Genomic DNA, 129849 nt, shown 5'->3' with positions numbered 1-129849 from the left:
CCTAAGCCCTAAGCCCTAAGCCCTAAGCCCTAAGCCTAAGCCCTAAGCCCTAAGCCTAAGCCCTAAGCCCTAAGCCCTAAGCCCTAAGCCCCCTAAGCCGAGGCCCGAGGCCCGAGGCCCGAGCCGAGCCCGAGCCGAGGCCCGAGGCCCGAGGCCCGAGGCCAGAGGCCCGAGGCCCGAGGCCCGAGGCCCGAAGCCCTAAGCCCTAAGCCCTAAGCCCTAAGCCCTAAGCCCTAAGCCCTAAGCCCTAAGCCCTAAGCCCTAAGCCCTAAGCCCTAAGCCCTAAGCCTAAGCCCTAAGCCCTAAGCCCTAAGCCCTAAGCCCTAAGCCCTAAGCCCTAAGCCCTAAGCCCTAAGCCCTAAGCCCTAAGCCCTAAGCCCTAAGCCCTAAGCCCTAAGCCCTAAGCCCTAAGCCCTAAGCCCTAAGCCCTAAGCCCTAAGCCCTAAGCCCTAAGCCCTAAGCCCTAAGCCCTAAGCCCTAAGCCCTAAGCCCTAAGCCCTAAGCCCTAAGCCCTAAGCCCTAAGCCCTAAGCCCTAAGCCCTAAGCCCTAAGCCCTAAACCCTAAACCCTAAACCCTAAGCCCTACACCCTAAACCCTACACCCTACACCCTACACCCTACACCCTAAACCCTAAACCCTACACCCTAAACCCTACACCCTAAACCCTAAACCCTAAACCCTAAACCCTAAACCCTAAACCCTAAACCCTAAACCCTAAACCCTAAACCCCGACCCCGACCCCCGACCCCCGACCCCGACCCCGACCCCGACCCCGACCCCCGACCCCGACCCACCCCGACCCGACCCCGACCCCACCCCCACCCCGAACCCCGACCCCCGACCCCCGGACCCCGGACCCTAAACCCTAAACCCTAAACCCTAAACCCTAAACCCTAAACCCTAAACCCTAAACCCTAAACCCTAAACCCTAAACCCTAAACCCAGGCCCCAGGCCCCAGACCTGTCAACTATTTTTCCTCTGTTTGTTGCCTGGTTTGCTCAATTTTGAATCATAAATTTTCGTTTGACATGTGAATTCAGATGAGTCACACAATAGGACATACTCAGAGTGAGGAATATGAGTCGGAAAATGCATAGAAAATTGGTATTCAACGAGCTTCTCTCTTTTCGCTTTTGAATGATAAGTAATGGATGTTTCTCACATATGATTGCAGCTGATTCAGACATGCTGCTAAACTATGGTGAATGATACAGAGTCCATTAAAAGTCTTCATGGGACTGTTGCTCGTCACGAACATTTGCTGGGTTCTCTGCAAGTGCATACCGAAGAGAAGAAACAAGTGAACGAAACGATCTACCGGACGCTTCAAGATGTGCAATATCAACTAGCAGTTATATCATCACAGTTGGGATTGACGTCCAAAGCACAACCTGAAATATTTAATTATGGAATTTGGCATTTTTAATATTTTTTGGACGTAAAATTTTTTATTTTTGTAGTAAATTAAATATTAAATTATGTAGAGTGTTAAGACATTTTTAAAGATTTTTTTTGGGCCTGAGCACCATGTAGAAGTTTTCATCTCAAAACGCCTTATTTTATCCTCTAATTATGAAGATTTCTATATTTGTTAATAATGATGAAAAAAAACTATTTTTATACCAAATTATTTTTTTAATAAGATTGAGTGTTTTGAGACGTTTTTCCCGATATATCACCTATATCCTAAACTATTCTCGGTCATGCACCGTTCAGACTATTTTTCCCGATTTAACATCTTTTGCAGTAAGGCGACCCTACAGCACGCTTTACGCTGATATGGTGCCACGTGGGGTAAGGCGTGCCCCCTGAAGAGCACTTTAGACTGATCTGGCGTCACGTGGGTATAGCGCGGGGCAGGGGACACGCTTTCCCTTTGAATCTGACACGCGTCACAAAGGCGCGCCTTAGGTTTAATTACCCACCTACCCCGGCCGTTCATACCCCACCCCCTCCCTATAAATACACTCATTCTCAATCACTTTCATCACACCAAATCCTCTCAACTTCTCTCAAAATACTCTTATATCCTATTTTAACTGTTTAAGGTATATTTTATTATGTTTAATATTTTATTTTTAATTTATTTAAGTATTTTAATTTTTTAATATTTTATTTAATTAATTTTTTTACAGATATAAAATGGAAGGAGGTCTACATCGTTTGGATGAAAATCATATATCGCGACATTTTGCTGATACGATAATTTAAGTTATTACTAATAATTTATTTATTTTATTTAATGTATGATTATTAGTTTAAAAATTATTTTTTGTAATTATTTAATTTTAGGAGAGAAACCGTGTATTAGATCCTTTTATTAGGAACCTTAAGTTAGTGATACCTAGCTGTGTCTTGTAGTATTCAGTAGAGGTTAGATTCGGTCACATAGGTAGATATGAGGGTCATTGTAAGATAGAACCAGATCTTATTCTTCCTTAGTGGAGCGGTGGAGGCCGGAGACCCACACATTCCATCTTCCGTGCGGAGAGTGCACGATTACACTTGAGGATGTTTCCATGCACCTGGGGCTTCCGGTGGATGGAGATATGATATCGGGGATGGCACACGGTTCATGGACTGCTTTGTGCCGGGACTATATAGGACGTGTCCCGGAAAGTTTTAACGGTGGTCGGATGCCGTTAAATTGCTTAGATGCCAATTTTTGGGAGTTGAGCGAGGACGCGTCTGATGATGAAGTTAAAATGTATGCACGAGCATGCATACTACAGCTGATAGAAGGGTTGCTGATGCCGGACAAATCGCGCAACCAAGTTCACTGTATGTGGTTGCGACATATTGGCGACTTTCGTCTGGCCGGATCACTCAGTTGGGGCTCGGCAGTTTTGGCTTTCCTGTACAGGGAGATGTGTCGAGCAACTGACTACAGGAAAAATGCTATTGGCGGATGTCTCCTGTTGTTGCAGTCTTGGGCATGGTATCGATTGCCCTTTTTATGTCCCGTTGTGAAGAACTCATTCGTATTTCCGCTACTATTGAGGTAATTATAAAACTGATCTCGTATATTAATCATTTTATACAGTGTATAATAAATTTTGTTTTTCTTGAATAGGTGGTCTACTGATAGGAAAAATCATCAGGAGCTACCTGATGATTTAGAAAAAATTAGGGTGCTAATCGATCATAAGGTTTACACACATGTATGCCTTTTAATGTTTAAAAATCGATTTTAGATTATAGTTGTATAATTAGATTATTATTTTGATAAAAATTATATATATTTATTTTAGTTTGAATGGGTGTCATATTCTAATGATGATGTGAGGATAGTGATCCCACCTGAGTTGAGGGGCCCATTAGATGTTTGGATGGTGATGGTCTATTTGATATGTTATGCGGTCGTCGAGTGGCACTCCACTGATCGCGTGCTCCGACAATTTGGTTGTTTTCAACCAATTCCGGAAGCACTCCGTAATATAGACGAGTTGCATAGCACAGATAGACACGGCAAGACCGATACAGATTGGCTGGTGAGGCATCACGAGTGGGTCGTGTTGTGGGAGGACCGACATCGGCTCCTTCCCCGTAGAGAGCCCATTTTTACAGTAACGGGAAACCATTTCTACTTTCCGATGATACACAAGGGCAGACCTTTCAGCGACGTCGACAAAGACTTTCACCGACACAGCACCATCGTCCCCCGACTCGTGGACGGAGAGCAGGTACTTCCGGTTCATCCTCAACTACACCAGCATGACCTTCACAGCCACCGTCTACAACGACTTACCTTCTGCATCCATATGTGATGTCGCCATCGTTATTCCCTTACCCGATGTCATCGCCACCACCGTCATAGAGTTTTATGACCTCTCCTAGAAGATATTATGGGTCTATGTTTGTAGATCTGACTTGGGGTTCATATGCCCATATTTTGGCGGGTTCAACATCATCACCCATGGCCGCAGCACATACACCTCCTGTACAATTTTCACACTCAGCGATGTTTGGGTTTTATGAGTTTTCCCAGTTTTCGCAGGCCGGTGGGATAGTCAGTCATACACCTCCAGTGTCCTTATTCTATGGAGGTGCTTCATTGTCATCAGTGCCTCATCAACCTAATGTAGATGCTCACGACGACAACGACGACGACGACGATGGTGATGATGATGACAGCGAGGAGTCACAACCACTGATACGAAGAAATCCTCTTCGAGATCGCCAGCCACCGCCCAACGAAACACATTCACGTCGCAGGCTTCGATAGATTTTGTTTTTTTATTATATTTGTATTTAGTTGTTTATTGAACTTTTTTATTATAATTTAATAATTGTGTTCGATGACTTTCTTCAATTTGTCACTTATTGTAAGATCGAATGACATTAACTTGAAGTAAATGCAAATTAAAGTACAAGAATTCTTATTTGATAAACAACTACATCAGTTCCTCATCAATTGTTACTTGATGACAGCAAAAGTGGACATGTTTTTCTAGTGTGTCCTGGGTTTCTACAATGCCCACATCTTCTGTCTTGTCTAAATCTTTCTCGAATATCCATATCACAATGAATTCAATTGGATTTTGGACGACCACGCTCTCTCAATAAAGTTAGATTTGGTATAATCGGAAGCCAATCCTAAACCTCATCAGGGTCTTTGTCATTACTTATAGGGGGAACTCAAATTTGTATACCTTAAAAAATTCATATAGTATGTATACGGGATCCACAAAACAGTTATAGTTTTGACGTGTATGCAAGCAAGCTGCTATAACATAAGAGTATGGATACTTCAGAGCTTGAAAAAACCCGCAATCACACTTTCTGTCATGTAGATTTACTCTTAACGACACAAGACACGAAACATTTCATGTCTTCTAGAGAAGCTTGTTACAGACATTCCATTTGACGCATTAATTTTTTTTGTAGATCTGCAACTAATCTAGGGTGATAGACATGACCGCCTTGCATCCAAGTTTGAGCTTGTCCCCCGAGCTTCGCAAAAAGCACCCCCAAACGAAAATATATAGTTTTTACCAAAGCCGCTATAGGTAAGTGACGTGCACCCTTTAAGGTTTAATTGATTGCCTCAGCCAAGTTGGTCGCCATGTGTCCATATTGATATCTACCATCATATGTGTTCGTCCACATTTCTTTATCGATGAGGCTGATGTAATCGTATTCTTCCTCGTTTTTACCCGCAAATCTTGAAACATTGATTCAAACGTTTGAGGAAGTAGTTCGCAACCTGATCAAAAAATGTATAACTTACTAACTTGCTTTCTTTACAAAATTAAAATGATCGAAAGAAAACAAACTACATCAGTTTCACTTACCCATGCGCACAATTAATTGACGCTCATCATTCTTCTTTTACCTTCCATGGTAGTTCGCAACAATGTGTCGGAGATAATACCTATGTTAGACAAAGGGTGGTTGCCACATTAGACCCAAAGACTCCATTGATGTTTTGATCCCAGCTCCGCGATCTGAAATGACAAAAAAAATTCCTCGTGATAACATGTGCACGTAAGTTTCGGAGGAAAAAAGCCCAAGAATTTGTATCTTCTCCTTCAACAAGAGAAAAAGCAACTGGAAGAATGTTGCGATTGCCATCTTGGACAACTGCCAATAATAATACTTGCTTGTATTTTCCATACAAGAAAGTCTCATCGATCTGGACCACAGGCTTGCAATATTTAACAGCATTAACGCACTGTGGGTAAGTCCAAAAAACCCGGTAGAATTGGCATCGATCATGAAGAACTCGATCATTATGGTATGCATAAGAGGTTTCGAAGTCCACAATTGTCCCATGATTCAACCTCCGCATCAACCTAAACCAGCCTGGAAGTTCGTTGTAAGATGCATCCTATTCACCATGAAGTTTGACAATGGCATTTTGTTTTGCCAACCAAACTTTTTTATAGGAGACAATGTACCCATACTGCGATTGTATAGCTAAAATCAACACAGTAACAACTATATTAGAGCTTGCTTTTACCATGGGCATGATGGCTTGGCATATCACTTCAGCGTCCAAGTTGGGATGATCTTGGTTGACCCCTCCAGCACAACATGTGTGAGGATCGTTGTATACTGTTAGTTCCCATCTGTTGTTTTTTCTCTTCCTCTTCGATACTCGAACCATCCAATTGCATCCGTTTTCGTGTCGGGCACAGTAGCATACATATTTTTCTGTCGTAGAGCGGTCGACTCTCGATTGAACAAAATTACGGATATTGTAATTTTTATAGCCATCATCGCTTATTCTTTGCTTGGAAACTCCATGCCTAAATATAACTCACCATTATTTATTGATGAGTAATATCTATAGTCACCGAGATGAGGCATATCCGCAAATTCTGGCCCGTACATTGCACCATAATCAACTTCATATATGTGTGCTGGAGGGTCAGTTTGTGCCACATTTGCTGGAACTTCATCTACATCATCATCATCATCGGAGTTGAATTGCAATGATTCTGGGTGAATGAATAGTCCAGTCTCAGCACCATCCGCACCAGACTCACGAAGCGGTTCTTCTGGTAGAGATGATGGTTCCTCCATGCTCTTCACATTTAGGTCGAAGAACCTAATACTTCTACGCCTTCCCCTTGAACTATAAGGTATATCGACATTGAGATCAAAAAAGCTCGCAGTCGAATGCCTCCCCTGGAGCTTGAAGTCATCGTGTCAAATGGAAACTGCACAGATTATTGCGTCGATGGCATCTCCATATTAAGGTCAAAGAAATTTGTAGATGAATGTCTTCCCCTTGAACTGGACGTGGTTTTGCCATACGAATTGTTCATGGACCCACCTCGGTACATATCGTAAGGAGTTGCAGATGAATATCACCCCATTATGGCATTAAAATCATTACACATTACTGTAGTCGGGTTGTCAACTTGATCAACTTGTTCAGACAGCCCATAGTGGGAGCTTAATGACTGACCCCGAACAACACACACTTTGGAAAACTCAGTAACACAGTACTACCAAATGATGCTAAAATGCATACAAATAATAGATAAATATATATTTCCTAATTGATTCAGACATATACAAACTTTTATGCTGACCTGAGGTCAACTGATATAAAAGTATTCTAATAATAAATATTAAAAAAATAAATTTTTAGAACAAGTACATATAGATTAATTTATTTATAAATTATACTTTTTGTATTGTGCTCAATAAATTATCTAATAAATATATCAAATTTTAAATAAAAATAATTTTTTTATTAAACACCAACTACTCTCACAGAACAATTACTGCAGACATTTTTAAATACAAAATCACTAGTGTCTACATCAATATAATCCAACTTTTTTTCTAATACATAAAATAACTAAATCATTTGATATTTTTCTTACTTTCTTAATAAAGATTTCTTTTAATTAAGAGTTCAGAGTTTTTTTATATAGATAACACAACACTAAAAATATTAGATTTAAAAATAAGGTCCGACCCAATTTAATTTACCTCCACACTTAATCGAGACAAAGCAAAAATAGTCTATCAAATCTTAATCTATTTAGAGCTACTAAAAATTATGAAATCCAATATTGCAATCATACACTATAATAAAATCAAAGTAACATATAATTGTACGTGAAATTATCTCTCCTAATTTTGACGGTTTAATTGGTTTTAACTAATATTTTTGAAATTATTATAATTAAGTCATTATCCCTCCGACTAGTTTAATTATATTTCGGATCATTAATGAAATTTTAGTTTCTAATTCTTCTAGTTTAATTAGACCTTTTAATTTTAAAATTAATAAAGGTAAACTATAGGCGTTTTCCCGATATATCACCTATACCCTATATATTTCTCTGTCAGGCACCCTTCAGACTATTTTTCCCGATCTAACACCCTTTGCAGTAAGGTGCGCTCCCTGCAGCGCACTTTACGCTGATATGTCACCACGTGGGGTAAGGCGCCCCCTGCAGCGCACTTTATGCTGAGTTGGATACACGTTGTAACATCCTCAATATCGGGTTAGTGACTAAATTGTAAAATTTCAGAATTTGGGGATAAAAGTAGAATAGTTGAATAGTTCAATGATTTATATGATGATATTTTCGAAAAATTATTAGTAATTATTAAAAGAATGAAAGGGCAAAATTATCATTTGACTTTGAAATGATAAAAAATGATATATATGTATGAGGGGATGAAGATGAGGAGATATTTCTCTATTTCATCTTCTTCTTCTTCTCCTTCTTCATGTACAAGAGAAAGAGAGAGCCAAGCTTACAAAGGTAAGTTTTCTCATTAGTTGATTATTTGTTGATTTAAATGTTGGGTTTTGATCATTAAATGATAACTAAGCTTAAGGAAAACTTAAGTTGTCTTAAAATTAAAAGATGAAGAAGTTATGAAAGATTAAAGAAAATGGGGTTTTAAGTGAATTTTTGGAAAAGAGTTGATAAGTTGAATTTGAAACTAAATTTGACTTGTCATCAACTTAATTAAGAGATATGAAGTGATAGAATTGGATTTAGAGCATCTTAAAATTTTGGTATGATTATTGATTTCCATATAAAAGATGGAATTTTGAGGTTAAAGATGAGATAAATTGATATAAATGTGTTTAAGTATGTGTATGTGAGTTAAGGATATGAAAGGGGTTGAAATATGACAATTTTAAATTAGAAGGAAGTAATTTACGTGCATAAATGGGAATTCTGGCAGGTGAATCGATGCACTATGAGTGTGTACCGATGCACTAAGACAATTTTTGAATGTGCATCGATGCATGAGAATTTCGAAGTTATTCTGTGTACCGATGCACCATGGGTGCATCGATACACCCCTAAAGGAAAACTGAATTTTGGGTTCATTAAATTAGCTCAAGTTATTAGTATTGAATTATAAGGTTTAGGCTTCTGATATTCATCTCGGAAATTATGTTTATGTAGATATTGAGCCTAAACAAATTATGGAACAATCAAAGAATTAGGATCGAATCAAAGCAAGGCTAAGGTGAGTGCAATTTAATTGTACTTAAGTTATTGATCAAACATTGGCTTACGATAAGCCAATGACAGAGTTATTATGGTAAGGAGTAATTTCTAAAATGTATGTGATCTTTATGTGTACATGAATATATGGAAAATATGATATCAATTATGTGATTGTTTCACGCGTAGGTTCTGAGAAAAGGAAGATTGATAAGAGTTATGCAAGACAAGTCAGTTCTCCTTTCCAAAGATCAGATCAAAAAAGAAATGAATATTATGTATTTTGTAAGAATGATAATGGTTGGCATGTATACAAAGTCGATAAATTAAGTATTTATTCTCTAATTGAGTTTTATAATGTTTTAACGTATTTATGTAAATGTAACTGCATAGCGATGAAAGGTTATATTTTTATGAATTTATACGTATTTTTATGAAGTTATTGTAGCAGTACTGTAGCAGTGCATCGATTCACTGTTCATACCATATTTTACTATTCATAAAACGTATATTTTCTTAAATTTGTTATAACAAATATGATTCAACAATATATTATCGTATTTTCTTAAAAAGAGTTCAAATATTTGGATATTTTGTAAGAATATCATTTTTTTAAAAGTCAATGTGACATCTCGGACTCGTATTCGGGTCGGATACGAGTTGGGGTGTTACACACGTGGCTAAAGCGCGACCCTTGGGGCACGCCTTACCTTTAAATCTGACACGCGCCAGAAAGGCGCACCCCCTACGGTACACCTTAGGTTTAATTACCCACCTACCCCGACCGTTCACACCCCACCCCTATAAATACCCCCATTCTAAATCACTTTCATCACACAAAATCCTCTCAACTTATCTTAAATACTCTTATGTTCTCTTATAACTATTTAAGGTATATTTTATTATATTTAATATTTTGTTTATAATTTATTTAAGTATTTAATTTATTTAATTATTTTTTTACAGATATAAAATGGAAAGCGGTCTACTTCGCTTGGATGGAAATCATATATCTCGACATTTTGCTGATACAATAATATTTAAACGTTTTAATTTAATTTAAATTATTAGTAATAATTTATTTATTTAATGCATGATTATTAGTTTAAAAATTAATTTTTGTAATTATTTAATTTTAGGAGAGGAACCGTGTATTAGATCATTTTATTATGAACCTTAAGTTAGTGATACCTAGTCGTGTCTTGTCGTATTTAGTAGAGGCTGGATTCGGTCACATAGGTAGATATGAGGGTCAGTGTAAGATAGAACCATATCTTATTGCTGCCTTAGTGGAGCGGTGGAGGCCGGAGACCCACACATTCCATCTTCCGTGCGGAGAGTGCACGATTACACTTGAGGATGTTTCTATGCACATGGGGATGTAACACCCCCAACTCGTATCCGACCCGGATACGAGTCCGAAGTGTCACATTGACTTTTTAAACATGTATTCGTATAAAATAGTGGGTAATTTAAAAACTTTGATAACATTTAATTTATTTCAAAGCGTTTACAACAGATATCAGAGTTCATACCATTTATATCTTTAGACTACATGCCAACTACACTCTGTAAACAGTACATACATTTTCTGATCTGACATTTGGTAAGGAAAACTGACATGTCTTGCTCCGCATTACTCTTTACTCTTCTCGAAACCTACGCGTGAAACAATCACACGCTAAGTCGAAGACTTAGTGAGGCATAACAACTTACAATGCACTTCATAACATATATCAATACATGCATGTTCTGTTCTATCATGTTATACCAATTCCATGCATTCTTCGTATCATATAAAATCATATCAGATTAATTACAGTAAATACATACAGACACATAATTCATCATTAACAGTTTATCATGTAATCACATACTTTTATTGTTAACCTTTTCAATCAAACACTATACACACACAACATCATATGGTTCACGTAACACATTTCAAACCACTTATAACCCCATCGTATACATATCACATTCAGTATGCTTGTTTAATCACTTTATTAGCCCATGTACACTAGTGAGAACTTAAGGTATGTGAGTACATTGAGGTTGTGCACACATATGCTGTCACCACAGCTCGATCAATGTCCCGAAGGACCAGTCCATAGATTCCGAAGAACCTAGGTAATCAGTCCATATGTCCCGAAGGACATAGGTAAACAGTCCGTATGTTCCGAAGAACATAGGTAATCAGTCCATATGTCCCGAAGAACATAGGTAAACAGTCCATATATCCAGAAGAACATAGGTAAACCCTCGACCCTTGGCATGCCAACTATACCCCTAGCTCTCATATCACATAACATGGGCATTATCATTTATAACAGTTCACATTAATTATTCATATTCTTTCTCTTATAACCACTTATCCTTTCTTTTCAGTCACGTATCACATGTACGTGTAATCATTGATCTCATAACATATACTTGTTTTCACATATATTTCATATCATTTCACATATACACTTTCATATCACATGCCATATAAGCTCATAGCTTCTTTCACATTCTCATAGGATCACATAGTTCATATCTTATACTTTGTTTTCTCATGTTCACATATATCATGTCATATGGCTCATATCTTTCTCATGCAGTCACATAGTTCAGTTTCACATATGTTCATATATATACATTACATAGCACATACTTCTCATAACATTACATTCAAAAGCATGTTAACACATATAATCATGCATACATACAATTCATGTCATTCATATACGTATAATCATATTCATGCATTCTAACAGAGGAAATAGACTTGTCGCAAGTCTTGTTTCCATTTAGCACCATAAACTAATTAATATGCACTCACCTGGCCTCACTAGTCAATTCAAATCTCTTATCTTTCCCCTTGATCAATCTTACTTGCCAAACGTTCCGGAATTCTTTATGCGTAGAATCTACATAAATGTACATTTCGAGGTAATCATTAGATACCTACACCTTGTAATTGGATACTAGCAACTTAAACGAACTTATTAAACCAATATTCGCATTTTCCTTTAGGGGGAATCGGTTCCCTACCATGGGGGTATCGATTCCCTCAAGACATTCTGGAATTCTGTCGTTTGAAGGGGTATCGGTTCCCCTTGAATGGGTACCGATTCCCCTTGCCCAGAAATCATATTTTCAACCCGAAAATTACTTCATTTCCACTCAAACCCTTCATATATCATCCCCTTTTCATTCTTAACTCTAGTATACATACTTAAACCAATCTATATTCATTTATTTCATCTTAAACCTCAAAATCCTATCTTCCATATGAGATTCAAAAATCATACCAAATTTTCAATGTGTTCTAATTCCAATTCTAACACTCCAAATCTCTTAATTTAACCATTGACAAGTCAAATTTAACTTCAAATTCTACTTATCAATTCTTTTCCAAAGTTTCATATAAAAACTCCAAATCTTTAATCTCTCTTAACCCCTCCATCATTTGTTTTTAAGATGATTTAAGCTTTCCTTAAGCTTAGTTATCATCTAATAATCAAAACCCAACCTTAAAATCAACAATTCATTTACAAACAAAGAAACTTACCTTTGGCTTGCTCTCCCACGTATGAAGAAGAAGAAAAGAGAAGAGCACTCTGGAGAGTTCTCTCCCTTTTCACGTGTATATAATTCCTTAAATGATCAAATGACCATTTTACCCTTTATTTCCTTTAATAATTACTAATTAACCTTCATCATATACATCCAATAATCATAGAACTATTTCATTCTTCTATTTTAGTCATCAAATTATGAAACTTTACAATTTGATCACTAACCCGGTATTGAGGATGTTACAAATCTCCCCTCCTTATAAGAAAATTCGTCCTCGAATTTTCACTGCACATCTTAATAGGAACACATCTTCTAATGTTCTTATGTTGCTTCCCTGACTTATTCTTTCTTGTCATCATCAGAAACTTACTTTTTAATCCTTTAGTTTTTCGACTATCTTTTTCGTTTATACCTTCATCTTCTGTTGTTTATCATATAAGCAATAACCAGTAATACCAATCCATTGTTGTCTTTTCTCTCATTCGATTATGCATTTTTCCTTTGACCTTTCTAAAATTCCATATAATGTCACTCATCACGTTGACAATAACATTCATCTCATCACTCTATATCAAAATTGTCCTCTGTACTTCCATATTTATCGTATCTGATTCTTTTAAATCAATCCCTTTCATTTCTTTACTCCTTATTCCTTATACATAAATCATATATTTCCTTTTATATTCACATACTCTTGTCTTATCACTTATACTCATCTTTATGTATCAATCTTCATTGCATCCTCATTACTCTGATAACCCATTTCTTATACATAACTTCATTCTTTATCATTTCTTATACTTGTATTTTCCTTCCTGAAGGTTCTATGCAAATACTTATCTCTGTTTCTACATCATAGCTATCTGCTCAGAATATACAACTATATTCAATTTCACATCATAATCAATTAACTCCACTATATCTTTCCTCCAATCTTATAACTCTAGCACCTTTACTCTGACAGCTAGATAATAACTTTTGTTCAGTCTAGGGCACAAGCCCTCTTATACCAATCATATACATTCTTTCCAATCTAAATTATCTTAACATTCGCTTACTCAACTTATCAATTTCACCTCTATTCTCATACATCCTGAAATTTCTTTTACTCAAACTCAACATTCTGACTTCCTGTGTCCTATAATCTGATCATCGATATACACATTCTCAAACTCTTCTTATCAATCCTCAGCTTTACTTAAATATACAAAATTCTTACTTCCTTTTCCTTTACTATACCACATTACTATAATCCAAATATGCAACTATATCCAGATCCATTGCAGATCTGGTTATCATATCCTGACAATATCTTATAATCTTATAATCTAGTACATTTTTATCACATACTCTAGTTAGCCAACGCTAACTTTTTCCATCTAAACTGCAAACCCTTATCATAAACATACTCTTGTTTATGCGCAATACTATCACTTCGTTTCAAACTCATAAACTCTGACTTTATACATCTTATACACTTGTCACTGATGCACTTATCCTTAAGTTCTTCTATACGTACTCATCACATCCTTAGATCTTTTTAACATTCTTATGATGACACCCGTTCACCATATTCTATCTTATCCACATAATAACTCTATATCATTTTTTCCGATTTCAAACGATGAAAACTTTCTATCATTATTCAGATATGATTTCAGCTTTCTGAAATCAACTTTTGATCTTACTAGGCATTTCCTGAGGTGTCCGCTCTTCATCCTGCCTGGCCAGGGCAAGTGAATAGCTATCACAATCAGGAATATCACCTTTCACTTACTTCGAAATTATCACAATCAGATTTTCTACTGTATTAAACTATTCTTATTCTATTAGCAAGACAACATACTCCTTACACAATCAGATCAGAAATTTTTCAATCTATGTTGGCATGTACACCTTTTATGACACTTTGGACTTCGGTTTATGCCGAGAATCGGCTAAACCTTAGCTCTGATACCATTAAATGTAACACCCCCAACTCGTATCCGACCCGGATACGAGTCCGAAGTGTCACATTGACTTTTTAAACATGTATTCGTATAAAATAGTGGGTAATTTAAAAACTTTGATAACATTTAATTTATTTCAAAGCGTTTACAACAGATATCAGAGTTCATACCATTTATATCTTTAGACTACATGCCAACTACACTCTGTAAACAGTACATACATTTTCTGATCTGACATTTGGTAAGGAAAACTGACATGTCTTGCTCCGCATTACTCTTTACTCTTCTCGAAACCTACGCGTGAAACAATCACACGCTAAGTCGAAGACTTAGTGAGGCATAACAACTTACAATGCACTTCATAACATATATCAATACATGCATGTTCTGTTCTATCATGTTATACCAATTCCATGCATTCTTCGTATCATATAAATCATATCAGATTAATTACAGTAAATACATACAGACACATAATTCATCATTAACAGTTTATCATGTAATCACATACTTTTATTGTTAACCTTTTCAATCAAACACTATACACACACAACATCATATGGTTCACGTAACACATTTCAAACCACTTATAACCCCATCGTATACATATCACATTCAGTATGCTTGTTTAATCACTTTATTAGCCCATGTACACTAGTGAGAACTTAAGGTATGTGAGTACATTGAGGTTGTGCACACATATGCTGTCACCACAGCTCGATCAATGTCCCGAAGGACCAGTCCATAGATTCCGAAGAACCTAGGTAATCAGTCCATATGTCCCGAAGGACATAGGTAAACAGTCCGTATGTTCCGAAGAACATAGGTAATCAGTCCATATGTCCCGAAGAACATAGGTAAACAGTCCATATATCCAGAAGAACATAGGTAAACCCTCGACCCTTGGCATGCCAACTATACCCCTAGCTCTCATATCACATAACATGGGCATTATCATTTATAACAGTTCACATTAATTATTCATATTCTTTCTCTTATAACCACTTATCCTTTCTTTTCAGTCACGTATCACATGTACGTGTAATCATTGATCTCATAACATATACTTGTTTTCACATATATTTCATATCATTTCACATATACACTTTCATATCACATGCCATATAAGCTCATAGCTTCTTTCACATTCTCATAGGATCACATAGTTCATATCTTATACTTTGTTTTCTCATGTTCACATATATCATGTCATATGGCTCATATCTTTCTCATGCAGTCACATAGTTCAGTTTCACATATGTTCATATATATACATTACATAGCACATACTTCTCATAACATTACATTCAAAAGCATGTTAACACATATAATCATGCATACATACAATTCATGTCATTCATATACGTATAATCATATATTCATGCATTCTAACAGAGGAAATAGACTTGTCGCAAGTCTTGTTTCCATTTAGCACCATAAACTAATTAATATGCACTCACCTGGCCTCACTAGTCAATTCAAATCTCTTATCTTTCCCCTTGATCAATCTTACTTGCCAAACGTTCCGGAATTCTTTATGCGTAGAATCTACATAAATGTACATTTCGAGGTAATCATTAGATACCTACACCTTGTAATTGGATACTAGCAACTTAAACGAACTTATTAAACCAATATTCGCATTTTCCTTTAGGGGGAATCGGTTCCCTACCATGGGGGTATCGATTCCCTCAAGACATTCTGGAATTCTGTCGTTTGAAGGGGTATCGGTTCCCCTTGAATGGGTACCGATTCCCCTTGCCCAGAAATCATATTTTCAACCCGAAAATTACTTCATTTCCACTCAAACCCTTCATATATCATCCCCTTTTCATTCTTAACTCTAGTATACATACTTAAACCAATCTATATTCATTTATTTCATCTTAAACCTCAAAATCCTATCTTCCATATGAGATTCAAAAATCATACCAAATTTTCAATGTGTTCTAATTCCAATTCTAACACTCCAAATCTCTTAATTTAACCATTGACAAGTCAAATTTAACTTCAAATTCTACTTATCAATTCTTTTCCAAAGTTTCATATAAAAACTCCAAATCTTTAATCTCTCTTAACCCCTCCATCATTTGTTTTTAAGATGATTTAAGCTTTCCTTAAGCTTAGTTATCATCTAATAATCAAAACCCAACCTTAAAATCAACAATTCATTTACAAACAAAGAAACTTACCTTTGGCTTGCTCTCCCACGTATGAAGAAGAAGAAAAGAGAAGAGCACTCTGGAGAGTTCTCTCCCTTTTCACGTGTATATAATTCCTTAAATGATCAAATGACCATTTTACCCTTTATTTCCTTTAATAATTACTAATTAACCTTCATCATATACATCCAATAATCATAGAACTATTTCATTCTTCTATTTTAGTCATCAAATTATGAAACTTTACAATTTGATCACTAACCCGGTATTGAGGATGTTACACATGGGGCTTCCGGTGGATGGAGATGTGATATTGTGGATGGCGCACGGTTCCTGGGCTGCTTTGTGCCGGGACTATCTAGGACGTGTCCCGAAAAGTTTTAACGGTGGTCGGATACCGTTAAATTGGTTAGATGCCAATTTTTGGGAGTTGAGTGAGGACACCTCTGATGATGAAGTTAAAATGTATGCACGGGCATGCATACTGCAACTGATAGGAGGGTTGCTGATGCCAGACAAATCGTGCAACCAAGTTCACTGTATGTGGTTGCGACATCTTGGCGACTTTCGTTTGGCCAGATCACTCAGTTGGGGCTTGGCAATTTTGACTTTCCTGTATAGGGAGATGTGTCGTGCCACTGACTATAGGAAAAATGCTATCGGTGGATGTCTCCTGCTGTTGCAGTCTTGGACATGGTATCGATTGCCCTTTTTATATCTCGTTGTCAAGAACTCATTCATATTTCCGTTACTATTGAGGTAATTATAAAACTGATTTCGTATATTAATCATTTTATATAGTGTATAATAATTTTTTTTCGTTGAATAGGTGGTCTACTGATAGGAAAAATCATCAGAAGCTATATGATGATTTAGAAAAAATTAGGGTGTTAATCGATCAGAAGGCTGACACACATGTATGTATTTTAATGTTTAAAAATCGATTTTAGATTATAGTTATATAATTAGATTATTATTTTGATAAAAATTATATATATTTGTTTTAGTTTGAATGTGTGTCATATTCTAATGATGATGTGAGGATGGTGATCCCACCTGAGTTGAGGGGCCCATCAGATGCTTGGATGGCGATAGTCCCTTTGATATGTTATGCGATCGTTGAGTGGCACTCCACTGATCGCGTGCTCCGGCAATTTGGTTGTTTTCAACCAATTCCGGAAGCACCTCGCAATATGGACGAGTTGCATAACACAGATAGACGTGGCAAGACCGATACAGATTGGCTGGGGAGGCATATGAGTGGGTCGTGTTGTGGGAGGATCGACATCAGCGTCTTCCCTTAGAGAGCCCATTTTTGATGACCTCTTGATGGTTGCTGACGGTTATTATGAGTGGTTCAACAGTAACGGGAAATTGTTTCTGATTTTCGAGGATGCACGAGGGTGGACCTTTCAGCGACGTCGACTGAGACGTTCACCGACACAACACCATCGTCCCCCGACTCATAAACGGAGAGCAGGTGCTTCCGGTTCATCCTTACCTGCACCCGAACAACACGTACTTGAACAAACTTTGCATACATCTCAATATCGACGTCTGAATAATTACTTTGAGAATTAGCCATCATTTCAACATCATCATTGTTCGATAGTTCGAACGCTGTATAAGTTAATGGCAACAATGATGTTGGAAATCTGTACTACAACGACGACATTCTTCTACTACTTCCAACATGAACCTTCCTCAAAATCTTCATTATCAGCTCCTCAAGAGTTATGGTTCTCTTGAATGATATTTTAACACGATCATTTGATACGAAAACAACGTCGGTTTCATCTTCTCGAATTTTTTCATCATAATAAACAATAGCTGAAAGTTGCGTCATTCTTAGAGTTTAAAAGTGCGAAAATATTACAATTGAAACAAACCTGATTAAATAAATAATATATGAACGAAAATATAACACAATAAAATTTTTACACATAAACGTAAATAATTTAAATAATATAATTTTATATTATTACATGCACCTCAAAAATATTTCGACGTATGCTCCATCTTTCCAATTTTACAAACACAAAAAATTAATTGAAAACAATTAGTATAATATTTTTTTTCAAATAATCATATATAATTATAAAAAAATATTATAACAAAATTACCTTATAACCAAAGATCGAACGAACTTCTGAATCAAATATAAGAGGATTGTCGGGTGTTATTTACTAGTTTAAAAGATTGTTGGTGAGAGAGTTTACGGGGAGAGCGCTATTTATAGCCGAGAGATGATGCTTTAAAGCCGAGAAGATCGGGTAAATTATGCAAGGCGCGATCCCTGCACCGCGCCTTGTATTATGCATGTCTGATAATTGAGCATGTGATAATTGAAAATCGCGACCCCTGCATCGCGCTATAGCTCTACGTGGCGTAAGGCGCACTTTCGCCACGTATATCCAACTCAGCATAAAGCGCACTGCAGGGGGCGCACCTCACCTTATGTGGCGACAAATCAGAGTAAAACGCGCTGCAGGGGGCACATCTTACTGCAAAGGGTGTTAGATCAAAAAAAATACTCTGAAGGATATCTGACAGAGAAAATATATAGGGTATAAGTGATATATCGTGAAAAACGCCTAATCTATAACTCTTTTAATTTTATGATATATTAAATTTTTAAGAACTTATACTTTAATTCCATCCTATGATTATACATCTTCCGTTCAACAATATCTTTGACTTTTTTGAATGTTTACCGGTAAAAATGAAATTTACTAGCGATGACCTTGAAATTCTTAGCATGCAATAAATGACATTTACCTACTTCTTGCTTTAAGTGCCTAAGTTGGGTGATTATGATTTATTTATTTATCGTATTAAAATAATTTATTCAATTTACAGTTTAGGAAACTGAATTCAAAATCGCTGGCAAAGATGAAGTCAAGACTCCCTGGTTAACCACTAATAACGTGACACGTTATAACACAGAAGCATGATGGATGTGGCAAGGCATCAATGTGTGATACATGCATTCAAATCCATGGCATCAGTCATTCATCGACATGTAAGAAGAAAGAAAAAAAATACTATTATTTTGATTTCTTTAAAGTTTTTACATTTCACTAACAAACAACTCAATTTTTTTTGGTGTCATTATTTATATAGATAATCACTGTGAAATTGTGATAGAAATAAGAAAAGGGGAACGAAAGGAAAGACAATTTTCACTGTAAGAAATGAAAAACCTGGCCTTTCTCTAACAATTTTACTTTGTTTTGTGCTATATTTATTTTGATTTTTTTCTCCGTAGTGATCTCGAGGTGGGTTTGTTATTTAGTTCGATGTTAATGGAGATTATTGTAGTTTTAGCTTAGTTTCCTAAACGATTCTATCGTTTTTTCCTAACATTTACAACTCGATTCATAAAATATATATATTTTTCTCTTGTTTTATGTCTGGGCTTATAAATTTCAGGTCTTTTTCTTGATCAGTTGATAAAAGAGGAGCTTTTTTTTTAGGAATAATCATCAGACTATGGCGGTAGTTGAGAATGTTTCGAATCAAGATGCGGTGGCGGCGTCGGCGGTAGCAATGAACGATCAGGATCAGTCAAAGCAAAACCATGTACGGTCAAAAATCGATCCCAGCTTACACCAGAACGATCAAGGATTGTACAATAAGATCGGTGGTCCTCATCCTCGATCTAAAGGTGGGGATTTGCAGGGGAGCAATGGTGGTGTTGGGGATGAAGTTGGGGATAGCTTCAAGAGGGACATGAGAGAGTTGCAAGAACTCTTCTCTAAACTTAACCCCATGGCTGAAGAGTTCGTGCCTCATTCAGTTGCTAACCATGGAATCAATGGTGGTCTCTTCACTAACAACTCATTTTTGCAAAACAATAGCATCCCAAGAAATGTCAATGGTGCTGGTGGGCGGGTATGCCATCAAAAACTCAATTTTTTAATCGATTTCCTTGTTAGTAAATGAAGATTGTTTGTCATATTGGTGGTAAAATTTAGAAGAAAAAAAATGAATCAGGGCTTAGAGGATGAAGGTTTTCAAGTTTCGATGAAGTTCTTCTTTTAAGCTTTTGATCGTTGCTTTATCTTTTTTTCAATCCATGCTTTGTTCATTGCTATTCTTTCTCAGAAGAAAGTTTTCATTCAAGGGAAACGGAGACTGAACACCAGAACGAGTATGGCCCAAAGGGAAGCGATTATCCGCAGGACTGTTTATGTGTCTGATATTGACCAGCAGGTATATGTATATATATTCACCACTTTTAGCTATGTTACGATGCAGCAATTGATTCCCTGATTTGTGTTTTTTCATCTTTGAGATTTAGATTCATGTAGTCTTTTGTTTGTTGGGATGTAGGTCACCGAAGAGCAACTTGCAGGTTTATTTGTGAACTGTGGACAGGTGATTGTTTTCATTGGTTGTCCTAAAAAGTTTCTTTTAATCAAATCAATGCATCTAAATGATTTTTTTTTTCTTATGAAGGTGGTTGACTGCCGCATTTGTGGTGATCCTAATTCTGTACTTCGTTTTGCCTTCGTTGAGTTCACTGATGAAGGTGTTTTTCCACCATGCTTAATGCATATCTTACGGGGTTGTCAATCTAACTGTTAAACGAGATATCTACACTTTTGCAGAAGGTGCACAAGCTGCTCTGAGTCTGGCAGGGACTATGCTTGGATTCTACCCAGTTGAAGTTCTGCCCTCTAAAACAGCTATTGCACCAGTTAACCCAACATTTTTGCCAAGGGTGAGGCTCATTCCTGCATTATTATTTGGAGTCTTCTATGCGTTTTCCATTCTTTTCCCTTATTCAGCATGTTAAATATTTGTTCCTATTTCAGAATGAAGATGAACGCCAGATGTGTGCAAGAACTATCTACTGTACAAACATTGACAAGAAGGCGAGAAGCTTTTTGCATTTTGGAATGTTGATTATGAAAAATGATACTGATTGCCAGATAAAGGAGCTTTTTCATCTTTTTATGTGATATTACGCTCTGCAGGTTACTCAAGATGATGTTAGGCTCTTTTTTGAAACATTCTGTGGGGAGGTTCGTTATTTTATTAACTCTGGAGCTCTTTCTTCTATTCATTCATCAAACTTGTTCAGGATATATTTGGAGTGACATTTTGTCTTATGTAGGTTTATCGCCTAAGGTTGCTAGGAGACTATAACCATTCAACCCGCATTGCTTTTGTTGAGTTTGTAATGGTAATTGTTTCTTCCCCTTTGTTCATGCAATTGTTTGAACATGGCTGAGGAAGCTTTCTTTGGTTTATGAGTTTTTTGTCTTTGCATGAACTTTCTTTTATATCTTAAAGATTTAGGTCATTCAGTGGGTATGGTGTTTGTGTTAACTATAGGATACTGTATTTTGTGTGTTAAAGAAACCCTATACATGGAAGAGAGATTTTAACCAGACGAGGCATGAACTTCAACATACAACCACAGGAAACTCAATATTTAACAAATGTGTGATAACACCATTTAACAACATAAACAGGCTCCCATCACATGTAGACAGATGTGAAAGCAGAAGATCCTACTTTTTGATAATCTCGAAAGGAGTAACAAATTTGCTTTATACAATATTACATCTTTGCATTTCCTTTTCCTTTTGAAGTATAGCAGTTGTGTGAAAGTTAAGCTGAAACTTATCTACTTGAGCTATTTTTTGGTAGATTAGAATTTTCTTGGTTGTAATATATCTATTGAATTTGCATTTGAAATCATGTATCGAGTTTTATTGTTTATGAGGAAACTCGTGCAAATAATGTTGTATGTTGCTAATGTAGCAATGACCCTGCACTATTGAATCTTTCTTGTGAGTAAAGATAGCCTGTGTTTCTCCTTTTTATGAAATGTTGTGACGCCAAGCAGCTGGGTAAATTAATGCCCATCCTGCATGTTTCTTTCAGCTATATAAAGGGTGAACTTTGTCTATCATAAAATTCCATATACAGTTTCGATTATGCCTTTTAGTGCCTCCCAAACATTTTCAATATTAATTATGAATCTCTTAATCCTTTGATAAAGGCATTAGAAGAGTACAATGATATGCTACATTTCTGTTTAACTTGTAGTCAGATTGTCATGTGCACCTGTAATATTAGAAGACTGCATTCTTTTCTGATATGGGAACTTGATTATCAATTATTATTGGCTCTGGTGCTTCTTATATTAATGATGATGCCAAGATTGACTTAGTTTGCACGTATTAAAGCCGTGAACGAAGTAACCTTAGAAGCTGTTCTATTCTAGTATGGTGTGTTGTCTAGCAACTGCGGTTATGCTTGTTTTATAATGTAGGCTAAACTAATGAAAATGATCTTGAAGTCCTCATACTTTTTGCAAACCTATGTAAGCGTTTAACCTAAATAAACCCCGAAATAAACACTTGGCATAAATAAATTTTCTACTTCAAAATGAGGGCTTACTTGGTTACAAATCAGTGGATAAGGGCTTATGTAAGTGTAGAAGAGTATAAGGGCTTGTCTAAATAAAGCATTTATAGCTCTGAGGTCTTTATTTATTTATTTATTTTTCATTTTAAATAATCACTATGTTGCATTGGCTTGCTAAATGCGGAAACTTGGACGATAAGCTATAGAATTCTTTTGATCAACAAATAATTTGTGTATGTTACTGCCGAAGGAGTAATCCTAAATGTTTTAGGGTTGAATGACAGATGACAATCAATATAGTTAATTATTTATCGATTGTCTACCTTTCTTTGGTTAGTAAAACCTAACTTGTCATAGGTGTCATGTTTGCAAATGATGTAGCTTCTTTTTCAATATCTCAGAGAATGGATTGCTTCAATCTACTTGAATTTGTAATCTTCTCTTACTTATGCACAGGCTGAAAGTGCAATTGCTGCCCTCAACTGTAGTGGTGTGGTTCTAGGATCCTTGCCCATAAGGTCAGAATTTTTTGCCATAATTTCTCGCCAAAGTCTCCTCAAAATTTGTTTTATATATTACCATAATCTAAATTAACATTGGTTCTCGTGTTTGATCAGGGTAAGTCCATCGAAGACCCCAGTTCGGGTGTGCAATCCTCGCCTTCCAATGCATTGAATCATTCTTGGCGCTCAGAAATTAATTTAGTGCCAGTTTATATAATATTATATTTTAAATTACATACACACCTCAATGTAATGGTGTTTCTGGTGTTGGTCTGCCCTTTATGTCTGATATTGTCCACTGGTGCATAGGAGTCACCTTTTTGTTTATCCATGCAAGTTCCAGTACAGAGGCTTGGATTGGATGAAACTTCGAAGGCTTTTGATGCTTTATTTGCTTACTAATCGGGGCTGGGTTTGTCCCAATACTAAATTGCTCTTTGCGCATCAAGTGGTTCTTTAGTTACTGCTAACGTGCAACCATTGTCTTAGATTTGATGACTTGTGAGGATGGCTGTGCTATATCCCTTGGTCTTAATCTTATTTATCCGATCATCACTAGATTGACCTAATGCTTTATTGTTCTTACATGCATTCATCTGGTTGGTTTTGGGTTGGATCAAGTCAATTTAAGTTTTAAATTTCATGTTTGGTACAATTTGGATTCTGATTGTATAGATTTAAGCTAATTTTTCGTGATTAGGATTTATTTTGATCTGATTTGAATTCGAATAATTCAATTCTGGTTTTTGAGTCCGAATTAGAATTGATTAGAATTGAATCATTCAATTCCTTCATGTGGTCTAAAGAAGTTAAATGCTATTATGGCGGGTTTCTTTTGGGGGGTCGAGTGACAGGAAAAGTGTCCATTGGGTAAAGTGAGATTCGGTGTGCAGACCAAAGTAAATGGGTGGCTTGGGAATAGTAAATTTGGATATTATGAATAGAGCTCTTTTGAGGAAGTGGATGTGGTGTCAATAATCTTGACCTGAAATCCTTTGTTTTCAACAAATTGATTTCCTCTATAGCTTCTTGGATATGGAAATTGATAGTTAAAAGTTGTTATGCATGTGATAATTTTGGTGCTTGTTTTAAGGGAAATACTCATATTAGGGTCGGTAATGGTAAATCATTTTTGTTTTTGGCATGACATGTGGTTAGATGGTATGCCTTTGAAAAATCGATTTCCAAGATTGTTTATCCTTTCGACTAATAAAATGGGAGAATTGCTAACTTTAGGATAATGAGCTCTTCTGGGTGGTGTTGGATATTCAGATGAGGAGGAACTTGACAGGGGAGATGGAGCAATTGCTTCATTTGTATACGTTGTTATGCAATTTTTAATCCTTGGAGTTCATCAATGATAGTTATGTTTGGCTTGGACAGGGTGATGGTTGTTTCTCAGTGAAATCGTGCATGAGACTAATGTTGGATAGGTTAGAAGATAATTCTTTATGGTCAAAATGTGTGGCTAGGGGTTGCTTCTCCTCGAGTGGAGTTCTTTCTGTGGTAGGTGGTTTACAAGAAGGTGACAGTGAAAGTTGAGTTAGTTAAGCATGCTATAATGGGGATTGAGGATCATTCGTGTCTTTTGTGTGGAGGTAATATAGAATCTGTTATTTTTTGTTTTATGCATTGTCTCTTGGGGTTTTTGGACGAGTTACATGAGTATGTGGAACATATATTTCGCTGTCCCCGAGAGCCCGACTGATATACTTTCAGCCTGGTTTGGTTTGATCTCGAAATCAGTCATATGGACCTTTATCCCTAGAGCAATATTGTGGTCGTTTGGAAGCAAAGAAACGAAACTGTTTTTACTAATGGGAATTTTGATCGAGTTCAGCTTTTTTCTTAGTAAGATACAAAAGTGGCAACATGATTCTCTTCAAAGTTTCAAAATCATCCGGTCTTTTTTTATAGTTTAATGGGTGGTCTTACGTTAGTAGATTCCTACCAATGCTCAAATAAGGTTAATTTTGTCCGTGAAGGTTGTTGTCCTTCTCTGCCATGTTTTTTTAAGGTTAACGTGGATGGTGCTATGATAGTTTTTGGTAGAAGGGTGACATAGGTGGTTTGCTTTGGGACGAGAAGGGTGTCATGCTGGATTCACTTTCTGAGAAAGTTGGATCGAGTCCTCCAATTTTGGCAGAATTGTTGGCTATTAAGAGGGGTCTGCGACTATTTTTAGATTCAGAGTGGGCATCAAGGGGAAGGCTAATTTTAAAATCTGATTGTTTAGTTGCTTTAGACTGGATTAATAATCCAACTTCTTGTACTCTTTTGTTTAAAGCAGTGATGAATGACATTGCTAATATTGTGTTAAATAGAGGTGTGGTCATTAGGCATATTATGAGGTGCAAATTACAAGGAAGATGAGTTTGCCAAATTGGGAATTGGTTAGGTTAGAAGAGGGTGTATAATGTAGAGATTGGTTAGGAGTTATGTACCAGATTGTTTTCTTGTTCGGTGATAGATGTTGTATGGTTGTACTTGGTCTTATGTACTTTTGTTGTATATGGGTTTTAGTAATAAAATTTATGACATTCTTTTCCTCCATCCAATGTCTGCTGAACTACCTTTCTAGCTAGGCGGTTATGAAGGGGTTTTTTAACGAGACAATCTTTTCTATAAAAAAAAGTTTATCTTCTACTTATCTATGTGCCTAAGGTTTTCTATCAACCCTTTTAGACAATGAACAAACAAAGGAATCTTGAAAAACAAATGGTATTCTTAATAATTTTTTTGGTAAATTACATGTTTAGTACCCTAGTTACACTTTTGTTCTATTTTGATTATTCAACTATTTTTTAAATTATACTTAATGTTTCGTTTTAGTTGCATTTTGTTTATCAATAATTAAAAAATTAACGAAATTGTAAATGTGGTATTTTTCTATTTTAATTAATAAACATGATAACCTCATGTGCATAATTCGATCCTTTCATAATTTGATTAAAAGGTAATATTTAATTATTTAAAATTACTAAAAAAGGTTGTCTTAACTTAACTGGTAGTTCGATTCTAGTAATTCAAAATAAATAAATATCATATACTAGGACTAAATAAAATGGCAATATATTAAAATTAACCAGAAGAGTAGAAAAAGACATGTTCTTATATTTAAATTTAACGAGAATAGACCATTCGACCCTATTAGATGGTTTAGTCTCGGTATTTATAAATATTTAAACATCCTCTATCTATCTTAAAGGTTGGGTAATTCTTATTAATAAAATATTTGTTTGGTACATAGTCTCAATGGAATAAATATAACATTTGATTGTAAAGGAAAATGACGATGCTTCTTGTTTCCTCCTGAGAATGAGAAAATTGTCGTTCTATTTTATATTAGAGTGCTTTTCTACACGGCTTGTGATGTTGAAACGTTGTCGGTTTACCTTAGAGACCTTAAGTTCCTAAGATGAAATGTTGGCAATTCACTGATTTGGTTGAAAAAGAGAGGATGTCGTCCTACTTCATATTAAGAGGTTAACTCTCAGCAGTTAAATGCAACAAATTGTTAATTTTTCTCTCTAGAACTTTAGTCAGTTAAATAATATTGTATTTATTCAATTGAAAAGAGATTATTAATTAAACTAGTAATCAAAGTCATAAATTCCATTATAAAGACAATAATTAATAGACTAGGTACCAATTTTCGGGCATTGTGAGGTGCTAATCCTTCTTCACACATAATCGACTCCCTAACTCGTTTTAACAGTTCTAGTTGAGGATGAATTTAGAATATTTAAAAGTTTAAGGATCAATTTAGAATGAAGATTGTAGTTTGAGGATGTATAGTGCAATTTACTCTAAATAAGATAAGATCATTTGCAACTCAAATATGAGCGGGCCTTCACCTTTTGTTACTGTGTTAATTTTAAAATATATTATATTCTTTAATAACAAACAATTGAAAAATATAAATATGATAAGTAAGATGATTATTTTATAATTTTAAATTAAATGATTAAAAAATATTAATAATTAAACAACTTTTCCTATATTTTACTCACATATATACTATAACCATCACAATTTGACGTAGACACTTTGACCAATTAAACCTATTTTTTATTATAAGAATAATTTTTAAGTTAATTTGAAAAGATAATGATAAAAATGAAATTAAATAGATTCTAGATGCATAAAAAAGTAGGCGGTAATTGATATTTTCAAATTCGATAACGGTCCCCTTCGGTTATGAGAGGAGGGATTAGTGTCATAGCCCTAATCATGATGGTTAATGCCCAAAATTTCACGGCTAATCATCATCTTTTTTATATGGAACGACCACTTTTACTAACCTGCACTCACACTTCCCATCTCTCCTTATCACCTTCCATCTTCTATAGTTTGGTAATGTGCCCAATTTTCTATCTATTATTTATGATTATGATTACTTTAATATTAACCTAAGCAAAAATACCACTAACTAAATTCCACTTGTATTAATTTTTAGTATAAATTACACCTTTAGTACCGCATCTGTCATTTTTATTTCGTTTTGATCATTCAATTATTTTTCTAAAGTCATACATAATGTTTAGTTTTAATTTATTTTTTATTATCCACTGTTAAAAAACAATATTTATAAATAAGGTGATGTCATGCTATCATTAAAAATACAACAACAATTTCGTTATTTTTTTAACAATGAGTGACCAAAATAAAAGCAAAACGTAATGTTGGGTATAATTTAATAAAAAATAATAATTGACTCATCAAAACGGAAAAAAAGTAATTGTTATATAACAAACATATAGTTTACACTAATTTTTATTTGGAATAATGATGCAATTACCCTTCCAGCGTTTGCATAAATGATCATTTTGTTCATGTTCATGTTTCGTTTTTTGTCAAAATAGCTCATATTAGATAGAAACTGTTAGTCGACACATATTGTTGACGTGATATTTTTACATACGTTTAATTGCTGATGTGGCATGTGTCATGTCATCATTTTAGATGACGTAACACATATCACCTCAATATTTTGGGTGACATGGTCATTACTTTGGGTGAATTGACACATGCCACATAATCATTTTGGAAGATGTCGTATATGCCATATCATCAATTGGTCAATAGGGTCTGTTTTGATAAAAAAAATTGAAACATTGAAGGTAAAATATTTCAAAATATATATATACAAGGGATAAAGTGATTATTTATATAAACATTAGGGGGTAATTGTATCATTATGCCTTTTTATTTACCACTTAAGTTCACGAATTGTTCCATATGGTTATGGTTGTAAATGACGTCTTTTGTGACGGGCATATATAGGCAGGCCACAAAGATTTAATTTATTTAAAAACATTTTATAAATTTTATAAAAAATATTAAAATTATTAATAATATTTTAAAAATAATTGATAGCACAATTTGAAATTTATAATTATACTATTGTAGCAAACATTTATTATCAGTATTATTGTTATTATATATAGCATAAGAATTCAAATGATTTTGTATGGCAAACATTTGGTAGGTGATGTTGAAGTTTGCATGAGAATACTTTTAGTCTTACAAACCCATTGTAATTCTTTCTTTTTTTCATATTATTTTAGTTTATAATTTATTTTCAGAAGAAAAAAAAAGTTAAAATAATGAAATGTTAAAAATATTCAATTTTCTATTACGAATTAAGTGGCACTTTGAAAATCAAATGAAAATATAAAACTAAATACATATGAATATAATTTGGTGGAAATCCTGTGATTATAGGGGAAACATGTAAAAGTATTTTTCTTAAAAAAACAACGACGTTAGAGTTTTGCTTGTTACATCTTCATGAATTTGGGAAAACATTGTGGATGTGGTTTAACAACAACAACAACAACAACAATAATAATAATAATACCAGCAAAAAATGTAAACAATGTAACAGATTCCAGAAAATATTTTCTATTTTAAACATAATTTTTATTTTGTTTTTTGAAAACTAGATAATATATTTAAATGATATAAATGAAAACTAAAACTCAAAAATAAAATAATTAAAATATATTAGATATATGTTAAACATCCTTGAGAACAACGCTTCCATCTTTCAATTCACCTTCATTCCTCACAGGATGTAGTGAATTATTAGTGGTTACAGTGACATTTTTCATATGATATGAACAAACATTTGATAAAAGAGTATTGTAATACCTTGAATCTCGGGTCAATAGTTTCGGTCATTCCGAAACCAGTTAATAGAGGCCATTAGATTTTTCAAACTAATTTAGATCAAATTTTAGGAGCATTGGGCCTAAGTTAGGCCCAAGAGTTAAGCTAAATAGTAGTTTTAATTTGAGGTAAATAGGCGAGAGACCAAGTTAGCAATTTACCCATAGTTGGTTTTAAAGGTTTAACCCCTTTTATTTTAAATGGAATTTACGTGAGCCTTCCATAAACTTATTTTCCATTTCCTCTTCTCTTCTCTTCTGTTATTCATTTTCTTTCCAAGAGTAAGCCAAAAAGGAGCAAGTTTTTAGAGACCCAAGCCTAGTTTGAAGAAACCAATGTAAAAACTTCAATCTTCATCCCTTAAGCTTCAATTAGAGCCTTTAATTTAAAGATTTGGTTTAGATTTCTAAAAATGGGTGTTTAGAGGTTTTAAAGGAATCAAGGGGTTCAAGTTAGTTTTAGTAAAATTAAGTTGTAAGAGTGTTTTTAACCCTATTTCCAAGCCCTAAACAAGTTTGTAATTTCTAGTTTTTCTTGTGTTTAGCCAAAGAGGTAGGAGAGAGTTCAAAAGCCAAAGGTAAAAGATAAGGTGATCCCTAGTTGATTTGGAGAGGTTTTTAGCAGCTCAAAAGACCAGGTAACACACTTATAGCTTTCTCATACCATTTGTAGAATCATTAGAAAGAAGTTTAACTAGAAAGTTTAGTTTAAGCTTGTTAGTAGATTTTCGTGGTAGATTCAATGTTTAATGTTATTAGCATGTAATAAAGCCTTATTTATGTCCCTTAAGATTGAAATAAGACTTAATAACAAGGGGAAATCTCATAGTAGAGAATTTGAGAGGTTTGAGTGTTATTTTCGAGAATAAATAGGGTATTTTTGAGCAGGGGTACCAGTACTATACGAGTCAGAATTGATAATGTTCTTCAGCAAGACAAGAACAACTTAAGTTTCAAGGAATGTATCGATACTACAAGGTTGATATAGATACCCATGGATCGATACCGTGTTAGCATGTCAAATTCTAGAATGTCATTTCGGTACCGATACTCTATCAGTATCGATACTAGTATGGATATTGGTGTGGGAGTATCGATACTATCCTACAGTTTTGGTATAGTTTTGCCTTGACTATCAATACCTAAAGAGGAGTATTTATGCCCTAGAGTCAGTACTAATGCCAATATGCTTGGTATCGATACCAATAGTCAGGTTTTGAGGGTTTTATTTTAGTAGAGTTAAGATGATTCGAGGTTTTCCACAAGTTGAATATTTCTCCCTAATAAGACTACAAGTGAGAACAATATTAAAAGTGTTTAATCAAACTTAGAAACGTATATAAAGTAGGATCAAATAAGACTATCATTGTTTGATGCTCGAGAAACAATTTGGACACCCAAGTTCCTTTAGTTCAAGGAGTCAAAAGTATAAATAGAGTCCGGATATATCCTTAGGGAGGGCGCAAGGCCCTTAAAATCGACTAAATAAGGTCGAGGCCTGACACTCGCAAAGGGTGGGTTAATCAGGGGTATGGTGTCTGATGCAGAATTCCGGGGGCCATATCATCGGTAGACTAGATGAGTGCGTGAGCTCCAAGATGCAGTAATCCCTCAGCCGCACCATGATGTCTACCATAGCGTAGAGAGTGAGTATACAAATATACTCACTAAATAGATCATATCAGTAGACTTGATAGCTTAAACCTTTCAGTGATATGCAATTAGTATGTTTTAGCTATTATTGTGGCGTTGAGCAAGTTAGCTTAACCTTCGGATGTTTCTGTGGGAATGTTATTAGATCCAGCAGGTGAGGAGTAGTAGATAGACCAAGGTCCAATTCAAACTAGTGCAGATTCAAAGTATGTCTAAACATTTTTAAAGGACATGTATATTTGTAAACTTTATTGTCTAGTTGAGTCATAGTTTCAGTAGAATGTTCTGTATTATTTTGAAGTGTAAATATTTTATTTTGGAGCTCCTCAAAGTAAATAATTTTTATCATATTTCAGTTTATTTTATGGTTGATTGTTATAATGGTCGTTTTAAAGAATCGATAATGAAAGACCTAATTTACGCAAGTAGTCAAAGAGTATAGTAAAGAGAAAGGGAAAAAATGTGTGGGCTTTAAGATGATTTATCCCTTGACCATGAAGGTCTTTTTATATAGCCACATGTTTCTTTCTTACGGATTAACACTCTTAGTTTAATCCAATAGAAAAACTGGGCTTAACAACCAAAACCAATCTTAACAGCATAACTAACTTTGAACTGAATCGGTTAGCACCCATAACTACTCCAGCTGACAACATATTTCCTAATAATCAGAAAGTAAGAATAAGTTGGTTAGCTACTCCGATGGTTCCATGTAGCACCTTAAATCGGTCAACTGTGTGTCGTACTAGTATAGGGTGTTACAAGTATCATTCTCGGTAGCATGAAAGTATCATTCTCGGTAGCATGATGAGAACAATTGGAATGAACAATCCACTCTTTGCCATAATTGATAAAAGCATGAATATCAACTGACACATCACCTTGGTGCACAAGAGAAGACATATTTTTTGGTTAGTCAAACACTTAAATTGATAAACATTTCTCTCAAGTTGGTTGTTGAAACTCATTGTTGTTAAATACAACATTCACTTTTTCTTCTTGAATTTGACTCGACAATTCGCTTTAATCTAGCATGACTTTTCGCATTAATCACACATAACTTTCAATCGAAAATATCGTTTATTATGCCCAATTTTTATACACTTGTAACAAGACTAGGAAGATCTTTTGGTTTCTACTCTCTTCTAGATTGGTTTCTGTCACCTGAGGAATGCTTTGATTAAAAAACTTCACTCCTTTAATCCTTGACGAACAACACATTCTCTAACTTGGGAAAGAGTTTAGCACTTGTCATTTGTTTTATCAAATATTATTGATTAGAAAGCAATTTTTTAACCCAATAATTAAAGGTTGATTTGTTCACCCTTTTATTGAAAAAAAAGGTACAAGATATTTTCGCAGCTCACGAGTAAGATAACGATGCAAACGCGCATCACTCGTTAACTCCTCAGTGTCCAATTCTGAAATTTAAAAAAAATATTCTTTTAATTTTAAGAAATATTCTTCTATATACTTTACCATGCCACAACTAGTTCATTCTTAAGAAATTGTAATCTAACTGTATTTTTCTTAATAAACAACTGTTGAAGAGTCTCTCACACTAACTTCGATGACTTTAAATCACAAATATGGTCTATGTACTCCTTTTTTTTATCAATGTTCGCAAAGAAAATAAAGCCTTGTCACACTTTAGCTTCATTTTGGGCATCAAGTTCATCATCTCTATTGACGATAGCTTCGGTGACTTTAAATCACGAATATGGTCTATGTACTCCTTTTTGGGGCAATCTTTCATTGCATACTCACCGTTATAAAAATGACATTTGAAGGGCTCATCGCTCTTCTTTCACCATGACTTTCTTTTTTGATAAGGCCTTCTTTTCGATGACTTCTCATTGCCACTTAAAGTTTTCTCAAATCCATCCATGGATTGCACCTCTTCGTCTCCCCACCATTGCCCTTGAACTTTGACTTTGGTTTGGAAGGCTCGCTTCGCTTGACTTTAAATTTTAATATGGATTCAACTATGGTCAATGCTTTGGGGAGTTCTTGGATTCCTCCATGTTACATCTCCATTTTGGCTCATCGTTGAAGTCAAATACATAAAGGCAAAGAAGCTCTCTTTCTTTGTCTATGTTTGAGATTTAGAGCTTGAGCTCGGTGAATTATTTGACATACTCTTAGATGCAACGACCATGTTTAAATTGTCATAACTTCCCTCGGGCTCCATGTTGAGCATCCTTCGGGTAAAAATGTTTTAAACTCGGTTTGAAACTCTTTTTATGACTTAATAGAAAGGTCTTTGCTCTTATCCTCGGAGCATCTAAGTTTCCACCATAAAAGAGCGAAATCGGTTAAATAAACATAAACAATATTTACCTTCTTGGTAACTTCATTGATACCAATGGCTAGAAAGTATTGATCCATTCTCCAAATGAATTTCTCTTCATCTTTAGCAGTCCTCAACCCATTGAACTCTTTCGGTCTTGGGATATTGATCCGAGGTTTAGGCGCCCCAACTAAAACTAACACTCCATGCTTCATTGCGGTCTTGTAAATGAGTAGCTCATTCTTAAGATCCTTCATCTCTTCCATCGTCTTGGCCTTCATAGACGCTATCTACTTGCCCACGAGTTTTCTCATCTCTTCTTTCAAAGCCACCATTACAACTTCAGGGGAATTGAATGTCCAACTTCTCGCACATGTCGTTAAGAAGTCCTTGTGTCTCACCCATGAGTCCTTCCTCCAAAGACTCCAATCTTATGAAGTGTGGTTTCGCTTTCTCAAAAGCATTCTTGACTTCTTTGATCGAATCTTTAATTCTGGTGACCTTGTTCTCTAAGGATCTAACAATGTCCTTAGAACTTGCTCGCTTCTTCCCGATAGCTTGAGTGTCTACTCAATCGACTACTAATACATGTACCTTGTTGTTGTGTCATCTTTCTTCCAAATAGGCTCTAATAACACTTTTCACGGGGCTAGAGTTTTGAATAGTGGATTTGTACGACCTTAGACGATTTTCGTATGATGTGTTGCCTAATTCAGCCTTAACAATCCAAGCAAAAAGGTTTAAACAATGCAAAAGCAAAAGAACTTTGAAAGAAAATAGAAAGCACAAAGAAAAGAGAATTGAGTGAGTACTCTTTGTATTTCTCAAAACTAAAATGAGTAAACAAGGTGAGGTATACCTCTATTTATAGTTGATGCCCCCAATATCCAATGACTCATATTAAATTACATCGAAGATTGACATAGAATCTCATCTATTGAACCCTATCCTATAGATTTCATTATATCAATATTATCTACATTATCTCTTTAATTTAAGTAATTATCCTACCAAATTAAAGGAATATACTTTATCCTCCAAGGATCGGACATCTGGTGGTCTGAGCAAGCCCAATATTCTACGCAAAATCTCTTTTGTGGACATTTGTGCATATGCCTCGGACCCAAATTCGCGGGCCGTGACATATACGTCTACAAAGTATAGACAACAATGGTGGGCGCAAGTGGACTCTAGGGTGGGTACATGCCCTAATCTAAAATCCAATTTTTTTTATGTTAGTTATTCATTTTATTAATGTATTCACTCTGAAATTTTATTTGTGTCTACCCATACGAAAAATTATGTTACTAATATATGTACCTATTGATCCAAGGTAGAAAGGCATGTTCACATCACCTATCCTAAAAAATATTTCTAAATATGCCAAAGACAAATTTTATTTTATTTTTCTTTTCTTTTCTTTCTAAAATTATATTCAATCTAAAAGAATTCATTTCATCAGTCGCTGATACGGACAGAATAAACGTATGTGTGTTCAGTCAGATTTTGAAAAATCAAAAGAATGATTCTGCAGTTGCAAAGTAAAATCAAGGGAAACCATGCATGTTTCTTCATGGATAGTACTTTGGATGCCATTGAAAAAGTCGGGTTGGTGCAATTCTCTGACTGTAGTTCATCTGGTGAAATAAGAAATTATACTGGGACCGAGATTAAAGAATAATAAATATTAAAGTTATAATTTTTTGGATTTAAAATAGATTTCTTTTTTACCATTTTGCAGCATAAAAACATTTAAAGTTTAGAAAAGTAAACAAAAGAGTAGTCCAACACCAGCTATATCTGACGGTGAATCTCGGGGGATAGTGGGACCCCGAAAGCTCAGTGGCTCCCAAACCATCATCTCTGTTTTGACATTGAGTTAATTAGAGGTAGTTGCACAAGTAAAACGAGTTTTATTTTCTAATTATTTATTAAAGTGAACGGTTAAGGCTTTAGGGATAGAAAGAGAGGTGGTTAAGGTCGAGGGTCATAGTCCCCCACCCCCTCTTTTTAACGCCTCCTCTTTTGCCACCAAAATTGGGACCGACATTCCCAAATAATTTTAAATATATATTTGGAAAATTCATTGAAACAAATAATTACATGCGGGAGTGAATATTTAATTGAGTTGAATCAAGTCGAGTAAACAAAATTTAAGTTGATGAAATGTATTTTAAGATTCAAACTTAATTTAAAAATTGAGTCGATTCAAATTATTCAAGTTCCTATACAAATTTAATTATAATTATTTATAGAATTTTGATTCAATTTGGTTCAAATTTAGTCAAAAACGTACTTAAAATGAATGATGAATTGAAGAAATGAGAAAATTATACAAAGTTGAGAGGCTAAATTGAAAAAATAGAAAATTGTTGCATAATACGGCTATCGGATAGAGCAAAATCGCAACTGATAATTTGAGAAAATAAAAATAAAGATAAAAAATACATAAATTTTATGTGGAAAACCCCTAAATAATATAGGGTAAAAACCACGGGCAACGGTAGAAGAATTTCACTATGAGAAAATAGGAATTACAATTTTTCTCAATCTAATAAGGAGAAAATAGTGATAATTCTCTCTTGATAAAAATGAGAAAACAACTCTCAAGAAAACTCTCTAAATTCTCTAGTATTTGGAGAAAGCTAGAATGATTTGGGGTGGTTTTGAAGCTAAATTGGACAGAGTATTTATAGTTGAAGCTTAAGGACTAATCTTGTAAATACTCTAAAGTGAAGGGACTAAATTTCAATTATCCCTTGCCAAAAAAGTCAACAATTGATGCCTAATAGCCGCTCATGTTGCTAGCCGCCCATGTGCTTTTGATTTTTCAACAATCTCTCACTTAAAGATTTGATTGAAACAATCATATCTTCACACCATTCTTTCTACCTTGTACCATCATGTTGCTTACTTTTTTGTCAGGCCACAAGAGGATCAACACCGAGTAAATGTATCAGTATTTACTACCTTCGTCATGAAATCTGCTATTTTGTCTTTGGTATATATCTTCTACATATCTACCATCCCTTCTTCCACATTTTCACAAATAAAATGGTACTGAACTCGTATGTGCTTTGTCCTTGAATGAAATGTTGGATTCCTTGCTAGATGCAAGGCGCTTTGACTGTCACAAAACAGAGAGACATACTCTTGATTGTGTATAAGCTCTTCCAATATCATTTTCAACCAAATTGTTTTTTTACTGGCTTGAGTAGCTGCTACATATTTTGTTTTTGTTGTAGACGTAGCCACAACTGACTGTAATTTTGAAACCTATCTTACAACTCTACCAGCAACTTTGAACACATATCCAGTTGTAGATTTGCTTTTATCCAAATCCCTTGCATAGTCAAAATCGACATACCCATTGATTAATAAGTTTGATCCTCTTGTTTGTTGATCCCAAGTCCTTCATTTCAAATTCCCTAGCCAGTTATGCCTTCAATTCTTCAATATGATCTTTGTTGGGTCTTGCAACCAACATGCCATCCACATACAATAGCATTATAACAAAATCGTTATCACCAAACCTCTTGAAATAAGCACAAGGGTTTGCATTAAGTCTGTTGTATCCAAGGCACATAATGAAGGAATCAAATCTCTTATACCGACACCTTGGCGCCTGTTTTAGGCCGTATAGAGATTTGTTCAACCTGCAAACTAAGTTCTTTTCTTTTTCTTCAAAACCTTCAGGCTGGAGCATGCAAATATCTTCTTTAAGATTTCCATGAAGAAAAGTTGTTTTAACATCTACCTGCTCTAGACGTAAGTTCAATGTAACACACATTGCTAAAACTACTTGAACTGTTGTTATTTTAACCACATGAGAAAACATTTCATTGAAATCAATATATTCTTTTTTAGCATATCCTTTGACCACCAGTCTTGCACGATATCTCTCAACTTGATCATCACCATTTCACTTGATTTTGAAGACCCATTTGTTACCAATTGGCTTCATCCCTTATGGTAGTGACACAAGGTCTCATGTATTATTTTTATGAATGGCTTCAATTTCTTCTTGCATCGCAATCATCCACAGTGAAGCATCTGAGTTGTTTATTGCCTCCTGGTATGTTGATGGCTCACCGTCATCTGTTAAAAGGCAATATGCAATATTTCTTTCTATAACATAATTTAAGTGTCAATTGGGATGTCTTCTCACACGATCTGATTGACGAGTTGTTGGAGCTTCAGAACTCTCTGGTTCTTGTTCATCATGTACTGGTTCTGCTTCATAAGAATCTCCTTATTCAAACTCCTTTTCCATATGTATCTGTGTAGTCTCTAACTTTTCAGCGTTATCATCGTCTTCTTTTCTTTGTAATGTATCTTCTACAAAGATAACATCCCTGTTGATGATCACTTTGCGGGCAGTGGGATCCCACAAGCGATACCCTTTACTCCATCAGTATACCCCAAGAATTTGCATTTCCTGGATTTTAGATCCAACTTTGAAATTTCTTGGGAGTTGTACATCACGTACATTATACTTCCAAATACATGGAGGTTTGAATAATCAGTTGGTTTACCAATCCACATCTCTATTGGTGTCTTCAGCTCTATTGCAGTTGATGGAGCTTGATTCACCAAATAACAGGCGGTATTGACTGCTTCTGTCCAAAATAATTTTTCTAGGCCTGCAGCCCTCAACATTGCTCTTTTTCTTTCTAACAAGGTTCTGTTCATCCGCTCTCTCACTCCATTTGTTTAGGAGTGTTCGCCACTGTGAACTGTCTTTTGATGCCTTATTTTCTACAAAAGTCATCAAATTTTTCACTTGTGTATTCTCCTCTATTATCTGTTCTGAAACACATGATCTTATTTCCAGAATCAAGTTCCACGCCCTCTTTGAAGTTTTTTAGAGTTGAAAACATATCTGACTTTTTCTTAATAGGGTACACCCAACATCTCCTGGAGTAGTCATCAATAAATGAGACAAAATATTTTGCTCCGCCTAGGGATGTAATTGGTGTTTGCCATAAGTCAGAGTGAACCAATTCTAGAACACTTTTGCCTCTAGAATTTGATGTGTTAAATTTCAATCGGTGCTGCTTACTTGTTATGCAATGCTCACACCTTTGTAAAGCCTGGAAGTAGCTTTTGCTCCACAAGGACTTCATTCCTTGTTCTGACATGTGTCCAAGTTTCTGATACCATAGCATTGCAGAATCTGAACTACATGAGGCAACAGAGGTTTCTTCTTCTAGCAAAGTCTCTCCCTTCAACATGTACAAGTTTGCTGCTATATTTTCGCCTTTCATCACCACAAGCGCTCTATGGAACACTTTCATGATTCCTTTTTGTGTTTCAATCTTGCTTGCATTATTATCCAACAGTTCATAGGATAATAAATTTTTCTTCAGGCTTTTCACGTGCCGCACATCTCGAACAACTTTAATTGTTCTATCATACATCTTCAATTTGATGGTTCCCACACCAACGATCTCTAAGGCATGATCATTGCAACTATACACAGATGCTCCTAAGACATGTTTATAATGATGGAACCATTCTCTTCTTGAGGTCATGTGATATGTTGCTCCTGAATCAATGAGTCATATATCTGCAAATCTCTTTCTACCTTCCACGGTGGTTGACACTTCACAACATAGAGCATCTCCATCATCTGAAGTGTTTGCGGTATTACCTTGTGGATTGGAGTTTTTACCTAGATTCCAACAATCCTTATTCAAGTGACCTTTTTTTTCCACAGTTGTAGCACTTTAAATTCTTGTTGCTTCTCGACTTTGATCTACCATGTTTGTGACTACTTCTTTGGCCACGTTATGTTCATCTCCCTCTCATCGTTGTCAACGCTTTTGCTTGTTGCATATTTACTTGTATGTCTTCCTTATTCTTTTGCCGATTTTCTTCTTGTAGAACAGCAACTGCAATGTCATCGAAGACTAAATTGGTGGCATTACTGTTTGTCAAGTTGATTATACAAATCAGGTAGACTTTGAAGTAGAAGTTCAGCACGTTCTTGTTCTCCTATTGTACATTTTAAGGATGTAAGCTGGGAAAATAAAGTGTTCAGCGTGTTTAAGTGTTCTGTCACTGAAGTAGATTCTGGCATACGGAGAGTGTACAATTTCCTCTTAAGGAAAATTTTATTGTGCAACGATGTGGCATCGTACAATTTGGTGAGATAATCTCATATCTCCTTAGATGTCTTCTTCTCCTCGATGCTTGACAATACTTCATCTGCTAGTGCTAGATAAAAGTTTGTCATAGCATTCTCGTCCATTTCGATCCATTTGTTGTCATCTGTGAAATCTATTGGTCTTTCACTGATAGCTGTTAGACAATCATCTTTCCTCAGGATGTCCTTCATCTTCAATTTCTACAATGGAAAATTTCTCCCATTGAACTTTTCAATATCAAATTTCGTTGTAATAGCTTCTATTACGAATAACTCTCACTATTTCACTATCGTGAATAGTTCTCTGGAACCTTCAAAGAATGGGTAATACCTTCTTACTTTCTTATATTGGAGGATCCACCTTTTGGTGGCAACCACAAAGACAATAAGTAGATATTACACACTCAAATCTGGCTCTGATACCAATTGTTACGTAATACGGCTATCGAATAGAGTAAAATCGCATTGAGAAAATAAAAATGAAGATAAAGAAAACACAAATTTTACGTGGAAAACCCCTAAATAATATAGGGTAAAAACCACGGGCAACGGTAGAAGAATTTCACTATGAGAAAATAGGAATTACAACTTTTCTCGATCTAACAAGGAGAAAACAATGATAATTCTCTCTTGATAAAAATGAGAAAAACAACTCTCAAGAAAACTCTCTAAATTCTCTAGTATTGGGAGAAATCTAGAATAATTTTGGATGGTTTTGAAGCTAAATGGGATAAGGTATTTATAGTTGAAGCTTAAGGACTAATCTTATAAATATCCTAAAGTGAAGGGACTAAATTTCAATTATCCCTTACCAAAAAAGTCAACAATTGTTGCCTAATAACCACCCATGTTGCTAGCCACCCATGTGCTTTTGATTTTTCAACAAAAAAATATTATTCAAAAATAGGAATGGAAAATTCATAGGTATTTTATGATAGTTTAGGAGCACGTGGTTCAAATTTGGTAAAAAATGATTTGAAATGAAGGAGAAACTGAAGGAATATAAAATCAGGGACCAAATTATAAATTTATCAAAATACTCATTCAAATTTTTAATTTTTTGAGTAACTCAAAATTTTAAAATTTTAATTAGACTCAAACCCGAAAATCAACTCGATAATTCAAGCTGAATTGAATATAGTTATATAAAATATTAAAGTAAAAAATATATAATTTCCATAATATTAATCACGATTAATAAGAAATATTATTTTGTTTTGTTTTCAATTTAAATTAATGTTGAAATAATTGGTGATATCAATTAATTTATACAAAATATGTTAAAAAGATATAGTTTTACATGAAATTAATGATAAAACATGGTAAAAGAGATGTTATATGAATTTATTTCAAACAGATTGTAAGAATATAATTACTTGATTTTGAGTATATATAAATAACTTCTTTGATTGAAATATCCACGATTCTTTTTGTTGCTACTCCGTAGATACATAATAAGTTCCTCTGTCGTAATTGAAATATCCACCTCATTTGTTTCTTCTGTTTTAATTAAAATTTACCCTCAGTGAATTTTCACCTTTTCATGAATAAAATTTGTTGACGGAACAATTAATTGTCTGAATTACATGTGCTTCATTCATTTTAATTTACATGAAAAATATATATTTTGTTTATATTAAAAAGAAAATTTAAAACACAAATCGAGCAATATCAATGGTAAAAGAATTGTTGTTATTCTTAGAGATCTTGAGTTCGTGCACCAAGAATGTCAGGGTGAGCTTTGAATGTCAAATGATTGAAAGTTATCTTTAAACAAATATTGTCTTGTAATGATCCCATATTAATAAAAAGAAAAGAAAATTTAGAATTATTTTTCAACTCCATCAAAATAATTTATTTCTAATATTGTTGATATTTATTAGTATATTTAATTTAATATCTAAATTATATAGATTAATTTTTGTTTAAAAATTAAAAAATAATATATATGTTAGTATGTTTAAACCCACGTGTTCATATATAACAAAAACAATACAAATGAAAAAAATTAATCGATCATGAATATTTCTAAATTAGTTACAACTACAAATTAATTTTAGTTTCGCGAGTTAAAATAATTATATATTTTTATTTTTTTTGCTTATTTTACAATAATTTAATTCTTTTATTATGTTATATTTTTTAATTTCTTGAATTGCATCATTAACCTCGTGACCCAATATACCTAGATTGGTTCATTATTGAGGACTAGTAGTTGCCTGAGTAGTTAAAATTTTTTTTTTTAGTGATTTGGATTTGAGTAACATAGCATGTATGAATACGTGAGTTTAGATGTAAGTCTTTTTAAAAAAATTCAGAAGTTGTAAAGAATGTAGAATCTTATTGATAATTAGGGATGTACCGAACAAATGTTAGGGTGTAATCATACTGCTTGAATATTTCAAATTCACATATAATATGTCTGGATGACTTCACTCTAATATAATTTTTTATATTTTTATTCTTAACGTAAAATTTTGTATTTGTTTATGTCCGTTGTACACCAATTAATCGCAACATAAAATCCCTCATTGTGGTGAATATTTAAAATATTATATTTCATCCTGAACAAAATTATTTATATATATTTTTAATTCACTGTTGTCAAAGTCCATTAAAATTTTGTATTTAATTTATTGATTGGATTTGCAAAACTTGGAGGCTGTGGGCACAATAAATACAAAATGTTTATTTTGTATTATTTCGTTGTTGTATGTAAACTTCCACGTACGGTGGTTTAGTTTTTAGGTGGTTGGGTCTTATCAAAAGCATAAAACCACACGTTAAGTACATCAATGGCCATAATACCAGAACTTTTTTCATGCATATTTGGAGTATACGATGCCCTACCACCATTATAAATTACCGTGACTGCATTACCCTTTACGCACCCTTCTCTTTCTCTTTCCCTTTCATTTTCTCTTTCTGTTATCCTCTTCTCTTTCTCTAAGCTCTTGAGTTTTAATTTCTAAAGATTTAAAACTTATAAATCTCAGCAGCTTCTCTCTTGGTTTCAAGAGAATAGCAGAAAGACATGAATGTATCCATAAATGGTCAGTCTCAGGTCCCTCCAGGCTTTAGGTTTCATCCTACTGAAGAAGAGCTTCTTCACTATTATCTCAGAAAGAAAGTTACTTTTGAAAAGATCGACCTTGATGTTATCCAGGAAGTTGATCTCAATAAGCTTGAGCCATGGGATATTCAAGGTAAACACTTTTTTTTTCATTTGAGTTTAATTTTTATTGTTAATTAAATTCTGGTTTTTGTCTCTGGAATATGCAGAGAAGTGTAGAATAGGATCCACCCCACAAAATGATTGGTACTTCTTCAGCCATAAGGATAAGAAATACCCGACAGGAACCCGAACCAATCGGGCCACGGCTGCCGGATTCTGGAAAGCAACTGGCCGTGATAAGATCATATATATTGGCTTTAAGAGATTTGGGTTGAGGAAGACGTTGGTTTTTTATAAAGGAAGAGCTCCACACGGTCAAAAATCTGACTGGATCATGCATGAGTATAGGCTTGATGATAACACTTCCAATGAATCTAATGTAAGCAATCCTCTTTCACTGTTTTATTTTTATAACCTATATGTTTAAATTATACTAGATGCCCTCAAGCTATTAATCAAATTCAAAATTGATCATCTTCCTTTTATACATTTCTAAATGATCATCTTTAAACTTCAATTTTTTTCACTTGAATCCCTAAAAGTATCGTTCTAATCAAGACTTGCATAAGTATCGTCGATATTCCAATCAAAGTTGGAACATCGTGAAATTTCTGGGCCAAGTTAGAATATAACCTCATAGTTTGAGTAGGTTTGGTACAATTAATCTTAATTTATAGTATGTGTGTAAAAATTTTGGGGCAAAGTTAGAATATATCCTCATAGCTTGAGTAGGTCTGGCACAATTAACCTTAATTTATAGTATGTGTATGTATATATATTTTATTAAGTAAGGAGGTATTATATTTTTAAGAGAAACGTCAAAATTCGAACTTATATAAGATGTGATAACATGTGTATAGTTGATCACTCAACCAATTAATGGATCTATATATGTATGTATGTTTATATATAGTATAGTAAAATATTGGATTATATTCTTCTTAATCAAGCAATTTGTACAAGTACAGGCTTCCAATCCTATTGGAGAATCCGTGGGTGAAGATGGATGGGTGGTTTGCCGTGTCTTCAGAAAGAAGCATTATCTGAAAGCGTTAGAGAGTCCAAAACCCTCATCCTCCACTTGTCATGATTTAAAGACACAGATGGCTTGTTCAGGAGGCAACGATGGTGTTCTAGATCAGATTCTTCATTACATGGGAAGAACATGCAAGATGGAGAACGATTCATTGAGTAACATAAACACCAACAAAAGTAACCCCATAATGCTTGTTCCAAATAACCTAGGAATCGGTGATGGGTTCATGCATCTCCCCAGGCTAGAAAGCCCAACTCTCCCTTCTCTCTGTTACCAATCAATCGATGATATTCAGACCGAAACAGAACCAGGCGGTGGTAGTGGTGGCGGTAATAATGACTGGGTCACATTGGACCAACTAGTTGCATCCCAGCTAAGTGGTGAAGTAGAGACAAGCAAGCAAATATCATGTTATGGTGACCCTAATGGGGTTTACAGTATTTCTCACGATGATGGTATTCAATTATCGCATTTAAATTTGCAGAGATCAAATCAAAACTGCAGCAACGATGATGATCTATGGAGCTTGACCAAGTCATCACCATCTTCATCAGATCATCCCTTATGCCATTTGTCGGTATAATACATGTCATGATGATCATACAAAAACATGTCTTTGCTCATTGCTCAAGCACTCTCTTGATTAGGTATATGTTGACTATATATATACATATGTATTTGCATTAATAAGTGTAAAATATGAGATGGGGTGGCATTGTCATGTGATTTATACACTTTACTTAATAACCATGCCATCGGTTAGGTTTATCTTTCTATTTTTCTACTTGTAATCATTTCCACAGTGGATTGTGGTCCTAATTCGTTAACTATTTGGATAAGAGAAAAAAAAATAAAGTCTTTACTTTACTGATTGTGTTGTTTTGTTGAGTACCTTAACCGTTAAAGTTGCATAATGATTCCCGATGATAGAATGTTATTTTGTTGAGTCTCATGATTGTTAAAAGTTACAAAATAGTCATTAGGATATTCATATATTTTAAACTTATCATTTTCTGTTAAAAACTGGATGGTCATATAAATTGGATATTGGCATGCTGACTGATATATTATAAAATAATATTTTAATGATGTTTACTTGCACCATTGTTGCTTTCAAGCATTGACTCGCTAATATAATTTTCCAAGCAATAGCTCGACGCCATAACGTAAAGTGAGAGTCGATCTATAAAATACAGTTCAAAAAGTTATTAGATCAAATTTTATCAGGCCTTAGTCAATAAGTTAACATCTAATTCAGAAAATCATTATTTTTTTTAATGAAAAAGGATTAATTTAAAATATATGAATAGTTGGATAATTATTTTATAACTTTTAATAGTTGAGATCATTTATGTAATTTACCAAAAAAACACAAATCATTGCGTCACATTGGGAAAGTGATCCGTCGCATATTGTTAATTTTCAAATTAAAATATCTAAAACTAATATAAACAGTGTTTGATGATTGTGTCGAGGAAGATTGAGCTTTTGAAGTTACTGTTTTCTTCACCTACCGTGCCAGAGCCTATCAAGTTTTTTGTTTTTGAGGAAAAAAAGAATTAGGATAAGAGGTTGAGCAGGAAAAAGAAAGCACAGACCAGCCTTGCTCCAATAAAAATTGTCATCATGACAGAATTAGCCCCAAACGTTTTGTAAGTCACTTTATTTTTTATTCTGTTTTTAACATTTTAATATTTGATTAAAATGGTCTTTCTTAGATGAAAATCTTAGTTGATTAACCATCGTTAACATGATATTTTCATATTTACTTAATTAATGATGTGATATATGTCAAATTATTATTTTGTGATACTATTAATTAATTGATAGTTTTCATCAAACAGAGATTATTTTGATTAAAAATTAAAACACTCCAAAACGTTTTCACTACGGGTTGCTCGAAATAAAACTAACAAGAAATTAAGAGAAACAGTAGAGACATTCAACTCTTCAGATGTGTCTTACCTTGTCTTCGTTTAACTTCAACAAGCATTGCGACCCTTCTAAAGGGCTAGAAATTAAGTGCGTAATGTGAAAAATATAATAAATAAACCATTTGTTGTATCCAGAAAATTAAATTGATTTCAAGCAAGCTGTTGAATGTAGCAGTTTCGCTTCCACAAGAAAATTAAATTAAATTGCTTAATGCACATAATTTCAACATGTTATATCCAGCTTTGCTATGTTGTGCTCCACCTTCTCTTAATTTTGCTGTCAATGGAAATTAAGACGTTTAAATGTAATTAGGTCATCGAGGGGTTGTCTTATTTAAGGTTACAACTTACTACCAGTGCAGACAGGATGGACCCATGATTTCCTTCTTTTTTAATGAACAATCTGAAAATTGTTTTTATGTTTTGTTAATATAATATAATGTGAATATATTTTTAAGCAGACTAATTAGCTTTACTATCATGGACGAACACCCGTGATACTTGGGATCTCAAAAAAAAAACTAAATCCTTTTAGTTTAATAAATAAATTTAAAGTTTTTAAAAATATATCCGTTATATTTTTATCAATAATGAATTTAAAATAATAATAAGTTAAAATTAAAAAAACTTGACAAAAAATCAATGGTAGACGGTTTTAATGGGAGAAAGAAAATAAAATATCTTATTCTCATCATCTTTAATCAATTTGTGATTAACAATAACAACAACCGAATAATTTTATGTGTGTCATCTCTAATCAACTAAAAGATATCACAGACTTACATCATTGCGAAGCATACAAAGTATTTTGATCCACCAAAATCTTAAACAAATGCAATTTCAACATTTTCAAGAAAAGGTATCAACATCTCTTCCTTATGTATGTATCAATATAATTTTTAGCTTTTAATGTTGTCGGAACGATACTTGAGCTTTTTAGGGCCATGACAGAGATCGATCCAATTTAATCTTGGGAAAAAGTTGGATTTTAAAATAAAGAAAAAATAAATAGATTTGGAGTCGCCATCGACCTTTGGGTTAGGTAGGTCGATTATCTAAAAATACCTTTTAAAATAATTTTAAGAAAAATAATTTTAAAAGATAAAAAAATGATATGCGTTTAACCAGAAATTTGTTTTGAAAAAGGGTTCGGGAGTCGTTTACGTGTGGGGAAGGATTAGCACCCCACAACGCCCGAAATCGATACTTAAACAATTATATGTCATCTAAATATTGAAATTGGCAAATTCGAATATATATTTAAATTGTGATCCTTTTTTAGAAAAAAAAGGGGTATTATTTTGTACGAACAATCCTCGAAAATACATTCCTAGTCAGTTAAGGGGCATTTCTATGGATTCTTCATACAAAATAATATTACCCTAAATTTTAGATGAAATGCATATATTTAATAAATAAAAAAAACAAATTCATTTAAAAATAAAAGGTATGATTTCATTTGAGCAATTCTTGGAATCACAATCCTTGTCAGTTAAGGCGTGTTTCTATAAATTCCTCAAGTTAAATAATATTTGAAAATATTACAACTAGCAAGAAATTAACAAATATGTAAATGATGGATCAAAATAATAAAGATTGCGACTTTAGCGATTAAACTATAAAACCAATGAAAGGTATGAGAATTAAATCACATTTGAGCCAATTTGAAATGAGGATTAAATCAATACATGACAAAAGAGTAAGGACTAAGCATGCTAATAAACCACACCATCCATAACAGTTTCTAAAATAAACAAGGATTAAAATGAAAATTCTAAAAATAACACATCAAATGTACAAACATACATAAACTCAAAATAATTAAGCTTAAGGACCAGAATACAACATGCGTAAAATTTGAAAACCAAAATCATAAACATGAAATAGGGTTAAAATAAAACATACATAAGATAAGGAGCTAAAAAAACAAAAAGTTTGTAACACCCAAAAACCGGGTTAGTGACTAAAATGAAAGTTTTTGAAATTTGGTGATCAAACTAAGAAAATTGAAAAGTTAAGGGACTTAAATAGGAATATTTTTGGTAGTGGATTAAATAGCAAGGATGGAAAGAATGAAGGTTATTATGGTCTTTTCATTTTTAAGGATATTTTCTCTCATTTATTAAAGGATAAGCACGTGGGATTTGGGAGAATTATCTAGAACTATTTTCTTTTTGCCTTCTTCTTCTTCTTCTTCTACCCGTTAGCTTCATTGTAAAGGTGAGTTGATTTATAAATGTTTATTTCTAGAATTTCTAAGTTGGTTTTTGTTCTTTGGGTGTTATATAAGCTTAAGGAAAGCTTATATAAGATCAAAACAACAAGAAGAGAGAATTAGAAAGAGAATTGTAATAAGGGTGTAGAAATGAATTGTTGGTATGAAGAGGTTTTAAAAGTTTTGTTGATAAATTTGACTTGTCATAAGAAGAATTAAGAAGTTAGAAGTAATATAAATTAATTAATAACATGTTGGAAATTTGGTAAGATTTTTAGTTTCAAGAATTATAATGAGATATTGAAGATAATGATGTTTTATATGGATATAAGATGATATGAATAAGTATAGTTGAAGTTAATGGTATAAAAGGAGTTCAAAATGAGTGGTTTAATTAAACTTTGGTAAATTTTTGGGTTTAAAGAAGTGTAATCTGGGATAGTAGTATCGGTACTGGTTGAGTGAGTACCGATACTACAAGGCAAATTTTGGGATAATTATGCGTAGGATATCGATACTGCATGAATAATATCCATACCATAAGGAAGAAGAGTGATAAATTTTCATGGGGTATCGATACTGAGGTGATAGTATCAGTACCATAGGTATCTATTGAGTTAATCGATCGGATGAATCGGTCAAGAGGGGGTGAATTGGCAATTAAAACTTCGGTGGAAGCTTTGACAGAAAATTGAAAATATTTGCACAGCGATTTAGAGTGGTTCAACTTTCTCAACCAAAGTCTACATCCACTACTTTAGCTATCCACACTAAGGATTTTCCACAAATTCACTAATTTATCTTTCTTTTGAGGACAAAGAGTAACCTTACAACTCCCTCAAGAATTATACCCCAAATTCTTGAGAACACTCTCTCTCAAAGAGAAAATTACAATTTTTGCATACTTTACAGAATAACCTCACAAGGTAAAATGTTTGCACAATTCTAGAACAAGGAAAGAACACTCAAAGATAAATACAATTGAGCACAAAGAGTGTTCTTGAAAGTAAAATAAATATTGAAAGGAATTTGACTTGAATTGCTCAAACTTGATGTTTGATGCTTTCTCTCTTGTTTCTCTAACTTTTCTTGATCATAAATGGCTTCAAGAACTTGTTTAAATACAAATTGGATGAGTTTTAGCCTTTGGGAATCAAATTGGTGATGATAGAGCCGTTGTAGTGTGAAAATCCACTTGAAAAAACTGTTGGGAGCTTATGGGTAGCGATACCCCTTCAATAGGTATCGATACTACCTGTATAAAATTCAAATATTTTTACCATTATAAAACCAAGGGTATCAGTACCTCTCAAGGGTGTATCGATACATCTATGTAAATAGGTATGGGTACCTGTCATGGTATCGGTGCTTGTCATGGTATCGGTACCCATTTAGCATTTTGTTTTTCTCGGAGTCAAAATTAACACGAGAGGTATCAGTACCTATGGGCTAGGTATCGATACCTCTATATATAGGGGTATCGGTACCCTGTGGGGTATCCGTACCTCTTTTGCATTCGATATTTAAAGGGTATCGGTACCTCTTAAGAAGGTATCGATACCTCCCTATTTAAAACTCAATTTTGACTCGATTATGATTCAAAATACTTTGTAAAAATTGTTCCAAAAATACTTTAAGTATAAACCATAATTTTTCATTAAGTAAGGAGTAAAAATTGATCTTTGAAAACTTGGAGTAATATTTTTTATATTCGAATAATTTGAATCGAATATAAAATCTTAAAATTCATTAACACTTTTGTTATATCAAAATATTTTCTCAACGGTATCGATACCAATGGGGAGGTATCAGTATCATTCTTGCAAGAAAATTACAGAATCCAAATTGGGTATCGATACCGTGGTAGGGTATCGATACGACAAGTATAGAAGTATCGGTACTGTGCTTGTAGTACTGATACTACTTAAGTTGGAATATGTATGTTGTCCTTAAGGAGTGGTCCTTCGAGATATATGTGTTATATGTGGTCCTTCGGGACATCTATATAGTCCTCCGGGACATTTCTACGCAGTCCTTCGGGACAAAACTCTATGGGCCCCTAGTGAGAATTATATGAGCTGTGGTGACAAAATATGTGAACAACCTCAATATACTCACATATATTTAGTTCTCAAATGTGTACATAGGCTAAACTAAGTTCTTTTAATATACATTCTTCTTTTCATAGAAATGAGTTGACTAAGTATTTCTTTAAATAAATAATACATAATTTAAGATATTTAAAAAATATTTTTATAAAAAAATAGATAACTTTAATGAAAAGTTTTATGATGAGAATCATGGGAACAAAAAAACTTCTACTTATTACATCAAAATATTTTTATAATTGCCTGTTTTAATGACAACATGTTGATGTTTGCATTCGACGACCTCATTTTACTGCGATGTATAAGGACAAGTAAATGTTGAATCATGGGAACAAAAACACTTCTACTTATTACATCAAAATATTTTTATAATTGCCTATTTTAATGACAACATGTCGATGTTTGCGTTGGACGCTCCCATTTTACTGCGACGTATAAGGACAAAATCAGTGAGAAGCTTCTATATTCGCCACCCAATCACTTTGTAATGCTTTGATTTGAGTAGCAAAGGACAAGCTTCTGAAATAATTCAAACGCTGCAAAAGCCTGATCTTTTGTCTTGAACAAGTATAACCACGTATACCTTGTATGTACGTCAACAAAAGATGCATAAGAATGATATCTATTGGACACCTCAGGTGTCGACCCCATAAATTAGTAAATACAAACTCGAATGATGTAGAATAAGATGTGCAAGACTCAACAAAAAGAAGTTGATGGCTCTTACCCATCTAACATGAAGCACAAACTTTCAATAAAGTTTTATTACAAGACTTGATCAATTCTATATTACAACGATTACAAGCTTGTATTAAAGCCTCATGCGAAGGGTGACCAAGGTGGTCATGCCAAAGTGCATAATTCGTTTCACTCCAAGCGAAACATATGTTTCGGACTTATGAACACCTTCTCCAAGAGACGCCTGATCAAATTTGTACAAACCATCAATTTCCCGGCCTTGTAGCAACACCGCTCCCGTATTTTCATCACAAACAACGTAACGGCAGGCATGAAACTAAGAAAAAAAATACTTGGTTGTTTCTAGCAAGTTTAGACACCGGAACGAGATTTTTAGTGATAGTGATGTGAGGAACAACCAACATATTATTTAAGTTCAATACACGAGAAGTAGTAACCAAAGACGATTGACCAGTTTTAGCTATCGACAAACCTTTACCATCTCCAACTATTAGCTTACCAGCACCGAAGTATTCAACATTGTCCACAACATCCGCAGAATCTGCTGTAACATGGTGAGTTGCACCAGAATCAACAAACGATTGATCACTTGACAGCCCAGGCGTACGAGGCTTCTCATGAGTATTGACATTCAATGCAGCAGCTCGTGACTGAGTTTGATGACCACACATACACTCAAGACTCGAGATATTTGCACTATGGCTACCTTCAGTTGCTGTAGAGAGATTGTTCCCAGATCGTGACCTTGCATTCGATGAAGACACCCTAGAGAATGTCTGATCAAAACGGTACCAGAAGCGATCTACAAGGTGATCGTTCTTGCCACACAGCTGGTTCTGAAAGCGAGGACGACCTCTGCCACAGTCCACCTTGGCAGCCTTGTGAGCGCCCCTCTCTTGAATCAATGACTTTCAACGAACCTGTCGTCGGACCTTGAGCAACATTTGCAGCTATGCTCGACCCATCAAATTCTTCAAAGTTCTTCAACTGCATCTCAGCATCAAGTAACATCGAAATCACTCTATCAAGCGTCATCGGTTCTCTGGTAACCGTAATACACGCCACAAAGGAGCGAAACCCAGGTGGCAATCCTCCCAAAATTGTAGCAATTTTCCCCTGATCAGTAACAGGGCTTCCACATGCCATCAACGCATCGCAAGTTTCTTTCACTTGAGAAACATATGCATGCATACGGTTGGGAGCCTCGTAAAAACTAGTAACGTGAACAACCAGGTTGCAAAAGCATATAAACAACAAGTGGAGAGTCGAGCCAAGGAGGTGTATTTGAAGTGAATTAAATTAAATTGGTATATTTAAAATATAAATTTATAAATTCAACTTAAATTATCATAAAAATAAGTCACAAATATATAATTTTAAACTTTTTTTAAGAAAATATTAATTCAATATTTAATATATCAGTTTTTATTATTTTATCAGGCCATTGTACTCTTGTTTTATTTTTTTTAAAATAAAAATCAAATATAGAAAATTTCATTCGGAGAACTACCAGATTTTTCATATTTCCTTTTTCTTTGGACTAACGAAAATTTAGAATTTATAGGGTAGTTCGGTACTACAACTTAATTTAAGGTTAAAGAACGACAGGAAATTAGTGTAACCGAAAATGTTATAAAAAATATAATATTTTTGGTTGAACGCAACCTAAGATGTTAATTTTTTTTTTAATTCTTCTAACATTTTCGATTGAACAAAAAATATTACGAAAAAATATAATATTTTGATTTCCAACCAAAAATATTACAAAGAATCAATATAATTTCCTACTTTTTTAAAAGCTCCACCAATAAGACTTATGGTTTGTCAGCATTGGCAAGATCAACGATTCCAGTCGAAACTCGCTCTTCTTCAGCTGCCTGAGGGCGGCTAGTTCATCAAAATGCTCGTTCTGACTCCAAATACACCAAGGCAGGACAAGGGGCTGGAGAGTTGAAGAAACCAAGAAGGAAGTCAAAAGCGTAAGCAATAAGCATTGATGTAAGCCAGAGGGATACTGCAAAACTAAAATTACGAGGCGAAAGCATTTGCATGTGGTAAATATCGGAGATCCACTTGGACGTTTTCTAATATTCCATAGCTACGCCAAATGTCATTGGCATATATCATATAAATACAGGAGATTAAACTAGCAAAAAGGTGCAATTATTGGCATATATCATATCTCAGCCTGGAGGGAATCACTAGCAAAAAGAGGTACTTGCCGAGGACGTGAATATCATCAAGTGGTTGGCTGGCTCATACATTAACTACTGGCATCTAGTGGTATTATTAAGCAAAATCCAACACCTGGTGATGGCTCTGAAAAATCTAAAACACTTGGGGTGTAGACCGCTTTGACTACTAAAAACACCACCACAAGCTGAGAATGGGTACTAAGATAAGCTGGGGCTGGTGCGTTGCTTTTTGTTTGATATTGAATTATAGAAGCTGGGGTTAATGTTAATTTAATGGCTCTTATATATTATATCTGACCACAATTAGAATATATAGAAGAAAGTTACAATACTAAATTCGAACTTTTAATTAAGCCTCGAATAGATTATATGATACACGACGACATAGAACCAAGAAAATCCACATTTAACTTCCAGCCCAAAAGAATAATCAAAATGCCCCTTCATACATGTATAGTTTGTATGACTAGGTTCCTCTTGCGTCTTACATAAATACAATGTCGTGATTTCTAGTTTAGTCCCAACATATTTCCCCAAAAAACATGCTCTAGAACACCCAATCTCCCATTACTCCTTACTAAAACAAAAAGCTATTATCCAACCTTTTAACTTCCGCATAGCGTTCTAGAGCCTTTTAAAGATGAGAACAAAATAGTCCGACAATAACCGATATGGTCCGTGTCTCATTGATCATAATTGTTATTACTCGACGGACTGGCCTTTTCTACCTTGCTACCATGCTTGCTTAGGTACATCTGTTCTGATGGGGTTCTCCTAGCCTGCTTTGCTGGCCGATTATGTGAATCAGGAACAGAGACCTCAGCACCAGGAGGTGGAAGTGCAAGGCGCCCCTGCTGCATTTCTGTGTCGTCCTGACCAGCCCAAACTAGTGGATTCACTGTAGAATAAACAAAAGACTTCTATTAGCCAAGCATAATTGTTTTAGGCGATACAGTATCAACAAACTAGTGAATGTCTTAGAAACAGATAAAAGGTCGAGATGGCGAATCTAAGCATAAGTTTGGGTTTTGCATGAATCTACCCTGGACATGGTAAGCATACGCAACCTCCCCAATACTTGTAAATAAGGACGGTGTAGAAATTAATAGCCCCCTGCCGAAGAATAAATTGATCTGTGCACCAGCTCCCATCATCCAATTGAAGCAAAACAATGCTACATGTCTTACAAACTTGCTATCATGTTATCAGTTCTGGTGGAAAAGGGGTATATGAAAAATAGAATCCAAGACATACAAGGAAAACCAAGGCATCCAATCGATAATCCAGAAAAGAAAGCATGAAATGCAAATCATGAAGCACAATACAAATCCAAACAAAAGAACAGAAGGGCACAATATAAGATTTTATTGAACATACTGTAGAAATACAGAAAAGCCATCTTCAAAATATAAATGGGGAAGGACTGGTGTGCCGAAGCAACCAAACATATCCTGTAACAGAGAATATGGAGTAGAATGGTATTTATGACTATGAGAAAAGCCCCAACAGAAAATATTTCCAAAACAAAAGTCATGATCAGTCTATGCAAGCGGATGATGAAGTGAGTGCTGTTTCCAAGCTGTGCTTCCTCTAAATGGGTTGCAAAAAGAATTTTGCTGTCTGTTACTGACATCAAACAAGAAGGGGAAAATAGAGATGGCAGAAAATTAATGTACGCAGAATCTAGGAACAATCCAGAAAAATAAAGGTATGAAGAAAATTACATATTAAGACTAAATAACTCAAAATAGCATAAATATATACAAATTCATACAACATAGAATAATGTATTAGATAACTCAAATCTCTCAAACACTCATTCACATTCAGTCCATAAAGAAAGCATATTAGTGCCTTCATCATACCTTCATTATCATGCGAGGCTGTCTGACGGGCAGGGCGCTTCCTCACATAGTCTTCCTGTAAAGGCTTGGGAATCTGAAATGAAAATCGAGACAAGTTTTACTCCTTCTGCATACTCAGGATGTTCAATCAAGTACCTGTAAATCAGAAAACAATATGACAGAATTATCAACAGAAAATTCAAGGGCTGGGAGAGGCATGTGTGGCATGGTCACTGCAGACTACTTATCCAGTAGTCAATTGTACCCAAGGGGAAAAAAAGTAGATTGAGAAAACCAAAAGCTCGAGTAAACATTATGTACTTTTGCACTTCCACCATTGACCGCAGTCTCTTTCCTGTTGGTGCTTCATAGTAGCTGAAATACACAGAAAATGCAAATTACAACTGCACCATTCTAAAACCAAGTTTAGGTTCATTGCTTACTCTTCAGGGGAAAAACATATTGATCATCTCACAAATCATGACCACATTAACAATTAGGTTACTATTTAATGCTTGAAAAAAGAATGAAAAAACAAGCAATGTCTACAGTTTAAGATCAAATAAGAGTTGCTTATGATAATGCAAAAAAACTAATCAAGCAAATATTAATCAATTGAAATAAAGCCCATAATGGTCTAGAAATTCTGAGGCTGTATCAAAAGAAAAAATAGAATAACATGAGAAAAGGAAGAGACTTAAAAAACCATAGATAAATGGTTAAGGATTGCCCCAATAGAGAAGTACACATACATGTCTGCGAATCTGGTACTTCCTTCACCTCTTATTCGTAGAAGCCTTTGCCAGCCTGGAGGAGGCTGAGCGATGTTTGGTTTATCAATTGCCCAAAGCCGGCCTCCATCTTGAGAGATATCCGCTCTATCATCACAAGAGACATCAGGCCGCCATTCACGAGCTGTTTCACAAACAAAGGGATTTTCTAAAATATGTTCTCGTATTTCTTCATACTTTTCCTTTGTTGGTATAAGCCTCCATTTAAAACAATTGGCACACTGGACAGTGAAAGCCCCAACAGATGGCAATAGTTTTGATGAAGAAAATCTTGGACTTGCAGAAGGTCGGCACTGAATAGGTCTAGGAGGCATGCAACCAACTCTACTGACAGCAGGATCATAGAGCACTAACTGTTTAGAAGCATCACCATTATATAAATCATCTTCATTGTGTGTCACCTGAGAGTCATCATCTGAAGATGACGAAGCAGAAGCAGCAGCATCTACACCATCTTGGAAAGTACTATCCATGTGACTCGTAAAACTTGACCCAGCCAATTCGGTAGCTTCCCTTTTCAACATAACAAAATCTTTTTCAGTAGGGGACTGCATTTGAATACCTCAACAGCCTATTACAGGAACAGAATACATTACTGAGTTAATCAAATGTCCAAATCATCACTAACTTCTACAGGCTATAAATTTATACCAAGAAAATAAGTGTTTAACCAAACCTGCTTCTATTACAAGCTCTTTCAGATATGATGAAGAAAACAGTACATGTTTTTGAACATTAGAGTCAAAACCTGCTAGCATAATGTTCTTTGTTGTTGCTTTGACAGTATTGATCTATAGCAATGTGCGTGTTAACTTATTGCAGTGTCTAGCTTTTGCTTAAACCAAAAACTCGTAAAGATTATATTGAATTGTTTATGAAAAAATATTTCTGCTTAATGTTGAGACTGACCACAATAGCAAAAATAAAAGACTTTCCAGTAAGTAATAGTCTAAGTCTACTTCATTTCAACTTTTGAATTAGATTACTTCAGAGAGAGGGTAAATTAAGATTTCATTTTCTTTTTTAAAAAAGTAGCTACATATCTTCCTTCACTTGCGTTCAACTGTTGTATGTATGTTACAGCTTAAATAAAAAGATATATTTGCAGCCTAAAATAGGAGTAACAAAGACAACAGCTACAAGAAACAAAGCCTTTTCCATGCTATTCGCTACCCAATAAATGGATAATATTGTTGTGCCATGCTCTATGAAGACTATCATCAAAAAGGTTATATTTTTTAGTTTCCACCATGTTTTTAACTTTCAGAAAGGGGTAAGAATCAACACTAGGAAGCAATTCAAAAACCTCCTTCAGATGAGAAAAATAATGCCTTTAAATATATAGGCTAATCATTGAATATATATTTTCACATTTCAGTCTTATTGACATCACAAACTTCGACTGACCTCGTGAAGCAAAACACCGATTATCTATCAGTGGAGGCTAATAATATGAGGTTTTGGTAGCCAATTAAAGAGACCTACAACATTATTTGAAAGAACAGCAGTTAGAATTTAAATCTAAGACAAATAGATGTATAAGTTACTTTTTTTTCTTAAAAAAAGAAGGATTAACGACACTCAATGAAACGAATCAAGCTGGAAAATCAATAATAAATTAGAAAAAAAAAGTTAAAAAATCATCAGATAATCTTTTTTCAATAATTTTAATCAGGTTAACGACGAAACAGCTACAAAAAATTCAGGACATATTTCATTCTCAGTATCGGGATGCAAGATCTAGAACAACGTTGGAAATAACAAAATTTCAACAACAGATATCAAAACCCAAAACAAAATCCAAACCTTAAAATTACTATAAAAAAACAAAGGCCAGAGTTCAGACGTCATTCGATGGAATCCCTCCAAGAACAAAGTAAAAAATAAAGAAATGAAATGCATCATACTTCTCTCGATTTCGTGAAACCATCAAAGAATAGTTTAGCTGATGCATGATGATAAACAGATAGCACGACCGACCCGATTAACGAAATTACGATTTATCCATAAAAAAGCCGACAGATTTAGGGGTAAATTTGGATGAGATGGAGATGAACTTACGACCAAACGAAGAGATGAGAAAAATGGAGGAGAGATGGATCTAAGAGAGGAAAAACAATCAGAGCCGGTGATCACAAGCAATCCTACGGCCAGAATAACTTTTCTTTTTCATTTTTTCTGTTTCGCAGTGGCCTCTATTCTTTCTCCTCGGAAACAGAAAGCACGAAGCCCAGATTAAAGTAACAATAACACGTTTATAAAAAAAAAAGTAATAATAACACGGGTAATTATAAATTTCATCACTTATATTTCTTTTTAATTATATTTTGGTCATTACACTTTAAAATGTTCCGATTTTATCACTCAATTTTTACATTACATCATTCAACCATTAAATCACAAAATTATTAATAATTTGTTATATAAATAAAAAAAATTATTAATATTATGTTAAGATATTTCTTATTTTGTTAATACTTTGTTATATAAATATGGGTAAACTACTCCAATGGTCACTAATGTTTAGGTTAGTATTCATTTTCACCACTGATGTTTCGAAAGTCACAAATCGGTCACTAATGTTATCATTTATTACAAAATGATCACTCGACGTTAGCAAACATTAACAATTATTACTACAGTAATGGAATACTGATGTGGTACGTAAACCAGTTGACCCGGTATGTTTGACTGACTCTTCTTCTTCTTCTTCTTCTTCTTCTTTAAATCCAGTGCCTTTAAATACTTGAAACTATGAAACCATGAAAGAATCCTTAGTGCCCTTCTTCTATAGTTTCAATTACATCTATACTTGATTAGCACGATAATAGATGGATTCAAGGTCTAAGTTTATGAATCTACGATATCCAATCAATTTTTATTTCCATCAATCTTTGTCTTTCCCTCTCAAACATGTTGTAAACGTGCTGAGTCAATAGGTTTAACGTGCCACATCAACATTTCGTTACCATAGTAACAATTTGTTAATGAATATTAACGTCAAGTGACCATTTTATAACAAACGATAACATTAGTGACTGATTTGTGACTTTTAAAACATTACTGGTGAAAACGAACACTGACCCAAACATTAGTGACTATTGGCATAGTTTATCCTATAAATATTAATAAAAAAATTTAGAGTTGAAAACAAAGGTCGGATTCATATTTCAGTAGCTCTTATACAAATTAACATGTATGTGTAGTTAGGTTCTACATGGCTGGAGGAATATGTTATACAGGTTAAACAATATTGCCTCTTGATGGACTGTTGCTACCTGCTTTACAAGTGTCAAAATCTGTGGAGGCTGCTTCTCTATTAACTGCATGCCTAATTGAGGAATGTTTAAGGAAAGACTTTCTAATAAAAAGTTAAGGAAAGACGCAACCGAAAATATTACTTTTATTTTAACATTTTCTATTGCGCCTTTCCTTGACTAATATTATATTAGATTATCATACATCAGACTACCCAGGTCTAATGCCTTGGATTCCAAGAGAAGCACTAGTGCTCCAAACAAACATATGAAGCTCCCTGTTAGGCATTTCCTTCTTCTTAGACCCTGAAAATATGGGATAAAATCTTATATAGTCCTTTTAAAAAAATAGTTTTTCAATTATTTCCAAATTGTGTTTTCATTCATGATGAATAGGCACACTTTTAATTTCTCAGATTTTTTTTATTTTCTTCTTATGGTATTTCGATCTTTTTTAAAGGCGAATGGAGTTTAGGGTTGTTAGCTACTAAGGTTGAGTGTGAATGAAGCTAGAGTGGTGGCTGAGTGGTTATGATGTATGTGAGGTTGTTGAGTGCTGTGAGTGTGTGTGTGTGAACACATAGCTTTCTGCTGAGTTTGTTAGCTGAGCTGTCATGAGTTTGTTAGATAATAAGTTGTATAAAAGGGTGTTAAGCCCTCAATGACATGCATGGAATTACTTCTTTATTCTTACTGTTAGTTTCTGTAAACCAGTAATCCATCATGGTATCATTCGCTGTCTGTTCTTGAGGTGCTTCGTTTCGCTGCTTCAGTTGTTGGAGGAGATGGATTCATTGGCTGCCAAGACCTTCACTCACAAGAAGGTGATTGTCATTCTTGATGAATCAAATTTCTTACTCTGGAAGCAGCAAGTTTTGCTAACTGTTGGTAGTCATCGGCTCGAGAAGTTGCTGACTGGTTCGTTGCAGCCTCCGCCTGCCTTTGTAGCTGGTGCAAATGGTGAATCGGTGCCAAATGAACTGTATGATGACTTTGTCGCACAAGATAGTGCGTTGGCATCGTGGCTGTTGTCAACGATCAGCTCGCACCTGCTCTCTCAATTTGTTGGGGTAGAGACTGCGGTGGCTATTTGGAACAAGGTCCTATAGTTCTTTGCAAACCGCTCTACCACGGCAGTCATCAGCCTCCATTATAAGCTTCAGTCACTCAGGAAAGGAGATGACAACATGCGGACGTACTTGACCCGGATCAAGGAAGTTTATGATGCGTTGGCATCGTGTGATAGTGTCATCTCCACCGCAGAACAAGTTGCGAGTATCTTAAAGGGTCTCTCGAGGGAGTATCAACCATATGTTGCTTTCATTACTACAATGAAAGACTCACTATCTCTTGATAAGGTATGTTCGTTGTTGATTGATGTCGAAACTCAGATTGTTGGGTTTGACGCTCGAGATGATCAATTTCCTATGAGTGCGCATGTCACCAATATGAGTAATAACTCCAAGTCTACTAATGCGAGCTCTTACAATCGGACTGATTATCGCAATGACTCTGGCTATACTGCTCGAGGATGAGGACGAGGTCGTGGCAGGCCCAAGGTTCAGTGTCAGTTATGTGGCAAGAATAGCCACCTTGTGGTTGATTATTGGCATCGATTTTATCAGAATTTTTCTGGTAGGAGTTCTGGTCGTGGTTCTGCTGGAAACAACACTGGTCGTGTTAATTACTCAAGTGCTGAAGCTTTGTAAGTAGATGGTGATATGTGTTCCTACTACACAAAACGACATGTTGAAGCTCATGCTGCACATCATGACTCCTGGGTGGTTGACTCTAGCGTGTCACACCATGTGACACCTGATGAATCGACCATTGATCTCAAATCTAATTTTTCTGGTCCAGGTAAATTACTAGTTGAAAATGGTGTACCTCTTTCGATTCATGCTACTGGTAAATCTGCTTTATGTTCTAATTCTCGAGCGCTTATGTTAAACGACTTATTGCATGTGCCTAAGATTACAAAGAATTTGTTATCGGTGTCTAAGCTTACTAGGGACAACGGTGTTTACTTTGAGTTTTCGAGCTACAAGTTGCTGTGTTCGAGATGAACGGTCTGGTGAGCTTTTGTTGCAAGGTGAAGAATGAGGTGGTCTCTACTTCTTTCAAGTGGATGTTGATGCTGTGAGTAGTAGTCAGACAGTAGCTTATTATGTTCTTACTTCAAATAAATTGTATGAACTATAGCATAGGCATCTAGGGCATCCTGCACATGGGACTCTAGAACAAGTTTGCAAATCACTTCATATAGTTGTTGATAAGAAATTGAATGAACAATGTGTTGCTTGTCACATGGGCAAAAGTCATATGCTCCCTTTTACTGATTCAGATACAGTCTATTATGTTCCATTTTAATTACTCTACACTGATTTATGGGGATCGTCACATGTGGTTTCAAATGGTTACAAGTACTATGTGACCTTTGTAGACGCGTGCACACATCACACATTGTTGTACTTGCTAAAAGATAAGTCACAGGCAGTTCATGCGTTTGAACTATTTCAACAGCTCATTTCTACACAATTTGATTCGAAAATATAAGCTGTACAAAGCGATTGGGGAGGAGAGTTTCGCAGCCTGTCTCGTGTGCTTCTAACAGTTGGTATTTCGCATCGGTTAACTTGCCCACACACGTCTGAGCAAAATGGAGTCGTAAAAAGAAAGCATAGATATGTCATTGAACTTGCTCTCGTACTTCTTGCTCAAGCATCTATGCCTCTTAAATTTTGGTCTTATGCTGCAGTAATGACAATTTATCTTATTAACAGACTGCCAACTCGAGTCTTGCAAGGAATGTCTCCGTTTGAATCGTTGTTTCATAAGAAACCCGACTATGCTTTGCTCAGAGTATTTGGGTGCATATGTTTCCCGTATCTACGCCCTTTTAATCGTCATAAATTGGAGTTCATATCGCAGCCATGTACATTTCTGGGTGTGAGTCCTCAACATAAAGGTTTTTTGTGTCTTGGGGCAAATGACCTAGTTTATGTGTCTCGGTATGTCCAATTTGACGAGTGGCAGTTCCCTTTTACAGCTGAAAATAACGCTGGTACGTATGGGTCTTCTAGTATGACTAGTCGACCTCTTGATGTTGTCATGGATATTCCTAGGTTGGGTGATGTAGCTCCTGAGATGCTTGGAGATCAGCAGGCTCTGGTGTGTGATCATGAAGATTCTGTTGACTTGTCTAATGGTCTTGAAGATTCTGTGTACTTGTCTAATGGTCTTGAAGATTCATCTGCGCCACTTGATGATAATGAAGTTAATTCCTCATCTCCAGAAGAGGTTGTTGCACCTAATGAGTCTGCGCAGGAGTCTAATGTCAATCATCATCCCATGTTAACTCGTAGTAAATGTGGAATTTACAAGCCTAAAGTATATTCCAGTATTGTTAGTGATGGTGTTCCAGCTAACGTTCATGAGGCATTAATGTCACCCAACTGGGCAACAGCGGTTAATGCTTAATACTCAACCTTGGTTCATAGCAAAACCTGGAGTCTAGTTGAGATGCCAAGTGATAAGGGTCTTGTCGGTTGCAAATGGTTGTTTAAGCTTAAGAGGAATGTTGATGGTTCTGTCCATCGTTATAAAGCTCGGTTAGTTACTAAGGGGTTTTCACAAGTCCCTGGTCATGACTTTATTGATACGTTCAACCCAGTTGTTAAATTTGCAACAGTATATGTGGTCCTTGCGATTGCGGTTGCTAAGGGATGGTCCCTAAGACAGATAGATATTGATAACGCCTTTCTCAATGGTGATTTGGTTAAAGATGTTTATATGCAACAGCCCCCAGGTTTTGAACAATTTGACTGTGTTGGATCTCCTTTAGTGTGTAAGCTGAATAAAGCCTTGTATGGGCTTCGACAAGCTCCACGGAAATGGAATGAAAAACTTAAAAATAGTTTGCTTGAGTTAGGTTTTACGGTTTCACTAGCGGATGCTTCCTTGTTTGTTCGCTTCATAAATGGTTCTTGCACATATCTTTTAGTCTATGTCGATGACATAGAAATCATAGAAATTTCAGATGATAACATCAATGTTGTTGTGCAAATGCTGAACAAAAAAATTTCTTTAAAAGATCTTGGAGAACTTTCATTTTTCCTTGGCATTGAGGTCAAAAGAAGAGGTGCTGACTTAGTTCTTAGCCAGAGAAAATACATTCTGGAATTGCTGGAAATAACAGATATGCTTCGAGCCACTCCAACATGCACTCCTATGATAGCGTCATTGAAAGGGTTAAGTAAAGGGAGTGTGTTGTTGTCCAATGCACGTGAATATCGTAGCATCGTTGGTGCATTATTATATGTTTGTCATACACGACCTGAAATTGCCTTCTCGGTCAATAGAGTAGCTCAATTCATGCAAGCACCGTGCGAAGAACACTTGGTAGCTGTTAAGCGTATCCTACGTTATCTGGCTGGCACAGTAGATTATGGTCTATTATTTTCGGCTGCAGATACTAGGCTGCGTGTCAAGGCGTTTTCAGATGCTGATTGGGCTGGTGATGTTGGCGATAGGCGTTCGATGACTGGCTATGGAGTTTTTCTTGGTAACAGTTTAATTACCTGGGTCTCGAAGAAGCAGAAAATGATTTCTCGTTAGACGATGGAAGCTGAATATCGTAGTATTATTGAAGTTACTGCCGAGGTAACGTGGGTTGCTGCGTTATTAAATGATCTAGGATTGAAGTCATCTGATGATCCCGTTGTTTGGTGTGATAATACAAGTGCAGTTGCAATGTCTGCCAATCCTGTGTATCACGCGAAGTCGAAATATGTTGATCTTGATATATATTTTGTTAGGGAGAAGGTTGCAGCAGGTTGCCTAAAGGTGAGCTATGTGTCTGCTGGGTTTCAGCTTGCTGATGGATTTACTAAGCCCTTGATGAAGGCATCGTTTCAAGTATTTCGAGACAGACTTCATGTATGTCCATGTTAAAATAACAAACGATAGAAGAAGAGAAAGATGGGAGAATGTTAGCAAATAAGGTTAAGTGTGAATGAAGCTAGAGTGGTGGCTGAGTGGTTATGATGTATGTGAGGTTGTTGAGTGTTGTGAGTGTGTGTGTGAACACATAGCTTTCTGTTGAGTTTGTTAGCTGAGCTGTCATGAGTTTGTTAGATAACAAGTTGTATAAAAGGGTATTAAGCCCTCAATGAAATGCATGGAATTACTTTTTTAATCTTGCTGTTAGTTTTTGTAAACCAGTAATCCATCAAGGGTTAACCGAACATCATTATGCTAATACAATATGCTCATCGTCAATGCTATGCGTTGCTTTCTCTATTCCTTTTGGTTCCCAGGTTAGTTTTGGGATCCAATCCAAGTGCACGCATGGCTTGTGTCTATGCTTATTTAATCCCTAGCTAAGTGGTTCATTGTTTGTTGAAGTGGCAACGGAGACCTAATATTGCAAGGCTATCTACTACTACTTGGGACGGCAGACAAGATCACGTCTGTAAAAACAACACATCCTTTTTAGCAATCTTATTAGACCGTCAGTCGGTTTCCATGGCATTTACCTCAGTCATATTATATATAGCAAAAGAAAATGATCCAAGGACGGGAAAAATAATGACTTCAACATCGGTTTCAAAGCCAAATTTGGCTTATACTTGAAGGATAACACTACTCATGCAGACATGGATGAATTTGTTATGCTGAATTTCATGAAATGTTGTAAAACAAGTAGGGTAGATAGGCTAAATCTATGGTTTATGGAGAACTCTTCCGGCGACTAAAGCGGCCTCAATGATGACAGAGATGACCTCAATGACGTCATCCACTTGGCATGTGTTTCCCTTGAAACACCTCCCTCCCGCTTTCTGGAAATTGGTCATGCAGTTTAGGAAGCTTTGGCTGCACTCTTGACTCAGATAGCCATCTGCAGTTTATGAAATGATAATTTCATAATGATCTCAAATTGTTTTTGATGATATATATGTATTAAGTGAATACATACTGTTCTTGGCTTGAACACAGGCGTCGTGCTTCATACAGCAAGCATCAAGCCCGTCGCAGGGTCTCTCTCCAGGGCATCCACTGTACAATAGCCCGCAGTACTTGCCATATCTCAGAAATGGAGGCACTGCATTCATTTATCCCCCCTCCCCCAACTCATTTTTCAATTAAGAAAACAACCAAATACAAGTAAGAAAGAAAGGAATACCTGAACAGAACTTCGACTCACATGTTCTACTGCATTCTTTGCTCTGCAAATCATAATGCCGACGCCAGTTTAAGCAAAATAATGGCAGGGCAGCATGTATGTATATAAAAATTTTAGTAATAAAGAAGGTGAACAAGTTTACTCACCACGGTGACGTCAGAACCAGCCATCTGAATTCCAACATTAAGGGCTTCCACAGAAGCAAAGGAGAAGAAAGTGAAGCAAAAGAGAGCTAAACTCAAAAGTTGATGCCTCATTATTTGCAGGAAATAGCTCTGAAATCTGAAGAAGCCCTGATTTTCTTGACAACCAAACGGGAAGAGCGGTGAGCAATTTGTTGTAATAAAAAAAGGACAAATATGAGGTGGCTGGAATTGTCATGTAATGGCTCGTGATCCCTTTTTGGACTGATGCTTCAACTTTTCCCCGGTCGACAAGTTCCTTCCTTTAATAAATCATTTCACCTCAACTCTCACCCTCTCCCTACATACATACATACATACATACATATTAAGAGTAGAGTAGGGTAGGGTAGGCAGGGTCGTAGAAAAAGGCCTTTCACCCACTCAAATCCTTGTTTTGTTACCGGAGCTAATGCATTTGCTTTTGCACATTCACCTCTTGCTGGCTGCTGCTCGGTTGGGATCTCTGCTTGCAAAACTACAAGACACAATCTAATGATGTTGCTGATGACATTTTCTCTCTCCTTTCTGGCTGTTTAAATCTCGTGTTTTCTCATGTGACAAAGTTGATGATTGGGTAGCAAATAAAAAGAGAGTAAAACCATTAACCGGTTTTATGCAAGCTGCTTGTATCAAGCTTTAATTTTAATATATTGGCTGATTTTTGTGTCGGTGAGATGTTCACTTTTTACGAAAATGATTCTTTTTTACTTTTAAAAAAATTACATGCATGAATGATTTATATTAAAATAAGCATACAAGTAACTGATATCGCACAGCATTCATTCCGACTTGATGAATTCAAAGCCGAATCAAACGCAGACTAGTAAGAACAAACTTGGCTAATGGACCAAAATTAGATTGAAGGATTACGACATAATTTACCCCCTTTTTGGAATCTAATGAAGTAAAATTCAAATGGATTTGTATTTTGAAATTTTGATCGATTCAGAACCCATTTAAACTCTGGAACACACTTGTTTATGGAATTCGTCAGACTACATTGAAATGAATGAACAGAAGAACAACATACGAAGAGAAGGAAAGTTAATCGATAACACGAGCGCAGCCACCTGCATCACAAATCAAAACATCCGAGCCATGGCTCAATTGGCTTGCCAACACTGGCTGAAGCCTCGGATATTCTTCCTTCACAAAGTTCGCTGCTTCTGTTGCGCGATCCGCATCTACCAATGCAACACAGCAACCCCTGAATCCAGCTCCACTGAACCGAGCTCCAAATACCCCCGGAGCCCTCAATAGGACCTCGTATAATTGAATCAGTGGCTCGCACCCTTCACAACCATTACATTACAGTCATTTATTTAAATAGGCTCCAATAGAAGATCGAATCATTTTTTGTTTCTTCTTGGTTAAAACTTTTGGAATTTAAGAGGCATGGCAATGCAACTAAGAAACAGAAAAAGGTAGGTCGTACCACATTCATAGTTTTTAATTGAACTTAGACCAGAAGCTGTCATTAGTTCCCCAAAATCTATCAGTTCTCCTGAAGCCCAAGCCTCTAATCCTGGAATCACCATTGATTAGTTGATAAGCCATTGAATATGGGTATCTACTTATAGTTATGTTGCCAAGATAAATTTAAGGAATCGTGATAACACAGTTGTACCTTTAGTAACTCGCATATTCTCTGAAAAGTAATGCTCTGCTCTTTTGGCTAGATTAGGTTCCAGTTTGAACTGCAAAAGAAAATGCCATCTGATAATAGTAACATAACTTGTGAACAAAACATAGAATGCTAAGTCAACAACTAGTTGCACAGGTTATATACATCAAACATAGCCTATCTACTGCCTTCCATGCTTAGCTTAGGTGGAATGGTGTAGATCTTATGTTTGAGGCATGGAGGGCACATATCTTACATGAAGTTGTTTAAACTAGGTTTATTATTTCATGGGTACATAATTATTAAATTTATTTTTCTTGCAATCGAAGTTAATAATCTCGTATACTTGAATATGTGGCGATTGGACACTCAGATTTATGAGGTCATGCTATTTTCATTAATAGTAGCATACCCATGAATGTATGCATGCCATATATGCATTCATGAGTGTACCTAAATATTTAATACTGAGAATATATATATATCTTATTTAGCAAACTGAAGTATGTAACTTGGAAGTTTACTCTTCTAGTAGGACAGGTAATTAAATAAAATACATCCAAAACATAACATTCAACTAATAATAATGGCATAAAAAACAACTAAAAAGAAGAAATGCTGCAAAATTTTTAGCTTCTAAAATCAGAGTCTATATTGATATTATACCTTGTATGCTTCATAAGCTTCTGGTTTAACTGCAAGGAAGGAGGGTAAGAAAGAAATTAAATTCATTGTGCAAATACAAAAATAAATAAATAAATAACTTAAAGAGGAAGGTCAAATTCACAGAGACAATGGGGTCAAATACTAGCCATTGCATAGGATGGGCTCTGTTTCATCATCTCCAGAAGCACTACAAAACAAGAACAGATAGTAACAAGTTTATTGAAAATATAACAGAAAAAGAGGGGGGAAAAAAGGTGAATCACAATAAACCAGGACAAGCTTTTAGTAAAAATATGACAAAATATTGCATTTTACTGAAAATGTTATAGTCATGATATCTCATTGTAAGGTATAAGCAGAATCAGAACAAGACAACAAAAGATGTGGACTCTCATTGTAAGAAAACGAGGTTTGTGCCATGCATCAAACATCGATATGATTCTACTCACGACAAGGTGGGCTTCTAAAAGGGCATATAAAATATGTCAGCTTTTAACTACTCTAATCAACATGATCAAGAAAATAATTCAAATATTCTCCATCCACAAGCATTAAATCAAAAAGTGGATCTATAGAAGTTAACATGAATTTAACTGTCTCAAAATCTAAGTGGACTAGTGATGATATTTGCATTTTAAAAATTAAATCATAAATGACAATTGTCCAGTGTTCTCAATTAGAGGGAATGAGATCATACTGCAGAAGAACTTTGGCAGCTTCTTGACATTCTGCAACTCGAGAATTGTATCCAGGATTGCTGGTCAAAGCTTGCCTAAGTCCTGAAAATGCTAGTAATATTTTGTAACCTTTCTGTGGTTCAGCTTCGTGAGCATCTTGAAACTTTGGTGGGTGTATAATCTTGTGCTCTGTAGTCTACATGTAATGAGAGGCCATGTGAAACAAGTTTAAATGAATCAACATTTTGTTTTAAGAATTAAATATCTTTTTAGAAAAAACATGATCGGATCATCATTAAATTAAAGAAAAGGGGTTACATAACTCAATAAAATAACAGTCAAAAGTGAGTCAACATATACAAGGCTTTGGGAAAAGCATCTGACAAGATTTGGGGAACTGAGGCAATGTGGCATTGCACACAAGCAATTGGTGAAAGGTCCAAAGGTGGACATATTTGTAACACAACGTTAGGCTACGATAAAGATATTAATTTAGTTCTTGCACCTCTTTTTAACGTATTATGTTAATTGTTAAATACAATACACCTTTTAGTCAACTTATTTTGCATGTATGACAATACTGTTGAGATTTTATTAAAACTAGTGGATTTTAGTCAAATACATGAAGAATACATGAACTTATTCTTCTTCAATTTTTTCCTCCACTTTTTATTCGTCAAAAAAATTAGTATATAGTATATGCCTATATGCGAATATCACCAGTAGAACAAAAGGGCAACAAAGATATAGAATTAACTAAAATTTTGGCAACACACACTGTGGATGGAGGAGAAAAATTATATAACAAAGTGGGAAATAATAAGTGGAAAAAAAGGAAGTTACATAACTATTCATTTAAAAACAAAATTAAATAAAAATATGAAAAGTTCAAAGTAAAAAATTACTATGCTTTAATTTGAGTATTGTGTCAATTATCCAACTTAGTTAGTATCACTCAACTTGTGGCACCTAATTGAGTGAAAGGCTTTATTCAGTGAAATTAGTACAAAAAGTTTGACTTACTTTGCAGTTCATGTAGGTTAGACAGCCATGGCTTGAAAGCAGTATAGCTGATTGATCCATTATTCCATTTCTCAGACCTAAATACTCGTTTTCAATCACCCTGCATGTTCCATAATATCAGATTTAGAAAAGGCTTAGCATGTAAGGATAGAATGTAATATATATCACTAAGACACGGATTCCTGGTTCAGCTTGTCCAACCAGCCAGTCTGGCTTTTATTCCATAACTTTTTTGGCATTCCTGTCTTGGGTGTGAATGGTTTGATTCAAAACCGCCATACATGTTATGTTTTCTCGGGGAAATCTATTACAAAGGAACTTTACCATTTTTCATGCTGAAAAAAGGGTCATGGTTCCCTACAGTCTTATCCCTTGCCTTAATCCTTTCACTTGTTGAAATTCATTTTCAGTATATTTTTCTCGACAGGGAACATTTTGTCTGTTTTAACTCACCTACTATTATAAAGAGCATTTTTTGGGTGCTTTTGTATGAGTATCACATGCAAGGCACAATCCACCTTATCATATCCCTTGTGATTTCTCATATCCATCTGCTATGATGCAAATTTATGCTAGCTTCCATGCAAAAAATAGGATAGAAAACAAAATTATGCAATGGCAAATCAGTTGTTTGCAATTGATTTTTTTGACAGATGAAGTTTCAATTTTTGTTCTGCTAAATTTAAGAGTTTAACCTCTATTTTTGTAGAATTAGGTTTTTTTATATTAACTACACTATTTTATATCAATTATTCTTTTTCTTATCTCCCAAGTACTAGGGCATTAGGGCTATATTACCATTCCTTTTTTCTATTAGCTTACAAGTACCATTGTTAATTCTGTTTCTAGTACCATTTAAATGATAAGTCATTGATAGTTTTGAGTTTTTTTTTTCTTTTACCTCCACGGAAGGAGATTCAAACCAACTCTTAGCCGGGTACTAAGTGCACCTGCCAATCCCATCGAGTCATTTGCTCATGAGCATATTTAAAGATATGGAGTATTAATATTTCCCCTTCTGTTTCTCTCTGATTTTCTGCTCCTAGTACCTCTATTCCCACCCATTTTATCATCTATCCAAAGTTTTTTCTTTCATATCTATTCTCTATCTCTTTGCCCTATTACATGACTATTTTTTTATAATTAGGTCCTGAAGCATACTAATAAGCACAAAACACTTAATTTACCTTGAAATAATAACTAAATGAGATTAAGATATCATAACCAGGGTTTTAAATAGCGTTTGCGGTCACATTTTCGGTCGCGTCGCGTTTATCACAGTTGTGGATGTGGATATAATGGATGCTATTGCGGTCATTACGGATATCGTGATCGTGAATTTTTTTTCTAATGAGCTGATTTTTTTTAATAAAAAATCTGTTTTTTTTTTTAAATTAAAATAACGGAATAATAGCGGTCTGCCATTGCAGCTATTGGCCGCGATCCGTTAAATTGCGGCCGCGATCCGCCGCTATTGGTGTGATCCCGCTTCACACCATTATTTTCCGCGATAGCAGTTTCGGAAACCGCCACGACCGCGATATAACGACCGCGATACCGCTGTTCGGCCGCTATTTGAAACCTTGATCATAACATTCGGTCATTCAAAAGTAAAGCTTCAAATTTAGCAATAAACCCAGTCTTAAATAATTTTAATGGTGTTGCTACTAAATAACCATGCATACAGACTTAAGTAATTCAACAGTGATGAAAATACCTGTCATACTCAATATTTTCCGTGGGAGATACAGTTAAACTATTTGCACTTTCCAAAGCCAGCAGGTAAGCTATGCCAACCTGTCAAAAGATGACTTCACTGCATCTTTTAACATGGAATGCAAAGAAGATGAAATTTACAAATAATATGCCCATTTTGGTCTTAAAAACAAGAGAATTCTTGACAAAATTGCAATTTATTTTCATCTGAGTTTTCAAGAAAAATGCGTACTTAACCATATCAAATCACTAGTCCAGATCACTTCCTAAGAAATATTTAAGAATATACTTCCTCGGCCTATTTAGAGAAAAAATTGAAAATGCAATATACCTCTTCCTAAAAAATTTTACCAAGTCAAGAAATAATTGAAGATCATTATCTCTCTTGGTTGGTTAAAAAGTTTCAATTCACTAACCTTTTAGGTTTCACTAAAACAGATCAATTCTTTCTGCCTGAGGATAAACTATTTTCTAATGAAATGTTGATTCACATCCTCCTAAAAGCGGGTCCATATAACTTTGATCAATCTCCCCCTTACCTAAGCTTACTGTATTTCACTGCCAATTTTGGATCTCCTCTACTCCCTCTTCTATAATGCTTCGCAAGATAGAGACATCTATTAGAATGTGGAGTTTTCTCTAAAATCAATATATCAGAAATTTGTGTAACTTTCAGACGGCAGAAATGCAATGACAACTTGTATCCATTCCTATTTTCAGATTGGTAAATGCTGTCATTTCTGGGTGATTCACCTGTTTCCTCCTTTTATCCTTTAGAGTTTTCTCCATCTTGCACAATTCCAGGGTTCCCCTTGTATGACATTCACATAATAATCTTCTTGAATATTTTATACATAAATGGAAGAAGTTTTTCAGAATTAAAGTTCCTAGGTAGAAATCTCCGTTCCTCAAGGAAAGGCTACTCATTCAACCTATAATTCCAATTTGGTCCAAAAGCAGCCTATCATTTCCAAGGGTAGCATAAAAAAGCAGGTTATCAGTTATGTGCTCTAGGATAGATTTGCTTATACGTTATAGCAGTGAGCCGGTTTATCTCAAAAGTGATTTTGAGATTTTCATTCCTTTCCTATTCCACCAAGTATCACCTAAGCTGTCTATATGCTGTAACAAACAGAATCTAAAAAATAAACATACAGCAGCGGAAGAGCTAATGCCTGAACTGTCCAGACTGTCAGATCCACAGATGTAGCCAATGATACCCTGCAAATATGAGTAGATTTAATCTTAAAAAGTTATATATTTAAAAAAAATAGTGAAAACAAACTAACAGAAAATATTTGCTTTCACAGTTACTGTAAAATGTCAATTACATACTCAGCAACCAGATAGACATGACCATTGTATCAGGAATATGATACTGGAGGTTAACACTGTATACAAATAATAATAAAGTTTTCTCAATCTCACATGAGGCATAAACTTGTAGAGAAAATTCAGTTATAAAGAAGACACGAGACACTAGGCTGTAATTATCTTTTATCAACAGATTTTGCAGATTTTTTTAGGCTAAAAAAACAGATTCCATCTCATTATCTTCATTAAAGGGTTTAGCTTCTTAAAGCTTGTTGTAGACCAATGATTTCATTTTTTCACTCTGGAGGTATTAAATAATTTCATCATTATTTGTATGAAAATACAGAGAAATAACTCTTACCTGAGCAAGATGATTCCCTCTACTCTGTAATGCATGCAAGGCTCCTCTAGCATATATGCCCCAGTCAAATTCATCTGGTGATGGAAAAGAATTATCTACTTTAATCTCTTCACCTTTGCTAATGGTCGGCCTTGCCTTAGGGGTCTCATTAACTCTATCATATCATGACACCAAAACATTCAAGTTAAAAATGGGACAGGATTGTAAAATCATATAGAAAAATGTTATCTATGACAGCAACTAATCCTGTTTAAAGCAAACAGATGTAAAAGCTCTTGGACAAAGAGGGTTGTACAATTGTATATAGCACACTAATTGGATTGCACGAAGTATGGATTCATCTTTAACAGCAGCCACAGAAGTTCCAATGTACTTGGTTCTTTCTTCTATGTATAATAGTTGAAGGAGCCCCACCGATAGGTAAGTGGAGGCTGAGAGGGGGAGAGATAAAGAAAAAAGAAAGTACTCAATTGTTTGCGATAGCTTCAGCATTTGCGATATTTAAGCTATTCAAATTGGATTGCATTTGACTATGGCACATGAGTTATATATGATCATAAATACAATTCATGGCCCATTTTGACAACTCATAAAATGGTCTATTGCACAGTCAACCCTATTAAAAGAACAGCTAGCAACGGAGCTGGGTAAAACAAGTATAATTTCCAGCTTTAATCAATAATTACAATTTTATGGCATGTAGAAAAATGAACTTGAAAAAATATCTTTATCAGAACTAGAAATATAGAAGATTAATTAAATTAAAAAGAAGGAAATAAAACTAAAGGACATTATGGAAGTGCAAGGTACAAGAGAAGGAAGATTCTCATACCTGAACCTAACTTCTCCTTTAAACTGACCTGATCGTAATGCGACCTACACCAAGCAATCCAAAGTCCATTCAATCTAATGACAAAATGACAGAATTGATGATAGAAGGATAAGGAAAATATTATTTCTTTTCGTGTTCTGTTGTGATTTTTTAATCATGAATTATTGATCCTTGATTTTCTTTTATACCCTTCATGCCTTAAAAAAAGTCATTAGGCCGACATATGCGTCTGTGTATTGTGTGTGAAATAGAGAGAATGAAAGAGTCTCTCTTTCTGCAATGTAGACGGTTAGGATAATGGTACTGAAGTCAGGCACTAGAAATTCAAAAACAGCCTTTCCTTATGGATATTCTTGAGGCTTGGATTCCCACTGTAAATGATCAGTCAAATTCATTACCTTTTGCACTCTGCAGTGGTCTTTCACTTCATTTTGTAATACAACAGAAAAATGCTAAAATACTTATGATGCCTGCTGCCTAATCACATTCTGGTTACTAGGTTATGAAACCATTTGCACAAGATAAATGATTATAACAGTGCTGAAGAGAAAAAGTTAGGCGAAAACTTACGTTCAAAGCACCCTAATCTTCAGAAGAAAAAGATACTTGGCAACAGCTCACAAAATCTGTTTCTTTTAGAACTTACCTAGTTTGCAAGGTGAAGTGGTTCATTCCACACACAACCCCCCACCCCACCCCGTTCAAATATACATGGAATTATTGGAGGGTGGAAAATACTCCCCGTTTTATGATGGGGAATCCTATTTGAGTCTCATATAGATAATGATAGAAAATTGGACAATTTATGCTTGTATCAAGAGTTAACCTCAAAGCACAATAAAGTTCACGGGGCAGCTATGATGAAGTTAAAAATAAAGTTCACTGACTTTTAAGCTCTTCAATGAAGAGAAAGAAATCTAAGGGTAGCAAACTAGTGAACTATTCCACGTACTCAGAATCTGATTTATTCCTCTACTACTTTTTTTGCAAGCATTGGTAAGAATCTGATTTATATCAGTTATAGGCTTATATCATCTGAGTTGTGGATTTTTTTTTGTCAGAAATGTTATGATCAAGGTATAAAAGAAGGCAAAACTTCCAGAAACCAGCTCCCCATTCTACAAGAGCTATAAGGTGAAAATACCATCTTAAGCTCACCTGAGTGTCACCAGAAGGTACAAACCCCAATAGTATTCCTTTATTAATTGTCATAACAGAGACAATCCCACCCTGCAAGCGTTAGAAACCAAGAGTGGTAAACAAAAAGAGAAATCAAATCTACATGAGATCAATGCAAATACAGGTGCAACATAGCAACCTGATGATCAACATGAGCACCCAGTGGACAAATCCGATAAGGAGATACAACAACCCGAACGTCCTCTGTACCTTTTCCAGACATTCCAGACACAATCTTTCTAATTTCATGTACCTGCAATCCAATCCCCATCCAAAATAAATGTAAATGTGAAAAAAATAGAAAAGAAAAACAGATTCACTGATAAAAAAAGCAGAGGCAACCGAATCTACTCCTGCTATTCTATTTGGAAAGCTAGAAAATCGCATGGAAGATACTGATAAAACAATAATCAGAAATGAAATCTTATCAACGCGAATGAATAGAAAAAATAAAAGAAACCCAGATTGATACCCCCAAAAGAAAGAGAACTCGGTACCTCATCCTGAGTAGGCCAAGACATTGCATCCATCTCCATATTTGTCTCTGAGCTTTCTCAACGTAAAGATTGTGTTTATATACAGAAAAGTGTAGTACGAACAAAGGAACTGCGAGGAGGGGGAGGGGTGGGCGGTCGGTGGACCGGGAAATCGGTTAAAACGTCATTATAATCTAATGTCAATCTTTTCTTCATAAATTCGACTTTGTTTGATTCAGCTTGAAGATAAAATATCTCATCATTACAAAGAAGAAAAAAATAACATTTTTTGTTTAAATGAAAATATATTAACTCATCATTATTTTAATTAAAAATATTATATTTTCGATCACATCATCCTTTAAACTTAAATTAAGTTGCGAATGATAGATTTTTTAAATTTGGTTCTCTAGTAATTGATGTCTAATCCCTGCTCTCACCTCCTCTCTCTCTCTCTCTCTCTCTTTTTCTTTATAATTTTTATTATTTTTTATATATCAAATCATTTTTTTTTATTTTGTTTAGTGTATCAGTTTTGATATTATATACCTATCACCACCAATTATATTTTCTCTTTATTTTTTTAGTTTTTAATAAGAATAATTTTATTTTTTATGTTATATTTATCTATGTCTTTTAGGTATATTTATTTTTATTTTGTTCGAGTATTTTAGTTAGGTTTTTCAACATTTTCTTTCTTTGATTCTTGTGTGATCTAGTTGACTAATTTTTATATACATAATCATAATAAAATGTTCTAATTAAAATTCACTTTACATTTGTGGTTATTATACTCATTTTTTATAAAACAAGACGCTTTCTATAAATTTGATTGCGAATGGGAATAGTTTAAAAGAATTTATAATTTTGGATGGGTCTAGGGAATATGATGGAATTAGATCTCTCACCTAAATAAAGGAGTTTGCGATGGAACGCACACATGAATCAAATATATATAAAAAAATATTATCTGATTGAGAATAAATTACCTGATATAAATTATATTTGTGTCTTCATATTTCATAAATGGTAACTGTTGTTCTTGTAGTAGATCTAAATTATCATTTTCGTCTCTATCGTATTTTCGCATCAATTTAGCTTCAAAGTTGTTCAATTGTATCATTCTATATTCTACCTCTAACTTAAACACTAAACTCTACCTTAGGATTTATAATTTAGGATTCTACGTTAGGGGTAAGATATATAATGATGCAATTAAACAATTTTGAATATTAAATTGATGCGAAAATACGATAAAGACGAAAATGATAATTTGAATCTACTATAAAGGCAAAGGTGGCCTTAAATCAAATTATCTAGCTTTGTAAATAGATTTTTTTTCATTTACCATATTTTTGACGGTTTTACGTAAGATTTAACTTGGAAAATTTTGATGTCCTGAGTTTGCTTTCCGTGGTTAGTTGAGGAATACATAAAATATTCCGTAAGCATGAGCGGTTCACAACGCAACGCAATGCTTGTTAACCATTTTTAAGAGGACGGTGGATTTTTATTTGGTATGTAGCTGATTTTGTCCAAAGAGTTTGTATCTTACATATGCATTGGGTGTACCAATGTGTCTTGCTGGCGTCAGTTGGTTGGTACAATTTATGAGTAGCTAGCACAACTCTGCCTCCGTGTTTATAAAGCTCCATTTATCCAAAAAAGTATATATATTTTTTCATACTTCAAAAGAAGTTAAATCTTAAAAGCAGCGAATTTGATGAATTTGCGAATTTAGAAATAACACTTCATTCATAGTGATGTTAATGCAAATTTAATATGAAATCTGGTCGAGCTTAATTGATGATGAAGGAATCTATGAAACTCCTAATTACTTTAGAGCACCACATTAGCATGCAAATTTCATTAGAAAAAAACATGTCAAAAATACTAAAATTGTTGATGCAAATTTAAAATGAGGTTTAAAGGTTAACATTTCAGTTCATTGCATCATAATCATCCAACTTCTCATTGTTTTCCAACCCCTTCCTGCGTATCTTGGATGTGTCTACCCATGTAATGAAGTCTTCCATGTTCCTTGTTACGAGGAATGCCGGGTCTGTCACTGTGTCTGGACCAACTCGAATATGTCCCTGCTCAATATACGTGACTGCTTCCTTCAAGTGCTCTGCAAACTTTAGGTGCACCAACACGGTTGAGAGCCTAAGCCTGCAAGCAGATAATGTAACAGAGTAACCATATGAAATAAAGCAAAGCACACCAACCACTTCCGTGTATTGTCATAATAATTATGCCCAAAAGATTAATTCTTGCAGTGGAAGAAATTTCTGGTCAAATTAACAGTCATATGAGCATTCAATGTCAATTGATTTTGCATTTACACCAGTATTTTCTTACCTGCAGAATGATGACACCGATAACCGATCACGTAGGGCCAAGCTTTTCCTGGTTGGTATTACGCCCATATTGTATCTGCCAATGGTTGGGAAATGACATAAGTCTTCTGTTTAAGAGATGGTGTGCCAATCCATGCATTTAAACAAAAACTCAAGCCAACAATTTTGAAATCTCACATCTTCATCCAATAACAAGCATGTATACGTAAATCGAATAATAAAATTTATAAGCGATGGTGAAGGTGAAGCATAATGATCAGAACATAAATATAAATTCATTTCTAAACACAGAGCATAGTCAGAAAGGCAGCGCATGCGCATCATAGATTTTAAACCACATTCTTAGGACTTACTAATGTGTAGGGTTAATCCTACATTCTTAGAAAACTCCTTTTATTTTTCCATTTTCATACAATGTTTAGAGATGGGAATCTTTATCTATATTCCCTTTCCTTTTTCACTCTCATCCCCATTCTGCGTGTTCTATCATACAAGTTAACAACACGAATTTGAGCAGTCTATAAATCTCAACTTAATAAGTTTTTGATTAAATTTCAACTTAATGAAGAAAATGCCCACAGTTTTTCTAACAGCATATCAGTCATCTGGATTCGGGAAGGGTCTCGGGGATCCATCTGCTTCACAATATTCACCAACTTCTGCACCATCCGGCACAAGCTCGAATATTAAAGATGAAGAATGAAAATTACTTACTTGTTATAATCGTCACGACCAGTGACATGATAACGATGCATAAGGAGATTCTCTCGGTGCACCCCCCCTCCTCTCTTTTCCATTCTAAAAGGTTCACTTTCAACAGCTTCTTCGACCCACAGCGTCTGCTTTAACTATTTTATCCCATTTTCCTCATTTACGTATTCTAGTAGTACTTAACAATTTAGTTTCTCCAGCTATCAAATTCATCACCAATTTTTCATTTATAATTTATTTATCTCATTGTTTGTACATAAATTTTAATATAACCCTATACAATAAAAAGTCTGATAAAATTAATAAGAAATCAACAAATAAGTAAATTAACACTACGAGCTAAACACCCAAATATCAGTTCCACTTCCGAGCTTAACCATAAGCTAAACATCTCATGTATTCATCAATCTTAGCAGCTCAACGATGAGTAGTTCCTCAATGGGAACACATCAAGAAATAGCATTAACCCATGAGCACCAATCTGTCAAGAAGGAACTACGGAAAGGGGGGGAATACCATCAGCAAATCATACCTTGTCAACAAGTACAGGTATGAACATAAGAACTAATGGTCAATTAAAACTACAAGTGTTTGTTGGACAAATAGACACTCTCTTGGAACCACAAACAAGTCAGGTATTATATAGGGCATGTTCGAATATTACCATGCTTAGAATGACTGACTCGGGGAATTTTGACACCTCATATCCACATTATTTTGACTCATCGATAAAATTAACATGTTAAGAATCCTAACATATCAAACCAAGCAGATAATAGGTAATAAAATAGGCATAGGAAAAAGGACCTTACCAGTTTGAAAGTCAAACTCATAAGGCTAAGTAAAATTCAAGAAGTGAGAAGTGGAACGTGGCATGTTACAACCACAATGACCGCACTTTGACTCCATCAAAAATATTGTTTTTTTTATAAGCCCTGTCATTCATTTTGTGTTCTCGTACTTTTTCTATTTATCTAAAAATCTGTCTTTTTTCCTAAAGTATAAGTTTGTTGATGGATTGCAGCCTGAATGGACGGCACCTGAAGTTTTAAGGAATGAACCAGCCGATGATAAGTGTCTTTAACGCCGTGATAGCTTGCATATCTTTGACATCTCTTCTGTTCCTTAAACAAATCGACTGGGTTGGCTTGCACACGTGACTTATGAGATTTGGTTACTTTACAGATTCCCTGGGAACTGGAAATGTTTGAACCCTATGCATGTTGTTTGAAGCTGTTGAATTCTAGAATAGGCGTCCAGAAATTCGCAAACATGTTGATCCAATGATCGCACATATTATACGTAGATGTTGGCAAATGTGAGTTTTAGACATCATTTTGTCTTCAATAATAGGGGTAGCCATTGGCCAAGTTGCATTTAGGGATGTGTCGTTCAGCGAAATCATTGGAAACCAGCAAAAGCTGTTGTGTACGGTGGAAAGGGTGATTAATTGTTGAGGTAATTGAAGACATTCTTTATGGAAGACAAAACAAGCAAATGAAGCTAGCATCTTCTATTGGGTTTATCTAAACAAACGCTAAAAGCCTCCGAGATAGAATGTCTAGATCGATTAATGGAAAACAAAGGATGTTCATGGGCAGCATGGACGGTTTAAATGATTTTTCCGGCAGTGTCTCGTGGAAGCAAAGCGCAATTAATATAATATCAAGTTAAGATTCACAAGGACAATGATAGAGAAATCCCTTAACCGTTATCCAACGAAAGCTGAAACAAGCTCATCGTTCTGATGTTGAAGTTGTGAACGAAGAAGAAAACAAATATTGGGACGGTGAACTTCTCTTTGCTGAGAGTACTTCCACACATTTCTTGTACCGGTGGTGTCTCCTTGAATAGCAATGGATGGTTATGACTCATGTGGTGAAGCTATGCCATGTTCCTTTCTGCGTCTCTCCAATGGTCCAATTTTTTTTCACTCACCAACTCTCAATATAGTATAAAATTGGTTAAAATTATTAAACATCCCACATGGAAATGGACTTAGTTTCACATTGTTGCTGTCGCTATTTAAAAGATGAGAAGGAAAGGTTGCAAAATAAGAGAGGGAACTTAAAAAAAATTATTTTTGATGGAGTCAAAGTGGGTCAACATGAACCTAATGTGCAACATTAGCATTCTGTTACCCAAATATTGAGGATTAACAATAAATGACCAATTTATTAAGTTGATCACCAAACCTTTACTTACGAGTTACGAAACATAAGTGGGGAAAGAAGCAAAATAGTCTTCATTCTCGGGTATTAAGAACAACAAATGGCTTTCCAGGCCAAACCACAAAATCAACGACACAACCGCATAACAAAATAAAGACAACATACTCATATTGTCAAATTCAACTCCAAAATGCCGTTTCTGATACAGTACAAGTCTAATTCAAGCATAAAAGAAAAATAAAAAATGTAAACGATCACTTGCTAGGATTTTAACAGACAAAAGGCTCTTAATCAAATAGGGAGAATCCCATATCATCATCATCACTCTCCTCTTGCTCTTCCTTTTTCTCCTCAGTGGCAGGAGTCTCTGCAGCAGCGGTGGCACCTCCAGCAGAAGTTGCAGCTCCACCTCCATCTCCAATGAAGCCTCCTCCTCCACCGCCGCCAATAACAACCTGTCGCCATTTGACATTAGAAACAGCATGGGACATAAAGGAGCGTCCAGCAAATGCATCAAAAACAAATAAGAAACCGACGATATTCACCACCCAACCATCAAAATAACAATACCAATCTGACATTCGGAGTCATATTTCATTATTTTGTTTTTCCAACCGACCTCATAACTAATCAATCATATGATGTAAACAAAGAAAGGGGTAAAAAAAGGGGGGAAACCTGGTAAACAGCAGAACTAGGGGTGACGACGGAGAAAGAGGATGTGACACTAGACTCCCATCGTTTTCTCTTTCTCTCCTACACCGACGCAACGTGCAAATTATGGCGGAGACGGCTAAAACTCGGCTCAAATCATCTATTTGTAGTCATCATATCCTGAAAATACCCTAAACTTTTAGTTCTTCGAATTTCTACTTTCTCCCTGTATAGTTTCATTAATACCTAAAATGTCCTCCTCCCCGAATTTATCAACCATGTTTGAAGATAAAAACAAAATTAGTACTAACTATAAGGAGATTTTTGTCCTTTAAGTGAAATTTCTCTTTCAAAATTGTAAATTTATATGGCTCTTATTATACTCCGTGACGTATCTAAAAATATTAAATTTTGTATGAATTAGATACCGATAGAATTTTAAGATGGACATATTAGTAAAATGAATAATAAATATAAAAATATCAGATTTCAAATATACATGCATCCGCCGATGCTTATACTATTTTAAGGATATTTTTCTAAACTTAAAAAATAATCTTACTTTTCAAGAAGTTTCTTATAAAATATTTTGAGATGTGAAAGTATTCATCAGAGTTAGGCTTGTAAATAAGACGAGACATATCGTGAGTTATTTGAGATCGATTCAATCAAAACTCAATAAATACTCCATTCGAATGGACTCGACTCGAGTTCTTAACGAACCAAAACAAGTTACTTGATACTTGACTCGAAATTCTCGTGAGCAACTCGAAAATTATATTATATTAAGACTTTATTTTTTAAAATAAATTATTAATAATATTAACATTTATGTGTTGAGTTTTTTTAAAATGCAATATAAAGTTTTCATGTATTTAAGGTTTATGTTCGAATTTGAGAGTTCAATCGAATTTAGTTTAAGATTTTTTTTTCATTTCAAGCTTTTACGAGCTTCAGTTCATGATTTCAAGTTCAAATCGAGCTTAAAAACGTTAAGCTCGTAAATTTTCGAGTCGAGTCAAACTCAACAATACTCGAACTTGACTCAGCTTGTTTAAAGCCCTAGTCAGAGCTGGAAAAGTAGACGGAATTACATGTATCTATAATTCCATTGCAATCACCAGTTTGTTAATTTGGATTATGGTTAGGGTTTGCATATAAACCTTATTTCATTTGTATTAACAAAATAATAAAACAAAGGCTGTCGTTTCATAAAGGAAGCAAGATGGATTATGTAAAATAGAATGTAAAATGTAAATGAAATTTATTATTAAAATATTATAATTTTCTTTAATTTTATGCAGTGCCATGTGATTTGTTAACATAACTGTTATGTTTACATAGAACAACAAAATAACATATGTAGTGGGCAAAAATCTGTAGACAGTCTGAAACTTTTCGGCGAGCTTAAGTACTGAACTATCCAAAATTATGCAAAAAAGAGAGGAAAGAAAATAACAAGAATCACCAACTCCGGTGAGCAGGCAGTACTCTTAATAATGCAGACTGCACATAAGTGAGGATAAGTTCTCGGTTGCAAAACTACAACAGCAGACATACTTTCTTTGAACCTCTTTACTCGATCCAGCTAAACAATCTAGCAGTGGGGTCTGATACTAGCCGGCTTTGAAAGCATACATGAGTTTTCTTACTTCTTCTGACGATTCAGAAAGAACATGGTCGACATAGAGACATACCCCAGCACCGCTGCAAGTTCATCTTCCGTGTAAGGAGCTGATAAGAATTCTGAGAGAAGGAAGAAAGACCGGAAAATAGACATACCATAAGGGCCCGAGTGGAAGCCAGATAACATCCCAACGGAATTTTGGCATTCTAACATGCAATTAGCATTCCATCAATTAGCATGTGACGGGACATAAGATATATAGAACATCCACATTGATGAATCAAAGAATAAACTCAAGCAAAACAAAGATCCCCCCAAAAAAATATTAACTGCAAAAGGAAATAAATGGAAAAGACATATATGAATCAACTTTCATGCATGAAAAATGCAACTCAGAGACTGGAATCCAATCGTTTGAACACAATACAATTGCATCTGATTAAACAAGACTGGAATCCAACGTTTGAATGTGCTGACCACGCATTACTTCATTTCAATCCTCCTTGAATCACATCAATTCCCTTCCTTATAACCTGAAACTGCTTTGATACATGTATTTCAATGTTTCATAGAATCCAACACAATTGTATCTGATTAAAAACGACTGGAATCCAGCGTTTGAATGCGCTGACCATGTATTACTTCATTTCAATCCCCCTTAAATAGCATCAATTTCCCACTTCCTCATAACCAGAAACTGTTTTGAGTACTTCTATCTCAACGTGGCATAGAAATCAACGCAGTTGTATCTGATTAAAAATCGACTGGAATCCAATGTTTGACTGGAGTTGGCCATGCATTACTTCACTTCATTCCCCGCTAAACTACATCAATTCACCTCCAACCCACTCACCAAAAAAAAAGAAAGAAATCACCCTAAATTAAAAACCATTGATTGCTAATAAAAATTTCCATCTCAAGAGCACCAATACAGATTTTTTTTTTGAGATGAACCAATACATATAATGAGAATCAAATATGGGAATTAAAAGTCAGATGTACCTCAGCAGATGATATATCCAGAAAATTGCAAGCACAAGATCAAGAGAGCATGAATACCGTTTCCACTTTTTGTGATCCTTTGAATAACTGAATAGACCCATAATGGCCATTGAACAAGCCAATATAGCTACCCAGTCTGTCAACATATATAAACATAGTAAATTTACCATATATAACAGTTACAAAAACCATATCAGATATGTTGAATGTAATAAGGAATGAAAAATATGTGCAATGACTAGCAATTTAAGAAAATACTATCAAACAAAATGCCTAAATTCCAACAAAAGAATAACCAAAATCAGGATTTTTGAAATCAACTGACTGCTATTTCTGAGGAACTATAAACAAAATGTACCAGGCATATCAATCCAACCAATGAAGATAAGCAAGCAATCAAACCTGAAGTTATTATCATCCATGAATCAACATAGTCCTTGAAGTAAGCATGATACCGCTGTTAACCAAAGTGCAACGTGTTATTTTTTATGATTGTAATAAGAAAATAGAAAATATATGGTGTACAACCCACCAATGGGTTCACAGAATGAATACAGTTTTAAAGTAAAGTGCATTATGGAGTTTGACGCTATCCAGTAACATTAGCAATCTATAATCATACTCGTGAATATGATCTGAAATTGTGATAACGAACCAACTCCTCTTGTTCTGTATTTTTAAAAAAAAGGCTTTTTCTCATAATTATTAGTCACATTAGCAGATTTGATAACCGGAGGAAAGCTAACGGAGAGAGAAAAATACCGTTGATTTCCATCGGACGATCTTCGTCGACGGTTGGGAGACGGAACTTTTCATCTTCAGAATTTTGAAACTGTCTGGCCAGCTTCTTCATTTCTACGGCCGAAAGGACAAAGATGTTGAACTTGAATCTCGAAAGGCAGCCGTACGATGCCGTTTCATACTCCAATCTTCAACACTTTTTTATAAGGCTCTATTAGGACTTTTATATGGTCCATATTCAATCAACCGGGCCCAAATGCTCTATATAAACGTACCAAAACCTTAAACAATGATCTTCCTTGCATGTTCTCTGCTCGCCGCTAGCAGCTCCACAGCCAAAGAGAAGTACTTTTGCAATTAGTCGCTATGGGTAAATCTTCATTACTTTGCATCTCTTCTTATACTTATGTTTTTGTTCTTGTGTTGGATAATTTTGAATCGTGTCGATGATTTTAGGTAAGGTTCATGGATCTTTAGCTCGTGCTGGTAAGGTGAGAGGCCAAACTCCTAAAGTGGCAAAGCAAGACAAGAAGAAGAAGCCCCGTGGCCGCGCTTACAAGCGGATGCAATACAACCGCCGCTTCGTTACAGCAGGTGATTTTTTTTCCTTTTTGGTTTTTGATAATTAACTTGGATAATCACCGAAACTAAATATGAATGTGAAGTAATTTGCTTTGCTTGTTGGTTTTTACAGTGGTTGGGTTTGGCAAAAAGAGGGGACCTAACTCATCTGAGAAGTAAGCGGGCTCTGTAGGTGAAGAAGGCAAGAAGCTTTAATGGAATTTAAGTCTTTGTTTTGTTTCGATAATGTTTTTATGGTGCCAGTTTTTAGCTACTGGTTTCAATGATCGGATTGAACTTTCATGTTGTTTGCTAGAGATGATGTGAATTTGTTATCAATTATCTAAATTTTTGCTTTACCATGGGTTTCAATTCCTCTCATGCATGCTGAACTAATTGTTCCATTCAGTGTTGGAACCACTTCATTCTAGTTATTAGGACCAAAAGGGGAATGGACTACTATCATAAGAATTTTGATACTGACATAATGAATGGTTTTGGTTTTTGAATAATTGATTTCTCACTTGATAGATTTAAGTTTTTATTAGTTATTGTGTTGCCTGTTTTATTCCACTTGAAGGATTCAAGTAAAGTCATGAGTTGCTTTTGAATTAATTATTTTGTGGTACTGCATGCAATGCTATCATGCTGCTCAATCCTCCTACGGTGTAGATAATGGTAGAAAGGTGATTCCGTCATGGATGGATGATTGTACAACAAGCTTCATCTATAAATTGAAGCTGGCCGTCTCAAGTTTGCAAATGAAACCTCCAACAATAAGCCTCAAATTTAACGTCATCCTCCCCATACGATTTGCTCCGATGAGGATCTTCCCCAACAAAACAAGAACACAAACAATCCAACATTGTTTTGGTTAATTGCTGGGAAGGGATTGGTTAGGGTCCTTAGCTTGTCAACATTGTTGGAAATTAGTGAAATCCTTTTTTATACAAGATTCTTGACTCTCCCAGTAACAATCCCATAGGCTACGAGGTTTTTACCTACCTTTAATTAAGTTTGTTTGGCTTCCAAGTGGAGATAGCACAAGCAAGTGAAAAGATGATTTGTGATTTCATGCGGAAAAGATGATTTGTGAAAAGTTGAAAAGTGATCAAAGTTGAAAAGTTGTAATAATTGTGGCCAATAGAGTAGTTTATCCAAGTAGTTTTCGGGCGAGATGACTGAGCCATTAGTTTCATCTCATATTTTCATTACTTTAAAAATGTAACTTTTATGCGAAGGTCTAAGATAATCAGACTGATTGGAAGAACAGAATCGAAAAAACAACGGTATTTGCTGCGAACAAAACAATGAAGGCAAATAAATGAAAAATAGGCTGATAATCAACCTGGATTCTACTGCCAGAAGAAGAAACCAAAGAGCAATGACTAGCATACTTGTAATTGATTTACAATTAACCAGAACTCCACTACCTACTTATGTGTGCTGCCATGATCGTCACTCAAAATGTTTATATGATCATTCAATTTACCTTGCATATTTACCAGGAAAGAAAAGCATTCCCCGTCGAGAAAATTGCCAAAAAAAAAAATTGGCATTTTTCTTCGTTTATCCATAAAAGTTCAAACAAGTGTCAGATGACAACATTGTCGTTTGAAGCATTTAGATTTCCAACAATGGTATGGCTCAATCTATGTAAATTCATAATTGTTTGGATGAGACTTACAACTAATACCTTCTTGACGTCAGAAAAGTTTTATCTGCTCGAAGTTCATCATGAGAACTTCCTTCTGGTTCTGAAGCATCTTTGGGTAGATTTTCCAAGAGCTACGATGTCACCAATGATGCGTGTAGAGCTGCGCCATATGGAAATACATCTTCATTAACTCCATAGTAGGGTGAGTGCCCCCCCGGTTGAGGTGGTCCCTGAGTTTCATTCTTCATTCCAAGAAAGAAAAAAAAGTCCTGGAATCGTCTCTGAAAAGAATGCAAAGTCCTCTCCTCCCATCTCAACTTCTGCTTCTACAACATTCTGAATACCCAACATTTCCCCTGCAACCTGTCTGAAACGTTCATGTAACTCTTTGTTATTGAAGAGCACAGGGTATGTGGACTTTTCATCGAAGGTCACTTTTGCCTTGCATCTCTGCACACTTGCTTGCTTTGTAATAACCTGCAACTTTGCATTGCAAGTTAACATCCAACACGAAGTAAATAGAGAACCCCTCCAAAACACCAGTGCAGAAGGGGAAAAGATAAATGACAAGAGAAGGTGTAGAATCATCTTAAGCTTCCAACCAGCAGTTCTTGTTATCAAAAACAAAGACAGATTGGATGTAAGAAACAACAGTACCTCCTCAATCCTCTGTGTGAGTTGAGCAAAGCTTTCTTTCGAAAATGCCCTAAAAGTGCCACCTATGGTCACAGAATCTGGAATGACGTTAAATGCTCCACCTCCTTGGAATTTTCCAACGGTAACCACCTGCGACAAATTTATATTTTCTTTAAGCTAGTTAAATATAAATACATCTTCAAGTCACGAAGAAAGTATCTCAAATTCACACAAGCATCTTCAGCAGAAAACATATATGACCATAAGAAATAGAAATGAAATCTGCAACGATTTTGAACAGAAGTTAAATCTATTTAACAGCGCAATTTATAAGTGAAATGTAATTGCTTTGGGGAAAGGAAAAAAAAGAAAAAAAAGTTCCACCACACCAGACCATGAATTGAACTACAGTAAACTTGCCAACAGGTTATGTATATCGACCATGTTTAAAGTAAAAATGTTTGTATCCATTACAGATTGTAGGAGATGTTACCTTGAGATTACACATTTCAATGGAGTTTGTTGAATGATTCAACAAAGGTTTCCAGGTGACATTATCGGCACTTTTCCAATTAGCAGGGAGCAAATGGATTAATGGAACCCATACAGAGAAAACTAAAGCTAACACTGACTTTTTCAAAAAATAAAAAATAAAGCTAACACTAACTGTTGGGGCGATTGACCAAAGGACACAGATTACCTGAGAATCCAAGGGATCAGCTTCACGTGAAACTAGATGTTGCAAACTAACAATCACATTGGAGGTTGCTAAAATTGGGTCTACTGTGTGCTGAGGAAGAGCATTATGTCCCCCCTTTCCATTTATGCAGCCTCAAAGAAACTGGTTGCAGCTAAAAGCGGGCCAGGACGGGATACCACAACACCAAATGGGTGTCTAATAGATACATGGAGTGCAAAGATGGCATCAGCATCATCTAAAGCTCCAGCATTCAACATTTGTTTGGCTCCCCCACCTCCTTCTTCAGCCGGTTGAAAGATAAGAACAACTGTTCCCTATTAAACAAAATTAGCTAATTGTTTTTACCAAAAAAATATTTAAGGGTTTTAAAGCATCGACCAAAAAATAGTTAAGGTGCTTAAAGTGGTTACATATATTAGTTTAAGTACCTAGTTTGACCAAAAATAGTTTAGTTACCTAAATCAAAAAGGTACCATAGTTAATATTTTTAGTTTAAGCCTTATAAATATTGAATTTAAACCATATAAATTATTGATACATTATTAAAAGTTAAAGATTGTTTCAATTATTTTTATTTAAGTTTGGATGTATTTTTCTTATTAATGTGATACTATAATTTTTAGATGTTTTTGTAAAATTGTTTTAAACTTCTAAATAAAAGTCAAATGCTTGAATCACATTATTTAATAAAAAAATATTTACATTGTTTGATAATTAATTTTTTAGATCTCGAAAATTATAAATTTTTTTATTTTACAAATATAATCACGATTAATAAATAATTAATTATAAAATAATTCGATGAATGAAAAGTTTAAAAAATAATTTTTAATTTTAAAAACAACTTATTTTCATATGTTTTTTAAAAAACTATTTTTTTTTGAAATTATTACTTAAAGTGTTAAAAATATCAAAATGAAATTTTAGTTATGATTGAGGGTTGAAATAAAATATTTTTTTATTAATTTAGTATGGCATGTCATCTCATTAATAATATTTCATTGTCGCTACCTATTTTTATTAAAAAATCAAAGTTTAACGTCTATTTTATAATTTTTAAAAATCTAATGATAAACAAAATCATTTTAATAAATTTAATAACCATTTATGAATTTTGCCACACTCTTATATTAGTGGTGCATATAGATGTACGTTATTATTGGTGCACATTGATGTATGTCACTATCTCTAGACTTATCCTATATTTGAATATATGTTGCTAAAAAGAGTAGTAAAATTCTAGAGAGAGAAAAAATGCACCGACATGTTTCGGTTGAGAATTAATTTGGAAGAATGCATACAACTTGAAACATGTTTTGTTGCCTCATGAGATTAGTTGGTTGTAGAGTGGACAAAAAAGGGCAGCTTCTTCATTTGTTGTTTTTAGGTAAAACAGATTATGTGGTTAAAAGTAAAAACCTAACCCTAAGTTTGGTTTGGTAGGGGTCATCAATCACAAACCCAGAAGAAGCCGAATGGTTGAAGTACTCCTCTTTCTGGCCTGACCCTCACCATCATTCCTAGAGCTTCCAAAATAATTACTACTCAAGTTCTTCCCAAGGAAAGAGAAAGAGGCTAATATAGTTTGTTGTTTTAATGGGGGATGGCCATGGGGTGTGTTTTGAGACTCTCAACGTCGCGTCTCAGTTACCTGTACAATATAGTGTCACGTTGTGTTGTTGGAAAGACAGCATAAAATGAAAGCGAAAACAAAGAAAAAGAAAAGGCTGATCTCTTCTCACAAATAGGAGCAAATACCTAAACCCAAATATCCATGCACCAAAATCATCATCTTTATGCGCCCTTCTTATCAAGTTTACCCTATATTGTTTTATTGTTTCAAGACACTTGTATAATTTCCTTTATTTATTTTTTGTTTTCATTTCAAAGAAATATAATGCAGATTACCAAAATTACTTTGTTCATTGTATGCTCTTGTACAATATACGGAAGAAATATTAACAGTCGACTGATACATTTTACTATATATATATATATATATAATATTTTACATAATCGTCGAGAGCCTGACACCGATTAAGCAAACCATTGAATAATAATAAAATATTTGTAAAACATCATCACCATCATATAATAACCTTCTCATGGCATGGTCAAATAACAATTCAGTTCTCCTATTGTTGCTTGTAATATTACTAATGTTTGGCTAATGAAAAGTAAATGTACTTTTGCTATTATATTTATCCCCTTGGATTCGAGCTTTTGCTTCTGTATATTGCACCAGTATTATGCTTAGCAAGTGAAATGAACTTGTCACCCCACAGTTGACACTCGCAAAGACGGAGAAATAAAGTGAAATATTAGAGAGAGTAAGGTGCATGTCATGGGACGTGCTGTGTAGTTAAGACTCTTCCCTGTTAAAACATACCTAATTGGTTGTTGTTAGGAAAGATTGTTGCGCAATTCATGCATAAATGAATAATTTAATCCAAGACATGGCACCAGTCCACTAGCTCAGTTTTTATGTCCAACAAATATATAATAATACAAGGCAGTGCTTTATATTACATTATACATGCTTATATAAGCCCCTTTTCCCCTCTAATATATATATATTATGAAAATGAGGACCCTCGGCCACCAATGAGGGTTCAGGGAGTAGTGTTAAAATTCCACGTTTTTTAGGCGAAGAAAACAAAGCTCTCATCACAATATTGTGAGAGTGAAGATGTGATGGATAAAATAGTTGGTGCTTGTAGTATACTATACCCTTCGAGTATTTTTCCTAGCCAGAATCTGACCATGATGAAGTTTCCTTCTCTCTGTCTCTCTATTTTTACTTGTTCAATGTCCAAACCTCTTCGGATAGTTCTTGATGGTATGACACAGAAAAATATCAATCTATCCATCCAACAAGACCTGATGTTAGTTTCTTGGTTCTTCCATTTCCCTTTGAGGGACCTGTGTTGGAAATAGGGCTGTAAATGAGACGAGACAGATCGCGAGCTACTTGAAATTGAGTCGATCAAAGCTCGATAAATACTCGGATCGAATGGACTCGACTCGAGCTTGACTCGAGTTCTTAACGAGCCGAAACGAGCTACTCGATATTCGACTCGAAAAGCTCGTGAGCAGCTCGAAAATATAATATATTAAGATTTTATTTTTTTAGAAATAAATTATTAATAATATTAATATTTATGTATTGATTTTTTTATAAAAAAAAATACAGTAAGATTTCTTGTATTTAAGGTTCATGTTCGAATTTGAGTTTGAGGCTTCAATCGAGTTAAGTTTATTAATTTTTTTTCATTTCGAGCCTTTTCGAGCTGCTTACGAGCTTCAGTTTAGGATTTCGAGTTCGAGTCGAGCTTGAAAATTTTAAGCTCGCGAGTTTTCGAGTCGAGTCGAGCTTCATTTCAAAGTTTTCGAGTCGAGTCGAGCTCAGCAATACTCGAGCTCGGCTCGTTTACACCCCTAGTTGGAAATGCAGGCTAATTGTCTAGTTGGTTTCACTGAAAACTGTTTAACAAAAGAAACTAGTTCAGAAAGTAGCTAAAAACAGGGGATCGGGCTATTTCTTACCATTAATGCATGATGTATAGATGGATATATAAGATAGTGCAGGGGATGTATCATCGATACGCATCTTATACACATCTAGCTTTCTTGGTTTTATGGGTTTCTTTCTGTTTCACACTAACTGGAACTGATATTTTATAATCCATACTTGTTTCCATTTACTGTACAAGCAACGTTCAACAGTGTTGGTGAAGGAACAAAAGACTCAGCAAGCGCGTGCTTCAGATAGCCTCCCACTCACAGATCCAGAAACACCAGAAACTTTTAATGATGCAAAAAAGCACGATAGTCTAGCTATAATGGGCCTGGCTCTCACCATTCTGGGCATAACCACAAGCTCCTTCCCACTGATATTATCAAAAGTACTATGATAGCCTTCAAGATCTGCTTTTGTAATCATAACTGCATCCGCTGATGGTGAGTTTCTTGTAGCTGGCTGTTGATGCCTGCTGTACTCCAAAACTGCCTGCTCAAAACCATTTACAAGCAAGTAATAAACGAGAGGGAAGAAACACACTTCACTCATGCTTGAGAGGAGATATTATTGTTTGCAATAACAGAAAGGCGCAATTCATGCATGATCTACAACTAAAACTGACAGACACACACAGTCACTAGTGGCAATGAAAAAACAATGAAAAAGAGGTCTCCGTTCCTATAGTATCATCTTCACTGTCATTCTTTTTTATGCCTATCATGTGGACAGAAAGGGGCGAGAAACATGCAAAAAGTATGCAGGGTTTCGAAGAGTTGCTTATACACTGCAGAAGATAACACCATCGAACTTACCTTCCATTGACAGGGGGCAAGCAAAACTCTAGGCCTTCGAGACTGAACATATTCAAGAGCACCTGCGGGTGTCATGTGCTTATGCTCTACCTGCAGAGTTTAAACAAATTAAATCTCGTACAAACTAAATTCAAATCTGGAGCTAGGCCCTTAGATGTTTCTGACCAACAGTTAGTCAACAAAGCTCTATGCATAGACAGAAAATACCAAGTAGCAAAGAACAATGGTGGTACTTCTTCCTCGTCCAGCTTTACAATGTACATAGGTGGCTCTACCACAAGATGCATTCTCTGCAGACAAAAACGGAGGGGGAGAAGAAAAAAATTGGGTGAGACTGCCACCCTGTATAACAGAGTTGGAGATAGTTAAAAGAATCATCTACTCACTATGAATGAAGCTCACAGCTTTGCTTATATCGGAAATCGAAGGAGCAAATAAATAATCTCTCGTTGGAATTACTAGATGATCAATCCCATGAGCCTGCAACAAACCATAAAACCAATAAAACTAAATATCAATACCCAAGAAAATTAAGCTACTTTTGATGCATTCTGACCAATTACAAAAGTTTAGGAAATCATTTAGCATTTCCCATTTTTCATCTCCATGCTTACTCTCTAATAGATATGATAAACAAAAACAAAGTCAATCCGATTTGCAAACTGTTATTAAATTCTTTATTTAATAAAACATGTTCAGAAGCAAAGAAAGAAAAACTTACACGATATAAAGAAGTGGAAACCAGAGTTTCAAAAGGTTCATTGAGAGTGATCACACCATCAACGCCCAATTGCTTCAACCGTCGAACATCCTTCGGAAACGGGACCGCTCCCAGCAAAAGAAACTGAGATATAATTAAAAAAACTCTCATTGCAAAAACAGAGAAAAAACAAGGATCCGATTTTCGCTTTTCGGACGTCAGTTCCTAATCGGCCAGCAAAGGAAGAAATATTGATTTGGGATTTAATTGCTATGAAAGAAATGATTGATGAAGAATGGAAATCAAGGATGAGATAAAATAGAAACCTGGTCAACTTCGTCCCACCATCTGAATTCAGATTGGAATTTGTTTCTGAAAACATTGTATAAAAGGGTCGGGTAAAACAGGATCCGAGCACCTGCTCCGACTAGAACTCTCTTTGCGTCGTCGGCTTTAACTATCTGCAGTTGCTTAACGCCGTCGTTTCCCCGATCATTCTCGGGGTTATCCAATTCCTCGATCTTCATCTCACGAGAAGCAGAAATTGGATTTTTTTTTTTAATTCAGATGGGAAACAATTTCTCAGAATTGGGAAAATGGAAATTAATGAGAAAAATCGAGGAGATCGCAAAAGATTGGATACGAGAGAGCGTGGAATTCACTTCGGTACGAATAATAATTAAAAGGGTTAACTACATAATTTATCACTTATATTTACATTTTGTCTAATTTTCCTCACAAATTTTAAAAAAAATATTCGTTTTTATCCAGTTCCTAATCGAATGATATCATGTGTCATTGACACCGTGTGTTGTGTTATGTGTCATCATTCGATTGAAGAGATAACTTTAATATTAAATATACTTTGGAAAAGTTAAAATAATAATAAAATATATTAAATTAAAATAAAATAAAATTAGTCCTTTAATCGAATTGTGACATGGCATGACGCGTGACACTAGTGACATGCTATCATTCAATTGGAGAATTACATTTATTTTAATTTATTAAAAATATGATTAAATCAACGAATACATAAATGATGAGACCAAATGTGTGATTATTCCAAAAATATTTTAACGATCAACAGAAAAAATGAACAAAATACAAATATAAATAATCAATCATATAGTTAATCCTAATTAAAAAAAAATAGAGGAGAAAAACGATTAGATTGTTCAATCTATTTATTTATTTATTTATACATGCATTGCATTTCATCTTTATTTTTAATTTTCTGACTGCCGGAGGCCTTTCACGGAAGATGCACTCAACCTGACGTTGAAGGCAACCTACTACCGTACCTCCCCTTACCCCATTACATATTATAATAAGGTTTGTTGTTATTGATAAATAATTAAACTCAGCTTTATAGTTTCGTTTAATATTTATTGTCCTTTTCTTATAATTAAATATTTAAATTGAATTTTTTTGTTAAAATTAAATTATTTCTGATGACGGCGCTAACAGTAGTTCATTGGCTTTGGTTTAACATATTTTTGGAAGAGTCATGAAAAACCACAATCCCAACTTGTTTTTGATTGCAATTGAGACAACATTTGAATAAGTCAAAATATTGATTTCGCATTCTCATTATAGTTGTTGATCCACCAAAAAGAAAATCACATGAATTAAAATGTTTCAAATTTTATTAAAAGAAACGTAATTAGGATGGGATTTTAAACACCAAAATATATAATGACCCAAATGCCATGCAATCTTAACTTTGACCCTTCCAACATGACCTATGATCTTCACCTCTCCTTTTTGCTCATCTTTCAAACCTTATCCCTTACTCGTATTTTCCACCCCAAATTTGGAGACCGACTGCCAAGTATTTATTCCAAATCATGTTCTCCATTGAAATACGTAATGTATGAAAGATATCGGAAGGTGTCTATATATTTTGAATACGTAATGTTTAAATCTCATTTATGAATATGATCATCCCTATTTCCATGTTGATAACATGTATTTTTCGGTTTTCGGAATAGTTGTTTATAATTTAAAATGGATTTTATTGTATGGTTTCAGGCTTGTCTGAAATAGTATTTGTGTTGTTGGAGCTTGGGCTGAACCGTGACCTGCAAAGCCGAAAAGGGTTATGGACCTAGGACTTTGAGACTTAAGTGGAGATGTTGAATCTCATCATCTTGATATATTGTACCACTCGGCTTTCTTTAATGTTTGGGCCCTTGGGCTCTCTTCTCTGGTTTTTACCCTAATTTTTTAACACACATATATATATATATATATTTGGATGTCAATGAATATTGTATAAGTAATTGAAATTTAGGAATTTGAGATTATATGATTAAGTTTGAATCTTATTACCGTCACTCTTAGTAGATAATCTATAAATTCTTAAGTAAATTCTAATTAGGTATTAAGTATGACATAGTCCTGGACGGGGAGAACCACCATGATCTTAACATTTTTGTACTATATATGACTTCCAAATTTACATCCTTTATGATTATCATTCGATTTGTTATTTGATGTACAATTATTTAATAGAATAATTTTATAAACAATTTTAAGATAATGATAAATGTTTCAAAATACATTTAATTTTAAAAAAATGAAAAATAGAATAGTGTTCATAGTTTTAAGATTATTTGTAAAATTATATTTTTCATCATATCCTATCAATTCAATTTTAATCATAACTATTATATTTAGTTTTCTTTTCAATTATCAAGAGAATTATCTCATAACATTATTATTATTATTATTATTATTATTATTATTGGGTAATTTGTAGGGCTAATTTCTTTTTTCGTAGGGCAATTTTCAATTCAAGTTTGGTATGAGACTTTTAATGATATATCACAATCATAACTTTAATATCACATGTAATTCAATTAATTACATTACTTTATTGAATTTATCTAAAGAAATTAAAAGATAATTAATAGAATGTGGGCAATAGGAGACGTGAAGAGTGAACAAAAATTGTAGGAGAGAGTTTGCTAAAATAAAGGCGGACCTGACAGGTAGTAACGAAAACAAGCAAAATGAAGTCATTAAAATCTCAACTTTTTCAATGCCCTATCTTTGCTTCCTTATTAATCGTCTCCTAACTTATCACCATTATTATATCTCATTTCAATCTCCCCGTTTCTCTCATTAATCCCTTTGAGTGGTATAATGTTTTTTTTTATCAATCTCAGTAAGTAAGAGTCAATATCTCTTTAAAGACAACTTTTAATCTTTTAGCATTTAATGTTTACACCCGTATTTATGGTGTTCAAACCTGGATCCTCTAAGAATAACATCACTTACTTTACCACGAAAACTACTTGATTCGTAATATATATAATGTTTAAATATTACCACATTTTTTAAACATTAAACCCTAAACTTAAATTTTAATCTCTAAGTTTTAATCATTAAATTATAAACTCTAAATACTACTCTAATGATCACTAAAATTTTAAAATATTTTATTTGGGTCACCAATTATAGCCATTAAACTTTTAACTCACTTTTATTATAATAAATATTATTAAAGAAGTTGTTGTGCACGTTAAACCGTTAAGATTTCTTTCAAATTGATAGTCATTGTTCCTCCTTTCTCCATCATTTCTATTGTTTGATGATTTTTTCTGTAAAAAGATTATCAAACTACTATTTTTCTTCTTTTTATCTTTCTTTCTTTCCCTTCAAACTCATTGAAAAAAATCTTTTAATCCCTCCAATTCTCAACCGAAACTAAACGAAAGAATTTTGATCTACCACTACCGACCTTTGAATCAACTTGAAATTGAACCATATTAATCTTATGATCAAATGAAATCTTATATTCATCGAAAACTCGCCAAGACTATGATTGATGGTTTATGTGTTCTCTTCCTTATTTTTTTCTTTTTTTTTGGCTATTGTTTATTGTATGTTGTTATTAACGGTTGTGAATGATGATCAGGAGCACGTCGATAAAAATGACAACACAACAAAATAACGAGAACGGGTTTTTATTTTTTTTAAAAAAGTTTGTTTTCTCTTGTTATTTAATATTTCATATTAAAATTTTAACGACATCTAATGGTAATTATTACAATAAAAAATAAAAGTTTATTAATTATATTGTAAGCTTTAAAAGTTTGATGATTAAATTAAAAAACTTCCTAAAAGTTTAATGATCATCAACCTGATTTATCCTAAAATGTATAGGAATGACCTAACTAAATGGTCACTAATGTTTGGGTAAGTGTTCGTTTTCATCATTGATGTTTGAAAAGTCTCAAATCGGTCACTAACATTATCGTTTGTTACAAATGGTCACTCGTCGTTAACAACCGTTATTGTGGGTGACAGAAAGTTGATATGGCATGTTAATATGATTTTTTGACATAGTTTGACCATTATTTTGACCTACCCTTCTCTTCCATCTCCACTCTCTCATCTTCATACTTTTTTGTAACTCAAAATCTACCATTTTTTAGATGAATAAGGGGCTCTCTTGCACAAACAAAGAATGCAACTAAACAAAGCCCTTGGCTTTGACTATTTACCATGGAATTGAATGAATGAGGGTGAATAGTGAGCCGTGAAACGCTCTATGCTTCTTCTTTGTTTAAGCCCTTGTTTTTGTTTAGTTCCATTCCTTGTTTGTGCAAAAAAGCCTCCCATTCATCCAAAAATGGTGGATGTTGAGTTACAAAAAAGTATGAAGATGAGAGAGTGAAGTTGGAGTGTCAAAAAATCATATTAACTTGTCACATCAGCTTTCCGTCACCCACAGTAACGGTTGTTAACGTTTAGTGATCATTTTGTAAAAGATAACGTTAGTGACCGATTTGTGACTTTTCAAACATCAATGATGAAAATGAACACTTATACAAACAGTAGTGACCACTGGCGTAGTTTACCCAAAGATAAATTAAATGTTAAAAAATAAAGAATTTATTGTCTATGGAAGGAAAAAAGTTGGGAATTGGGATGGGGAAGAGGTGGGGCATGAATAATAAAGAAATAATATATGGGATATCATTTTCTAGAATTAGATACGAATGGACCCCAAAACCAGATGGATTACAAAGCAAGTTGAGCACTACATGGACCATACATTGGGTGTGACGGGAGGAATATACATCATTCCAGCATTATCAATTAATTTAATTAAATAAATATTAAACCTTTTAAATGAATTTAATTGATTTTTTCATATTACAAAAAAATTTAAAAGCATTTATATTAAATCAATATAAACTAAATATCAGTAATTAAAAAGAAATCTATAATTGAATTCAACCAAACCAAAACATCTATCCTTCGGACAGTGACGCCAGATCTTTTTACAATTTTTCAAAATTTTAAAATACATATATTTTTTAAAGTCGGATGAAAATATGGGTGTGCATTATCGGATATCAGATATTAATCGATCCGAATTTTCGGATATCCGAAAATTTCAGATACCTAAAGTAATGATTCGTATCCGATCCGAAAAAATCGGATATCCGAATATCCGGATCGAAATCCAATTTTAGTCCTCCACGCCAATCCTTCCCAAGTTTACTCGACATGAATGACCTATGGATTTATTTGCAACAGTTGTATCTAGCCTTCATACCTCACAACAATAGAAATAGTTGTAAGTCGATCATACACAACATCGAAGAGATTGGGATCTCCTTTAATGCTCAAAATATTAGAAGGGATTTAAATGGCGAAAGATGGTTTCATTGGGATAAGAGAGGGACCAATGGAGATAATATGGTTTCAGTAGTTGGATCAGTTATTATGCTTATTATCTCTGGTTTCGAGCAAATCTCCATTAAGCACCATACTCGAACTACTAATCCTGTTATTACTCTGTACCCCTGATATCAGCAAAAACAATATCATGGTCATTTAAAAAAATATATGCACCATAACGAAACACTGATATTGGTGAGAAAAAAAATGAATAAAGACACCTTAGGTCGAAAATCTAATATTTCATCTTATGCGGCGAGTACAAATAGAAAAATTCAGTTATTGAAAATGTTTGGTTTCAATTAGAAAAGTAAGCTTGATTTGGCAAAAAGATAGATTATTTGTGGATAAAAAATACTCACTGGTAGACGAAATTCTGCAGCCTGTTGAAGAATAGATAGGAAAAGACCCTGCAAATGGTTCCAAATGCTGCCAGCAGAGCTCCACAACTCCTCCCAAACCACAACAGCTCTTTATCTAAAATAGCTAAAAAAAAATCAGATTTTCAGATAATCCGAAAATTATTTTTTATCGATCCGATAATCTAAAAATTAAAAAAATAGATTGAATATCAGATTTTTCGGATCGGATTAACGGATCGGTCGGATCGGATTTTTTTGCACACCTCTATATGAAAATAGGTTATATATAATTTAAAATCTATAATTGATCTTTCTTCCCCTCTTTTTCCTTTAATCATTTGCAGCTTAGCTGTTTTTGTTTGCCACAACTCTTTCCACCTGCTTTTTGATAGATTAAATGATATACCTTAAAATTATTATTCTACTCTCAAACTAATATTTATCTTTTTTGCAAATTGTTTCTTAATAAAATCAAATAATTTCAATCGACGCTTATATTTTTATTATATAGACAATATAAAATTATTTTACATAATAGATATATTTTAACTATAAATCTTGGGATTCTTCTTGTTTTGGAGAGGTTTATGATGATTTTTGTATTGATTCCCTTGTAAATGATTTCATTTGATAATAAAATTCGAGATATTCTTTTTCTAATTCCTGACTTTTCGGATAATTTTATAGTATTTAAAAAAATGAAAGAATGGAAGATTTTTAATGAGACATCTAATACTTATAAAAACAAAAATTAAGAGAGAGAAAAAAAGGAATTTGTAATATTTGTATAATTAGAAAGAAGGAAAAAAAAGAAATTAGTGTAGCGGATCTCGTTGTTTTGACGCTATATCTGGGGGTCTGTGGCATAGCTCAGCTTTGCCTTTGTACGTTCAGCCATTACAGAAAAAACTTACCCAAAGAAGAAGTGAAGGGAAGGAATCGATAGGAAGGAGAAGATGTCGTGGCAAACGTACGTAGACGAGCACTTGATGTGTGAAATCGAAGGCAACACTCTCTCTGCCGCCGCCATCATCGGCCAAGACGGCAGCGTTTGGGCCCAGAGCTCCAATTTCCCTCAGGTCCTTTTCTTCTTCTTTCAAATTCTTCCTCTTTACTCCGGAATAGTTGAGTGAAGAGATCTGATTCTTATGATTGAATTCTCTTCTGCTTGATGTATTAGCTGATCTGATTTGCTCCGTGAGGATTATATTTGTTCACTCCTTGCTGAAACCAAAACTTGTGTCTTTTTCCTCTTCTTCAAAGTTCCAACTTCTGTTTTTGGCTATGGTTTATTAGTTTATGTTCTTTGCTGTATTGAAAGATTTGCCTTTTCACGCCTGGAAACCAGAATATTCCTTATGATTTCTGGGTTTGTTTCTATTTATTAGTTTTATAAGGATTAATCATCAGTTGAATAAAATGAAATAAGCTTTGCTAATGGATCTTTGCAAATAACCATGATATCAGCAATGATGATAAAGGTAATGAGAGAGGGAAATATTTCGGGCTAATCCCGTTTATTCGATTGTAAAGGTTCTTTTATTTTTTAAACAACGAAGGGTTATGCTTTTGCTTTTTTTCTCTTTTCTGATAAGCATATTCTTAATGTTTCTTGGTTCTATGTTGATTCAGTTCAAGCCGGAAGAAATCACTGCCATCACGCATGACTTTGTTGAACCAGGATCACTTGCCCCGACCGGATTGTACCTTGGTGGCACAAAGTACATGGTGATCCAAGGTGAACCCGGAGCTGTTATTCGAGGGAAAAAGGTGATGTTGTACATTTCTTCCAATTTATATTTTGTTTAAAACATTGAAAAATCTCATGCCCACATGCATTTTTTACACTGTGTTCAATGCAAAGAGATTCATCAATTATGCATTTTGTTACTAGTGTAATTTTAATACATAGCGCACCTAAGAAAAGTGTTAATCTACTTGGTTTATGGCACTACAAAATAGCATATATAATTGGTTTGTGTTCCCTAACCCTGAGATTCCTTAGGTAGTGTATTTTCCCCATATAGAGATACCTTGGGGAAGGAGGAATATACAGTCACTACTGCATAACTTTTCGTACTTTTGGTTGTATGGTGTGCATTCTGAGCCTTTTGTCATTTTAATTTCAGGGGCCTGGAGGTGTTACTGTTAAAAAGACCAACCTAGCCTTGATCATCGGGATCTATGATGAGCCAATGACTCCGGGCCAGTGCAACATGATTGTTGAAAGGCTCGGTGATTATCTCATTGACCAGGCACTTTAGTTTATTTGTTGTGCCTTGATTGTTGCATTTCTTCTTGGCTTCCTTTTCTATAAGAAATATCTGCCACCTCTTGTGGTAATGGTTTGATGCAGCTAAAATAACAGTATTACAAGTATTAAAAGTCATGAGGAACCCTTTTTCCAGAAACAATAGGCTTGATGTTTGTAATAGTGATATTGTGATCCCCTTGCTTTGTTTCTTTACTTGTTTGATGGATGGTATTGTCAAGATTGTGGAGTGAGGTACTTCTGTCTACATTTACAATGAATTTTCTACTGGATTTGGTAAATTAGACCGCCAAGTTTTTCCGTCTAATATTATGTTTTCTGCTTTAAATCCGACCGGAAGACCTTAACATCAATGTTGTTCATACTTTTTATATTTCTTGAACTAGCATTAACAAAACAGGATACAGTGAGGAGAATGCTGGGGGGGGGGGAGTGGTGCATTCTCATTATTCAGTGTAAACTTAGAGTCGACCTTCTCAACATTCTTTGAAATGATGCACATAACACACAGCATAACTTCAAACAGAAAGGAACTAAAAACCATTGGAAAGAAACTACCAAGCCCGTGATCACACCTGGTCGTATTACCTGCTTCAGTTTTGCTATTCCTGCATGATAATCACAAGAATTACCTTAGTAACATTAGCTTAGCTCATGGGATCACCCATAAAACAAGGACATAGTACATGAGAAATTTCAGAATTTGTACTTACAATGATAGATGCAATTACCATAGCCTGCACAAATAAATTGAACATATAAGTATTTCCAGGCAAGCAAGATTACAACGTTGGAGCTTTTTATACTTCAAAAAAACTTGGCCAACTATGTGCTAGCTTAAAGATGAACTAAATAAAAGGTAATTGAACAATTACAGGCGAGTTGAGCTGAAACAATATAGACTTACTGGGATCCTTATCAACTTTGATTGCATTTCCTCGAAAACTGCAGGAAGCATCATTAGCCCCGTTTTTCTGGTAGTAATTGTTGAATGCAAAAGAGGCATGAGAAAGTAGAGTATTCGGCTCAAAACATTGCTGGTTAGGCTGAATTGATGAACAATCAGCTTTTCCAGGACCACAAGCCCAATCTAATGCATTCTGCAACTCCGTTCGAGACACCTGTTTAGAAGCAACGCACCAAGTTCTTCCGTTTGGATCGCTGCTTTTTACTGCAAAAAAAAATCCCAGTTTCTCTAACGGAATCAAATGTAAGAGTAGATACTGTTACGGCACATGAGACGTTTCAGAGCCTGTACTTACCGTTATAGATGCAATTACCATGGCCTGCACGAATAATACAAAAATAAACATAATGGGAAAGTTATTAGACTGAAAATTCATGCGAACTTGTAATAATCAGATTCTGCATAAAGTAATTGACTTACTAGGGTCCCTATAAACTTTGATCCCGGTTCCTCCAAAAATACATGCTTCGTCAGTGAGCCCATTCTTCTGGTAGTAATTGTTGAATGCATAAGAGGCATGAGAGACTAGATTATCTGGTTCAAAACATTGCTGGCCACGCTGAAGGGCGGAACAATCCGCTTTTCCCGGGCCGCAAGCCCAATCCAATGCATTCTGCAAAGCCGATTTGGGAGCCTCACTAGAAGCAACACACCAGCTTCTTCCATTTGAATTGGTTCCTGTTCCAGAGAAGTCCAGGTGATATACAGTGGACATGTCCGGATAAAATATGCCCCAGTTTCCCTCTATTTCAGCTCCGGCCTTGTTGTTCTCATTAAACAATGAAAATATATACACGTCTAGCTCTCCCCCAGGCATGGCAGGTGTATCCAGGACATAACCAACTCCACTAGGCATGGCAGGTGTACCAGAGTCATCGGTGACATGGCGAATTAAGTTGGTGTTATAAGTCTGGGCATTTTCAATACTAGCATACTTATCTCCTCTTGAACCTTGTGTAGGCCAGCCGGTTTCTGTAACGAGAATCGATTTTCTACCACGGGACGCCAAGGAAGAATGAACAGCATTTCGACTGGCGATGGCAAAATAAACAGCATCAAGCTGAGCATCGAACATGTTGTCGTAACGTAAACCAGTATTGGGATCTTCAAAGCCTTGGGAGGATGGTTTAAACAGAGTATAATCCAAAGAAGAATCTCCAACAGCAAAATAAGGATATAGATTGACCATAAAAGGTGACTGGTTTTCATCCAGGAATTCCAACAAAGGATTCAAAACATACTCAAGACTGCTTCTAAAAGCCCCTTCAGAAGGTGGAAATGATTTGGACAAAACCCCAAAGGAGAGTGGAGTTGAAACCTTGATCCTATCTTGCAGCCCCACCTTTCTCAAAGCTGAAACAACGTTTCTCAAGGCGGCCATCACCAAGTTGGCGGCATTATCTGAGCTCTCGGTCACTTCATTACCCACAGTAATGTGGGTGATCTTCGTGGGCTGGTAGAATGGGAGGATGTTCTTTGAGAGCCAGGAATCTACGTATGACTGGGACTGAAACGCTGGCAAGTCGGAATTATGAACTCCCACCATGAATTCAACGCCGGTATTTTTAAAGGCGTTCAACACTTGGGGATCCGAATCATATATCCTGAGGTATCGAATGCTGTGCTTTGCAACCAGTTGTGCTACTTTATCAGGTGATGGAAGATTATCACCATCCCTTCCATACGCCACTCCTACTTTGTTTCCCCTACACAAATCTGAAACAAATATGGTTGAGCGAAACAAACATAATGAAATAGAAAGGAAGACAGCAAGACGTACCTAAAAGCTGAAGCAACAAAGAAACAGCAAATACAAGCTTCAAACCCATTGTTAATAAATTCTTAATAAATTAATGAGAAATAATAGGGTTCCAAGCTGCCTCTTATAGAGAAAGAACAAGGCTATTGTGCTACTACCATTAAAGTTGGTTCACACAGCACCCCCACTTCATTTTATCTTCTGTTTCAAAAAATCTATTTCATTAGAGACACATTTGGGATTCATGGTCTACTTGATTACATAATAAAATATATTAAACTCGATTCACCACAATCAATGTATCAAGACCATCAAAATCATGTATTTTTTAATTTTTTAAAGTACGTTTGAGGATAAATTTTTGGGTAAAGTACATAAATGGTCCCCCAACTATAAGGCATTGCTTTGTTGAGTCCCTTATTTATTAAAAGTCACAAAATGCCCCAGGATTATAAGATGTTGCTTTGTTGACTCCCTTGACTATTAAAAGTTATAAAATAATCGTCCGACTATTTATATGTTTCAAACTCATCTTAGACTACTGTCTAAGCTAGACGTTAATCTGCTGACTGTGATATGCTAAAATATGATCCCAAAATCGTTTGAGTTGTATTTTGTGGATCGAGTCTATGTTTACATTATGTCGTCGAGTCAATGCTTGAAACATTATGGCATCGAGCCAGTGCTTGAAAGCAACGACAGTGCCTATAGACATCATCAAAATATGGTTTTATCATATCTCAGTCAACATGTTAATGTCCAGCTTAGACAGTTGTCAACTTTTTAAAGAAAAATGATGAGTTTGGGACATATGAATATTTAGATGATCATTTTATAAATTTAATAGTCAGATGACTCAACAAAGTAACACCATATAGATAGGATAATTTTATAACTTTTTAATAATAAAGAGACTCAACATAGCAATATCTTACTGTGGGGAGAGCATATTTTACCCTAAACTTTTTATGTAGCATTCTATAATTTTGATTTGATTTTAGATTTTAAAGATGATGGTAATAGAATATTTGAAGATTTAACATTGATGATGATTTTCCAAATTCATAGATTTATTAAAATTTAGATTGCAAATCATTATATATTGACGGAAAAGACTCCGACCTAAACCCTAATAATCCCATAAGATGAGTTGAATGGATGGCAGTAAAATGATGAGTGGATAGTAAGAGACTTGGGAAGAACAATTAATTAATAGTTAATTGGGAGGCTAATTAATGATTAGGATCCGATTTTCATTCCATTCCAATTTTTTTTATAATCACTGATTTTTATTAATCGATTAATCCGGATCAGGTAGTAGAAGAAAGGACGATCATCTCAATCTTGTTTGCTCCATTTGTAAAACGTCAGGATTTCAATCCCTGACATTTACTTAAGAGACCTAATATTTCATCTCACCAAACTAACTGGTTGTCGGTACCTTTCTACATTTCTTTATTCCTCAATTTGCTTCATTACTTAACTCGCAACCCACATGATTATAACATCCATTGTATTAATTTTATATTTTGGTAGAACACAAACAGAATAAAATGTATGGGTAACGTGGAATTATCACTCCATCCCACTCCACAGGTTTATTATTGACTCTTGAGGCCACCAAATTCAAGCAAAAAGACACCATCAATCCCATGCGCACACCTCAACGATAGACGCATTTTCCATAGCCTGCACAAATAATATATGGATAAATAAACAAAGATAATGGAAAATCATGCAATCATATTGACTTACTAGGGTCCTTGTACCCAAAAAAAAAAACAAAGAAGATTGACTTACTAGGGTCCGTGTATACTTTGATCCCAGTTCCTCCGAAACTGCATGATTCATCTGTGGCCCCGTTTTTGTGGTAATAATTGTTGAATGCGTAAGAGGCATGAGAAAGTAGAGTATCTGGTTCAAAACATGGCTGGCCACGCTGAATGAGGGAACAATCCGCTTTCCCCGGACCGCAAGCCCAATCTAACGCCTTCTGTAAATCCGATGGCGGAGCCCGTGTAGAAGCAACGCACCAACTTTTTCCACTTGCTTTTCCAGGGAATTCCAGGTTATAAACAGGCTCCATGTTCGGATAAAATATGCCCCAGTTTTTCTCAATATCCGGTCCTTGCTTCAGGTTCTCATTAAACAAGGAGAAAATATACACATCTACGTCTCCATTAGGCATGGCGGGTGTACCAGACATAGTACCAACAACTTCATCGGTTGTTGTACGAGAACCAGAGCCAGAGGTAACATGACTTATCAAGTTGGTATTATAAATCCTGGCATTTTCATTAGTGGCATACCTGTCTCCTCCTGAACCTTTCGAGGGATAGCCGGTTTCCTTAACAATAATCTTCATGTCTGCGAAATTTTGATCAGCCAAGGAGAAACGTTGATTGACGATGGCGAAATGAACAGCATCTAGCTGAGCATCGAACATGTTGTCGTAACGTAAACCAGTACCGGGATCTACGTTCGCTTGGGGAGATGGCCTAAACAGAACATAATCCAAAGAAGAATCTCCAATAGCAAAATAAGGATACAGATTAATCATAAAAGGTGATCGGTTCTCGTTCAGGAATTGCAACAAAGGATTCAACAGAAACGCAAGGCTACTCTTGAAAGCCCCTTGGGAAGGTGGGTATGTTTTGGATAAAACATCGAAGGGGAGGGATGTTGAAACCTTGATCCTATCTTGCAGGTTAGACTTTCTCAATGCCGAAACCACGTTCCTCATGGCGGGCACGACCAGGCTGGCGGCGTTGCCCGGGCTTTTGGTCACTTCCGTGCCTACAGCAATGAGGGTGATCTTCGTGGCCGGGTAGTATGGGAGTATGTTATCTGAGAGCCAGGAATCTACGTACGACTGGGACTGGAACTTGGCTAAGTCGACATTCTGAACGCCCACCGTGAATTCAACGCCGGTGTTTTTAAAGGCGTTCAACACTCGGGGATCGGTGTCATAAATACTGAGGTATCGAATGTTTTGGCTTTGAACCAGTTGTGCTACTCTTTCAGGTGATGGAAGATTATTAGCATCCTTTCCATACGCAACTCCTACTTTGTTTCCCTTACTGAAACCTGCACATGGAAATTGAGCAATCACTATTTCATTTTTAATATTCTTAATTTACATGTTGAAAGCAATGAAACAAATAGCACAATGAAGATAAGAAAACGTACCTAAAAGCTGAAGCAACAAAGAAACTGCAAACACAAGCTTCAATCTTGAACCCATTCCCACAGATAATTAATCTTCTTCTCTTGCTTACCTCTTCTTATACACAAAAATCTTACTAGAATTTATTCATAGCCGCGTTAATTGATTTAACGTACCCTACATTGACCAAGGACCAAAGACAAGTCAATGTATCCTGCTAGTGCTAAGTCTGCTTCATTTTACCAGAGAAGTAGGCATCCATCAGGCATATTAATGCCTTTCACCGCCGGGAGTTTCAGATTTAATTTTCATATTTTAATAATAAATCCAAGTGTATTTCTTGGATGTATTGATTTTTTTTTTTAAGGGAGTGTTATTTGGTGTATTGATATTTACGGAAGGGAGTGTTAAACGTAGTCTTTGGCGTAATGATTTTTCAGGAAAGGAAGTGTTAACCAGTCCTTGCCCCTTGTCAGGGATGGAAGGAGACAAGTGGTGGTGGCCGCCTCTTAATAATTTAAAATTATTATATATTTAAATTTTTATGTATTTTTTATATAAAATCTATTTTTTCTCCTAAAATTTTATATTTTTAAATTTATCCCTTAAAATTTTATAAGTTTAATTTTATCCCTTACATAAAATCTTACTTTTATCTCTACCTTTACTCTTTAGTGTATTGATTTTTTTAATCATTAGGAAAGATCACATGTTTGAATTGTTTATTTTAATAATATGCTAAATTCATCTACTTGTACTGTTGTCATTACAATCATATTTAAGCAGAGTTTGGAGGCAGGCGCCATATTGGACCAGTTCTAGACTACTGGCTTTTCTTCTGAGGGGGCTGCCCTCAATAAGAGGAAACTTGAGAACCAGAGCCAACAAGAAAACAAAATTATGCAGCTTTTCAATATCTTCTTTAAAAGCTTCATTTTCCACACACAAGTGGCTCGTCCCTCAACCTCAACAACTCTCTACACTTTTTTTTTTTGTTTAAGTCTTGGTATAATATAATCCATAGCAGAAATTATTTTAGATTAAGAATTTACTAAGACTAGTTCCAAGAAAATAACTACAACTTTTGCTTAACACGAAGCACTATACTATGTATCTTAAAAGAGACCAATCTTTTTAGCCTAAATACTTGGGTTTAAAGGTTTTCATGTTGAAAGATATAAACGTAAATCTATTAAATTTCTTACTCAAATTCTAGCGTTATCTGACTTTTCTAGGTCAATGCTTATCGGAAGTCATTCCGTGGACTGCAAATTGTATAGGGTTTAAGACCCAAACCAAAACTATGGATTTTTCTCCTGTAGGACCCTTTTAATGGATCGAGTTAAAAAAAAACTGTTAAAGATGCTTTCAGACTGCTCAAGCGAGCCACCCATGTCCGGGGGCAAACCAATCGAACGGCACATGATTTTGCTAAGCTCGATTATTGTCTCACAAGAAGAAAGGAATGATTTGGTGTGCAAAACCAAGTTCAATTTAATCGCCAGTAAATTATTTTAGTTAATTGTTCAATTTTTTATCTTAAATTATATTCATTAAATCGGCTAATCGATGAACCAATTAATCGTAATATTTAATTTGGATACTTTTATTTACTTTATTTATTAAAAATATCAAATTTAATAAAAATGATAACAAATATGAAACTTAAAAATGTTGGATATTATGAAAATCGGAGTAATTTGAAGTCGAAAGGAAAAAATTATAAAGCTTGAAAGAAGTTATTGTGGACATTAATTTGGGGAGGGAAAATAAATCGACACTTAAAACCAATAAAATTAAAATATTTAAATAAATTTTAAATCTACAGCAAGTGAGAAAGGAGTTGCAAGAAGTGTAAAAATAATTAAAAAGTCAAAATTTAAGGTTTTATTTTCTTCCAAGTAATTTTTTTTATTAAACTGAAGCGAGTACTAGGCAATTTTTTTTTTAAATAACTCTAAACCATTTGACATTGAACAATCGGACTCTTAACATCTATAGTGCCCGAACCCGAGTCTTAAAGGAATAACAATTCTTTTACCACATAGATCACTCAGTTCAAATTCAATCTTAGATATCCGGATTAGTTGCACAGCCCTAGCTAGAGGGCTATCCTCAGGCAGTGCCCCAATCTCATACATGATGCTATGAACATTTGATCTATGAATTTCCATCACTTAAAAATCAAACATCAACGCAAGCAAAGGGAGAAGAACACATATTTATTGGTATAATACTAAGGGTTAGTTGCTTTTATAGGTGATGCTGGTTAATGACAAATCCCTTCAGCGGCAGCCTGCAGTTAAGTGTAATTTAAATAGGTAGATAATAACCCCTTAATTAACTAATTAAGCCTGAATTCATAAGGCACATAAACACAGCAGCACAATCAAAACTCTCCAAATAAACAAGTAATGAGATCAGAATACAAATGTCAAAGCTCAAAGTACAGATGGTAGGTTATAAAAGGCTTAGAAAGTATTATCATATCTTGTAAATGGGTGTGATTCCCAGAAGATTGAAGCATTTTCTCATAACCACGGCAGTTGCTTCACATAATAGTAGTCGACTAGTTTCATTATCTGATCCAATGACCTGCACAATTCATCAATATACCACATGCTTTCTAAGTTCCACGTTACCCCAAAACTCAATTTGTCATCAATATTTTCCTAGTTTCAAAAGTAGGGTGTGCGCGACTATAGAAAACTACTATCTTCCGAGCTAGTTAGTTCAGCCATCTTAAGGGCAGGTGATAAGCAATAACGAACTTTATGTTACCAAGAAACTATATAATTAAGATCATGGATCATACCTTGCACTCGGGGTTGCTATAAAATTTCGAGAAGATTTCAGATAAATTATAGAGGTAGTCACACAAAACATTTGGTAACAAATTTGTACACGCCTCTTCAACAACCTAAAAGCGAGAAAAAAATGTCAGACAAAATCTGGGTCAAGAAGCAACGAATACTTTGGTTTTTATAAGTTCTTACCTCAGCAAACTGTAGCAAATGAAGCCCCAAATCACGCTCATCCTTGTGCTCCAATACTAATGTCCCCTTCTGTTAAAAACAAACAAATAAATGAATAAGTTGCAGATATCAAATCTGCTACAAAAGAGTACTGCTACCAGCTTTATGAGAGCTCATAAAAATAGAGATAGTTGCCCTACACCTCAATTTTTTTTTTTTTGATAAGAAAGTAGGCCTCATTAAAAAACCATTAATGGATCACAAAGTGCTCCTTAATCAGCGGAAGGAGGAAAAGAGTGCCTTAGGATTCATTAATAACCGAAATATACATAATGTTTAAAAACAAACATAAACACTCCCTTAACAATAACCAACCCATAGACTAAATGAGCTTAATCACAATCAGTGAACTAGCCAATACCAGCCTTAGCTAAGCTATCAGCCTTAACATTGGCTGTCCTAGCAACCCATCTAATAATACCATTCAAATCTCTTAACATAGTAACAATGTCTTTCACTAAGTTTAAGTAGACACAGGGACAACGATCGTAATTCTTGACCCACTCCACAGCTATTTTACTGTCTGTTTCAACAATTAAACGTTCCTTAAACCGCTGATGAATCGAATCAAAGAAAGTTAATCCCCTCTTAACTGCCATAAGCTCAATCAACACAGGAGGACCTGGACCAGCAGCCTCTTGGAAAGAATCCATCACCGAGCCATCCTCATCTCTAAGAATGCCCCTCCATTTTTTTAGCATAAGTTCATGATTTAGAAACCCCATATGCAGGTACATTGCAAAAAAGCATATTCCACAACATCTAAAGAAACAAAACTACTGAAAGACTCGGCTCTATCTGCAAAAGGAACTGATAGTTTCTTTTTATGACAACGGATGCACACTAGCCAGGTGAAAAGGCAACTGAAAGATTCAGGAAGCTACAGCTTCGGGTTGAGTGGGAACTTACATTCATTAGTTCCTCTATGTCTTTACCAGATCTCCTGATGATTGAACATATTCGAGCATGAGCATACAGCAAATAAACAGCAGTGTTGCCCTGCCATAAAAAATTTAGAAGGCTGGAATCAGATGATAATAGTGATTGTAGTAAGAGCAACAAAAATGACATTGGTAGGAGCGGAAAATGACAATTAGCAAAATGATGAACAATTAGTTTCACAAAATATGCAGTACAAAAGCAAGAAAACTGTTTAGGCACCTTATCATTAAGCATCTGGTCAAAATTAAAAGTATAATTGGTCAATCTGTTGTTCTTCAAGTCAGCATACCTGTAATCACAATTCATGGACATCAAACAAATAACATGATACAAGAACTGCCCAGAAGATCATTGCGATAAATAACTTCATATCGTAACATTAGCTTACTTTACAGCACCATAACCAACTGCATCAGCAGTACTCTCAATCTCCTCCTCGGTCCATTCTTCCCCCTTACCTGATCAGAGCATAAAGTAAGAATTTCAGATACAAGAAGTTTGAAAAGTTGAAGGGCAACAATTTAGAAGCAAAAAGAACTTGTATTAACAAATACATCACAGATAGTCTTACAAACATAAGGGAGTTGAAAGAGCCGAGATGCATTTGTAAAAACAGAAATAAAGTTAGATATCATACCACGCTCAATTAGTGCTGCTTTACTTCGGCTCCTGGCTTCATCAAGTAGATCAACTAATCGAACTACTTCAGTGTTACGGGTTCGAAAACGCTTGCCATCTTCTCCAAGAACAAGTCCAAAACCAACATGGCTTGCTTTGGGATACGAATTGTCACCTTGAGGAAGCCACCCTGCACGTTTCGCAGCCTGAAAAAATAAAACAAAATAATTTACAATGTCATAAGTTGGAACTCTTTTCCATCCTTATAATGATATTCACAGGAATCAATTTAGTCCTAGTAAATTGACAAAGAACTAGAAGAGATGTTTCACTTCCTTAATAAAGAATTTTAAAAGGTTACACAACAACAGGATTCAGGAAAGAAATTTGAGAACATACTTTGAACACCATATCAAAATGCTGCTGTTGGCCAACATCAGTAACATATATAATCCACTCAGCTTTCTCTTCATTGAGGCGATACCTACAAATTGCAACTAAAAGGATTGATAAGAAAGCTAATTAATTCCTACCTCTAAACAGTAAACTTATCAAAACAAATTGGTCTAACAAAGTTCCAATGAAATCAACATGAAATAGGAAGAAGCAATTAATCATCTAAAGTTTACATGCTCACAAAATTTCAAACCAGCTGTCATTTTTGTAATTTTAACCAGGGTAATCTCAGACAATTCTCTTGGCAGCAATGGAAGAAAACTTACCAAAGAGCAGCCAGATCAGTTGATGCATAGTTGAAACCACCATCACTCTTCACCACAATGAGAGGTATATTAACACCTTCAATAAAGATCACACGAGCTCCCTGACTTTCCTCAACTAATCCTTGTTTAGTCAACCCCTCTATAACCCCAGGAATGTAAGGGTTATAAAAGCTCTCCCCCTGACAACAAGGAAATAGTCATAAATATGTATGGGCAGTATGGAGTTTACAAGATTGAAGATGATTATAGAAATAGACCCAAATTATAGAGAGAAATAAATCATAAAAAATGAGATTTCCAATGATCCCTGAATGTTATAGAGAGTTTTCGTATAGAGGTGCACCTGAAAATGTTTATAAGCTGATCCAAATATCAACAATACATGGTGCTTGACATTACTTACTTTTTCCTCTAAATGAACTCCAAGTCGTTGATAAACCTTATGAAATTCAGTTCGGCTTATTTCACAAATTTGTGCCCATGCCCTACGATATTTTTCTTCTCCACCCTTAAAAGAACAGAAAGAGGAATAAGGCATAAATGAATACAAGAGCATTAAGAGAAAAAACTTTCAAATACTGAATAAGATAAAATTTACCTGAAGCCGCACAACTGCCTGTTGAGCTCTCTCTTTGAACACTGGATCAGAATCAAATCTCTGCTTTGAAGCTTTGTAAAATGCCTAAGATAATTACCAAGTTAGGATTACAACAATCACTTGATTTTGATAATCAATAAGATATCAATCCATTTGTAAATTAACTAGTGGACATGATTCATCAAAATATATAGAGTATAGAAATAATAATTATAAAAATAAAAATTAAGCTTCTCAATGTCACAAAAGAAATCTATCTGTGTTTTAGTGGAGAAATTTAAGGACAAAGAAAAGAAACACTAACAATTTCTAAATTGGTTCAAACATCTACAAAGAATATGATTTATAGAAGTCTAAAATAAGTACACATATAAAATGAGCAAGTTTCAATGGTTATTCAAGAGATGCTACTTAATCAGTTACATGTTTTTAAGTAAAATCCATTAAAAGCTAGCACGCATTATGTACTTTGTTAACATCAATTCTATTAAAAGTCATAGCCCGTAAAAAAAAGTGGTTCAGTAACTATTCAATGTGTCCATGCAACCAATACTTAGTGTATTTCTGCTTAAGCTTCAAATTTAAAGGAATGTGACAGTACTCATTCACCTGTAGATCTCCAATTGCAGTTTCAGTTGCGTCTTCAAAGTTTGGAAACTTTTCAAACAGGAACTCAATCAGCATGCCGAACTGCAAGACAAATAGGATATTTAAAAAAATGGTAAAACTGGGGACACGCTGAAAAGTTATATAATCTTCTGCTTTAATATGTAGCAGAGTTCAAATTAAAAGGAAGACAAAATAAGAGCCAACATATATATGGCAGGAAACTACAATAAGATAAAAGACTACAGCCCATTTCAATTATGAACAGCAACCTAGAAGAATACAAACTTCACAATAAGATTGATGCTTCAGCCTTTTCTGAGCACAAGGAAGAATGCATGCATCTATGCAAAAACTTGGTTTTAAAAGGCGCGAGGCGCAGCCAGGCACCGAAGATGGCGCCCGCCTGGAATGAGGCGAGTCGAGATACAAAAGGAGCGTGCCTCTGGGCTTTAGGCACCGAGCGCAACACCTCTGCGCCTTTTGGATTTTTTTTAAAGATATTAATAGTAAGTATAACAAATTAAAGAAGAAAGAAGAAGATAAAAAAAAGAATTGCAGTAGTAAGAAAGGAAGAAGACGGCTGAAGAAGACGCCTTTTAAAACCAAATGCACAAATCAAAAACAAAACCAACCTGCGTACCCCAGTCACCAACATGGTTTCGTCGAAGGACTTTAACTTTGGAAAACTCAAGCATACGAGCAAGCGTGTCACCAATAATTGTAGATCTCAAGTGACCAACGTGCATTTCTTTTGCAATATTAGGGGACGAAAAGTCAACAACTGCTGTTTTAACTGGCGGCATAGGTGCCCATGAATCAATACCTTCAATTAGCATCTTTTGAATGCTCTGCCAAACAACAAAATAACCAAGCTCTCTTATAAGATCAACGCGATAGCTACAATAATCAAGCAAAATAAAGTTGAATAAAATTAAAATTACTTTGGAAGAAAATGAATGACAGGTGAACCACCTTAGCCATCCAATTCTTTGATAGTACTACATTTACAAACCCAGGACCAGCTACAGAGCATGATTCTATCATTTCAGAGTTCGGAAGATTGTTCTTGATTGCCTAACAAAAGAAACAAGGAAATGAAATGAAATAAATAAAATAATGATTATCTGTAGATTCAAAGTATGATACTGGAAACATGATGCCATGAAATCAAATCATCCCACCTCTCCAACCGCTGGGGGGCCACGGAATTGAGTACCCTTCCCTTTTATTTTAGACCAAAGGCCCATGGCATTGTTACTGCACCAAAAGAATTCCGAGGAATTAGACAAGAAAGACTATTATATACAGAAGGTTTAAATTAAGTCAAACTTCGAACTACAAATGATTTCCGTTTCATGCCATCAAAACACCTTCTACAGAAAATAGTATGTTTTTAGCAATAAAAGAACATATGTCATACCATTGGTAATCACCAAACTTGCCAGTGCAGGCAGCTATCAATGGCTCTACATCTGGCTCATTCGGAAGTGTTACTTTAAGTGAAGCTTCAAATAATTTTGCTAACTGGGCCTTCACACTCCCCATGCATTCTTCCTCTTGCTAAACAAATATTAGAATAAACTAATCAGTGCCGTTTTCAGCGGAAAATACAATTAATGGGTGAATATTCAGCTGAAAGAACATACAGTTGTCATGGTCGTTACTGACTGCATCTTGGTTGCTAAGGCAAGTCTTCTAGATACCAATCTCAAAAAATCTGTCTTGTTATGTGTTTATAAAAGAAAATAATTACCAATTAACAACGAATATCGAATTTGAAAAAAAATACCAATATACCAAAGTAAATAGCTAAAAATAGAAATTGTTCACTAAAAGAAAGTGCAAAATGCAGTCAACTGAAGTCCCAATACTACATAGACGATAGCAGTACCCAATTTAACACCTTCTTTTATGCATTGTGACAAGACATTCTGAACAAAGTTGAAAAATCTCAAAAATCATATTTAGACTTTCTTTTTACCGAACAAATAAAAAATCATATATATCTAGAAGTGATTTTATTTTCAAAAACATTAAAAAAAAGTTAAATTGAAGCTTCTATCTTAAATAAACGCCACAAAAGAAAATCCACCAACACAATAAGGGAAAACAGATTATAGAATTTTGTGTATGGAGTGTGAGAATAAGCAGAACCACTCAGAACAAAGTTGAAAGAAGTGAAACGATCTTAAAAACAAGAGAGTGGAAGAGAAAGAGGACTGACCGGAGGCGGAGGCGGCCGCTGAGATGGAAGGAGAGAAAGGGAAATGAGAGAGGCGATTGAAGGAAAGCAATGGAGAAGAAGGTGCCGGCGGGACTAAAAGGGTTAAGGATGTCAACATATCTTTTCTTTTCTCCTCTTATATTTTCAATTTTTTTCCACTTAAGCCAACCCGAAAAAGCCTTCGATTTCGCTACTTGATTCCTTCAATGCTTTTCCGTTTTAGGGTTTTCCTTGGTTGGCTATTTTTACGCGGTATTTCTTTCCCAACATTTTTTTACCAATGACATCGTGCCACGTCCTATGTTTGAAGATGGGACCCAGCGATAAATTTATTTTTAAAGAAAAATAAAAATTTGATAAACATGAGATTTAGGGTTATTGTTTATTTTAGAATGATTAAGCGTTGAATGATTCAAATACTAAATGATTTAGATGCTCTAAATAAATTAGCTCTAAATGTGACATGTTATTTGATAATGGTTTTGAATCATTCAGAATGTACTTTTGTGCTAAATCATTCAACACTATTTTACTAAATCAATTAACACTGAATCATTCAGAGATACGAAACAAACAGTTATTTGCCCCTTAACTTGATATCTCCCTATTATTTGATACTTCTGCCTTTTTCCTTAAGGGTCATAACCTTTTCCAATTTTATATTTCAAGGTGTGTGTTGCTCTGTATATATGGCCTAATACAATTTTCTTAGTACTTAAATTATATCCCAATATATGATTTAATGTTTTTACTTTTTTTACTAACGATAAGTGTATAACTTTTTTCCATTATGTTTTTAGATGTCTATATTTTTCTCGGCGTTTTTCTCGAAAAATAACATTTTTCATTTAATATTTACGATCAGGCACCATTCAGACTATATTTCATGATTTAATACCCTTTGCAGGAAGGCGCGACCCTTAAATGTGTAAAAAATTCGGGTGTTAGTTTTGTAAATATTTTTAAATGGGTGTCAAATGCGTAATTAATTTATATTATAGTGACATTTGTGTAAAAACGTCAGCATTTTGAATTGTGCACCGCTCACACCGCACGGTTCCAGATTGTGAATTGGCTGGGGTTTTAATGAAGGGGGCAGTGTGTGTAGTGGTTGAGTTTATTAGTATTTTAGTGTTACAAGTTTATTTTTTATAATAATAAATATTTTATAATTTTAAAAATTATAAATTTCATATAATTTTTAAAAATTATTGACGTTTAAAATTAATTATTTAAAAACATAAAACTTTTAATTACAATTGAGGGATCAAATGAATTATTATTCATTAATTTTTATTTTTTAACAACAGTTAATAATGTTTATTCATTTTTAATAAAATTATTTAAATTTTTGCATTAAAATTACACAATACGTATAATCTAGTATATAAAAACTTTGAGGGTAAGTATTTTAAAATATAAATAATTTTATAAAAGTTTTATAACTAGTATTTCTTTTACAAAATGATGATGATAATGATAAATATTTTATAATTTAAAAATTTATAAATTTCATATATTTTTGAAAAAATTATTGTTTTTTAAAATTAATTGTTTGAAAATATAAAAAATAGTAAAATAAACTTTTAATTACAAATGAGGGTTCAAATGAATTATTATTCAATAATTTTTTCAAAAATATATGAAATTTATAATTTTTTAAATTATAAAATGTTTATTATTATAAAAAATAAACTTGTTACACACTAAAATACTAATAAACTCAACCACTACACACACTGCCCACTTCATTAACTTGTAACAAGACTCCAACCAATTCACAACCTTGAACCGTGCTGTGTGGGGGTGTCTGCACAATTCAAAATACTGACGTTTTTACACAAATGTCACCATAATAGAAATTAATAACGTATTTGGCACCCTTTAAAAGTATTTACAAAATTAGCACCCGAGTTTTTTACACATTTGGTTAGGCACGGTTTAGGGGGCACGCCTTCCTGCAAAGAGTGTTAGATCGGGAAATATAGTCTGAACGGTGCCTGACAGGGAAATATATAGGGTTAGGGTGATATTTCAAGAGAAATGTTATTTTTCTCTTTTACACTTTTAGGTAATATCGTTATGTTTTTTAATCTTTTTAATAATAAAAATACTACTTTCAAAAAAAAAAAGAAAAAAAATCAAACCCCAACTCTGTGTCTTCTCTCCCATTCTTCACCGCGATGACGAAGGGTCATCATCAGTCGAGTTTTGTTTGGAGTAGAACGAGGAACTTAACAGTGGTGGCCGTATAACGTACGGACGGTTGTAGTTATCAAAATTTTTGGAAACCGTAACGAAAAAACTAGAAATCTAGAGACCTTTCATGGCATTTTTCACTATGATCAGCTCAATTTCACGGTGAAGGGGTTTTGATCGCGATAAGGAGACATTCTGATGGTGTCAACAGTGACGACTATGAACCGAAAATGACCGATCGGTGCGGAAGATATAAAATTTAAGGGTTTTTTTAGTTTTTTTATGAATTATAATATAGAGCTTTTTTAAATAAAATAATTTTTGAAATTTTATGTGTGATGATACCAAGCTGAGAATTCTGGGGGGTCATACACGAAATGCTTCCAGCGTAATTGACACGCGTGATCCATTATGCTCAGAGAAGCTACAGTTTTCAATGGTTTAATCAGTTTCATGTGTGATAAGTCTTCCGAAGGCATACCTTTGTACTCTTTTAGCATGGACAAACGAGCTGTGGTAGCTCCTCCAGCAGCTTCTGATACCACTTGATTGGTGCTCAAATTTAGTTTTTTAAGCAATCATTACTTGAAACTATCAATAGTTATTAAATACGAACATTAATGCTAGGCACGAATACCTTTAGTCTTTATGCCATTTGTAAGCCATAAATAAAAGCGCATTTTATCCGAATTGCACAATGGTTAGACTGTATCGGCATAACTAAATTATGCCGAGTGAAGCTCATTGAACATCTACGAAAAAGACGATGAAATCAATAACTTCCTTTCTCGTCTTAGAATATTTTTACATCATATCTACAGCACCAAAAGTTAAAAGCAAACAAGACAGTCGTGAAGATCAAAAGCTCACAGCTCATGGATGACAAGCAGTCACTGCATGTCCTTGGTTCTCAAGTTGTTCGATGAAACTTTCGGTTATATCAGCAAAGCTTACACTTCTCAAGTAAACATCAGCAATTCAGCCATGGCTTCTATCTCATTTCTTCATTTCCCAGTTCCAAGATCTTAAAGAATGAGAGCCTTTTCATCCGGTCTTTATGTGAAGAACTCTGCTGTACCAGGCTGAATGGAGGATCATATGGAATAAGTCATATTTCACGGGCTTTTTGTGCCAAAGGAAATGCTGCTGCACCAGCTTTACTCTCGCATGCATCTCCAAATACTTCTCCTCGGGGATTGAGAGTAGAATATTTCTCAAATCAGGGATATCTTTCTCCTGAACAAAAACGGCAAAGGTCTCCCAGTTCAACACCTCAAAGAATGGTGGCACATAGTTATCCGCAATGATAACCGGCACGCACTCGTAGTGAATTGATTCGACCACTCTAGGGGTATGAACTTCATAACCTCTGGCACATATGCAGTACTTGCTACTCTTCATATGCTCCCTGTACTTTTTCTTACCTTCAACATCGCGGGGCATTGGTCCAAAGATTTTCATATCAGACATTTTGTTCTGCCAATACTGCAGTAAGATTGGTCGAAGATAACCATGCATCCCTCCTGCAAAGAAAGCCAGAATGTTTCTCTCTAAAGGTGGCTTTCCTCCAAGGTTTTCCAAAGGAGCCTCCGCGGAACGTATATACGTAACTGGAAGAGTGATATCCTTTCCTATTTCAAAGCCTTTGGCTGCATTGGAATTGCAAATAACCCTAAGACAACTTCTGATGTGCTTTGTCAATTTAAGCGCCTGAAGTTTCCATGTGTCAGATCAATTAAACATCTCAGTATTTGGCTAAAGAAATCTACATAAAAATAATACCACTACCATAGAATGTTACGAGAACAATAATAATAGTATTTGGCCAGAAGGTTCGTACTTTAATTGTTGTAGTATTACGAGAATAATATGTGGATGATACAGAGATGGCATACCCAATCATGACAGGCAACAAGAAAATGATCAGCGCCTCCAGTTCTGTTCCAGAAGCTATATTTTCCAGCAATCAACTGAACATAATCCTTGAGGTATTTCTGTAAGTCCTCGACATGTTGAAAATCGGGTCCATTTAATGCACTCCTTAGCATATTCGAACTAAAGGGTAAGTAAAACAAATGAGCTCTTCTGGGGTCCCTCACAACAAACTTTTTGTTTCCTTCCATTAGTTTCATAAACCATCCTTCTGAGGCATAAATTCCCCTCGTCTTCGGCTGATGAAATATGGGCTTTGCTCCTTCCTTGTATATGTAAACTTTGAGTATTTGTACCATCATCTTATAACTCCTGCAAATAATATGCATAAAGCCATAAACAATTTAGCATATAGCTTTAAAATGGACATATTGCGAAGGCTTACCTCTCAAACTTGGATATATTCTGATAAACTGACGCATGAAGCACTGGAACCTTTCTTGAAACATGAGCATTCTCAATCTCTTGTCTTGCTGATAAAAGTTCATGATCACGAGCAGAAGATCGTCTTGGCCTCTATTTCCAACAAAGAAATAAGTGAAAAATCAAAAACCTAAACTGAAACCAGTTGCTAAATTGAGACCTCAGGAATGTGATTCTTACCAAAGAGTGGGAAGAATCAATACTTTGAAGTAATAATGAATTCATCCCGGATACAGATATGACTGATGCATTTTGCAATGGTTTAAAATTCTTATTATGTGTTTGAATAGATGTTTTGGCATTGCTTGGTGAAGATAAGTTGGCACCCAATAATGAGCCAGAAGACCCTGAACTAGGATTCGAGTTTTGCAGGCCTTCAGCATGGACTATAGCTGATATAAACGGCACAACACCATAGCCAGTGGTGGTTTTTGGATCATTGATCATCATGTCACTGTTTTTAGTTTTTTCCACCATCCCTAAGTGATTATGCATAATTTCTGCAGCCTTCACCTGAGTAGAACTATCATCTGTATGAGTAATGTAACCAGTCATCAAACTCTTACCCTGGGCTATCCTCGGCTTTGATGTCAGTTCATGGTATTGGTCAACCTCTGAAAGGGGCATGTTGGTCCTGTACCTAGCTTCTTCTTCAGGATTGAAGCCATTAGCATCATTTGCCACCACATTAACAAAGAGTTCAGCCATGTTCGAATCATTTGAAGTGGTGGCATTGCTTACCAGCTTAACTATTGAACTCTTATTAGTAGGTGATGAAGAAAACATTTTCCCATAAGAAAGTGCAGAACACTGAAAAAAGATTATGATAGAAACTGCCAACCCAATTATCAATAGTAGCTTTCTGATCTCAGCTTGAAAGAACCTCTGAGTTAAGGCAAATATACCCATGTCACTCAGTAGCAAAAATTAGAACCTTGAAACCCTCTCTCTCATAACCATTGACTGAGTCAAGAATTCAACCTAGCAAATAAAATAGAGCTTCTGTAAGACACACTCAGTCAAAGAAGCCAGTCTACAGCATGTGCAGCTCCATGAACCATAAAGAAATTGTAAAGCAAAAGAGTGAAAATCTTGCATTCAAGGGCAACGGAATTTCTACATTATGCTACAGATCAGTAGATTATCAAAGCAAGAAACGAATTGAGAAAGCACAAGAAAGAATGAACAAAGCAGAGAATAAAATGAAAAAGATTTCTTATTCTTTAATATTAAAAGTCAAAACAATGGTAATCCATAAAATGTAGCAATGAATCTGAATGTTCCATGTAATCCGAAGAAAAAGAAAGCGCCTGCGAAAAAAGATTTGAGCTTTAGTGAGAAAAAGCACCTAAGCATATCCTCCATGGTCAAGCACTCAAAGTTTCATCACTGTCGGTCTGGTTTCACTTCAGTCTTTTACTGAGGGGTAGGAGCTTCTCCTTGCCTCCTTGGGGTTGTTTATTGATGAATAATCAAAAACTACCCTCATTTACACCAAATATTACAATCAAGCCATTCCTTTCGGACTCCCTCTTCCATTTCCCTACACAGATGAGGTAAGAAATTTTGATATTCTTAACAAAAAAATGAAAAATGGCAATACGATATCGTTAAAGTCGTCTTCTTTCATGTTCAGCAATAGGACAATTCACAAAACTAATTCGTTTGTGCTTAGCTTATCCAATTTTTACTGCAATCACCGTGTCTTACTTTATGAGCAAAGATGTATTGAAACTAGCTATCTTATTTTGATGCTTGTATGGGTTTGTTTATGCTATAGAGATTTAGACACATCATTTTATATTAAAAAATAACGGTTGTCTGAACTGGACATTATAACATGTTAATTGAGATATGATGGTCGTTTGAGATAATAAGATCAGATTTTATCATATCTCAGTCAGCATGCTAACGTACAGCTGGACTGTCGTCAAAATTTTAACTATAAAGGGCGAGTTTGAAATATAGTGAATAGTCAGTAACTATTTTGTGACTTTTAATAGTCAAGAGACTCAACAAAGCAACTCTCTATAGTTAAATGATCATTTTGTTACTTTTAATAGTCAAAAGAATTTAATAAAATAATATCATATAACCAGAAAATCATTTATGTATTTTACTCATAAATTTAATATTATAATTTATTTAAAAAAATTGAAGGTTTTGCATCAATTTTTATGGAGTTTGGATTTTTCAATGTAACATATGGTTTGTTCTAATTCAGAAGATAAAACAACAATCAATGATGATCGACAATGGTGATGAGTGATGAAAGATGACGGATACTTTAACTAAATTCATATATTAAATTAATATCTTATCCAAATTTTAAGATTAATTTAAAATTTTATCTAAAATTTAAGATTAATTTAATATTTTATCTAAAATTCAAATTAAAATTAAACAATTTTTATTAACGCACCACATCAACAAATTGAATAAACAGCCCAGAGAACAAAATAAGATAAGCCAAAAACAAAGGGATTAGTAGTGTAGTTTACCCAATTAATAGATAAAAAATAGTAGGAAATTTCGAACATTTCCTCCCATTTGCCCGTTGTTCTGTGCTCTTGTCCTTGTGATGAGCAAAGGCAAGTTTGCCTATGGTTCTTTGAATCTTCTCTGTATTTATTCAGGTAAGTCTATGGCGGATCTTCATATAGTTTTAAAGTTTCGTGCTTTCTGATTAAATAAATACATAAAATAGACTTTTTATTCTTTTCACACTCTTGTATTTCCCCTGATATGTTTAGATGGTGTTAGGTGGTATGTGGCTGTGTTACGTGTTTTAGGATGAATGGTCTGTAGCGAGGATGAGCAGCGATTATTACTTGAAGGAATATACTGTGATTCGATAGAATGGAGGATGATCACGGGCTTGAGCTTAGCTTGGGTGTATCATGTGGTGCATCATCTGCAAAATCCAAGGGTAAACTTGGTAGCTCTTCGGACACCAGAGCAGAAGAAGGCGATAGAGGTGCTAAGATAGTGGATAACTTCAAAACCTTCTTTCAAGCAGGAACTGAAAAACAAGACCCCAGTGTGGGTTCTCAGAGAAGTGATCCAGTGAAGCCTTCCGAAAATTTCTTTAATGATCTTTCCAAGGACAATGGTCACGCCGAAGCTTCTATTAACTTGAACGGTAAAGGTCTCTGGGGTACCAACGGTAATAGGACAATGGTTTCGATTTTGGGATGATTATTTAAAGTGTTTGGTAGGTCCAAATCTGCTTACATTCATCAACTGCATTATATATAATTTGGCTATATCAAATCTTTGTGCAGTTATCATCGCTAATAGGTAGTGAAGGAAATATGATGAATTGGAATTTAGAAAAATTTAACATTATGATGGTTTAACAGCATGCAGCCATTAAGAACCAACCATTAAGACATTAAAATTTGACGAAGAGCCACGTTTAATATGAAGAAATTGATTACCTTGAACTTGCAATTCTAAGTTGGGAAAGCATAATGCAGTTTCCGAGTATTTATTAATAATTATCGATTACAATGATAGTTTAAGCTCCAAATGAAGCTCTTGTGATTCAGAATTCTGACTGCTGGATCCCAGTGAGTTGCTCACTTGTTCCTTGTGTTGGAAATAAAACACTCACACAAACAACTTTTATTGAAACTCAAACAAATATTACAAGAGTACTCTCACTCAAAAACAAGAACTACAACTTATTCTTATAGGACTTTGCTTCTTCACTCACTTAGAAGCTCTTAATTTTTCTTGATGCTTAAAACTAAAATGGGAAGGGGTATTTATACTACTCAAAAACAATCCTACACCACACAAATAAACTAATTTAAACTATTACAAATTCAACAAATATCTAACTCTCACCTAACTAAATTGATGTAAGCAATGACATCATTAATTAAATGATGTAAGTAATGACATCAATTTAGTTTGAGTTTGGGTTTAGGCTCCCATAATGGATCAAGTTTATGATCCAACACCCCCCCTTAAACTTGATCTCGTGACCCCTAGTAGGTTCCTTAATCTTAAGAAGTCTTCGATGGTCAGTGGCTTGGTAAAAATATCAGCAACTTGATCTTGTGACTTCACGTATTCAACTTCCACATCTTTTCTTGCAACACATTCCCTTATATAGTGGTAGCGAATATCAATGTGCTTGCTTCGATCATGGAATACTGGATTCTTCGCTAAGGCAATGGCTGACTTGTTGTCGACACAAACCTTGGTAGGCTCTTCTTGTATCAAACCTATCTCATTCAATAGATTTCTAAGCCAAATTGCATGACAAACACATGAGGTAGCAGCAACATATTCCGCTTCACAAGTGGACAATGTGACAATCGGTTGTTTCTTTGACATCCATGTGAACGCAATATCTCCCATGAAAAATACGAATCCAGTAGTGCTTCTTCGATTATCTATGTCTCCACCCCAATCACTGTCGCTATATCCAACAAGCTTGTAATAATTAGAAACTGAATAGAACAAGCCAAAGTCAATTGTACCTTTCTGATAGCGAAGAATTCTTTTTGCGGCTTTAAAATGGGTGGTTGTTGGAGATTCCATGTAGCGACTAACCAATCCAACTGCATGAAGAATATCGGGTCTCGTGCAAGTTAGATAGCGTAGACTTCCTATCAAACTTTTGAAGAATGTTGGATCTACACTTTCGCCTTCTTCATGTTTGGTCATCTTGATCCCGTATTCTGCCGGTGTGCTTATTGGCTTACAGTTCTCCATCTTGAACTTCTTCAGTATCTCCTTTGCATAGCTTTCTTGTGAAATGAAAATTCCATCCTTTTGTTGCATAACTTCAATGCCAAGGTAGTACGCCATGAGCCCCATGTCTGTCATCTCGAATTCTTTCATCATCACATCCTTGAATTCATTAAACATGCTTGGGTTGCTTCCTGTGAAGATCAAATCATCCACGTAGAGGCACACGATCAAAATATCTTCATCTTTGATCTTGATATATAGAGCATGCTCGTAGGGACATTTGTTGAAGCCATTCTCTTGGAAGTACTTGTCGATTCGGCTATTCCATGCCCTTGGTGCTTGTTTTAGCCCGTAAAGAGCCTTCTTCAACTTCAACACCTTGTCTTCATGCCCTTTGACTACATAGCCTGATGGTTGCTGAATGTAAAGTTCCTCTTCAAGAACTCCATTTAGGAAGGCGAACTTTACATCCATCTGTTGTATCTTCCACTTGTTTTGAGCTGCCAAAGAAATGATTAGTCTGATAGTCTCCAATCGAGCAACAGGAGCAAATACCTCATCATAGTCAATTCCAGCCTTTTGACTATAGCCTTTAGCAACTAGCCTCGCCTTGTGCCTTTCAATCTCTCCTTTGGCATTTTGCTTTGTTTTGTACACCCATTTGACACCTATCGCCTTATGTCCATTGGGAAGTGAGGTAAGTTCCCATGTGTCATTCTTCTCGATGGCCTTGATTTCTTCATCCATCGCATCTCTCCATTTCTTTTCTTGTACAGCTTCTTGAAAGCTCACTTGTTCACAATCGGCAAACAAACAAAATAATGTAAGATTATCTTGTCGTTCAGTTACCTCATAGAGATCTCTAAGGCTTCTTGTGCGTTGCACAACTCTTTCACTTTGACTCCCACTTGACGATGACGAAGGTGATGAGTCTCCTTGAGTGGTTGATGTTGTGAAGTGGTGGAGTTGCAAGCTCTTGTTGAGATTCATCTAGTTGTTCCCTCATTGTCTGCTCATCTTCTTCAAACTGAGGAAAGAAATTGAAGTCATCTGTATGAGAGTTAAAATCCCATTCTCCTTCTTCGTTTAAGACCACATCTCGACTAATCACAAACTTTTTATTGTTTGGATTGTACAACTTGTAGCCCTTCGAATTAGCATCATAGCCGATGAAGATAAAACTCTCGCTTTTATCATCAAGCTTCGTTCTTCTCTCGTCTTGTACGTGAACATGGGCTATACCAAGGTTCTCAAATGGATATGCCAGGCTTTCTTTCACTCCATGCTTCTTGCGGTGTCTTTCCCCATACACTTCTTGTTGGAGAGGTTCTCAAATGGGATATGCCAGGCTTTCTTTCACTCCATGCTTCTTGCGGTGTCTTTCCCCATACACTTCTTGTTGGAGATCGGTTTGTCAAGTAGACTGCACACGCTACTGCCTCCGCCCAAAATTCCTTAGGTAGTTTCTTGCTTTTGAGCGTCCTTCGTGCCATGTCGAGGATTGTTCTGTTCTTTCTTTCTGCCACACCATTTTGCTGGGGGATCTAGGAACTGTCATTGGTCGACGAATTCCATTTGCTTCACAGAACTCTTGAAACTCCCTGGAAGTAAATTCTCCACCTCGATCAGATCTCATGGCTTTGATCTTTCTACCGCTTTCTCTCTCCACTGCTGCTTTGAACTTCTTGAAGACTTCAAAAACTTCTGACTTCTGTTTCAAGAAATATACACAGGTTTTTCTTGAAAAATCATCATGGTCAGGATGGTTGATGCGAGGTATCCCTTCACCATCTCCTTATTAGATAGCAGCTCTAGACCTCCAAAATTGAGATGCCCAAATCGAATATGCCAAAGCCATGATGCATCTTTATAGCAAGCTTTCAGGCACTTTGCAACATCATTTTGTATGTTGATCAATAACATCTATTCTTTGACATCGGCACTTTAGCAATGAAGTATTCTTATCATCTTTTATATAAAGATTAATTATTCATGTGAATATCATAACCTTTCTCTACCAGTTGCCCTAAACTTACGATTTACTTTTCATATTGGGCACATAGTAGACATTTGAAATAAATTGATGCCTCCCATCTTTCAAATGGATAAGAATGTTACCTCTCCCTTTCACTGCTATTGTGGAATCATCTCCAAACGAAACATTTCCGCTTACTGACTCGTCTAGCTCCACGAAATGTCTTTCCTTCCACACATGTGATTGCTTGCACCACTGTCAAGATACCAGGAATTTGCTTGGCCACCATCAGTTTCCTTTGTGCTAGAAGAAGAGTTTCTTTGCCATCTGTCTTTCCTCCACGTAGTTAGCCTTCTCCTCAATTTTGTTGTTGGGAGCTCTACATTCTGAAGCATAATGCCCAACTTTTGACAATTATAACATCGAACTTGAGATTTGTCATGCCTTGAGTTCGGATTGATTTTCCACGGCCTCGTGTTGAGCTTTCTCCTTTCTCATAGTTGTTGTTGGAATTGTTGTTGTAATTCCAGCCTCGTCCACGACCTCGACTTCCATCTCATCCATGGCCTCTACTCTGCCTTGGCCACGTTGGTTTCTATCATTGCGTTGGCTTTCATGCATATCTTTGAGTTGCAGCTTGAGAGTGCTCAGTAAACTCATGCTTCTTTATGCTTCTCTTTGTATGCTTGCAATGATCCTTGGAGTTGCTCGATCGTCATTTCTTCCAAGTCTTTAGTTTCTTCATCGTCACGACGATGTGCTCAAATTTGGATCCAACGAACGGAGTATCTCTCTATTATCCTCACATCGTCTAACTTTTCACCATTTCTTTTTAATTGATTAGAAACAGCTACTACTCTTGAGAAATAATCTGAAAAGACTCAGATGCTTTCATGTTTAAGGATTCGAATTCACCTCTTAATGTTTGGAGACGAACCTTCTTCACTTGCTCGGATCCTTTGTAAGAGGTTTGCAGTTTCTCCCATGCTTTCTTGCTAGAGCTTGCACTTGAAATCTTTTCAAAATCATCATCATCTAATGCTTGATAGATGAGGTAGAGAGCCTTCTTGTCTCTCTTTCTTGAATCCTTCAAAGTTGTCTTTTGATCTGGTGTAAGAGTAGCAAAAGCATCATCATCCGCAGGCTCGCTATAGCCTTTCTCTATGATATCTCACACATCTTGTGATCCAAGAAGTGCCTTCATTTTGATACTCCAATTGTCGTAGTTGTTGTTGTTGAGTGTTGGAACTTGGAATGGTGCCATACCATTTGCCATATCTCTCAATATAATGAGATTTTGTAAAATCCGATTGCACGGATAAATCCGGAACGCTGAAAAAAACTTTGGAGAGACTTGGACAACTCGGTCAAGGGCTCCAACCCGGCTGACTCGGCTCAACTCGGTGAGTAAACTCGATTTTCTGGCAGCAGTCTTCCGGCGGTGCGTGGCGGTGCGTCAGAACTCAGATTGAGAAAATTCTGGCGGCGTCGGATTCCTCTCGTCGAGACCTTCGATCTTTCCAACTCGCTCTGATGCCACTTTGTTGGAAATAAAACACTCACACAAACAACTTTTATTGAAACTCAAACAAATATTACAAGAGCACTCTCACTCAAAAACAAGAACTACAACTTACTCTTATAGGACTACTTTGCTTCTTCACTCACTTAGAAGCTCTTAATTTTTCTTGATGCTTAAAACTAAAATGGGAAGGGGTATTTATACTACTCAAGAACAATCTTACACCACAAAAATAAACTAATTTAAACTATTACAAATTCAACAAATATCTAACTCTCACCTAACTAAATTGATGTAAGTAATGACATCATTAATTAAATGATGTAAGTAATGACATTAATTTAGTTTGGGTTTGGGTTTAGGCTCCCATAATGGATCAAGTTTATGATCCAACACCTTGGTCCTTTCTGATACTGAATCCTATATGTGAGGAGAAAAGGAATTAGAATAGATATCCAAATACCAAAGAGACATTCGTTAATTTCAATAATTTTGATGTAAAAGGCAACCTCAGCATGATGTAGGTTAAGAAATTGTCTGGTCAGGTTTTGTTGTGCAGAGTTTCGAGTAATGTTCCAACTGATGGGAAACATTAACTATAAGCGAATGCATCAAGAAAACAAGCTTCGAAGGGAAAATTTAGGTTTAGATCTTCTTCAAAAGGACATTCTTCGGGGGGGGGGGGGGGTTAAGAAATTGTCTGGTCAGGTTTTGTGTGCAGAGTTTCGAGTAATGTTCCAACTGATGGGAAACATTAACTATAAGCGAATGCATCAAGAAAACAAGCTTCGAAGGGAAAATTAGGTTTAGATCTTCTTCAAAAGGACATTCTTTGGGGAAACAAGACGGAAAGTTAAAATGCATACACCTTGATGTCGCACGCGGTGGGAAGTCACCATATCTGATGTTTGGTCTTGTTTCATATTCCTCAACCCCCATCTGTAAACATGTATATATCAGGTAAATTTGACTGTAATTCATATGCAACCAACTCAGCCCCGTTTCTTCTT

General features: G+C 35.0%; 13 protein-coding genes, 1 long non-coding RNA gene and 2 pseudogenes across 21 annotated transcripts; 4 read left to right on the top strand and 12 right to left on the bottom strand.

Moving 5' to 3' along the window:
* Window positions 1–19715: 19715 nt before the first annotated feature.
* On the top strand, window positions 19716–23930 carry LOC120182224 (polyadenylate-binding protein-interacting protein 11-like). 6 transcript variants are annotated; one of them, XM_039187224.1, is made up of 11 exons: window positions 19716–19800; window positions 20090–20507; window positions 20721–20828; window positions 20949–20993; window positions 21075–21147; window positions 21227–21339; window positions 21434–21493; window positions 21596–21643; window positions 21736–21804; window positions 23454–23515; window positions 23615–23930. In XM_039187224.1, exons 2-11 carry the CDS (start codon window positions 20106–20108, stop codon window positions 23670–23672), a joined length of 1038 nt encoding a protein of 345 aa, XP_039043155.1. In that variant the 5' UTR covers window positions 19716–19800; window positions 20090–20105; the 3' UTR covers window positions 23673–23930. The 6 variants fall into 6 exon arrangements, with proteins under 6 accessions (XP_039043155.1, XP_039043154.1, XP_039043156.1 ...); XM_039187223.1 differs by having other exon boundaries at window positions 19741–19800; window positions 20063–20507; XM_039187225.1 differs by lacking the exon at window positions 19716–19800 and adding an exon at window positions 19805–19891.
* An 18757-nt stretch (window positions 23931–42687) lies between these two features.
* Window positions 42688–44726, top strand: LOC120182192 (NAC domain-containing protein 43-like). Its single transcript, XM_039187190.1, has 3 exons — window positions 42688–42970; window positions 43047–43318; window positions 43908–44726. Exons 1-3 carry the CDS (start codon window positions 42799–42801, stop codon window positions 44556–44558), a joined length of 1095 nt encoding a protein of 364 aa, XP_039043121.1. The 5' UTR covers window positions 42688–42798; the 3' UTR covers window positions 44559–44726.
* Window positions 44727–53547: 8821 nt separating this feature from the next.
* LOC120182193 (methyl-CpG-binding domain-containing protein 2-like) lies at window positions 53548–57970 on the bottom strand. Its single transcript, XM_039187191.1, is given in 7 exon segments — window positions 53548–54024; window positions 54992–55088; window positions 55090–55126; window positions 55292–55345; window positions 55723–56335; window positions 57169–57242; window positions 57823–57970. Coding segments are annotated over 5 exon segments (996 nt in total). The 5' UTR covers window positions 56316–56335; window positions 57169–57242; window positions 57823–57970; the 3' UTR covers window positions 53548–53809.
* Window positions 57971–64598: 6628 nt separating this feature from the next.
* On the bottom strand, window positions 64599–65582 carry LOC120182194 (phospholipase A2-alpha-like). Its single transcript, XM_039187193.1, has 4 exons — window positions 65349–65582; window positions 65203–65245; window positions 64996–65121; window positions 64599–64917 (listed from the first exon to the last, which is right to left on the bottom strand). The coding sequence occupies exons 1-4, from the start codon at window positions 65457–65459 to the stop codon at window positions 64742–64744; spliced, it is 456 nt and encodes a 151-aa protein (XP_039043124.1). The 5' UTR covers window positions 65460–65582; the 3' UTR covers window positions 64599–64741.
* Window positions 65583–66354: 772 nt separating this feature from the next.
* LOC120182191 (galacturonokinase-like) lies at window positions 66355–75463 on the bottom strand. Its single transcript, XM_039187189.1, has 14 exons — window positions 75277–75463; window positions 74919–75032; window positions 74759–74830; window positions 73601–73644; window positions 72769–72922; window positions 72249–72314; window positions 71095–71174; window positions 69378–69477; window positions 68375–68550; window positions 67824–67864; window positions 67678–67706; window positions 67015–67084; window positions 66823–66912; window positions 66355–66679 (listed from the first exon to the last, which is right to left on the bottom strand). Exons 1-14 carry the CDS (start codon window positions 75313–75315, stop codon window positions 66432–66434), a joined length of 1323 nt encoding a protein of 440 aa, XP_039043120.1. The 5' UTR covers window positions 75316–75463; the 3' UTR covers window positions 66355–66431.
* Window positions 75464–77195: 1732 nt separating this feature from the next.
* On the bottom strand, window positions 77196–78706 carry LOC120182145 (annotated as a pseudogene).
* Window positions 78707–80640: 1934 nt separating this feature from the next.
* Window positions 80641–81225, bottom strand: LOC120182167. Its single transcript, XR_005521806.1, has 2 exons — window positions 81176–81225; window positions 80641–80952 (listed from the first exon to the last, which is right to left on the bottom strand). It is a non-coding gene; the product is annotated as an uncharacterized LOC120182167 (long non-coding RNA).
* A 1389-nt stretch (window positions 81226–82614) lies between these two features.
* Window positions 82615–84633, bottom strand: LOC120182144. The gene is made up of 6 exons (XM_039187142.1): window positions 84543–84633; window positions 84336–84415; window positions 84183–84237; window positions 83781–83916; window positions 82934–82984; window positions 82615–82858 (listed from the first exon to the last, which is right to left on the bottom strand). Exons 1-6 carry the CDS (start codon window positions 84631–84633, stop codon window positions 82768–82770), a joined length of 504 nt encoding a protein of 167 aa, XP_039043073.1. The 3' UTR covers window positions 82615–82767.
* Window positions 84634–84797: 164 nt separating this feature from the next.
* On the top strand, window positions 84798–85441 carry LOC120182113 (40S ribosomal protein S30). The gene is made up of 3 exons (XM_039187128.1): window positions 84798–84891; window positions 84978–85115; window positions 85216–85441. Exons 1-3 carry the CDS (start codon window positions 84888–84890, stop codon window positions 85260–85262), a joined length of 189 nt encoding a protein of 62 aa, XP_039043059.1. The 5' UTR covers window positions 84798–84887; the 3' UTR covers window positions 85263–85441.
* Window positions 85442–86651: 1210 nt separating this feature from the next.
* On the bottom strand, window positions 86652–89590 carry LOC120182143 (annotated as a pseudogene).
* Window positions 89591–91617: 2027 nt separating this feature from the next.
* On the bottom strand, window positions 91618–93717 carry LOC120182161 (phosphatidylglycerophosphate phosphatase PTPMT1-like). The gene is made up of 6 exons (XM_039187155.1): window positions 93434–93717; window positions 93129–93251; window positions 92794–92887; window positions 92615–92697; window positions 92408–92497; window positions 91618–92084 (listed from the first exon to the last, which is right to left on the bottom strand). Exons 1-6 carry the CDS (start codon window positions 93632–93634, stop codon window positions 91824–91826), a joined length of 852 nt encoding a protein of 283 aa, XP_039043086.1. The 5' UTR covers window positions 93635–93717; the 3' UTR covers window positions 91618–91823.
* Window positions 93718–100005: 6288 nt separating this feature from the next.
* LOC120182201 (profilin-1-like) lies at window positions 100006–101725 on the top strand. Its single transcript, XM_039187200.1, has 3 exons — window positions 100006–100248; window positions 100802–100939; window positions 101299–101725. The coding sequence occupies exons 1-3, from the start codon at window positions 100126–100128 to the stop codon at window positions 101431–101433; spliced, it is 396 nt and encodes a 131-aa protein (XP_039043131.1). The 5' UTR covers window positions 100006–100125; the 3' UTR covers window positions 101434–101725.
* On the bottom strand, window positions 101572–107428 carry LOC120182198 (glucan endo-1,3-beta-glucosidase 13-like). 2 transcript variants are annotated; one of them, XM_039187197.1, is made up of 6 exons: window positions 107357–107428; window positions 102829–104124; window positions 102704–102727; window positions 102349–102612; window positions 102155–102178; window positions 101572–102049 (listed from the first exon to the last, which is right to left on the bottom strand). In XM_039187197.1, coding segments are annotated over exons 1-6 (1665 nt in total). In that variant the 5' UTR covers window positions 107412–107428; the 3' UTR covers window positions 101572–102047. The 2 variants fall into 2 exon arrangements, with proteins under 2 accessions (XP_039043128.1, XP_039043129.1); XM_039187198.1 differs by lacking the exon at window positions 107357–107428 and adding an exon at window positions 104189–104257.
* On the bottom strand, window positions 105604–107057 carry LOC120182199 (glucan endo-1,3-beta-glucosidase 13-like). Its single transcript, XM_039187199.1, has 2 exons — window positions 105968–107057; window positions 105604–105856 (listed from the first exon to the last, which is right to left on the bottom strand). Exons 1-2 carry the CDS (start codon window positions 106908–106910, stop codon window positions 105831–105833), a joined length of 969 nt encoding a protein of 322 aa, XP_039043130.1. The 5' UTR covers window positions 106911–107057; the 3' UTR covers window positions 105604–105830.
* A 2285-nt stretch (window positions 107429–109713) lies between the features above and the next one.
* LOC120182195 (arginine--tRNA ligase, chloroplastic/mitochondrial-like) lies at window positions 109714–116291 on the bottom strand. 2 transcript variants are annotated; one of them, XM_039187194.1, is made up of 18 exons: window positions 116082–116291; window positions 115504–115574; window positions 115278–115417; window positions 115039–115114; window positions 114830–114931; window positions 114490–114705; window positions 113858–113938; window positions 113249–113332; window positions 113054–113158; window positions 112651–112829; window positions 112328–112412; window positions 111948–112134; window positions 111699–111768; window positions 111530–111599; window positions 111278–111367; window positions 110330–110398; window positions 110149–110253; window positions 109714–109928 (listed from the first exon to the last, which is right to left on the bottom strand). In XM_039187194.1, exons 1-18 carry the CDS (start codon window positions 116197–116199, stop codon window positions 109818–109820), a joined length of 1959 nt encoding a protein of 652 aa, XP_039043125.1. In that variant the 5' UTR covers window positions 116200–116291; the 3' UTR covers window positions 109714–109817. The 2 variants fall into 2 exon arrangements, with proteins under 2 accessions (XP_039043125.1, XP_039043126.1); XM_039187195.1 differs by having other exon boundaries at window positions 115504–115578; window positions 116082–116219.
* A 2785-nt stretch (window positions 116292–119076) lies between these two features.
* LOC120182196 (probable glycosyltransferase At3g07620) lies at window positions 119077–122104 on the bottom strand. Its single transcript, XM_039187196.1, has 5 exons — window positions 121984–122104; window positions 120816–121616; window positions 120598–120728; window positions 120176–120524; window positions 119077–119990 (listed from the first exon to the last, which is right to left on the bottom strand). Exons 2-5 carry the CDS (start codon window positions 121542–121544, stop codon window positions 119325–119327), a joined length of 1875 nt encoding a protein of 624 aa, XP_039043127.1. The 5' UTR covers window positions 121545–121616; window positions 121984–122104; the 3' UTR covers window positions 119077–119324.
* Between the last annotated feature and the right edge of the window lie 7745 nt (window positions 122105–129849).

Source organism: Hibiscus syriacus, unplaced genomic scaffold, assembly GCF_006381635.1.
Source record: "Hibiscus syriacus cultivar Baekdansim isolate YM2019G1 unplaced genomic scaffold, ASM638163v2 tig00112632_pilon, whole genome shotgun sequence".
Lineage (NCBI taxonomy): Eukaryota > Viridiplantae > Streptophyta > Magnoliopsida > Malvales > Malvaceae > Hibiscus > Hibiscus syriacus.
This window is presented reverse-complemented; position numbering and strand designations above follow the sequence as displayed.

Coding starts and splice junctions, on each gene's coding strand:
- LOC120182195 (XM_039187194.1), bottom strand. CDS start 116,199: ATGTTGACATCCTTAACCCTTTTAGTCCCGCCGGCACCTTCTTCTCCA. Junction 110,399..111,277: donor ACATAGAGGAACTAATGAAT/GTAAGTTCCCAC, acceptor TGTTTTTAACAG/AAGGGGACATTAGTATTGGA. Junction 110,254..110,329: donor ATTTGCTACAGTTTGCTGAG/GTAAGAACTTAT, acceptor TCTCGCTTTTAG/GTTGTTGAAGAGGCGTGTAC.
- LOC120182144 (XM_039187142.1), bottom strand. CDS start 84,633: ATGAAGAAGCTGGCCAGACAGTTTCAAAATTCTGAAGATGAAAAGTTC. Junction 84,238..84,335: donor ATGCACTTTACTTTAAAACT/GTATTCATTCTG, acceptor TTTGGTTAACAG/CGGTATCATGCTTACTTCAA. Junction 82,859..82,933: donor CTTCCACTCGGGCCCTTATG/GTATGTCTATTT, acceptor ATGAACTTGCAG/CGGTGCTGGGGTATGTCTCT.
- LOC120182196 (XM_039187196.1), bottom strand. CDS start 121,544: ATGGGTATATTTGCCTTAACTCAGAGGTTCTTTCAAGCTGAGATCAGA. Junction 120,525..120,597: donor AATATATCCAAGTTTGAGAG/GTAAGCCTTCGC, acceptor TATTATTTGCAG/GAGTTATAAGATGATGGTAC. Junction 119,991..120,175: donor TTGTTGCCTGTCATGATTGG/GTATGCCATCTC, acceptor TGGAAACTTCAG/GCGCTTAAATTGACAAAGCA.
- LOC120182198 (XM_039187197.1), bottom strand. CDS start 107,411: ATGGGTTCAAGATTGAAGCTTGTGTTTGCAGTTTCTTTGTTGCTTCAG. Junction 102,728..102,828: donor CAAAGTTTATAGGGACCCTA/GTAAGTCAATTA, acceptor TTATTCGTGCAG/GCCATGGTAATTGCATCTAT. Junction 102,613..102,703: donor TGGTAATTGCATCTATAACG/GTAAGTACAGGC, acceptor TTTTTTTTGCAG/TAAAAAGCAGCGATCCAAAC.
- LOC120182113 (XM_039187128.1), top strand. Junction 85,116..85,215: donor CCGCCGCTTCGTTACAGCAG/GTGATTTTTTTT, acceptor TGGTTTTTACAG/TGGTTGGGTTTGGCAAAAAG.
- LOC120182201 (XM_039187200.1), top strand. CDS start 100,126: ATGTCGTGGCAAACGTACGTAGACGAGCACTTGATGTGTGAAATCGAA. Junction 100,249..100,801: donor AGAGCTCCAATTTCCCTCAG/GTCCTTTTCTTC, acceptor ATGTTGATTCAG/TTCAAGCCGGAAGAAATCAC. Junction 100,940..101,298: donor CTGTTATTCGAGGGAAAAAG/GTGATGTTGTAC, acceptor TTTTAATTTCAG/GGGCCTGGAGGTGTTACTGT.
- LOC120182194 (XM_039187193.1), bottom strand. CDS start 65,459: ATGAGGCATCAACTTTTGAGTTTAGCTCTCTTTTGCTTCACTTTCTTC. Junction 65,246..65,348: donor CTGGTTCTGACGTCACCGTG/GTGAGTAAACTT, acceptor TATGATTTGCAG/AGCAAAGAATGCAGTAGAAC. Junction 64,918..64,995: donor CTGTGTTCAAGCCAAGAACA/GTATGTATTCAC, acceptor CATAAACTGCAG/ATGGCTATCTGAGTCAAGAG.
- LOC120182191 (XM_039187189.1), bottom strand. CDS start 75,315: ATGGAGATGGATGCAATGTCTTGGCCTACTCAGGATGAG. Junction 72,923..73,600: donor AAAGGAGAAGTTAGGTTCAG/GTATGAGAATCT, acceptor ATGATATGATAG/AGTTAATGAGACCCCTAAGG. Junction 66,680..66,822: donor AATTAAAAACTATGAATGTG/GTACGACCTACC, acceptor ATGGTTGTGAAG/GGTGCGAGCCACTGATTCAA.
- LOC120182224 (XM_039187224.1), top strand. CDS start 20,106: ATGGCGGTAGTTGAGAATGTTTCGAATCAAGATGCGGTGGCGGCGTCG. Junction 21,805..23,453: donor CTTTTGTTGAGTTTGTAATG/GTAATTGTTTCT, acceptor ACTTATGCACAG/GCTGAAAGTGCAATTGCTGC. Junction 23,516..23,614: donor CTAGGATCCTTGCCCATAAG/GTCAGAATTTTT, acceptor GTGTTTGATCAG/GGTAAGTCCATCGAAGACCC.
- LOC120182192 (XM_039187190.1), top strand. CDS start 42,799: ATGAATGTATCCATAAATGGTCAGTCTCAGGTCCCTCCAGGCTTTAGG. Junction 42,971..43,046: donor TGAGCCATGGGATATTCAAG/GTAAACACTTTT, acceptor TGGAATATGCAG/AGAAGTGTAGAATAGGATCC. Junction 43,319..43,907: donor ACACTTCCAATGAATCTAAT/GTAAGCAATCCT, acceptor GTACAAGTACAG/GCTTCCAATCCTATTGGAGA.
- LOC120182161 (XM_039187155.1), bottom strand. CDS start 93,634: ATGAAGATCGAGGAATTGGATAACCCCGAGAATGATCGGGGAAACGAC. Junction 92,888..93,128: donor TTTCCACTTCTTTATATCGT/GTAAGTTTTTCT, acceptor GGTTTGTTGCAG/GCTCATGGGATTGATCATCT. Junction 92,698..92,793: donor AGCTGTGAGCTTCATTCATA/GTGAGTAGATGA, acceptor TTTTGTCTGCAG/AGAATGCATCTTGTGGTAGA.
- LOC120182199 (XM_039187199.1), bottom strand. CDS start 106,910: ATGAGGAACGTGGTTTCGGCATTGAGAAAGTCTAACCTGCAAGATAGG. Junction 105,857..105,967: donor CAAAGTATACACGGACCCTA/GTAAGTCAATCT, acceptor TTATTTGTGCAG/GCTATGGAAAATGCGTCTAT.